At 45.8% G+C, this 142,137-nt stretch overlaps 5 protein-coding genes and 4 long non-coding RNA genes across 39 annotated transcripts in view; 4 read left to right on the top strand and 5 right to left on the bottom strand.

Moving 5' to 3' along the window:
• LOC102553877 (uncharacterized) overlaps positions 1–449 on the bottom strand; it is a 6,670-nt gene extending 6,221 nt beyond the window's left edge. Inside the window, exon 1 of the long non-coding RNA XR_015643627.1 lies at positions 334–449. This is a non-coding gene — a long non-coding RNA (uncharacterized LOC102553877). The remainder of the gene's footprint in view (positions 1–333) is intronic.
• Positions 450–5,401: 4,952 nt separating this feature from the next.
• Tle7 (TLE family member 7) lies at positions 5,402–17,441 on the bottom strand. 4 transcript variants are annotated; one of them, XM_087593750.1, is made up of 11 exons: positions 17,328–17,423; positions 17,023–17,221; positions 8,329–8,456; positions 8,195–8,217; positions 7,979–8,037; positions 7,431–7,643; positions 7,099–7,340; positions 6,766–6,907; positions 6,468–6,621; positions 6,047–6,120; positions 5,402–5,759 (listed from the first exon to the last, which is right to left on the bottom strand). In XM_087593750.1, exons 2-11 carry the CDS (start codon positions 17,188–17,190, stop codon positions 5,655–5,657), a joined length of 1,308 nt encoding a protein of 435 aa, XP_087449876.1. In that variant the 5' UTR covers positions 17,191–17,221; positions 17,328–17,423; the 3' UTR covers positions 5,402–5,654. The 4 variants fall into 4 exon arrangements, with proteins under 4 accessions (XP_087449876.1, XP_087449877.1, NP_001419140.1 ...); XM_087593751.1 differs by having other exon boundaries at positions 8,329–8,438; positions 17,328–17,374; NM_001432211.1 differs by having other exon boundaries at positions 8,329–8,719; positions 17,023–17,441.
• Positions 17,442–22,597: 5,156 nt separating this feature from the next.
• Zfp612 (zinc finger protein 612) lies at positions 22,598–36,114 on the bottom strand. 24 transcript variants are annotated; one of them, XM_087594644.1, is made up of 6 exons: positions 36,082–36,114; positions 33,791–33,982; positions 32,716–32,780; positions 31,700–31,876; positions 31,048–31,155; positions 22,598–26,944 (listed from the first exon to the last, which is right to left on the bottom strand). In XM_087594644.1, the coding sequence occupies exons 4-6, from the start codon at positions 31,731–31,733 to the stop codon at positions 25,185–25,187; spliced, it is 1,902 nt and encodes a 633-aa protein (XP_087450770.1). In that variant the 5' UTR covers positions 31,734–31,876; positions 32,716–32,780; positions 33,791–33,982; positions 36,082–36,114; the 3' UTR covers positions 22,598–25,184.
• A 15,468-nt stretch (positions 36,115–51,582) lies between these two features.
• Positions 51,583–58,052, top strand: LOC147999456 (uncharacterized). 3 transcript variants are annotated; one of them, XR_015644147.1, is made up of 4 exons: positions 51,768–51,793; positions 52,044–52,284; positions 53,209–53,374; positions 57,213–58,052. It is a non-coding gene; the product is annotated as an uncharacterized LOC147999456 (long non-coding RNA). The 3 variants fall into 3 exon arrangements; XR_015644146.1 differs by lacking the exon at positions 57,213–58,052 and having other exon boundaries at positions 51,583–51,793; positions 53,209–54,452; XR_015644145.1 differs by lacking the exon at positions 51,768–51,793 and having other exon boundaries at positions 51,859–52,284.
• A 22,489-nt stretch (positions 58,053–80,541) lies between these two features.
• LOC134483643 (uncharacterized) lies at positions 80,542–110,640 on the top strand. 2 transcript variants are annotated; one of them, XM_087596665.1, is made up of 5 exons: positions 80,542–80,664; positions 98,792–99,045; positions 104,504–104,660; positions 105,553–105,605; positions 109,300–110,640. In XM_087596665.1, exons 2-5 carry the CDS (start codon positions 98,941–98,943, stop codon positions 109,417–109,419), a joined length of 435 nt encoding a protein of 144 aa, XP_087452791.1. In that variant the 5' UTR covers positions 80,542–80,664; positions 98,792–98,940; the 3' UTR covers positions 109,420–110,640. The 2 variants fall into 2 exon arrangements, with proteins under 2 accessions (XP_087452791.1, XP_087452792.1); XM_087596666.1 differs by lacking the exons at positions 80,542–80,664; positions 109,300–110,640 and adding an exon at positions 106,549–107,417 and having other exon boundaries at positions 97,887–99,045.
• Chst4 (carbohydrate sulfotransferase 4) lies at positions 81,876–92,519 on the top strand. 2 transcript variants are annotated; one of them, NM_001434437.1, is given in 2 exon segments: positions 81,876–81,946; positions 88,357–92,519. In NM_001434437.1, a coding segment is annotated over 1 exon segment (1,167 nt). In that variant the 5' UTR covers positions 81,876–81,946; positions 88,357–88,371; the 3' UTR covers positions 89,539–92,519.
• Positions 110,641–110,956: 316 nt separating the features above from the next.
• Positions 110,957–131,525, top strand: LOC147999454 (uncharacterized). The gene is made up of 2 exons (XR_015644144.1): positions 110,957–111,172; positions 130,917–131,525. It is a non-coding gene; the product is annotated as an uncharacterized LOC147999454 (long non-coding RNA).
• Positions 115,451–122,842, bottom strand: LOC147999455 (uncharacterized). Its single transcript, XR_015643626.1, has 2 exons — positions 122,598–122,842; positions 115,451–117,209 (listed from the first exon to the last, which is right to left on the bottom strand). It is a non-coding gene; the product is annotated as an uncharacterized LOC147999455 (long non-coding RNA).
• On the bottom strand, positions 126,416–136,993 carry Tat (tyrosine aminotransferase). Its single transcript, NM_012668.2, has 12 exons — positions 136,962–136,993; positions 135,745–135,991; positions 135,494–135,598; positions 133,247–133,314; positions 131,826–131,984; positions 131,089–131,227; positions 130,391–130,443; positions 129,451–129,603; positions 128,820–128,948; positions 128,334–128,417; positions 127,532–127,630; positions 126,416–127,141 (listed from the first exon to the last, which is right to left on the bottom strand). The coding sequence occupies exons 2-12, from the start codon at positions 135,977–135,979 to the stop codon at positions 127,001–127,003; spliced, it is 1,365 nt and encodes a 454-aa protein (NP_036800.1). The 5' UTR covers positions 135,980–135,991; positions 136,962–136,993; the 3' UTR covers positions 126,416–127,000.
• Positions 136,994–142,137: the final 5,144 nt, after the last annotated feature.

The raw sequence follows: 142,137 nt of genomic DNA, 5'->3' as shown, positions 1-142,137 counted from the left end.
CATAATTCATCCTCACACAGCTGTGAGGAAAATCTTATTGTGAGTCTTCTTCTTTGACCAGCAGGCCCACATCTCCAAAGCTCAGTGGGCTATGGACACACACATGCCTTTCTCCCAGAACCTCGAGCAGCCCCAACTCCCAGCCCCTAACCCTCATGAGCCTTGGACGGCTACTCTCTGCTTTCTTCATTGAGGAGCTAAGTTCGTGCCATCCAGAAGTCCGAGTTCCTCATGGCTCTGCTGCTCTAGTTCATAGGAGCCTTAAGGGGTCTCCTGCCCTGGTTTGTGTTAGTTTGGATCCTGTGGGATGGGAAGAACATCATTGTCTCTCACCAAGCCAGGCAGATCCAGGCCTTATCTCTTTCCAAAACCAGCATCTTTGACCAGTTGCCCTGTTGTGGTCATGAGACCGGTGTGTGTGCCTTGACTTCTCTCTCTCCAACTGTCTCGGTACCAACCGTGACCCTCTATCTCATAGCCACCTTCTAACTGCCTCTGGATTGTTCACTCCCAGCACATTCCAACAAACCAACTGCTCACCCTGCCCCACAGAGGCCTGCGCCAGGTCCCTCCCCATCGGGGCTGGACCATCGTTTGCCCTTTCTGGAGTTATTTTCCAGGAGGCATCTTTTCCGGTTACAGATTCCTTAGGTACAGGAACTGTCCTAACATTTCATCCCCACAACACTGATTACAATAACTGTGACCCAGGCTTACTAAATTCATTCCAAGTAAATTGATACAAAGAAATCATTAGACCCAAATGGCCTTGGAGCATTTAGGTTTCAAAAATTTAAATTTAATATGCCTCTTGACACAGAGTCTTAGAAACTCACTCACCCTTGCTGGGTGCTCTAGAGGAATCGAACATGTACGGGGATTTATCAGATTGACTTCCATGGCAGGAAAGAGCCAACAGTGCTCCCTCTACTGAAGAAGCAAAGGAGATGAGATGAACAGTCCAAGTCCAGGCAGGGTGCTAGAAGAGTCCTGAAGACACACTGACATGCTGAGTCCACACTGAAAGACCCCAGAAGCCAGAGTTTGAAACCAGCAGAGGATAAAAGAAGGCACCCAGAGAGAAGGGCGCCTCGATCCAGATGTGGTGACAAATATCTTTAATCCCAGCACTCAGGAGGCAGGAGTAGGTGGATCTCTGTTCAAAGCCAGCTTGTCTACATAGGGGATTCCAGGATGGTGTGGGGCTAAATAGAAAGACCCTGTATCAAAAATATTTTTCAAGATTAAAAAGGAAGGGAGAAAGAGAAGGGGGGAGGGAAGAAGGGAGAGAGGGAAGGAAGAAGGGAGGGAGGAAAGGAGCAAGGATAACAGGATCAGGCATATGCACCCACCATGCTTTTTTCCAGGGTCTTCTTTTGGCTGTTGCCCAGTGCAACCCACAGTGGGAACAATTTCTTCCCATCTCAGCTCCAACCCCGAGTCCCACATCGCAATTCTTTCAAGACACAGCCCCACAGAAACACCAGTGCGTTTCATTCATCTGATTATCTCTTCATGTAGTCAGGGTGACCACCAAGACTGAATCCTGGAAACTCCAATCGAGGCTGTTAAAGGATGGTCACGGCTTTGTTAGATTGATTCAGACTCTCTGGGGCAAGGCCTAAGCCGGAGGTTCTCAGCCTTCCTAATGTGACCCTTCAATCCTGTCCTTCCTGTGGTGACCTCCTACTACAAAGCTGTTGCCATTACTACTTTATAACTGTAATTTTGCTACAGTTATGAACCGTAATATACATACCTGGTCTGCGGGAGCTATGATATGGGACCCCCACGGGGGTTGTGACCCATAGGTTGAGAACCACTGGCCAAAAGAAAATCCACTCTTTGGTGTTAGCATTTCCTTTAGTGTTCAGACTTACAAAACAGTGAAAAGTAGCGAAGGCTCTATGTCCCCTTCACCCAATCCCCCCCCTCCAACCATAACACAAAGTCAAAAAAATTCACGTCACAGTCCGGCCACAGGTTCCTCCATTGTCACCACTTGCTTTCTGCTGCTGTGCTAAAACGCTCACCAAGACCAACCTGGAGGGCCCTGAATTCAGTCTGGATGGCCCAAACAGGCCTTAAATGTACAATCCTCCTGCCTCTGCCTGCTAAATTGCTGAAATTACAGGCTTGGCGATGTCGGCCTTCCCTAACTGCTTCACTTTCTCGGTGACTTTTCTACCCAAGGCTTCCTCGATTGCATATTTTTAGCTTACAGTTCATAACCAAAAGGAGCTGAGGCGAACACTGGAAGCAGAGACCACAGAGGAGTGCTGCTCATCGGCTTACCTTCCACGGCTTGCTTAGCTCTGTCTAAAGCCTGGGACCTTGCCCAGTGACTGCACCTCCCACTCCCCACTGGCTGATTCCCATGGCTGATTCCCATTCGGTCCTTTTTGGTTTGGGAATGGTTGTGGTTGTGGTTTGGTTGTTCCTTTGCTGTTGTTTGGAGAGAAGTTCTAAGTTGTTCAAACAGGCCTTGAATTTACAATCCCCCTGCCTTATGAGCCTATGGGGGATAAATTTTCATTCAAGGTCCACACATGTTTACCAATATAATAGTACCATTGCTAACCAATGTAATCAGACCAGAAAAGCCAGAGCCTTAAGAAGTTTAAGAAGTTTTCCTTCCTTGCCTGGAGCAATTGGTAATCACTAGAATTACCTGGCTTGAAAGGGTGCAGTGTGTGTGTGTGTGTGTGTGTGTGTGTGTGTGTGTGTGTGTGTGTGGTGTGTGTCTGTGTCTCTGTATCTGTGTCTCTGTGTGTGTCTGTGTCTATGTGTATGTGTGTGTGTCTGTGTGGTGTGTGTGCGTGTGTGCGTGTGTGTGTGTGTGTGTGTGTGTGTGTGTGTGTGTGTGTGTGTGTGGTGTGTCTGTGTCAGGACAGGGGAAGGATGGACAAAGGTAACCTGGAAGATGCATTCTGTTCCCAGCCCTACCATGCTATTGCTAGATTTTGCTGCCAGAAGCCATGAGGTGAAGGGCTCTGCTCCATTACTTGCTCCCCACATGATGTTCTGCCTCCCTCTGCCTCACTTCAGGCCCAAAGTGATGGAGCTGGCTACTGAGTAGGGCCTGAAACTGTAAGCCAAAACCTTTCTTCCCTCAAGTTGTTTTTACTCGGTTACTTTGTCACAACACTGAAAGCTGACACCATAAACATGCTAGGAACTGAACTGTTCACGACCCTGGATGAGTCAGTCCTATGTGTGAATTTCCAAATGAGAAGGGTTTTTTTCTTTCAAGATCTCATCATCTTTGTGTTGTGTGTTGTGTTTTTGCCTGCATGTAACAGCACCACGTGTATGCAGTGCCCACGGCAGCCAGAGGAGAGCGTCAGATCCCCTGAACCTGTAGCTACAGGTGGCTGCGAGTCACCATGTGAGTGCTGGAAACCTCGTCACTGTTGCCCCGTGTCTGAGATCCCTTCTCTCATATATATTAGTTACTCTTCTCACTGCTGGGACAAAATCCCCAACAAAGGCAACTAAACTAAGGAAGAGTTTGTCCCATTCAGCTACCGGGGACATGCGTGTGATGGCGTCTAACTACCATCACTGCGCGATTCCAGGTTTTCCTGTTACAGAACTGAACATCTGAGGCCAAGCGTGATGGTGCTGTCTATAACTCAGCACACAGGTGGCTGTGGCTGGAGGATCAGGAGTTCAAGCCAGCCTCCGCCACAGGGCATGCTAACAAAGGTTTAGTGAGGACATGGAGAAAATGGAATCTGCATTCATTGCTGGTGGGATGGTAAGATGGTGCAGCCACTTTGAAAGGCAGTTAATCTCCAAGATGTTAGTCACCATCTTGGTGAGATCAAGACCAGCCTGGGCTGCATAAGACCCTGTCTCAAAACAAACAAAAACTCCGAACATCTATCCTCATTCAACAAGAAGCCCCCTCATGTCCCTCCCCTCAGCCCCAGGCAATGACAATTCTAGTTTCTGTCTCTGAATCACCGACTCTAAAGGCTTCAGGGAAGGAACAGTGCAGTGCTTGTCCTTTTATGGCTGTCCTGAAATTCATCCAGACTATGGTGTGTGTAAGAATTCTCTTCCATTTTAATGCAGCACAGTGTGTCCCCGTGACTGTGCCACAGTTGGCTTATTTGATGAACACGTTAATTTTAAAGCCTATGTGATCCTACAGCCTCGCTGAATGGCTTCACTGGCAACCTCTCTCCTGCCCCTGCCCCTGCTCCTGCCCCTGCCGTGTGTGTGTGTGTGTGTGTGTGTGTGTGTGTGTGTGTGTGTGTGTACACGTGGGTGTAGGTTTTTTTCCCAGACAGGGTTTCTGTGTTATACCAGTTGCCTTTGAACTTGCTCTGTAGACCAGGCTGGTCTTGAACTTAAAGATTTGCCTGCCTCTGCCTCCCATGTACTGGGATTAAAAGCAGGCACCATCACACCAAGCTAATTCTATACCTTTTGAATAGAGTTTTTAAAATTGCCTATATTATTGATAGGAGTTGATGACGTATGCTCAGAAGGACAATCGGTTCCCTGCTTGTTATCTATAAAGTTTCACTGATCAAATCCATACTCCCTTGTTTATCTACTATCTGTGGCTGTTTGCTTGGCACAGGAGCAAAACTGTAGAGCTGCAACATCAATTATAACAAGGCCTAAAATATTCACCACTTGGCCCTTTTAAGTAAATGCTTGCTCTTCCTAGGACTATAGTGACACACAGACCTCAACATAATAGTGAAAGCACACGTTTATTGTGCTCCACGGCATCTTTGTTGGGAGGTAATACCACTGTGAAGGGACACCGTGACTACAGCAACTCTCGGAAAAGAAAAACCTTTAATAGGGGCCGGTCGACAGGTTCAGAGGTTCAATCCATTATCGTCATAGCAGGAGGCATGGCGGCATGCAGGCAGACGTGTTAGAAAAGGCCCAAGGTTTATGTAGACTCAGAGCTTCACTGTGTCAATGGACAAAGATCAAAGTGAAGGTCATGGGTTCATAGGATCGGTCCTCACTCAGTCCCTCCCACTATAGAAGAAGGAGGAAGGATGCCACTGTGTTATCTATCATCTATCTATCGATCTATCATCTATCTATCTATCTATCTATCTATCCATCTATCTATCTATAATTGATCTATTTATCTACCATCTGTCTATCAATCTATCATCTATCATCTATCTCCATCATTATCACCACCACCACCACCACCACCATCATCATCATCATTATCATCATCATCATCAGCATCATCATGAAATGGATGAGATGTGACCACTCAGCTTCCCAGTTTCCCATCTCCCCGCCACGCTTCTGCTACTATGACTTCCTTATCCCACCAGAACTGTAATCCAAAAATAAACCCTTTCTTCTCTAAGTTGCTTTTTGTCATTACTATAACAACTTCATACAGACGGTATTCTGAGTTTTCCTCTATTTTATTAATTCCAAAGCCGTATCTCATAAAGTTACCTGCCAGACACAGAAATCAGTGATAGGGGGTGAAACGAAAAGAAAAGCCCCCCAAGCCGTATGACCAAAGCCTGAGAGTGCAGCCAGCCAGCCATCAAGGCTCAAGTAGAGGGAGGCAGGTGTGGAAGATGTCCGGTAGTGTGAGCTCACACGGTCTGATCTTCCTGGTTCTTCACTGACAAGACCGCAGCCCACAGCCTTCAATATAAGAGCTGATATACTGTGGCACTCTCCTTGGAACCCGTGACCAGATACCGGTTATCAGAGGACACGTCACAGCACAGAATGTCATAGCATTCCTCTGCCTAGAAAGAGAGGAAGACATCACGGAGGGGTGGGCCACCAAGCCAGACATGAGGACCTCATGGTCCAAGGTTTACGTAGACCCAGGGTTTCACTGTGTCAGGAGCGAAGCTCAAAGTGAAGACCATGGGTTCACAGGACCAGCCCTCAACCCCTCCTACTACAGAAAGCCATCTCACTGGTATTTTCCAGTTCTTTCTGAGACCCATCAAGTAGAGATCTGGGGCCACAAACTCTGAGTGTTTCAGTGCATACACCCTCAGTGCCCCCTGACTCCCCACCTCTGTACCTGGAAAAGCCTTCTTAGAGAGGGTGCAGCTAAGCAGTGAATCATCTCATCCAGGGTGGCCATGAAATATGTCCCTGGCAAGAGAAAGAATGGGGGTGGGGCTCATAGACTGAGCCTCTGTTCTAGTTCCAGCTGTCCTCAAGTAGACTGGAGCGGTAGGGGGGAGAGCAACTATCTTCTCTTTCCCTGCCTTATAAGAACCAGACACATGGCCCAAGCCACCCCTTCCTCTGCTGCCACCCTCCTTCCATACCCAGGACATGGTGAGTTATTATTGAACAAGAGGCCCATGAGATGGAACTCCTGAAGCATCTGTCTCCCTGTACCCTCCTGCTTCTTTCTATATGGGAAGCCCCTGTGAGGGAGGCATGAGCGAGAAGGGAGATAGGGACCCACGGCCGTCACCTGGCGTCTAACTCACCGCAGGAGGCGAACTTGAGGTTGTGATGTTGTGTGTATCTCTGGACAACAGCTTTATACTTCTCCTCCCGGTGAGCATGCAGGATGACGATGTCGCTCATCTTCAAGCCAGCTAGCACCCATTCCTCACTGGGGTCGTGGGTAATGCTAAGGATCTGTGGGAAGATTTGGGTCAGCATTCAAGAATGCCAGTGCCACAACTCAAGGCCCTGCCTGAAATTCACACTCACCAGCCCTCACCCGTATCCAAACCCCCGCCCTTGGGTCAAGCTTTGTCCTGAAGGCACCCGAGCAGGCACCTCATGGCATAAGTTGTGTTGCTGCAGCTTCTGGTAGCTCCTCAGGTCCCAGGAATATAGGGTGGTGTCTTCACCACCTGTCCAGAACTTAAAGCCTGTGATGTCCACACAGCGGGAACCGTAGGGAGGGACTTCATGTTTCCTGGTGGGAAAATGACTCAGAGGTCTTCAGAAACTTTTTGCCCTTAACCTCAAAATTACAGGGTTAGGGAAGCCCCTGGATGCACCTTTCAGGCTGCTTGGCATAGTCCTACTGCCAAGAAGGGAAAGTGGGGTCACTTGTTCAAGCCTTTTCCCAAGAGAGACCTGATTGACTCTGGGGAGAAATCCTACCTGATCAAGATTTGGTTCTGCACATCCCAAATCTCCACGAATCCTTTGAAGGAAGCCAAGCAGATGTGAGCATCAGAGGAAAGAGCCAAGGAGTAACATATGGGGCCCGTGGAGGCCATCTGAGCCCTGATCTGGGGGGTGGGCGCCAGGTCCCAAAGAGTCAGAGCCCTGGCCATTCCCCCTGTGATGAGACTCTGCTCATCGGGGAACAGCTTGCAGGCGAGGACACGATTCCGAGGGTCCTGGGGGAAGAACACATTCGGTCAATACACTCGGCAGTGCTGGGGGTCGAGGCCCTGGCTGACCTCTCTAACCCTGATAGAGCCCCTCACCTGAAAGTCCAGCTGGGCCTGAGGTGCCCTGTCGGAGGCATGCAGCGCATCTTCATCCCACACCCTGATGTAGCCAGTGCCACACGTGTATACATGGCGGGGAGCGCTGCTGATAGCAATGGCGTTGACTCGCTTCCCATGGCGGAGCGTGCCAACCCTCCAGGAACCACGTGGGCACTTCCGCTTGACCACTGCCTCATCTGGAATGGGAGGCTGGAGAAAGGACAGGACAGGTCCACCAAGGGGGAAGCCTGCTGTGTCCCTTATCCCCAAGTTTCTAAGCTTTCTCATGAGAGTTTGGCTCAGGGACTCCCCTTCCCCCCAAGTCACACTTCCTGTAGAAATAACACTGTGGGCTAAAGGGCCTACTTATCAGAACACCTCATTAAGAAGGTGGCATACCAGATTGCTACTACCTAAGGGAAAGGGAAGAGGTGTGCAAACACACCACTTCTCCATTCAAGGATGGGTTGGAAAGAGGGATGATGCCTGGGTATTGAAAACACTGTATTAAGGTACTTACAATGACTTTGTATTAAGGTACTTACAATGGCTTTGAGGAATGACCAGACTTCTCTGTTGGGCAAGGATGAAGAAGAGAACTGGCCTGCAGAGAAACAGTCACATCCACCTCTCATGGACAGGGTATCACAGTAACAGAGATACAAACTCCCGTAACGCCAAACCGGGTACCTCATCCTCCATCTTGGATCCATCCTGGGCCACTCCCCCTCCCCACCCACACTGTCATAGCCAGAACTTACCAGTCGCATCTCCCAGTTGAAAGCTATGACAGAAGGGAAGAGAGGGAAGAGGGTGTGAGGTGCAGAGCTTGTCGCCTGGCCCTCTTTGCCCAGGACGGTCCATCACTGCCCAGCCTTGCTCGCTGCAGCCTTACCTTGAGCTGGCTCCTCCTTCTGGTTCGGCCTCTGAAAACCACATGGGCTGGAGCCCAGATGCGTCCTGGGCCTGAGGGTCCCACTGCTGCTGGGTCATACTGTGCATCTCCTGACAAACAGGGCCACGCTGTATTGAGGGACATGGGGGCAGCTGGAGCATTCCCTGTGCACTGTCCATTTGGTGTTGCTCTTGTTGCCCATGATGAGGAAAAATACCAGAGCTTTCTGGCATCTTCTGTATCTCCTCTGTTTCATCATAAATTCTGAGTGTCCTGAATGAGTCCTCTTTCTCTTCACTCATGTTCTTGGGTCAATCAAGTTAATGAACCATCTGGCTCTAGGGACCCAGCAAACAGATCCTGGGTTCCCAAGTCATCCTGATCTCCTGTACTACGGAAGAGAACAGAAAAGGGCTGGGACAGGAGCTCTGTTGGTAAACGCTTGTTGCACAAGCAGAAGAATCTGAGTGCAGATTCCCAGGCGGCCATGTGAGAAGCCAATCATGTATCTGTCATCCTAGTGCCGGGAAGTTGGAGACAGGGTCCCTGGGGCTTGTTGGCCAGCCACTCTGAACTACTAAGCTCTGGGTTTAATGAGAGACCCTGCCTCAAAAGAAGCAAGGATAAGGCAAGGGCCCAGGGAGATGCCTCCACTAGTCAGATGGCCTGACTTCAATCCTCAAGCCTGTGTAAAAATCCAGATGTGGTGGCACATGTCTATAATCTCAGCACTTCTCCAACAAGATGGAAAGAGGGAGCAGAACTGTTCAGAAGCCTGAAGACAGCTGCCCTGGAGTACGCAGCTTAGCAATAGACACAGAGAAACCCTGTCTCAAAATAAGACAGGAGAAGAGGACCAGCCGAGAAGCTGCCCTCTGGCCTCCTCTTGTGCTGTGTAGCATGTGCACACTCACGTTCACATGCACATTCATGCACATGCACTCACCCCACAAGCAATTTCAAAAGAGGCTGAGTACAGTTGAGGAAGACAGTGGATATCAACCTCTGGCCCACACACACATGCACACACAGGTACCCACACATATCTACACAGAAGAGCGCACACACACACACAGGTGCTCACCCATATCCACATAGAGGAACAAGACACACAGACACGCATGCACACACACACACACACATGCACACACACACACGCACACATACACATGCATACACAAGTGCCCATGCATATCCACACAGAGGAACACACACACACACACACACACACACACACATATTCACACACAGAACAGAGGCAAAAAATCAGATATATTGCACAAAGTCTATTCCGAATATTCTGAGAACACCTCTTTTAATGTAGAGCCTCAAAACATTGCCAACCAACTTTTGCAGAAACTGACTGTGCTTCTGCATAGACAAAATCAAACTCACCCTTTAATTTGGACACACCCATTTCAAATGTGGTTCATCCCCAACATTACCCAAACCCTGAGGCAACAGACAATCCACATGCAGGCCATGGGGTGTCTCACCCACGACAGGAGACAGTGTGGAGGAGCTTGGTACCATGGACTCAAACATAAGACACTGTCTGGTGAGACAGGATGTAGATGTTGAAAACCTGGCCTGCCCGTAATTGACATTTGCTGTACCCTGAGATAATTCTAAGATGGGAATGGAGTCACCCTGAAGGCTGTGGAACATTGTAGAAGGCTAGCAGCAAATGATACATGGAAGAAAGTACACTGAACTGCAGCCTGTTCCGGAGAATCAGTGAATTTAAGACAAGCCAGTGCCCTATTTAGAAAGATTCCACTCCAACCTACCCAACAGCTAATCCTAGAAATGTCCCTGGGAAACTCCACGTTTTCTTTCTTTCTTTTTTGTTTTTAAAGATTTATTTATTTGTTTGTTTGTTTGTTTGTTTGTTTACATGAGCACACTGTAGCTGTCTTCAGACACACCAGAAGAGGGCATCAGATCTCATTACAGATGGCTATAACCCATCAGGTGGTTGCTGGGAATTGAACTCAGGACCTCTGGAAGAGCAGTCAGTGCTCTTAACCACAGAGCCATCTCAGTGCCATGTTTTCTGTTAAGAGAACTTAAGAGAAACCTCAGGGACATGGGTAGCCATGGAGAGGGAATCTTCCATTCAGAACAATGGTTTTGTCAGCCAGGTTCAATCTATGTCTCTCATAGACGCCTCCTAGCAGGGCTTTAACAGAAACCCAGCAGTCTGCCAATGGTTAGTTGTATATTTGGCCCTAAACTAAATGTTTCACATAGATCCTTGCCACCATATGGTCTATGTTTATGGTTGGTTGATTGCTGTTTTAGGGGCGTGCAGATCAAACCCAAGGCCTTCCCTACGCATGCTAGGAATTCACTTTATTACTGAACTCTGAGCCTTTCTGAACCATTTTATAGGTATTGTTCTGAGACAAAATCTCATCCTGTGGCCCAGGCTGGACTCAAACTTCTGACTATCCTCCTGCCTCAGCCTCTCGAGTGTTAGGGCACACACCACAGATTTAGAAAGTGAAGTGTAGAACAAGTGAGTTCCGGGTCCCAGGCCAAGTGGTTAGAAAACACAGAACAGCCTCATACTGTGTTCCCTCTGGCTCCCTTTCCTACCTCTCAACAGAAGCCGTACCCATAAGACCAAGGCTAACATCCCCTCCTTCACAAGGCTATCCTGTAGGCACAATTCGATATGTACAAAATGGTATATGTATACATTGGATCAAACCCCTAACAGCACAGATAAAGATTGGTGATGTAAGCTATAGCCCATCCCCACAGTGGAATAGTACACAGTAGTTTAAAAAAAAAAACACAAGGACACATTCATTGACATGAAACATTTCATAGTATTGGGGTGGGGGGTTACAAAGCTCAGAACAATGTTCAACATATATTAACTTTGCATAAAAAGGGTGGACATTTATTTTCATATATGTTCACACATGTACAACAGATTAAGAAGAATAGCTGTGTTTCCAATATAGAAATTGAAAAATAGGAACAAGGAATGGGAGGGGGGGTTAGTCACAACAAGACCTGATATTGCTTTTTCTTCCGGGGGAATGCTTCAGGCCACGTTAGAAACTGTTGAGCCAGGGCCAAATGGCTTTTCGTCTTCCCCAAATCATCCTCCTTGTGCTTTCTGGTTAGGTCATTTGTTCAGTTAACATATTTTCTCTGAGAGGCAACAGGCTTCCTTTAACTAGGGACATGGGGTGGGGTGAGGATGACTAGTTTCAGCCCTGGTGAGGGCAGGCAGAGGGGAACAGACCGTCTGCACCTTAAGGATCCCTAATAAGTGAAGCCACACTTGCAAGTCCTCTTATGGAAGTTAACTAAAGCATAAAGACAATGAGACTCCTTAGTCAGGGCTTCTGAATTCAAGGTAACTAGGCTTTCACCATAAACATAAGACAAGGCTTTGAAGGAGACAAGTCACGGTTTCTCCTCTCTTCTCTCCCAGAGCAAGCAACCCTGCACTCAAAATACTCTTGGGAACTCACCTCAGAAGGTAAGTCAAAGCCTAGAGATTGAAAGTGAGAGAGTAAAGACCCAGATAGGCCTGGATCCATCCTTCCATGCCTGGGGAGTCAGGGTGGTGGGCTGCCCAACACCTTTGGTAAACACCGGCCTAACAAATACTGAAGCCCTGGGTGAGAACCCAGTGAGATGCTGCATTCTGAATGGCTGGTAAAAATCAGGGCGTGGCCACACTCGCACAGAGCTCTTGTGTTTTTGGGTGGAGAATGAGGCAGGGATCTCTCCACATATGTTCGGCAGAGAGAGTGAGAAACTTCAGGGGTGTATTCTGGGTTTCTGCTCACCCATAAGAGCCAGGATTTGGTCAAAAGGTACTTGCTTCCCCACCTCTAGGTGAATTTCTTTTGCTCCTAGTGTCAATCTTCAGCAAGCCAGCATTAAGGAGTTAGCAAAAGGGGGGTCCATCCCTCTCCTGCACCCTGGTTTGTATTTATGCCTGTCATCTTTTACCAGAGTTTCTGAAGTTAACCACCTTGAATTTCTGTGGCTGTCTTTCTAGAGGTTCTTAAATTTGAGCATCCTTCAGAGTCCTCTAGAGGTCTTGATCTCTCACATCCCAGAAATTCTCATACAAGAGGTCCAAAGCTAAGAATCTGTACTTCTCACTGGGTGTTTGGGGATGAAGATCGGGGCTTAGGAGAAATGGTTGTGGTGGCTGGAACGGTAGTGATACTGGAGATGCTGGAGGTTGTCAAGATGGGGATGATGGAGAAGATTGGTGATGTCAGGATGGGAGTAGTGGTAGAAATGGGGTTGGTAATGGGGATGGGATGGGGATGGTGATGGGAATGTGGCAGAAGTGGCAGTTGTAGATGGTGATGCAGTGGTGCTTGTAGATGGTGATGACGTTACTATGGTAACAGTAATGGTGATGGTAGTGGGAGTAATGGTTGCAAGACTAGTAGTAATGATAGTGATTAATGTTACTGTGCTAGTTTTTAGTGATGTGGTGGTGGTAATGGTGATATCAGTGGTGTTGTGGTGAGCATATTAATGTGAGGTGCTGCTGCTGTTGCTGGTGGCAGTGGTGGCGGTGGTGGCAGTGGCTGCGGTGGTGGCAGTGGCGGTGATGTTGGTGGTAGTGGTTAGAGAACCATGTTTGAGAAGCTCTGCACAACCCTTCTGCTCCCTGGTTCCTTCCCACAAAAGGACAGTTGCTGGTGGGTCTGGACACTCCTATCCTCCTGCCTCATTTGCCCCATGCCTGACCTCTCCCCTTACCAAACTTTCTACTCTGGCTTCTTTTCCATCCCTTGACTTTCTTCTATCGAAGCAAAAATCTTGCAATGGCTGCTGCTTAGAAGTATTTTACCTCCCATCTCCAAAATCCCATCCCTTCCTCTCCCTCCTCTTCTTGTCCCCAAGACTTTGGAAGTCTGGTGCTTAAGATACGAGTACATTCGCTCTCTTCTATTTGCTCAATGTTTCTGCCATCCCCGACCCACAGTTTTCTAAGCAGCATGTTCCCACCCTCGGGCTTTGGCTCCTGCTTGTCCCTTATCTTGGAATGAAGTTCCCTGGTCACTTGTATATCAAACAGATACATAGATGCTCCCATGCACTATGAGCCAAGTCTGTGCCAAGGACCTAAGACCGGACCAAAGGACCTGAGACCAGGAGTCCTTGAGGAACTCCTGCATAAAAGGGGAGACAGTGCCTGAGGTCACTACAGCCCTTGGAGGAAAAAACTTCTCAAAGGGGTCACTGGATTTTCCATGAAGTGGTTAACTGTTTATTGAAGCCTACTGTGTAACTACCCAGGAGGGAACTTCACATAAATCCCTGTCCTGACACAATCCATCTTTTCGTGAATATCTCTTTATTGGTTCTCACAGGGAATACATAGTGAGGGACACAGGGCCTGGGTTTTGTCCCTAATTTGGAACCACAAGAATTAAAGTGGGATCGGGGGATACAATCCCCGTTTCTTGTCTAAGACCAGAATACAAATCCAAGCCCAGATGACTATTTTTACTGTTGTAAGAAGTAATAAATAGGAGGGGTTTTTTTCCTATCAAATACTACAAAACTTGTGTTTAGGACAAGAAAATAAAATCTTTTTTCAGCTTGTTTTGTTTCTTTGAGACAGGGTCTCACTGTACAGCCCTGGTTGACGTGGCCATTCTTGAACTCAAGAGATCCACTTGCCTCTGTTTACTGAGTGTTTTGATTAAATATGGGTGCCCACCGTGCCTGGCTATAGTTGCATTTCTTATTAAAGGACATTGGAGTGATTCTCAACTTGTGAGACAAGGTCTTCCCGTGTAGCCTTGGTTGGTCCAGAACTCCCTAGTAGACCAAGCTGGCTTTGAACTCATAAAAATCCACTTGTCTTTGCCTTCCGAGTGCTGGAATTCAAGGTTCATCTCTACTACCCTCTAAGACTTTTATGCCAATGTTTTGATCACCCCCCCCAAAAAAAAAACTTGGTTAAAAACCTTTGTTTACACAAAGACCCTGCTGCATTCTCAAATTAAATAAACTGATTCTCTTCCCCTTTGTTTCCTTTGTACTGTTTAAAACTAGCCAGTCTCAGAGTACTGTGAGATCAAACCCTAGCCAACAGGGGAAAGATGCAATCACTTCCGCATTAGAATAAAAACTAATCGTGCTTCCTCTTTAAGGCTCTTGCTCTTCCAAGCATACCATCTTGATCAAGAGCAAAGATTTGCCTCGTTGAGGCACTTCCGTTGGACTGGCAATCTAGTTCTTGCCCCGTGAGCTATTTTTAACAATGTGTTTGGGTATTTTGGCTGCATATGTGCCTGTGTATCACATGTATACAGTGCCCAAAGGCCAGAAGAGGGCATCAGATCCTCTGAGACTGAAGTTATTAGATGGTTGCGAGCCCCCATATGGTTGATGGGAATCAAGCCTAAGTCCTGTGGAAGAAATCAGCCAGCGTCCTTAACTACTGAGCCATCTCTTCAGTCCTCCCCTCTCCTTACATACGACTTTCTATAATATTTGAAAGAGCTTTACTGAGTACTTCCGGGTTTGTGATAGTGAGCAGGTTCAGCTCCTTCTGGAGCCTCAGTTTCCTGACACATAAGCTTCCCCACAAGGTGGCTATAAGAGTGGGCTGGGACAGCGGATAGAGCATCATGCCCTCTCTGGAAATCCTCACCTCAAGGCTGCACTCGATGACCACAGGGGACCTCCCCAACACTGGCCTCTGTGTCTCAGAGTCCCCTAAGGATCACTGAGCCCCAAATGAACATTTATTTACTTGCCATCTGGCACCACTGTTGCTCTCACTGATCTCGGGGCTTTGTCCACGTCCCTCAATATCCACTAAAAGGCAAGCCAATTCCTACTACGGAAACAGAAGTTTGATGACATCTCCTCCAGTCTTAGGAAAGCTGTTTATTATTAGCTTTATTTTCAGATGGGGAAGCTGAGGTCCAACCTGGAAACACATGACGACAAAGATGTTCTAAAACTGGAAAATGATCGTAGTTGCTCAACGCTGTGACGTCACTGAATTGTACATTTTATAGAGTTAAAATGGTGGATTTTGGGTCATTATTTATGTGTAAGTTTCAAGGGATTAAAAAAAGCAATAAAGAGTTAAAGGCCTGAAAGTCCCAGTATCATGAGCCTTCTTTCTCTCCATCTGGTGAACTCTGGGTAGTTTACCCTGTGCTTTCTTACCTTTGCAAACCTAGGAGGGCTAGTCAGCTGTAGATGTCCCCTTCCAAGGGAATACAGTTAAATGAGGTACGTGGAGGCAAAGATGTGCCCCAGCTGGTGGGTCAACACCTAGGTGATACTAGAATCAAGAGCATTGACCTGCAGACCTTTATTTGAGACTGTGCTCTCTGGTGGGTAAGTGTGGAGCAGCTTAGATCTAATTTCCACCTATGAGGCCCTTGTCGTTCCTAGGTAGTTCACTAGAGAGCTACCCCCACCTCTTCTATCGCCCACTCCAGAAGCTTCTCTTTTAACAAAGTGCTCCAGAGAGAGTCAGCTAGACATCTGTTGATGAAAATGTATAAACGATAATATCCGCAGGTGCCAAACACTTCCTGTCTTCCTTATGCGGTGCAAACGCCTGCAGTTTCAAGTCCAAAGGGCAGAGGGCGGTAAAGAGTAGGCTGAGGTCACAGAATGGGGGGTGGGGAGGGTTAGGGAGACGCAAAAGAGAGGTGACTTTTGCTCTGAACAGTATACAGGAGGGTCGTTCCAGGAAGAAGGGACGACAATGGGCCAGGCCACTTTTCACTATTCGTCTCCTCAGTATTCATCTGGTCCTTTGATGTCACGGGGAATGTCCAACTCTCCAAGCCTTATCGGGTCTCCTTTTAGACAAGCGTGATGATGGCGGTCGCCTCACACAAGGCGCTGTCCTTACCCACCCCGAGACTGAACACTTGCATTCCGAATCCTACAATCCAGTTTCTGTCCAGAATTCTCCGTTTTCTTCCTAGGGAGCTTTGACCTAAGCCTTTGTCATTATCAGGGTCTTGGGGCGACATGCTTCACCACAGCTGCTCTCGTGAGCTCCTTTGACTGGGAGCTGGTTCGTCACTGGACTGCTTAGCCCTCTTTAAAGAGGATGTGGTGGGCTAACGGGAGCGCTCCCCTCTGCCACTCTTGCAGCCCTCTGGTCTCCACCATCTCTTCAGGCTCCCCTAGGAGACTCCGGGGGCATTTTCCCACCAACACCTCAGCCCCAGCTGCTGAGGTGGGGTCCTGGATCTGAGGCAGTTGGCGAAGGGCTTCTCCTCAGGTTCAGAACAGAGAAAGAGCCTTCGTGTGGCCGAGGAGACCAGGTGGCCTCACGCTGGTGACTTGGCGAGGACTTGTTTCCCGCCTTGCTGGAAGCGGCCAGGAGAGTTGCTCCACAAGATGCAGCAGGAGCCGGAGGACTCCTAATGGCTGCTTTGCCCTCCCTCCTCCCCATGCAAGGCACCCCCAGACCCGTATATAGCGCTCATGTCCCTGTCCCCTTGCACCAGATGCCAGCAGCAGGCCCAGACAGCCCTGCACGAGGCCCCCGAGAATGGCGGGATCTTGTGCAGCTGGGTGCATGAGGCTCGGGCCTGCGCTGGGAGGAGCCCTCGGAGGCCCACGCCCTGGTGACAAATGGGCGGCTCCAGCCCGCGTGAGGAAAAGACTGGAGGACACACAGGGGTCGACGGCGACAGATTAGTCTCTTACCGTGACTGGCTGCGAGTCTCTGGTGGGACCCGGAGGCCGCCACAGGAGACACTTGGCGCAGTGTGCAGTTGAGGGAGGCTTCCTGGAGGCTGGGCTTGGACGGTGGGTGGGTGGGATTTCCGCGGCCGATAGGGGGTGGGAGCCACACCTCAAGAACATGGCAGCCATTTGAAGACCCGCCCTGCTATGGTAGATGAAACTGGAGCAGGAAGGAGGCAGACGAAAGAGTAGGCCGATGACTCCCGCCTACCCAACTGGTTCAGGCCTTAGCAGGGAGCCCCCAGGAGGCCTGGAAGGTGCTTCACCTGAGCTGTAGTGTGTGGAACTAAAGGAAACTGGGACCTTGCCCAACCCTATGGCTGCGTGCTTATCCCTGAAAAGGCCAAGATCAGCTCATCTCCGGTTGTCCGATTCTTGACTAAGCGGAAGGGGCTGGCAGGCATTCTGGAATAGAACGGAATGCTCCTCAGTTCCTGGTCAGGCAGGACAACAACAGACAAAAGTGGGAAAGTGGTCTGGAGGGTGCCGGGATTTCCGAGGCAGAGAGGCCGAAGAGAGTCTTCTCAGAAACCCCTCTCAGACTCAGGTATGCCCAGGTGTTTTCTGAGGGTACGCGACGGGTTTTGGAGGGTACCCTCCACTCCTGAGACAGATGTACCGATCCAGACTGAAGGAAAAAGATTGTAACCGGTGCCCATCTGGGCCTAGAGCTCCAGGTGAGAAATGTTACAGTGTAGAAAAAAATAGTCTTTGGGGCTGAGGCTCCTCCTCTGTCACTCTAAGGCACAAGGCTTGGGCAGCGGTGCCTGGGTTACTCTGTCTGGGGATGAGGCTTAAAGGCTTGAGGTTTGGCAGGTGTCAAATAGCTTTCTTCGCCTGCGGGTCTTTGGGGTCTGAGCAGAGAGACAAGTCCTGGACGGTAACAGTCCTACAGAGACGGAGAAAACACCACTGACTGCCAAAACACAGCCTTCCAGAGGCCCTGGATCAGCCACTTCCTCATCTTCGCCAAGACTCTGAGCCAGCGTTTACACAAGTTCCCACTGGTGACAGATCTGGAACATTAGACCTTCTGATTTCAATGCCCTTGGACTTGTGCCTCAATACTACATCTTCATTGAGGGAACAGGAAGTAGAGCATCCCAGACAGCAACAGCTTACTGTGGGCTAAGACGGGTGGAACAGACCCTGACCATCTGTTGTGAGGCAGAATGTTTCCTGTGGACTCAGCTCTGCTTCTGCCTTTGGGGTGTTCAGACACTGTCTAACACCAGGCCCAAGAGAAAGGAACAAAGTTTGCTCGGGTGAGTGGGTTTGCAGGAGGTTGGGGGAGATGGGAGGAGAAAGAAGCCGTCTCCAAGAGGTTTTCAGTGTTACCGTACTCTTTATTCAGGGCTGATAGTAGCTATATAAACCTTGTGGAGTGGGTAGGAGTTTTTGAGGTGAGTGTACATTATTGACTTGTGCTGGGTGCTGAGAATTCTTCCTTTGCATGAATAGGATTCCAGGTGATGCTGGAAAAGTTGTTGTAGGGAGAGAGGAAGTCAAACCTGTAATTTGGCCATCAGGGCTACGTGACTACCTCAACAGTTGTGAAGGGGGGGGGGTCATAGGGCTACATGCCCCAGGGTGTGTAGGCCCAGAACAAGGACAGCGTGATCCTTATTCCTCAAGATGAGATTCTCAGGCTTTGGACATGCCTTGACCTTACTCTTGCTCCTGACCTGCTTCTCTCCAATCCCCAGTCACAATTGTCCCACAGTTACCTGAGGAGATGAAGCACACACCAGATAGGGGGCCCAAGGTAACCCAAAGTATGAATACCACCAAAGTTCAACCTGGTGAGCCAGTGAGTTTTATTGGGGTTAGTTACAGAAATATGGGTGAAGAGTTACTTACAGGAGCAGAAATAACTCAGAGACAGCTGCATCACCAAAGCACACACCAGTATCCATCACAGCTCATAAAGCTGGGAACCTTGGGGCACAGTGTACAACTGCAGGCAGGTTAAAGTGTCCTTTCCAGGTACCTCTGTTGTTCTTAGCCTCTTCCAGACAACTTAGTTCTGCTTCTTCCAGACAACTAGTCTGGTCTCAGAACCTTCTTTGCAGCTCAGTTTCCTTCTATCTAAAGGGGACTCTCGGCTATTATTGCTTTCTCTGGCAGAAGAGGCCTAGTGAATCTGCTCAGTTTTAGGGACTTCCTAAATGTACTTTGACTTGTTGACCTTCCTGTTTAAGGAGCTTCTTGCAAAATCTGACTTCTTCCCTGCCTGGCATTACAGACAAGTGAGCCATTGATTTGCTGTGTGACAAGAGCATGTCCCATACATCCCTGCACCTCAGTTTCTCTATAAGTAAACTAGGGACTTGGACCCAATGGCTAGGGACTTCTCTGGGTCCCGTACATTATGGTTTGAAACTACTTAGACAGCACCACATGTAGCCAAGAGAAGGAATGGGTTTTTCTCCTTTCTCTCTCCAAGAGGGGGTAAGACTTACCTCTATCTATGCTTAGCTCCCAGAAGCCCCAGGAAAGGGTCAATTTATGCAATAGGATCTCTGGGGTCCACTGAGGTCCTACACATGTCACCAGCTTACAAGGATGGCTTCTTTGAAGTGCTCAGTGCTGTACTCCTGGCCAATACTGATGACTGAAGTTCTAAGAGCAGAATAGGCTTGCTTTGGGGCTATGATGTGTTTTATGGGTGCATTAATGTATGCCTCTGAGAGTCTGTGGGAGAGGGATCTGAGGAGGACATTGTCGATGGCAGAGTTTGTATGCACACCTCTATATCATTAGGAGAGACTTGGATGCTTGACTTTGCACGAGTGCACACGTATGTGTGTGTACATACACATCTGTGTGCATGCACAACTGGCATAACAGATAATCGGTCTTCACTCCACACTTGGGAAGTAGATCCTACCACCACCCCATTTTGCACATGTTAAAATGAGAGCCTGAAGACAGGGAGACACTTCTCTAACCTCAGCTGTGTACAAAGAAATTAGATGTCCAAAAGTTAAGATATAGGTCAAACAATGCTTTTGTGGGTTTTTTTTTAAGTTTTTCCCTAATTGTCCTCTGACTCTCTTGGGGGATAAATTCTACAACTGTCTAGAACCAGTTGGAACTCAATCTTTTCACAGTCCTACACACTTGAAGCTAACATGGAGAGTGGTTCCACATAGTCTGCCCAGTTTAGACAATGCCTACATGATGGCAGCCCCTGGTGACAACCACCAACCTGCTATCTAGAACAGCCTTTGATCTTCCCTTACAGCTGAGTAATGGTGTTTACTGGTGTTTATGCTCCTACAACCATGTCTTTCTGCTGAATCGCCCCTACTCCTTGCTTCTGTCAGAATATTTGTCTACGTGCCTACTCCAGAATTAAAAAGATGCTAACAGTGGTTCTGAGAAATTATCTTACAAATAAGAAACCAATGCAGTTCCTATCTTTGCCACCATCAGACAGGGCTCAAATCACACTATGGGATGTAAAAGGTATTGTTTCCTGTGTGCTAGGAGGTATCTTTATTACCTTTCCTTGGATTGACTCCCTTACAACTTTTCTGCTACAGCCCCATACCGTCCTTAGTGGGGACATATAAAGACTGGTAAATTGCCTGAGTTGTGCTGGGATCCCAGTGGCTGGGGACTCATTTAGAACATATCCTCTAGCTCTCACCTATTTGGACATGGTGCAGAAGAGGCCCTGGGACGCAAGAGAGCAAAGCAACATCCAAATAAGTCACAGGGCCAGGAATCCAGGGAAGGCCCTCAGTGCTGGGGACAGATGATCCTCCCACAGCCCCTATTTGTCCAGTCCACATTGGAGAATCCAGGTGATTCTGTTAGAGGCCAGTCATGAACTATTAGTGGCCTCCCAAAGAACGGACAACTCATCCGGGGTCAGTGTAACAATGATGAACTATGGCTCCTCCAGAGGGGAGATTCTTTGGTTGCTGTATGAGTGGGGGGAAGCTACCATCTGGCTTGAGCCTGGGGTCAAGATATGTGGTAGATAATCAAACAGGGCTGGGGCAGAAGAGAGAGTCTTGACTAGGGACCATGGACAAGGCTTAGAGCTGGGATATTCAATATTGTAGAGAAATTGTTGGGGGTGACATAAAGAATTGTCTGGGGGTAGGGGATGGGGTCTGAAGTTCTCTGTCTGAAAGCAATGTGGCTAAGAAACAGATTGGGTTTCCTCTCCTAAGCTGGGCTCTGGGCCATAAGAGGCCAAGGGAACTTAGACTCTATCCTGTCCAGATGCCTGTCCAGCAAGGCACAAGGGACATTTCTCAAGACCCTCAGGTTTCTCCAGTAGCTGGCAGGAAGAGAAATCCTCGAGACACTCCTAGAGTCTCTGGAACTCTTCACAGTAGTATTTGGTACACCCCGACCCCAAGCAGGGGTCACATGTGGATTCACACACCTGCTCCACTCCAGTGACTGCACATTCTGCTCATTGTCCAAATTTGTAGCACCAGGCTGTTTTGCTCCTGACCTCCCTACTCTGTTTAAGTAAGCTACCAATGACACAGGCCACACAATTTCTTAACATCGGGTTTAGTCATTTGAATGAAAAGACCCCCATATATGCATGCTTAGTCTCCAGTTGGGTGAACCATGTGAGAAAGATTAGATGTGACCTTGTTGGAGGAAGTGTGACACTGCAAGGAGTGGGAGCTTTGAGGTTTCAGAAGCCCATTCCAGGCCCAGTGTCTCAATCAGGACACAAAGCTCTCAGTTACTTGTCTAGCACCATGCCTGCCTATATGCTGCCACATTCCCCACCATAACTAACCATCTAAAACTGTAATTAAGCCCTCAATTAAATGCTAAAGAGAGTAAATAATATGAGTTGCCTTGCTTATGGTGTCACTTCACAGCAATAGAACAGTAACTAAGAATGTAATATGAATTCCTTTGGAAAGATCCACACCCAAACAAGGGAATGTGTTAGGAATGCTGTCTGCCCTCACTTCGTGCTATACAAACATGGCAGGTGTCCTAGTATACTTATTAACGTGGCTTTTCTTTCTACATCACTGCCAACATAGACTTTGTCTGAGACATATGCAACCTGCACAGTAGATGTTGCATAGACTGTCAGTTCTTCCCCAGGGTAATTTTATAAAGTTCATGCTTCTTGTGCTGTGTGAACAAGAAATGCTAGGGCTAAGCTTCCTCATTAAAAATCCAAGATCATAGACATCTGGGTATTGCTTTTCCCACTGCTCTCTTCCCTATAAAGAACTGTTCCTGAGTACCCAAAACCTGCTAGGCTATATTCTATCTCAGCTCAGTGAAGTCAGATCTGCATTTGTACCTAAAAACATAAAAAATAAGCCAAACCATTTCACCTCAGTCTATTTTGAATGTCACCTTTATTTTCTTATAACCCTATGTCTAGATTAAGGAGCAACTATCACACTAGAACTTGATTCCCCAACCCCAACCCTCCGATATTTAAACCCAGCTACTTCCTCAGGCTAACTGTAGTCTCAAAATAAAAATGATCATGATAGCATATAGTCTCATTATAGAAAGCAAGTCTCAGCAATTCAGCAGATTATTAGATTTATTTGAATAGATGAATTGCACACTTCAAGATGATCAATATGCTTAATTTCAGTATAGGTATTTTAGGTTTTTTTTAAATGACATTATTATTTTCATGCATGCACAGAGGCCAGAGGACAACTGTGTGTCAATCTGTCCTTCCCATCATGTGGGCTCTAGAGATTGAAACTTGGGTCGAGTTTAGCCTTTACCTGTGAGCCATGTCACTAGCCATTACACAACTCTTAAATGAAGACATTTTGGAAAGAACTGCTATATGGAAAAGCACTAATAGTCTACACTGCCCAGGGTTCATCTTTGCTCCTAGAGCTAATGGCTTCCCCAGAGCTGGGTTTTCATTTTATCCTATTTACTACTGAACTAAAGACAAACAAACCCAAAATTCCCCAGACTTAAGGGGATTTGAACCAAGTAAATGGGTTTTTGCCTGTGACTTAAGCATGTTTGGTCTCTCTCCAGTTTCCAGCACCACACACACAAAGAAAACCTAAAACCTTTTGTTACTCCTAAGGTCTCTTGCCGTCATCTGTTTATGCTAAAGCGACTTGTCGCTAGACTCCTTGCTAGCTCCAGGATTGGGGCTAGTTGTCAAAGGAGCCAACTATGTGCTAAGAGAGTTGGAACTTTTAACAACCCCTGCTGACTTCTGGAAGGGGAAACCTATCTAACAGCCAAGGCCTTCATCAGTCATGGGCACGCACTGTAATCTTCATACAAACACTAAACAGCAAGGCTCAACAGGTGAAGCACTCGACTCTGGGGACAAACACACCTTCACATGGGGAACCCTTTGGATCTTGTTCATCTCTTCATCTGGCTGCTCCTGTGACATTCACGATATAATTTAGAGTAAATGGTAACTTTAAATTGTCTCTTTAAGTTTGGTGAGTTACCATAGAAAATTACTGAACCCAGAGGGTTCAATTTGTAACCAAATCAGTAATGTAGGACTCATCATTAGTGTCTGAATATAGGGGGAGGAGACTGGCAGTCTTCTCAGACTGAGCCCACTTCACCAGTAGGATGTTTATTATGGCAAAATTGATAGAAATTGGAGGACATCCAGTTGGTGTCTGCAAACAACTAAATTGGTGTGGAAACCTGAATGTTTGGTACTAGAGGTGTTGTTAAGTAGGAAACCTTTTCCTTTCTTACCCATTACCAGTTGACAACAGAGAAATAACTGCTGGTTGTCAGCTTTTTGGCAGCTCAAGTGATCTTATTAATGGCTTACAGTGTTTTGTTTTGGTTTTTGTTTTAAAAGGGGGAAAGAGATTTCAAAAAGTATCTTAAGAATTCCAACATTTTCATGGAGCCCAATTATCACAAAGCATCGAAGTCAATGCAGATACCTTTCTTCAGGGCATAGTCATGTTTGCTGAGTTCAGTCACTACAAAATAGGAACTCTAACATGCTATTTTGTTAATATAATTTGTGCTTGTATGGCAGGCATCTGTAGCAAATACAGCACCTACAATCACTGAGGGCTGCAGAGTATTGGGGGAGGGGTAATGCATATCATATACTCAATGTGACATGCAAGTCTTCACTAATTTCTACCCCTTGGGGTACTGAGAAGGGACACTTCTTTAGAACACTGGTGATCCGAAAGCACTGACTGTTAATGTCACTGTTGATTTTTATCTTTTGTTAAAATCTGAGTACTAGATATTACACTATATCACAAATTTTACAAAGGTCATTCCATTTGAGTGTGTGTGTGTGTGTGTGTGTGTGTCTGTGCTTTACAACTCAAACTTATTTGGAAGTATTTACAACAAAACACACGGGTTTAGAGTGGTCATTTGCCAACACTCTCTTTAGTGTTCATCTCTATTTTGGATCTGATGTTTTTAAAGGCTTCTTCTAACAATTTTTTAATGTTTACTTTCCCCCATTTTAAAGGATGTGTAATGCATTCTTGTTGTCAAAACGAAGCAGAAATACATTAATTTCTCTCCTCCTTCTTGTATTTGTTTTCTTTAGTCTCCCTCAGTTGAGAATCCTTAATTTTCTTCAGCCCCAGAAAATTTTCCTAGAAAATCTACTTTTCATGGTGCTGCTGGGAATAGGATGTTTCCCTTCATTATATTTCCTGACTGGTTACTGGATAAATCAAGTGGATAAATAGATTCAGGCTGCTGGGAATAGGATGTTTCCCTTCATTATATTCCCTGACTAATACTGGATAAATCAAGTTATTATTTGGGCAGTGCTGAGGCGCACCTTTAACACCAGTACTCGGGAGGCAGAGGCTGGTGAATCTCAGTTGGAGGCCTGACCAGTCTACACAGCGAGTTCCAGGATAGCCAGAGCTGCACAGAGAAACGCTATCTTGAAACACAAAACAAAAATTCATTTAAAAAAAAGTATTTTAGATATCTTTCCAGCTGCTCATCTTGATTAAAAATAAGAGAAAAATTGTTTTCGAGTGAAGACTGCCATATTCATTTCCTTCTAATGGTTTTCCTCCAAGTAATAATTGATGAGCCATGATCCCCTTCTTATTAAACATAGGTCTGGTTTTAGGGTTTTGCTTGCTTGTTTAGTTTTGTTTTTGTCTTCATTAGGATTTGTCTTCATTGTGAACATCTTGGTGCTGACTAAGTTGGAAGCTAAACCTGAAAGTTTTCCCACATATGTTACATGCATAGGGTTTCTTCCAAGTATGGACAGTCTGATGTATAATACAATCAGAACTAAGGCTGAAGCCCTTGCCACACTCCATGCATCGGAAAGGCTTTTCCCCAGTATGGCTTCTCTGGTGTCTAATTAAATGAGCATTGACATGGAAGGCTTTACCACACTCGCTGCACTGAAAGGGTTTCTCTCCAGTATGGATTCTCTGATGCACAATATAGTCAGAACTACAGCTGAATGCTTTCTCACATTCCATACACTTGAAAGGTTTCTCCCTGGTGTGTATTTGCTGATGTCTAGTTAACTTCGCATTGATACTGAAAGCTTTCCCACACTCCTTACACTGATATGGCTTCTCTCCAGTATGGGTTCGCTGGTGATCAAGCAGGTTCCTTTTAGATGTAAAGCACTTCCCACATTCATTGCATTCAAACGGCTTCTCCCCAGTGTGAGTTCTCCGGTGCTGCATTAGCTTTGCATTAACGTTGAAGGCCTTTCCACACTCATTGCATTTATATGGCTTCTCCCCAGTATGGATTCTCAGATGCTGCCGAAGCTGGGAGTTACACCTAAAGGATTTCCCACACTCACTACATTCATAAGGTCTCTCACCTGTGTGGATTCTCTGGTGCTGGATTAACTTCCCTTTGGCACTAAAAGTCTTTCCACAGTCACTGCACGCATAGGGTTTCTCACCCGTGTGCACTCTTTGGTGTTGAATGAGCTTTGCATTTTTAGTGAAGCCTTTCCCACACTCACTACAGCGATGCGGCTTCTCTCCAGTGTGTATACTCTGATGCTGCCTAAGCTGGGTGCTGCACCTGAAGCCCTTTCCGCACACATCACATTCATAAGGCTTCTCTCCAGTATGGATTCTTTGATGCTGAATCAATTTGGCGTTAACATTGAAAGCTTTCCCACAGTCACTGCACTCGTAAGGTTTCTCCCCAGTGTGGGTTCTCTGGTGAGTAATGTATGCAGAACTACAACCGAAGCCAGTCCCACACTCCTTGCACTGATAGGGCTTCTCTCCTGTGTGTATCCTCTGATGTCTAACGAGACTTCCGTTAACACTGAAGGCTTTGCCACACACCTTACACTGGTACGGCTTTTCTCCACTGTGGATTGTCTGATGTGTGATATAGTGTGAACTGTAGCTAAAGCATTTCCCACACTCCACACATTTGAAAGGTTTCTCTCCATTATGAAGTCTTTGATGCCAAACAAACTTGGCTTTAACACTGAAGGCTTTGCCACATTCTGTACACTGATAGGGCTTCTCCACATCACAGCTTTCTGGAAGCTGATTAACTTGAGAGCTACCCTGAGAAGCCTCTGCTAATTCTTTGTGTTTCAAAGGTGTTTCCTGTGCAGTAATTTTCTCATTCTTAGTAAGTTTGGTGTCAGAGTACTGCTCTCCAGCAGAGCTGGCATGGTCCTGAGACAAGTGTGGCATGGGACTAGGTAAATGCCCTTCCACGGGGCTTGTCTTAGCTCTTCCATTGGAGGCGCTGACACTCTCCCTCTCACTTCCTGCTGACTGCGTTTCCTGCTGTTGGCCAACAATATAAGTTTTTGAAAAGTGTGTTTCCTGAGAAAAGTCCTTCTGAAGTTCAAATAATGTATTCTTTTTCTCTTCATACACGTCTTTTGTCAAATTAATGCCAGTCTGGATAGCAGTACATTCTACCAAAAGAAGTAAAAAATAATAAAATATGTCATATAATCATGTTGGAAGAGAATATAATAATTAGAAAGCTATTTTTTACATATAGTCTCAATATGTTGCCTAGGCTGGCTTTGAACTACTGATTCTCCTGTACCTACTTCATAAGGGGTAGAATTACATGTGTATGTCAACATGCCATGCTCTAAAAGGCTCTATAAATCACTAGGCTAGGTCAAATAACCAAAGGTTCATCCATAAGGTGTAATTGTCATTGGTAAAGAAAGGAAATAGATCCAGGTATGTAGACCATGAGAAGATGACCAAGATATACTTTAAAGTAAAAAAAAAAAATAAATAAGAAATAGAAACCAAAGGAGATTCCAACTGTGAAGAATGAGAAGAGTGGACAAGAACATGTATATCTGTGTCAGAAAACTTCTGAGTAAGAACAGCTATGAGACCACCTCACCCCACCGACCCCCATTCATACTCTCGCAGGGCAAGGGCCCTGCAAGGTAACAGCAGTAACAAAGGTTAAACAAATGTGGCAGTGGGGAAGAAAACTCATGGTCTTGTCCATCAGATCAGTCTTTCCCATTATCTCACACTTTCCTACACTCTACAGTTCCCTCTTGGTTGTCCTGAGGGATCCAGCTCCTTATAAAAGCAGGAAATGATTAACAAAGGAAAGGTAGAGGGTCTAAGGACATGCTGCAGGCCTGGGTCTGACAGACATCAGCAGAGGAAACAGAAGAACTGGGCTTGTTTCCCTAGAGCTTAACTTCAGCCTTCTTTTTTTTTTTTTTTTTTTTTTTTTTTCTTTGGTTCTTTTTTTCGGAGCTGGGGACCGAACCCAGGGCCTTGCGTTTCCAAGGTAAGCGCTCTACCACTGAGCTAAATCCCCAGCCCCAACTTCAGCCTTCTTGAAAAGCTCTGTTAAAGCCCACCCGACCACACCTCTTCCTATCTCCTCTAAAATAACTGTTGTACAAAATTTATTTCCATCGATCCTAAAAACTGATCATCTCTAAACATTCTTTTATAATCATAATTTTACAGACCTGACCTCTCCACTTCTCAAATCCCTCCCCCAAAAGCATCCTTTATTTTTCCATCTCTCATTTCCTCCTGACCACATAAAACATGCCCTTCCACCATCTGTAACCAGAAAAGGTTTCCAACGGAGGGACGGGGACACCAATCCAGCCACAAAACCTTCAACCCACACCTATCCTGCCTGTAAGATGTACTGGGGCAGTGGTGGCTCAGAGTTGTGGGAGTGGCCAACCAATGACTGGTCTAAGTTGAGGCCCAAGCCTCAAAACGGAGCCCATACCCAACACTACAGTTCCAGGATGGCCAGGAACTGGAAGTTGGATGGCTCAGAGACTTAGGGTAGAACCAAACATGACTGAGGAAAAAAAAAAGTCAACGAAGTAATTTCTAATAATATTCTGCTATACTCATAGGTGTTGCCTAGCCCCATTGGCATCACAGAGGCTTACTCTGGCAGATGCAGAGACCCATAGCCAAATATTAGGCAGAGCTGGGGGTTGGGGGACCCAGCAAAAGAGGGAGGATTATAGGAACCAGAATGGTGGGGACACCAGAAGAACACAGCCCACAGAATCAACTAAGCATGGCTCCTAGGGGCTCAGAGACTAAAGTGGCAATCACAGAGCCTGCATGGGTCTGCACTGGGTCCTCTGCATACATGCTATGGTCTTTTAGCTTGGGGATTTTGTGGGACTCCTAACAGTGGGAATAGGGGTCTCTAATTCTATTGCTTGCTCTTAGGACCCTTTTCCTCCTACTGGGTTGCCTCATCCAGCCTTGATGTGAGGGTTTGTGTTTACTGTTAGTGCATCTTGCTACACCATGTTCACTCACTATCACTGGGAGGCCTGCTCTCTTCTGAAGAGGAACAAGGGAACAGTGGATCTGGGGGAGGAGCTGGGAGGAGTGGAGGAAGGGGAAGCTACAATTGGGATGTATTGTATAAGAACAAATAAAAAGAAAAAAAAAAGGAACGTGCCTTACTACTTCACTAAAATTATTCTCAACAACACAAGTAACCTGGGCTCCTCTAGAAAGGATTTAAAACAACATGAGCCTTTTCAAAGTTAAAAATAATGTTGCTCTAGATCCAACGTTTGTTGCTGTCCATCCCCACCACTCACTATTAGGAGGGAGAACTCTGGCAGAATGCTTATGACGAACTTAATGTGTTAAGAGATCTGGTAAAGTTCTTTCCCCTTCTCCTTATGAGGGCTTAGCAAGAGGACAAATAGCTGTCTATTCATCTGCAAACAGGTCCTGGTCGAGCACTCAGTCCATCTGCACCTTCACCTTGGACTTCCAACCTCCAAAACTGGAAGAATAAATTTATGTTCTTAAAAGCCATCCAAGGTACTGTTATAGCAGCCCAAACTAAGGCATATGAAAGATGCAGACTATGTTGTTTATAAACCACTCAAGCTATGCTCTGTTCCAACAGTTCAGAAGACATCCACAGTTACCAGAAACTTAGCAATTCAGTTCTCCTTTCCAAAACGTGAGCTACCGGGTGCCTGAAATGAACATATGCTAATCTTTTAAACACCTTTTTCTTTTTACTTTTTCAAAACTAGATTTTTTCCTTCCTTTAGTGATAAACATTTTCTAATATTTTTTAAAGACTGCAAAAATAGCTTAATCTCTAAATACTCTTCCAGCCCGCAGGGGTACCTGAACTTAGCCATTCTCATTATACAGAAAACAGATTGTTTCCACTGACTTGGTGCTCAAGTGCATCAAGGCATCTCTGAGAAGAGCCTCATTACTTACGCATCCTCAGCTATAGAAGCTGGTATGCAGGTTACCAGGCAGCAACTTTTCTTGTAGAAAGGCTACCAATTTACCTCCCTCCACCAGTCCTGTCTGTCTTGCTACCTCGATAACATTTGACTGTACTGGGTCTCTGACAGGTGAGTATTCTCTCACCAGCACAGCCTTTCACAGTAAAGATCAACCCAGGCCCTCATGCATTCTAAGAAAACACTCTTCCACTATGCTGCACCCCGCACCTTCTTGCATTAGTAGGAATCGTTTCTCTTTGGTTTCTAGGGATAGATATTTTTCAGATTGATTTACATTTGTATGTGTCACGGAGATCAACGACGACTCTTTTACCAATTTTTATTAGCAACCTTCCAAACCCTATGGTATAGCACACGTTAGTATCAGTGTCCACTTCGTCTTTACTAACATGCCTTCCATTTAACTTCTTGAAGTACTGAGCTGCCCACCCAAATCTTATTTTCCAGCTTCTCTTTCATAAAGGATCTAAGGTCCTACAAGTAAGACTTCATAGAAACCACGGGTTGAGCTATGAAAAAGGCCTTTTGTTTTGTTCTGTAGAGTTCTCCTGCTACCACAGTCCTTATGCGCCCACCTCCTTCTGCTACCCACAGCCTGTCTCATTTTTTGCCAACAAATGAGATTAGCTGTGGCGTACAGAATGAGAACTGAACACCTTCGATTAAGGGCCTCACAGTATGAATGCAAACGCAGACACTTGGCTGGCCCAAGACCTACTGACAGTCTGCACCTCTAAGTATTGCAAGTAATCACGTACACATTATTGAACGTATATAACACTCAAGATGTGTGGAACAGGGGCACGTTTATGTATGCACAATGTTAATCTAACTAAGCTAGACCCCTGATGTAGGTTATCACGCTGGCCTTGCGCCCAGAGTGGCACCACTGTTTCCCTTCATTGTTACCACGGTTTCAGAGATGAATTCACTGGACACTGGAGACCTCAAATAACTGACCTGCTCAGTCATGTGACTAGAAAGAAACAGTTCCTCACAAAAACACATGGCATCATAGCACAGCCAAGCCTGTAGCTTTAGGTATTTCTGCCCCTGTGTAAAAAGGTTGTTAAAGCTATATCCTCCACTTTTAGTGGCAATGCTCAAAAACGTTAAGGACTTCCACCCCCCAAATCACGAAATCCGTACTCTTGTTTGAGAATGATGGGGTTGGAGACAGAATTCGGCATCTGGGAACACGCATCGCTGTAATGTGGAAATGCGGCACACACGTATGTTGTTGGGCAGTGGGCCTCCCTTACCAGTCCAGAGGCCCTGGGAGTCTGTTCCAGTGGCCAGCTGAGACAGGCTTTCCAGATCCTCTCCTTCCTCTAGCTGTGAGATCACAGCAGGTTTGAGAAGTGGAAATCCTGATTTGGGAAAAGGAAACAGAAGAGAATGAAAACTCTCCCACATGTACATTCCTAACTTCTCCTGAGATTGCCTCAGCCATGAGGGAAGAAGGTAAGATCCCCAGAAAGGAAGTGGACAGGAATAAGAAGGGTCCGAATGTGGGCCAGGGAACACATGCGGAGAAAGCCAGAGTCTGCCCAAAAGGGATACCACATTTTGATCTTAGCCTGAAATACCCAGAGCTCACTGAAATTCTTAAAAAGCCTTGATAGTGAGGTGGGGCAGTCTGAAGGCACCTCTGGAGGACAGCAGGTTCCTAATTTTCAAGCCATATCCGATACACAGCAGCTTCTCAGGGTTGATCAGAAGCATGCCTGGGTCTTAGCAAAGTTCTATGTTGGCCCCAAACAGCTTGAGATTTGCTCTTCCGGCAATCTCCGTAAGGAGATTAGAAAAAGCCCATGCATAAAGGATTACCACATCCCCACCATCACTTCTTAGGAAGACAGGAGCTAAGAAACACAAAATGGCAGAGTCTGAGTCCAGGGGGAGAAGCCTTACCCACAGAGGCCAAGTTCCTATAATTCTCCAGCATGACATCCCTGTACAATGCTCTCTGTTCAGGGGACAGACCATCCCACTCCGTCTGGGTGAAGTACACAGCCACATCCTCAAAGGTCACCGACTTCTGAAACAACAGGTTCTTGCTGCCCTAGGGCCAATTCCATGGCTCAGGCCCTAAGTGAGGGGTAGAGGGCAAAGTAAGGGCTTGGGGAGGGGGCGTGTGAAGATCACAAAGTTAATAACAAGAGAAAGTGGAGAAAAAAGACACCGGGAAAGTAAACTATGGAATATCCTCCTTCTCTTACAGCAGAGAAACCGCATGTCACTTTCACACTGGGCTGAAAGAAAAAGAATTCCCATGAGCAAATTCTACTGCACAACCCTGCCTTAGACGGGCTGCTCCCTCACTGACACACGGTTGGAAGCATCTGCAGTTCCCACTGCATCCCTGCCAGGTCTTAGCCCCTCTATGGTTTACCTCAGCCCCCAGCTCCACTCCCCCATCCTCATATGGTAAAACACGTGTCCCTCATCCTCCCGAGGGACATCTAACTCATCTGCCACCCGATTCCCCAGAGACCCCCAACCAAGGACTCGCAGGTCTGCTGCCTTTCCCTTGCTTGCTCCCACTTCCTACCACAGCCCCTCATCCCTCCTAGCCAGAGGCAGAGCTTCCTTCCTACTAGTCCGCAGTCTCTTCTTTTCCCACCCCAGCTATCAATTATCCCAAACTCTGCAGCTCCTCAAAGTACCACATGGGTGGTTTCCATGGCAACATCTTTCCAGAAGCCCTCTGCTAGGGTGCTCAAGTGCAGAGCCATACAGACCCTCGTGTGACTCCGTCTGCTGAGTTCACTGTCCTGCCACCTTCACTTGTCACTGCCCGAGTCTCTGCCACCTGTGTGCCCACCTTTCTCACGAGATCCATCCGGCAGGTAGAAGCGCTTTTCCTTCCAAGTCTCACCAGCTCTCAATCTGAACTGCACAGAAGGGATGAGGGACCAACAGCTCACCTGGGGCCAAACCGATGGGATCATGGCTGTCATCACCTGGTCTCCCTCTCAAGGAAAGACTGGAGCTGAGGAGAAACAGAGGGTGGGGGTGGGGTATGAGGCAAAGCACCCCAATCAGGAGCACAGTTTCGATCTGAGGCACAGGCAGCTGGTTTCCAGACAGAACAGGAGCTGCCACAGAAGACGAGTGACCCCCTCACTGGTTCAAGTGCCTGGTATTCTTCCCAGGAGGCTGATGTTCTGTTCTGACGTTGGCTGCCAAGAAGCCTGTGTGTGGTGTGGCAATTCAATTCTTACAAGCATCACATAAAAATATTTCTAAAACTTACGCCGAGCTTCAAGAATAACAGGCCAGGAATGGAGGATTCAGTTCGAGAGATAACATTATCAAACCTAGCTCATTCCTCTTTCTGCAACTGCGTGTTATCTGCAATTACACTGTAAGAAAAGGCCTGCGAGGCGGCAGCCTCGTCACAGATCTGAGAGTCAGGCTGCAGGAAGACACCACATGGACAGTGGCAGCTGCTCCCCTACCTCCTGTCAGTTCCCTCATTCTTGGTGACAAGAATTCTCAGGCTTGCCAGGAGTGATGGTGCTTACCCATAATCCCAGTACCTGGGAGCTGGGGCAGGAGGATCAGAATTTGAGGCCTGGGCTGCAAAAGACCACAGCTCAATAGAAGGATCTTCATGAGTCCCAGTCATAGTAATGCATACTTACAACCCCAGCATTCAGGAGGCCAAGTCCTGAATTCAAAGTTCAAGGCTACCTTGAGCCATTCAGGAATCCTGTCTCAACCATGGGGGATGGGGTGGGAGTGGGGGAATGCACACAAACAAATGAACCCTCTGGTTTTTGTGGAGGTCTCAGCAGGCTCACTGGCTTCCATGGCCTAAGCTAACCTTGAGAAAGCTGGGCCAAAAGTGAGGTATCAGTCTGCCATTCAGTTCTCAACCTGAACTAGCCACTTTTGGATCACAGACAGGCCAAGTGGAGGCTTTCTGCAGTTCTCCTAGGCAGAGACCAGATTTACAAAGCTGTAACCAACCTTCCCAAGGACTTATACCATATATACCTCATTCCTGCAGTCCGGCTTCTCCCATATTCTGAGTGAGATGCCCGCTGCGGCAGACTGCAGGCACAAAAGCATCTGTGAGGCCACCCTTGACCATCGGGGGCAGAATTTGATAGGTAAGTGCTTTTCCCATTAACCCTAGAAGGACATCTTTGAGATTCCAAGGCTCCTCAGAGACCCTGCAAGACAGAACTTGTTGAGGGCCAAACCTGGTAAGGCAACCTTGTAAGTACTTTATTAAAGCAAACTAAATTAGCCTAAAAAAGCTTTCCTACTCACACACCTGAGCCCTCACCTGTAGAGAATTGCAACCTGTCTCAGTAAACAAACAAAATTCAAGACCTAACTTCAGAACCAAGTCTTAGCCAATCAGAGTGGCCAACTTGATCAAACTAGGTTCAAATAAGGCACTTACCAGGCACAAACCAACTGGGATTACTCTTCAGTAAGGCACATGCCTTCTCCTGTCTATAAATATCCAGCCCCATGGCATCCCCACTCTCACAAATTGTTGTGGTGTCAAATCATTCTTTGCTCAGCTGTCAAATCATTCTTTGCTCAACTGAACAGTTATATTTAATTTGTCTATGTATTTTTTTCTATTTTGCTATCTTTGTCCTTCATTCTGTCCAAGTGACTATATTCACAGTTAAATTCCCCCCCCCCAAAAAAACCAAACAAACAAACAAAACAAAACTTTGTCCTATGTTCTATGGCTGGAAAAACCTAGACTACAAAAGGATTTTACATTTTTCTACCTCTTCAAATTACAGGAGTTTTTCAGCTATTTTCATTGTCCTATCTGGTAATCAAAAACTATCTGGCCACAAATTTCCCTCTGGCTCAGAATGCTCGACCAAGAATGCTCAGAGGTTCTCATGTTCTTGTCTCTGATGTAATAACTTTAAAATATATTGGTGCTGCTCACACTCTGCTACTAATAAGCTCTGGGTTCGTTACTGTATGTTTAAATGCCCTGATCTATTATTCTTTACAGAGTTTGTTTTTTTTTTTTTAAGAGTTTTGCTTTGCTTTGTTTTGTGTATGGGATTAATACCTATCTTTTCTTTAAAATATCCTTTGGTATTTAAAAAAACATATTCAACAATGAAGAATATGTAATTCAATTTGAAGACAGCAAGTCAACTTATAGTCCACCTCGATGCCAAAGGTGTTTGAAAAATGCAATACTCACATCTAATTTTAAAAATGTCTGCCAAGGGGGTGCCCAGGAGAAGGGTGAAATGAATCAAATGCATTCTATATTTGTATGAAACTCTCAATGAATTTTTAAAAACTTAAAAAATGTATTCCTTTGAATATTCTCATGTATAGGAGACAAAACATTAATCATCAGTACTATTTTTGGTACATAATCAGCCTGAAAACAACCTAACCGTCCACTGAAAATACAAGTTCCCATATTGTTTTTAGAGCTGTATATGACCCAGCTGGCTTATACACTCCTTAGAAATTAACCTAGTACATGAAGATGCTCAAAAACAACACAGAAAGGTTAAACTGTTTATGTATCAGTGCATATGGATACACTTAAAAATAGGCTGTGATTAACACAACGTTCAAAACATCCCTCTGAGGATGGGAGTCTTGACATCAGATGAAGAAGGGATATACTAATGGATGCGGCAGTAAGGACCAGATTCTTTCTTAACTGGCTGCTCATAGGTAAGCATTTGTTACTTTTGTTTCTCTTAAAACTTTTTCTCTGTGTCTGTCTGTCCCTCCCAGCTCCCTTCTTGTCAAAATAGTGTTTTGACTTCGGTAAGGCTATAACCAAAGAGACCTACATGCATTCCAAATGTCGTACTGTCTTCTACGGGGTATGAAATATCAATCCTAAAACATTCTGTCTGTACTCATGCTGTGTCGTAATCATGTGTGAATGTGTGGGGCCTGACATCAATGCAGCAGACCAGGCCTCAAGCCGTCTGTCCCCAGTAGCTGAGAGGTGGCCCTGCGGTGCCCCGCGCCCCTCACCCGGTCTGGAGCTCAGGACAAGCTGTACACACCTGAAGCACCTGCAGGACCACAGCGGGTCAATGGACTTGCGATGTCACCTCGAGCCGCTTCGCCCCCTCACGCAGTCACCCTCTGTGAAGTGACACAGCTTCCCCGATCCGCCACCTGCTAAGCTCTGTGGGCCTGACGGTAGTTGCCACTCAAGCGTCACCGCTGTGGGCACCGAGACGTGGTGGGCCGCGAGGCTGGCTGCGAGGGACCCTGCGTGCTGACCGCCAGGACACCGCGAACCGCAACGAGTCCGCACTCACCTGCGCAGCACGGTCCGCGGCGCGACCGGAAGTGCGTCACCGGCCCGGCCCGCCCCCTCTAGGAGTATTGCCCTCCCTCTCGGGGTGCCCCGCCCGGCCTCTGCGGTTCCCCTCTGCCCCCTAGGGCTCAAGCCCTTTGTCACAGGCGGTGGGATTTGACGCCTGAGGACCATTATTTCTGGGGTCCTGGATAGGCCCACTTGAGAAGAACGTCCGAGCTTGTGTCTTGGTAAAGCTACAGGTGCCAGCAGGTGGACTGTGCCAGTGCGTCACAGGCTGGAGGACCCAGGGTCCACTTTAAAAATAAATGTGACGTAATGTCATGCAGGCCTGCTGGGCCGTGATTGCAGCTGTTCTGGAAGCTGAGGCTGGAGGTGGAGCTTAGTAATACACTGCTTGCCTGGCACTCTGGATTTAAAAAACCAAGGCAAATGATGATGATGATGATGATGATGATGATGATGATGATGATGATGATGACGACGACGATGACGATGACGACGATGATGATGATGACGACAACGACGACGACGACGACAACAGCAACCACCACCACCACCACTACCACCTTATTCTTACCATGAAATGCCTAACTACCTGCTGTTGACACCAGAAAACAACTCTGACCTTAAGGGGAATAGGAGATACTTTCTTCTCAAACCAAACTTAAGTGATTATAGCCCAGGAGCTCAGATCAAGGTAACCCCAAATTCCACATTCCAACGAGGAATCAGTTTTATAGTTTTACAGATTAAAAAAAGTCCTAAATCAAAGTTTAAAATACATTGGTTGGGTGCATCCGGGAGGTGGTCACAGCAAGATAGGGGACACTTTTCTATAGGTCAGATGGATGCTATATGATAACCTTCTTGGCTTTTGTGTTGATGGAAGTTAGTGGCCTGTTGCAAAATCTCCACAGGTGTTCATTCTACTACTACAGGATGTTAGTTCTTATAGAAAACATGAGCAAGGAGTGCTTATTTAAAGTAGTAATGCTAGCCAAAAATAAGGTAATTTGCCCCGGTACCCGTAGTGTTCCAGTGTCTCAGTACCGCTATCTTTCTAATAAGTCAGTCTTTGTAGACAAGGCTTCTGTTCAGGAATTGAAAGTTGGCACTTGCTAGAGACCCACAAATAATACTATACATCGTAGAGGATACATGAATGCAATTTATAGTAACAATACTACTTTGATTTAATGGCATACATATTTGCCATTGTCACACATGGAATTCCGATGTCACAGCCACAGAGCTGCTGTCTTTTGCTGGTGTTTCCAAAAACCACAAGAGCGTGATCTAAAATGTTGCATGCTTTTTTGACAAAGTGCTGAGTGAAACACGGGATGGTTCTTCTCTTCATGATGCTAGAATTCCTAGTAATTCCTAATAATTCCTAGGATTACTACATGTTAAAACGTGTGAGCATGCATTGTGTAAGTCCTGGATTCTGGTCAGGGTTTTCGTTTACATGAATGGTCAGTCACACACTAGGAAGTCTTCCTCTGTAGCCAGGAGTGCCCCACATTGCAGGCTTCCTGGCACTTCTGGCTTTCATCCAAAATGCTACCCATCAATCACCATCACCATCAAATGTGAAAATTACCTCACATAAAGTCCCAGAATGAACTCTGGGGGTGAGTAGACAGTAGGACCCTCACTCCAGGGACCTGGATAGGCACACCTAAGAAAGGCTGCCTGAGCTTGTGTCTTGGTAAAGGAGAAGGGGACTGTGCCAGTGTGTCACAGGCTGGAGGACCCTCTTTAAAAATTCTCCTTCCCACCCCTCACTGAGGAGCTATTGGGAATTGATGGCTCCTGGTGGAATGGGAGTCTATTTTCCTCAGGGAATAGGATGTGGTCCCTGAGAGGCTACCCATGCTCCAGGACTAGCAGCACTAAGAGAATTCAGTGAGTTCTAAAAAGAACACATGAAGTTGGAGGGAAAGGGTAGGAGGGGGAGGGGAGAACTGAAGGGAAGGGGAGCAGGTGTCAAAACCATTACATATGTGTGTGAAATTCTCAAGTGTTGAAAATAAATCCCCTTCCTGACTCTGGTAACATAGTTCTTCCTTCCTTCCAGCCTGGCTAATCCCCGCCCTGCTGTACTTGAGGGCACTGGTTGGCCTGGCTCTCAACACACCCATTTGCTTTGTTCTTTCTGCACTTGGACACCTGCTCTTCTCTAAATAAACACCATTCTCAGAATGCTTTCCCCTTACCAGCCCTAACATCCATCTTGGCTGTTATGTGAACTGTCAATTGGAATCCCATTTCTCACAGAAGGTGAGACTTCTCTAACTACCCAGAATAAGGACGGAGCCCCCACTTAGGTGCCATTACGGCACAACTCTCAGCATTTGGCACATTTTTGCTGAGTTGGCAGAGCATAAATACACATATATATACTACAGAGGAAGACTGGCTAGTGCGTGGCTGGTCATTCATGTAAGTGAAAACCTTGACCCGAATCTAGGGCTTACACAATGCATGCTCACACGTTTTAACATGTGGTAATTCTAGAAATCTAACTACAGCATCAGGAAGAGAAGAACCACTCTGTGTTTCACTCAGAACTTTGTCAAGAGAGAATTCAACATTTTAGATCATGCTCTTGTCGTTTTTGGAAACACCAGCAAAAGACAGTGTGTGCCCATGCACATGCACATCCTTAATTTAGTATCACTATCCTCAACTAAAGACAGAGCCAAGCGGAAAAAGAGAAATAAGAATCATTAATTAACATGACCCCCAAATCTCCAGCCCCAATACCTAGATACACTCTTCTTTTATTTCTATGCTACCAAATGTTGCAGTGACCTCAATTCTCACTGTTTTCAGAATGGGCACTACATGTGGCTTCTCTCATTCAGATAGGACACTGGACTCCTTGATGGGCCAAAATTATTCATGCTGATCAGACACCACGACCAAGACAACTTTTATAAGAACAACATTTAACTGGGGGCTGGCTTACAGGTTCAGAGGTGCAGTCCATTATCATCAAGCCAGGAGCGTGGCAGCATCCAGGCAGGCGTGGTGCAGGGGGAGCTGAGAGTTCTACGTCTTCATCTGAAGGCTGCTAGTGGAAGGCAGACTTCCAGGCAGCTAGGGTGAGGGCTTTGCGTCTTTTTTCTGCCTTTCCTATCTTTAATCCTCACTGCCCCCTCAGAGGCTGTCCTACTCATGCTAGTAGGCCTGGAACAATCGACCAATCAGGGAATAATTGGGGCACCATGTTTATACAACACGGAGAGAGGAGATTCTTAGAATAAGGATTGCAACCAGATATGGGGGCGCAGAAATCAACATTTGATAACATTTGATAATGCAAGGATAATCTTTACACAAGAAACAATAGCATTGTGCCTACGACCCCCTCTCAAGAAAACCAAAGAACCCCAACCCACATTGTCATAAAGAGTCTTGGAAAAAGAGTCTTGGCTTTAAGGGATTGCAGTCACCAGGCACACCAAAAATCCAAAGTCCCAAGAAAACATCAGTGACTTCTACACTGTGTGTCTTGTATTCCACACAGGCTAGCCTTGTGTTCCCAATCCTCCTGCCTCAGCTTCCTAAGTGTTGAGCAGGTATGTTCCACTCTGCACGCCTAGCTATAAATTTGTCTTTGGCGATATCTTTAGAGGGAACCAGAGACTATCTGTTACGCTGATAAGGTTCTGCATATGTCAAAATACTGTCTCAAGGTGAAAAACTTGAATAATTTAAATTATTGGTTACTGGGATTGAAGCACTCACATGCACACATACTTCTAGCTTCATGTATGACTTAATGTTGGTGTTCAACGCTCTCTCTAAGATCTGACTGCTCTTTATTTTCATCCTCCAAGGCATCCAGAAGGGGCCTCTTAGCTTGACCCGTAGGTGTGGCTGGTGGGCAGGAATGTGCAGCAGAAGCAGACTTCTGAGTGGAAAGTTGGCTTCAAAACTGAGCACACTGTTACTGGGAGGGGAGTGAGACAACTTCGAGGGGCCAAATGGCAAATGTTCAGCCACATGTCTCCACGGAACAGGTATGCTTGTAAAGACCTAGGGGCAAGGGGGCCTGGAGCGAGGATTCCCAAGTCTGATGAGAGATGGTAGAGCACTACCTATGCCCTGGACAGTTCTCAGGGAGCACGGCAGGAGTGGGGCTGTTCCCCCACGCAAATCAGGTTTGTGACTACTGAACTCCATAGCAACAAAGGGCAATGCCATGATAAAGCCAGTTAGGCTTCCGCTTCCCTTCTCAGAAATCATGTGATCTGCAGTCTGCTAATCTAGCTGCTACAGCACTTGCCCCCTTGTCCTTTATCCCCCCACCCCCGCCGCCATTCACGCTATATAATCTAGTCCCACTATTTCAATAGACGGGTGGTTCTCTGACACAATCTCCCAGGTCATTCACCCCTGCTGTGTTCACTGCAGCTCACCAGCTCCTCCCCATCCTGAGCCTACCAGTGCACCAATGGAGGTGGGGAACTCACACTGGAGGTGTTTTACATTTGCTGTCATCATTGTGTTTCCTCCCAGAATGGAGATTCTGGTGCTGAAAACTTTCCCACACTCTTCACATACGCAGGGTGAGTTCTTAGATGTCTTTTTAATGTTCTTTAGCAGTAGAGGCCTTCCCGTAAGACACATACTGAGAGGAGGGTCCTCCTTTCTGTGACTTCTCTGGTGCTGAGTTAACTCTATGGGAGAGTTGAAGGGCTCTTCCTCTGTGCGAGTGCAGTGACGTTGGCTAAAAGGAAAAAGCCCTTCCAAAGGTTGAGTCACAGTCAGTCTGCTCACAAGGTTTCTCTCCAGTGTGAATTTTCTCATGTCAGTGGACAATTACTAAGGAGAGCCTTACTACACTGATTACACATATAGAGTTTCTCCTCGGTGTGGATTCTCTGATCTATAACAAACTCAGAACTATTGATAAAGCCAGTTCCACACTCCATACAGGAGTAGGTCAGTCTCCATTGTGTATCCCCTGTGCCTTATCCCTAGGGGCACGGCATCCTGGTTACCTAAGATTCCTCTGATGTTAATCTGTTTCTTACTTTGAGGGTAAGTGGATGAGTTCAGGACCGCAGAAGGCAGGTCAGGGTAGAGAAGAAGATGTGGGCATGCAGTCAGGCTAGTAAACAACAGTTTGTAAAGGAATGGCCAAGGCACTCGAGACTCTGTGGTCTGTGCTTACTGAGTTGTTTGGTGTCATCATCAAAACTGGACATTAGTCATTAACTGACTGTCCATCAACCAAGCATCTAGAACTTTGCACACCCACAAGAGAACATCCACCAGGGAACACAATGTATTGCCACTTCAGACGAAGCCTTCTCGTTAGGTAGCCTTCTAGAACGAAACCTCTTTGACTCTCTCATCTTCCACTGCTGTCCTTACAAGGGGGCACTAGGCCTCAATCCCTTTAGACACTCCCCGGCTCCCGCTTTGCTGCTGCAGGTATCCAGCAAACCACGACACTTACATGTTCACTCTGCCCCATACCCCAGCCTACATAGCATAGGCACTGTTGTCCAGGTTGATCTGATCAACTTAAACCAACCCTCCACCGGACACCAAAGTTAAGGGCCATGCTGCTTGTGTTTAAGGATGCCCAGCAGAGGGCACTCACTACCTATGAGGCTGGTGCGGTACAGCCTGGTACATTCTGCTTCCTGATATTCTTCCTTATCAAGCCTAGACTCTGATGGCTGTGGCTGGACAGCTCATGGGTAGCCTATCTTCTATACCTCCCCGACAGTCTACAGTAACGTCTGCCCATCAAACCCCATGCTTTTGTAATAGTGACCCCTTCCTCCATTTTGAGGCACCCCAACTCCACCTTTTCACAAGCTCTAGTGTCTGGATTAGAGTCTAGTCATTTCTCAGGCTCTGGGTCCTGGTCAGTGATCTGAGTGTGAGAATGGCATCCTCCAACCCTCCTACCTGTGGGCTCTGCCTTCCTCACTCCTTTGGACTTGGTTGGTACTTCCGTCCCATTCTGCGTCCCTATAAACTGGTTCTTTTTCACTCATCTGACCCAACTGGCAGAGGCAGGTGTATCCTGCTCTCTGCTAACAGACTCAATTTCAGTCCAATCCCCGGTGCAAGAAACTTAAAGTTCACTCTGGAACAGCTTGTCCTGGTCACCGTCCACTTATGGCAAACATCACTTCTCAGATTCTTGATGACATCATCCAAATATCCCCAGAATCCAACTTCCCTTTACCTTAGCAAAAATCGCTCTAGTTCGACATCTGCGGACACTTACCAGCTCTAATGTAATATTACTCTGAATGGATCTTCTGCCCAACTGATGACAGGCCCCTGTCAAGTCTTTCTTTAAAAAATCCTTGAGTGAATCAACATTCAAGTCAGTGATTGTTTTTTTTTTTTCAAGTCAGTGATTCTTGTTAGAAACTTGTGAGAAAGGAATTTGCAAGGCTGTCCAGAGGTGACCCTTGGTGCATAGTGACATCTAAGAAACTGCATTACAGGCTAAAACCCAAGGCCAAGAAACTGTTGTATCAGATGGCAAGCACATGGCAATGAAAGCCACAAGCTTATATGAAGAGAAGCCACCTGGGGAAAGCTGTATACAAAGTCCTACAGAGGGAATAACCCTAAATGGGGGATGGGAGGAGTGGGAAAGATGGAGGTGGCCTCTCTCCAGCAAGAAGAGAGGCATCGGTTAGTGGCCTCGAAACTGTCTGATGAAGAGACAATGTTGTCAGTGATTCCTACAAGAGTAGATGAGTGCTCTAGCAATGTAGACAAGCAGACGAGTGTTAGCAACCCTCGGGAGTGGGTTTGCCCCATCCACTGTGGAGACTCGGGATCAGACTCATGCCGTCAGGTATGTATATGGTGTGGGAAGTCCTAATGTGCATGTGAATGTGGGTACCTGTTGTGGGCAGAGGCACTGGGTCCCCTGGAGCTGGAATTATGGGAAGTTGTGAACCACCTAACAGGGGTGCTAGGAAATGAACTCAGGTCTTCTGTGAGAAGCCTTTGCTCCAGCCCATAGTAGACAACAGGAGCATATTCATAAGGAAGAGAAAATAATTCCTCTAGTACTATCTTACTTCATTTTTAAGCCTTTGAGTAACTTGAGATTTTAGATGTTGAACACATAGTTTTTAGTAAGTCTATATAAAATTGAGTCACCTTCTAAAGTTACTTTGGAAGTAGATTTTTTTTTTTGTTTTACAACTCAAAAAGCTAATTTTTTTTCATTGAAAACCCATCTGAAATGGTTGTTAAGTAGCCCAGACTGGCCTTGAACTTCCTAAGTTGGGATGTGGGGAGTATGAAAGTCCTTGTGCTCACAGATAGGGAAACCAGGAATGTTAAACACTCAATGTTGTTCCTTCAAAGGACAAGATGTATGACCTGTTATCCACCCAGAAAGCTGGGAGCAGATATGTTAATAGCCTAGCAGTCTTTTCACTGTGTGACGGAGATGAATCTGGATCCTTTACCAGACCCTTGTTGTGAGCTTTTCAATCTGTAGAACCCATCTTTATGGGGAATGGCACACGAACTCTACAAAGAGTTTTGATGTCTCTTTGACTAACGTAAGAGTTAGTCATGTCTTAAGCTTTGCTGTACACATGGGATTGAGTCATCACCAAATCGTGCTGTGCTTAAATAGCCCTAAAGTAAACCACTCACAGTCAGACTCCCGAAGTTTGAACCAACTTCAGCCATTTGGACATGCTAAGCCAAGCTAACTTCTTGCCTCCCTCAGATTATTTCTCTACTGGCTGCGATGGTACAGGGACTCTCAGAGCTATGTAACCAAAGATAACATGGAACTAAGAGTCCTACAACCACCTCTGGGATTCTGAGACTACAGGCATGTTCCCAGTTTATACACTGCTCAGGGTGGATGACACAGCTCACACATACTTGGCGACTGCTCTGCAAACTGATCTAAACCCTTAGCCTTGGGGCTTCTGGTTTTGTTGTGTCCTGTTGCTGTGAAGAGACACCATGACTGAGGAAACTCTTAAAAAGAAAGCACTTGATTACAGTTTCAGAGCGTTAGTTTGGTATCAACGTAGCAAGGAACATGGAGGCATGCAGTCAGACACAATTCTGGAAAGGTAGCTGAGAAGTCTACATCCAGATCCATAGGCAGCAAGAGAGAGGGACACTGGGCTTGGCTTGGCCTTTTGAAACCTCCAAGCCCACCCCCAGTGACACACCTCCTCCAACAAGGTCACACCTCCTAATGCTTCTCAAGTAGTTCCACTCCCTAATAATTAAGTACTTGAACATATGTGCCTTTGGGGGGCCCACTCTTACTCAAACCACTACATTTTGAAATCCTAGTCTTCTAAGCTTCATTTTTACCTTTTATCTGTGGCCAATTGGTCAGCTAGACCTTCTGCTCTGTTCAAATAGAAATCTCAAATGCTAGTTTTTGGCAGCTTGCTGTATTTCGTAGACTTTGATAGCAGCGAGTGACAGTCACAGGCAAAAGGTAGCAGCATCAAGCAGCACCCTCTAGTGTTACAGTTATCACAAAACACTGTTAGCTGGACTCCTTAGTTCTACCAGTGTTTGGAGTTCTTGTACAGACCTAGAAAGTCAATATTCCTTAACTCTTAGCAGCAGCTGCCACAGCAGCTATCTGGTAGGCTTAAGTATCTGGACTCCCCAGCTTTTGACAGCAGCCAGATCACAAACCTGGCACGTGAGACCCTTGGCCCTCCGGGCTTGGCGGTTCTCCAAAAACTCCTCCAGTGACCAGAGCCACAGTTTCTCTCCTCTAATACTTCAGTTAATTCTTTAAATAATTTGTGTATGTGTGCATGTACACAACCAACCTTAGGTGTCATTCCACAGCAGTCATATACCTCACGTTTTGAGATAGGGTGTCTTTGCTGGGACCTGGGGCTCACTGATGAAGTTAGGCTGTCTGACCATGGAACTCCTGGGATCAAGCAGTCTCTGCCTCCCTGCACTCGCACATTGAGCACACACCATCATACCTCATGCCCTCATGCTCATGTAGCAAGATCTACGACTGACTGAGGTACCTTCTCAGCCCCTCTTCACAATCTTTCATCCTTTCTCAGCCTTCATCTCTCTCCCCTCTCTCTACTTCCACTATCCCTCTCGTTCCCACTCTGGATGCCCTCTTGAACTGTTTTGGCTGTCCTTATTGCTATCACTATTGTTCCATCATGCCCACAGAACATCTGGGGAACAGCTGTGGCCACTTTCTCAGTGCTGCAGCAGCACTGCCATCTTGTGGCACCACATCTTCCACAGAAGCTGCCATCTTCTCAACTCTGCCCCATCTTCTGTGAGACCAAAGCAGGAACAATATACCTTGCAGATTAAGGTCTTTGTCTGCAGATGAGGAATAAGTTGCTTTTTGTCCTGTGTTAAATCCTTGCAAGCTAAGGTTTCTGTGTATTCTAGGAGGGCCTGAGGTCACTCACAAAATGCTGGGCAGGATGGTGTGTGCTCGTTGTGTGAGGATGGGGAGGCAAAGACTGGGTAATCCCAGGAATTCCATGATCGGATAGTCGAACTTTCTTAGTGAGTCCCAGTTTCCGGCAAAGAGACCGTCTCCAAAAGCTAAGAATAAATTCCTGTTTGCTAGCTTTGAAGTAAACGGCTTCCGCCCCCATTCACATGATCTATACCTCATCTTTGTTCCTTCCCTTTCATTGTATCTTTATACCAATGTGTAACGGCCAACTCAGATTCGAAGGCTTACCACTTCCGCTGCTCTCCCATTTCTGCAGTTCATTGTGCACCCTGCTCCTTGCCAATCCTGCTCTGTTGTTGCTTCTTCTTGTTTGACCTGCTTGAAAGAAACCTTGCACTAGGTCTGACACTGTGAGGGGTAACATCCTGCTTCTATTGCTAGAGGAGAAGAAGTTTTTGCAACCAATCACAGCTAACTTCACAGGCAAATAAATGAAGGTTTATGTTTGCATAAACCTCTGTTGGACGAGAGTCACAAGGGGAGGTGATCCCTATTTGAGCTTAAGCAGAAATGGCTAGTGTCATCTAGAGGTCGCTGGGACTTGTGGTGGCAGAAAAGCCAGTTCAAACTGTAAGAGGCCTGGTTGGTGTTGCACTTTCCAGAACCAGAGTGAGAGTTTCCTTCAATTATTAGTCAAATACTCCAAACAGCTTTCATGGCATCCTGGTAGACCAGATGGCTATTTGAGAGTTTTTCTGTTCAATGTAGTCAGGCCAATACCATTCATCTGGGACAAGTGGGTTCTCCCTTAACTGTCTCAGAAAGAAACAAAACTTCAGCTCCTCTTAGGTTCTGGCAGGACGCACAGTACAGTTGGATTTCAATTTGGGTGATATGGTTTTTTTTTTTTTTAAGATTTATTCTGTGTCTTTGTAGGTGGCTGTGTGTGTAATGTGTCCATGTATGAAGGTGCCGGTGGAGGCCAGAAGAAGGCATTGGATCCCCTGGAGCGTTTATAGGTGGTTGTGGGTTGCTCACCATGAGTGCTGGAAACTGAACTCTTGCCCCCTGAAGGAGCAACAAGCTCCCTTAACTCTCTCACCTTCTGTGGTGTGTTTTCGAAATGGCTTCAATCATGTGAGCTCCTTATGCCTTTGTTCAAACTCTAAGCAACTGGATTCAGATTATCAGCATGATATTTCAGCTTCTGTTTTCTTCTCCAAGCTTGCTGGCAGCACTTGGGTGCTCCTCAGTGGGGTTCTAAGCTACGCTTTTTCTCTGGGTTCATTCCTGAGGCCTTTCCTCTCCACTTCCCCCATGAGCACATCTAGACTGTGATCTGTGAGTTCGTGTTCTGCTTATCTTAAATATTTGATGTTGAATCTTTTGCAATGCAGCACACATCTGTGTGTGTGGTAGGGGTCTTTTATAATATGAACTGATGTGGTCTCCCTTACTGGGCATAGTTATTTTACTTGTTCCCTTAAGGAATTTTCTTGTATTATAACAAGTCTTGTTACAGTATTTGACTGTATTATGTCATGGGGGTTAGGAGGGAGTGGGAGAGAATTAATGGCCTTCCAGCCCTGATTGGCACCACTGGAAAGCACAGTTACTTTTGCAGTATACAGTGGTGTCATCCAGATTGAGAAACTTCAACTAGCTTCCTACTGGCCTGAAGGTTTAGATCTCAGGAACCTTGCCTTGACTTTGTCCAGAGACGAGACAACGTTGTTCTTTCCATAGCTAATTTTTCATATTGTCAATCTAAAACTGATATCTAATAAGCTGGGCACTTCTTAGCATGCAGAAATCAGTGAGTTTGAACTAGTAGAGAACAAAATCAACAAACTTCTGTCTGTATAAAACCTCCACTCTTTCTTACTTTTTGACACAGGGTCTTATGTAGTCCGGGCAAGCCCCTAACTCACTATATAGCTGAGGCTGGCCTTAAATTCTTGAACCTCTTGCCTCACTTCCAGAGTACTAGGGTTATAGGCAATTGCCACCAATGCCCACCATAAGCTCTATTCTTTTTTAAAAAATTTTATTGATTCTTTGTGAGTTTCACGTCATCTACCACAATCTCACTCATCTTCCTGTCCCTTCATATCTGCCCTCTGCCCTTCAAACTCCCTCCCAAAAGAAAATAAAAAGCAAAAATTTAAAAATAAACAAAACAAAGCATAGAAAACATCTGGTCATGAAAGTGTTAGTGTGTCACACAGTCTACACTCTTGTCCACGCATCTTTACTTGCAAATGTTCATTACGATGAGTCATTGGTCTGACCCACAGAGGTCATCTGGACCCTACATTCCCTACCAACACCACCATCTGGGAGCACAGGTAGGTGTTCAGGTACATGAGCCTTGGAGTCCATTTCCTATAAGTCATAACAAATTGTCTATTAGATGATTTATTATTATTATTATTATTATTATTATTATTATTATTATTACTGACTTCAATGTCTTCTAAAGACATATGTATAAAGAGATCCTCCAGCACAGGGGCTTGACTCACATGACACCACCAAGCTAGGTCATATTATATCAACTTCATATATCTTGAAGTCATCCACCTTGCTTAGATCTTTCATTAGCTTAAGTGCCTTGCTCACCACAATGATACTAGACACTTGACTCAGTGTGTTTGCTGGGCCCCTGAAGTTCTTCACAGTCTGATTTCCAGTTTCCTGGATCTAAAGGAACAAAGGGTGACTGAGGTAGGATGGGAAGTGTTCGTCTGGCCCAGCACCTTTCTGTGCTTCCTAATCTGTTAAATGACACTTGGTAAAAACAACTCTAAAATGCCCGAGACTTTCGACAAGATCCACTTCTCAAAGCTGAGAAGCTTTTCAAAACCATGATGATTGCAATCTACCCAGAGAGCACTAAACTCTCAACCGGGTGATTCATATGCGCGCGCGCGCGCGCACGCACGCATGCATGCACGCACGAACGCACACCTTCTTGGAAAGCCTTTAGCTATGGCTGAGAGCAAGAGTCAATGGCATTGAAGGGTTAAAATTTCTAAAAGTTAGTCATGAACAAAGTCCAGACATGCCTGAGAGAATTTGAGATAGGGCTCACTGGCCCGACTATCAACTCCCAAGGACACTGGCCATCTGGAGCCACCCCCTCCCCTTCCTTCACTCCCTGAGGATGGGTCATCCCCCCGCTGCAGTGAGATGAGTTGCCCTGCCCACATTGCTGAGATGCTAGATTACACGTATGCTTTGTTGATGTAACTCCGTGCCAAAAGTAACTGTGCACCCTTTGTATTAGCCAATTATGTGTATTCACACGAAACCCCTGGTTTTCCCTATATAAGCTCCTGCCTAGAGAGGCTCGGGGCTTGACTCAATCTCCTGTGTGAGATACGTGTCAGCCCGAGATCTCGTAAATAAAACTGCCTCTTGTTGATTACATCAAGACCGGCTTCTCGTGTTTCCTGGGGGTACTTCAACCCGTGACTGGAGCGAGAGTCTCCCCAAATCTGGGGGTCTTTCAGCATCTGGTGGTATCTAGACTCCAAGACGTTGGTAAGTATCCCTCTGAACCCAGGGAAGCTGATTTACACAGACCCAAATGCCAATAGTTCCCTGGTTAAGAAAAGCCGTCCCAAGCTCCATTAGATATGACTCCAGCCTAGGCGCTGCATTTTAAACGATCTGCCCCGGGTGATTTTAACACGCTGCCAAGCTTGAGAATCCGTGGCTTACACCCGTTTGCTAGAAAATTCTAGTATGTAGCTAATTTCCACCTGCTGCCACTGAGTTTTGAACTGGGGAGCTTTCCATTATGGGTTGGGTCAGGAGTTGAGGGTGTTTGAAAAGAGACTGGTTTGTTGCTCTTTGTGATCGAGCCAAGGTGTCCCACAAGCCTGATATCTGCTCCAATAAAAGCTCTGTGGCTTATCACTCACCTTGGGAGTTGGCCTTCCTTGCACAATTTAGGAGGGTCATTAACCACAATCAAACAAAGCCATCCCTGGGAACCTTGAAACCATGGGAAGTGAGAGCAGCCAGGTACAGATGGCTCCCTTTTTCGTGTTATCTTCCATTTCAGAAAGGGTCTAAAATAAGTGAACCCACAGAAATTAAGGAGGGAGGGTGCAGAGAGGTGGTTCAGTGCTTAAGAGCATGAACTGCTCTCGTTAAGTACTTAAGGTTAGTTCCCAATCCCTCAAGGGTGCTCAAAACTGCCTGTAACTCCAGCTCCGGGAGATCTAACCCCTCTTCTGGTCTCTGGGCAGCACCTGAGCTCATGCGTGTGGACACCCATACAGATACACAAACGTATAATAATTTAAAATAGGTCTTTAGAGGTAGGAATCAGTCTAGTGTTTCCCAGAGAGGTCACATGGAAAAGAGAAAACGAAGGGAGAATATTTAATGGGTAGAGTGTCGTGTTGGGGTGATAACAAAAAGCATCTTGGAAATAAAAAGATGGTTGAACAGCATGATGACTATATGAAATACTACTGGGCGCTATTCTTTGAAATAGTGGATCATTTAATAGTATATAAAAAGATCCATGAAAGAAAGGTTTTATTATTTTAGTTAGTATTTAACATTACTAACATAAAAATAGTTATAAAGATGTACATTGAAATAAAACTGTTATATCTGTCTCCTAAATATACTCAATCTTAACTCAGTTCCTTATAAGTGATCAAATAGTCTTAAAACATATGGCCAGAGAGATAACTCACTGGATAAAGGTATGCATCACCAAGCCTGACGACTTGACTCTCCATCAATTTTGGTAGAAATCGATAATTAGCAACCCGTAAAATGTTCCGTTACCTATTTTACTAGAGTTATTTGCTCCCTTAATTCCTAGAAATTAGTATACTCCCAGCCAGGTGTGCTGAAACATGTGATCCCTCAGTGCAGTGATCCCTCAGCACTTGGTGGGTAGAGGCAAGAAGACTGAGAGAACAGAGCTAGCCTGGGTTACATAACAGAGCTAGCCTGGGTTACATGGCAAGACCCTGTTGGTTGGGATTTTACAGATAAAGTTCACACTTCAGCAAAAGCTTTAGAGACATAAGAGGGAGTCGTATTTAGAGAGAGGCACATCTATGATTACATAAACGTCATTTTTCTTTGTTCCTTTTCCACCCCAAGACAGGGATTCTCTGTGAAGCCCTGGCTGTCCTGGAACTCATTCTGTACACCAGGCTGGTCAAAGAGATCTACCTGCTTCTGCCTCCTGAGTGCTGGGATTAAAGGTGTGCACCACGACCAGACTGGTCACTTTGTCATTCCTGCAGAGAGTAAACAAACTCAATATTGAAATAACAATAGTAGTGTCTTTTCCTGGCTGTTCTGTTTTTCTCTCCAATATCCTGTCACAGACTCAGGTGGCTGGCCTGACTCAGGACACAGATTTTGGAGGAAACTTTTAAACAAACAAGATTTGGCCTGGGGCAGCCAAATTCCGAGTCCAGATCCAGCCTTCTCAGTAGAGTAGAACAGTGTGAAACAATTTTTCAAAATTAGCCATACCCAAAAGGCACTTGAAACTCTGTAAGACTGAGCCCAGGGATCTACATATCTGATAAGTTATTCTCTGATGGTGAGATGAGCCAATTCAAGACAAATTAAAATATATAAAGGCAAGTTTATTGGGAACCCTCTCTTGGGAGGGGTCTGCCGGTTCCAAGGAAGGAGGCCAGGGAAGTTGCTATGGGAAGGGAGACTGAGGGGAGGAGGAAGGGAAGGAGAGAATGATCACATGCATGCAGGAAGAGAGAACAGAAAGTCTGCATCAGATAGGGAAGAGATTCTGGGGGAGGGGAAGTCCAGTCCCTGGGCTGGAAAGTTTAGCATAGAGGATGGGGTCTTCCAGCCATGCCCTGTAAGAGGTATGGACCAAAGAAGGAGGCTGGAGAATCTGGAGGCAAGGTCCACTTTGGTAACTTAGCCACTTATCCCAGGTCTGAAACCCAACATCCCAGCCTTTTGTTGATAATGATGAATAAGGGGAAGGGGTGTGTGACACAATCATCTATGACTACTTCCTGCTGACATTGGGGCATCATTTTCGAGGGTCCCAAAGCTGGAATACTGGCCAGGTCCGGGAAGAGCAGGCTGCTGTCCAAGCCCTGCGCAACCACCGCGGGGCTAGGGACATGAAGGCTCAGTTAAAGCAGTTTATGAAGCTTGACCGGAGCACCTGTGGGGAGCCACCTCAGAGCTGTCCTGGATGCAGGAAAGACCTAGACTTGGCAGATATTTATCTTAGGGGCAAAAGATAAAGGTAAGTGAAGCGGAGATTTCCGGTTTCATTTGGAGACTCAGTAGTGTCCTGTGACACTTTTTCAGAAAACTGTCTTTTCTAAGAGGATGTTTTGCTGACAACAGACACATGGCCTTTCCTGGAAGCTGCCTGGTGAAAGGGCATGTGATGTTTGGCTGGAGCGGACCCTTGAGAGGACAAGCGATGTTTGGAAAGGGTATAAGTATAACCCAACACTCTAGTCTTGGTTCGCTTTGCTTTGCTCTGGTAGCCCTTGCAGATGGTTCTGTGGCACTGGTTCGCCTCGCCCCGATCCATCGCTTGTCGTGACTTCATAGAGAGAAACGCACCAAAGCACCTCTCGTGATACTCCTGCTGCTTGTGGATCGAACTGCTGCTCCTGATGCGTGAACGGAGTTTTGCGAGTGGATCAAGATGCCGCTGCTGATTCATGGGAACTGAACTGCTGATATCCTGACAACAAAGATTGGAATCTCCCCAAAGAACTGTTTGTAAGCAGGTCCACACCCCCTTTGCCATATTAACCTTTCCTTTCCACTGCCTCTGGTAGGTGATGGGGTAGAAGGGAGGTTAAAGTGTTTAAGAACCCTTATTAAAGTATGATTTGAAAAATACAAGCCTACAGTTAAGGAGTTTAAGGAGAAAAATATTTCTTGGGTGTACATTTGAAGCTTTTAGGCCCCTGGTCTAAAAGGGGTGGGGGTGAGGGGCAGGACCAGAGAAAGGGGAATAAATCTCACCCTCAGGAATAGACAGGTGGGAAAACAGGCTATTAACTGACAGGGCTTACCTGGGTCTGTTTAACCTGTGAGAGGTAGGTTCAGGCGGATTCTCTGAAGCTTACACCAAAAGAGATAAATTTTAGCTATGTCAGTATAACCACTGTTTAATGTTAAAGCTCTATACTTTGAAACCATAATCAATCCAACAATAGTACAGCGAGGGGAAGAAATCTGAGGCATTTTTCATTCCTTTTATATAACGTCAATCATTTTCCTATAACCATTGAAGTGTTTACATCCTCCAACCTCCATAACTTACGTCTACCAACCTTAAAACCCTTTCTGAGCCCCTCACTCATCACTTTCCTAGATCTGCAAACATTTTCTTAGACACTTCCGTATCCTCATACCTTACATAAAGCTTAAACTTTACACCTTTTCCTATCCAGTATTCACCATGAGACACAGGTGGTTGATTACTGGGAGCAGTCATTGTAAACTGAGTTCCTTAGGTAAAGGAATAGTAAAAAAGTTACTTCTTTGTCTTGTCTAGTCTTCAAATCCTGAGAAGGATAAATTTTACATGAGTAAGCAGGAAGTATAACAAAATACCCTATGTATCATTAAAATGACAGAGACTAGCCCAAAATACACTACCTAGATCCTTATCCCAGGTTCCTCTGCTCTCCATAGGACCACGGGCAGGGTCAGTCTGGCCATCAGGCCCAGAAGAGGAGAGGCTTTTCCTGTGAAGGAGGAACATGGGAGAGATCAACGTCACCTTGTCTTAAGCAACGTGGGACAACTAATTCTCTTGGTGTCCTGTTTGTGCATAGTTCAGGCCGGTCCCTAGCAGCAGGTGAGTCAGCGGGGCAGTCCTGCCCAGTGGTTAGCATGCCACAGTCCAGGTAGAGTCCTTTGTTGTATTGGAGACCTTATCTTTTTGGAGTCCTTACGGGGGGCTCACACCATGAAGACCTGAGTGTATTTCCCCAGATTCCACATAAGAGCCAGGCATGGCAGCTCAGACCTGTAACCCAGAGTTTGAAGGAATGTGTAGATTTACACAGGCAGGCTGGCCAGACAGTCTAGCCAAAAGAGCAGGCTCCAAGTTCAGTGAGAGACCTTGTCACAAAGTAGAAATGGAGAGAAGCGGAGGAACATGCCTAATGTAAGCTCAGGTCTCCACACATGTGCACAGACACACACTCACATACACACACTCACAAGTCCACATGCACGCACACATACATGCATATGCCCACATGTATGCACACATGAAGACACACACAGAGATGCATGTGCATGTGCACTCATACACACACATATGTGAGTGCACATGCACACTCATATACACATATATGCACACACATACACATATACACACATGCACATATGTGCATGTGCATGCACAGACACACTCACCCACACACAGGGAAACACATGTGCATATGCCCACACACATGCACACAGACACACACACTCATGTGTGCACACACACACAAATCTTAAGAGATTTATCTCATTCCATTCATGGAAAATATCAAAATACCTAATTGGTGATTCTGATTCTCATTGTCAATTAAGGAAAGTTAATTTTATATGCACAGAAGAAATAGATATTTTAATAGGCATTTCTGAAGACTTCACTAAAAATTAAGAAAATGTACTAACAGATCTTATAAGTTGCATTGTTGAAACAGGCAGTATTCAAACAGTGCAGCTCATAAATAGCTTATTTTATTTGGAATAATTTATAAAATAATTATTTACCATCATTCAATCATGCTACTCTCAAGAACTGTATAGCTAAGACTGTAAGTTATTTACAAAGCAAGAAATGGAACAGAAGCTGTTATCCATTTGCTCCACATGTGTCTGAATAGAGATCTTTTTTCTTTCTTTTTTTCCCATCTTTATTAAATTGGGTATTTCTTATTTACATTTCAAATGTTATTCCCTTTCCTGGTTTCCATGCCAATATCCCCCTAACCCCTTCCCTTCCCATTCAATAAGGGTGTTCCCCTCCCAATCCTACCCCCATTTCCACCCTCCCCACAAGAATCTCGTTCACTGGGGATCCAACCTTGGCAGGACCAAGGGCTTCCCCTTCCGCTGGTGCTCTTACTAGGCCATTCATTGCTACCTATGCAGTTGGAGCCCAGGGTCAGTCTATGTATAGTCTTTGGGTAGTGGCTTAGTCCCTGGAAGCTATGGTTGGTTGGCATTGTTGTTCGTATGGGGTCTCGAGCCCCTTCAAGCTCTTCCAGTCCTTTCTCTGATTCCTTCAACAGGGGTCCTGTTCTCAGTTCAGTGGTTTGCTGCTGGCATTCACCTATGTATTTGCCATATTCTGGCTGTGTCTCTCAGGAGAGATCTACATTCGGTTCCTGTCAGCCTGCACTTCTTTGTTTCATCCATCTTATCTAGTTTGGTGGCTGTTTATATATATATATATATATATATATATATATATATATATATATATATATATATATATATATATATATATATATGGGTCACATGTGGGGCAGGCTCTGAATGGGCGTTCCTTCAGCCTCTGTTCTAGACTTTGCCTCCCTATCCCCTCCCAAGGGTTTTATAGTTCCCTTTTTAAAGAAGGAGTGAAGCTTTCGCATTTTGGTCATCCTTCTTGAGTTTCATGTGTTCTGTGCATCTAGGGTAAATCGAGCATTTGGGCTAATATCCATTTATCAATGAGTGCATATCATGTGTGTTTTTCTGTGATTGGGTTGCCTCACTCAGGATGATATTTTCCAGTTCCATCCATTTGCCTATGAATTTCATTAAGTCATTGTTTCTGATAGCTGAGTAGTATTCCATTGTGTAGATGTACCACATTTTCTGTATAAAATCACACCCTTGCTAGACAAGGTTGAGCCTGAACTTTTCCTGTGCAGGAAAACATAGATGCTATGCTTATTGGTTTAGCCTGTGCATCATTGAACATTTTACAAGAGAAGATAAGGTGATGATTGACTGCTATTGGAGGAAACACTGCAAGATAAGACTTGGAAAACAATAATAAAAACAAAAACAAACAAACAGCACCGCCCACCATGTTAATGATTATATTGTTTCAAGAGGCTGAGGCAGGAGTTGAGGGTCAGCCTGTGCTACATAGGGAGTTCCAGGATAGCCTGGGCTACATAAGATCCTATCTTTATAATTTTTTGTTTGTTTGTCTGTTTTCTGAGACAGGGTTTCCCCATGTAACAGCCCTGAGTGTCCCGAGTGCTGGGATTAAAAGTGTGCACCACCACCCCTGACTTAAAATAAAATTAAAAAGAAAAAAGGCTTTTCCTCATCTTCCTGCTTCTTTTTCAGGTTACTTTTATCTCCCAAAGATTTGGTATGTGAGGAGAATGTTCTGAATAGAATGGTTTGTCCCAAACATGTAGAGAAAAAGACTTGTTATGTGTGGGTTTGGTCTTTTTTTTTTTTTAGATTTGATGCCAGCTTTGCTTTTGGGGTGGGCTGTTGTGGAGGGGGGGACCTCTTGCTAGCAGCAAAGATTTCTGACACAGAACACTATACCTGGGAGAGAATGACATCTGTGAAAGTATGCTACCTCACAGTATCCAATTCCAAATACCCTCGTGCTGGCCACCTCTCCCCAAAAGAGTTGTGCACGTGCGTGCAATGGAAGATGTGTCATACAGTTTTATCCCTCCCTCTTTGACAAATTATTAAAGGAGCCATTTTTGAATTGCCTGGTGTAAAGTGCCCCTTTGTTTTGGCATTTAAGTTCTTGGCCATTCAAGAGGACGGAGTGTACATTCTTCCTGTACAGCGAGAGAAAGGCAGGTGACTGGGCCTTGGGAAAGCAAGGGCACACACTCAGAAGATGGCATCAGCGAGTGAGGATCTAAACATCCATTCCCTCAGTGAGAACTGTCTGAACTAGGCCAGTGAGGTGGCTCAGTGGATAAAGGTCATGCCAAGTTCTCTCCTTAGGACCCCCCTAATGGAAGGTGAGAACCAGCTCCTGCAAGTCGTCCTCTGACCTCCACACCCGTGCCACGCATACTTACACATGTACACACATAACAAGAAGAAAGAAAATTGATAACGGTAATATTGGTAAACAAACAAACAAGACAATCTTTAAACTGCCCTGCTGTCCTGGCTTAGTACTGACCTGTAATCTTGAAGGTTTTATCTCAGAGTGGGGAAATGAGGGGGCAGCTGGCTCAACTACTGAATTACTTCCCAACACCAAGAACATTCTTTAGTGTTCCGTTGATCTAGAATATAGAGCCAATCCCTGATGTCTTTACTTGGTATCCAGAGCAATCAACCTGAGGAAAACAGTTAATCACTTACATCCTGAATACATTTTTTTTTCAAAATGTGCCGGTGTGTAGATCTTGTATATCCCTACCAAATGTATCTGTGTGATAGATTTGGGGCATGAAAACCAAAGGCAAGACTTTGTCACTTAACAAAGTCACCCGGCAAACAAGGGGCCTGGTTGGGAATAGCAACTTCATTTACACCCAAGCCCCCACTCCCCCACCCACACACCCCGACGCCCACCAAATAACAAGAAGTATGAAAACACCAGCACGGATAACATACCTAGTGTGTCTGAGTTTACAGTAACACCTATTTTTATATTATTTCCATCTTTAGATTCCTTTTCTTTTTACATTTTTTCTACATTCTCTTCTTAGTTGTCATCGGAAGAATCTTTCTTTAGAGAAAAACATGTCACTCTAAGTGAGCACAAAATCTCTCCAGCCAGCCCTTCTTCAACAAACAGAGCTGGTCCAACTGGAGAGCTATGTACAGAAAAGGGAAACTAGACCGCCATAGCTCACCCCAAACAAAACTCAGTTCCCAGTGGATCAAGGACCTCACTGTGAGAACCGACTGATCGACCACTCTGAATCTGCTAGAGAACTTAAAAGAATTTGGTCCAGTTTACAGGCACAAGAACAGATTTTCAAAGGTAGATTCCAGGCATAAAGACCAACAACTGGCAAGAGAGGACCCCGTGAAATTAAAGAGGGAAAACTTCTGTATGGCCAAACACCATCATTCTAGTGAAGGGGCAACCTGGAAAAAAAATAGAAAAACAAGACGTGATCAGATAAACATCTCACAGAGGGGAGGCATCCAGAACAAAGCCCTGGAAACACCAAGCAAGAAAGCAAACAGCCAGACTGAAAACTGAGATGTGGAACTAAACAGCGTCGTCCTGGAAAGAAATGCAGGTGTCTGGTGAACACTTTCATTGTTTTAACTCGCCAGACCATGACTCAAGTTTCTGAACTCTGCCTTCTGCACTATGCTCATTTCTCAATGCCTAGTGGGCTGAGGAATGCTTTCTTCTTCTCTACCCATTCCACAGGGTGGACTTAGCCTGAGGGAAGAGTAGCCAACCAGCCAGGAAGTACTCAGAAACCATCATATCAAGAAAGACTAGTGAGGTGGCGGGAGGTTTTTTTTCTTTTTTTTTTTCTTTCTTTCTTTTTTTTTTTTTTTGTCTTATTTGAAACAAAGTTTAATTTTACCTAATTGTCTTTCTTTCTCTATTTTTTGTTGTTTTTGTTTATTTTTTGAGGCAGTTTCTCTCTGTAGCACTGACTGGATTTTGCTTTGTAGATTTAAGAGATCCACCTGCCTCTGCCTCTCAAGTGTTGGAAACAATGGATGAGCCAACTCAGCGGGCTTTTATCTAATTTCCCATTAGTAAGTCTGAAGCTGTTACCTAGTGGGAAGCGTGGGCTTTCCCTTTCTCTCCACCCTCCCCAGTTCCTTTCCCTGGCGATGCTCAAACGTCAATGAACCCAATGCACGAAACCCCTTACAATCCCGAGTATGCTGGGGGTGATATATAATGTGAACCAACTCAATGCCATCGCCATAGCTGCCATCACCATAGCAATCCCTTCTCCAGAAAGCATTCAACATCTGTCCAACACTTTTGTTAAATTTAGAATTAAAAATAGAGAGAAGCTCTCCCAAAGTCTGAGGGAAAACAAAGCAACCAAAAACCAATCAAACAAACAAACAAAAAATCCAGTCACATCAGAAAAGCATGAGAGAGAACAAGGGGCAGCTGAATGAAATGAGTCCTAGGAACTGAATCACGACTGAGAGTTATGTATGTGCCTGAAACAGGAATAGAACTTTCCAGAAGTTCATGGAGCAGTTAAGCCGAGGACAACTCCAGGCAACCAAGATCAGGCATGGAGGCAAGTTCTATGGACGCCTTTCGTGTCTGAGCTGATTTTTAGTGGATATATGATCTTCAGCCCCTCTCTCAGACTTCAAAAAGTTAGCATCTGACCAGGACTGCCTGAAGAGTTACATTATAGAGTGGACCTAAATGTCACTAAGACCCAGGGCTGGAAAGATGGGGCAGGCTTTAGAGTACCTACTGGTCTTACAGAGGACCAGGGCTGGGTTTCCAGCACCCACTGGGTGGCTTGCAATTATCTTTAGCTTCCATTCCAGAGGATCCATCACCCACTTCTGGACTCTGTGGGCACCGGGTGTGCATACAGTGCATATACCTCCATGAAGACAAATAAATCATCGACATAAAATAAAAACAAGTCAGCCTCTTAAAATATCACCTAAGACATCTGTTTTCTGGCGCTGGGAGATACTGAGACCCTAAAGAGCCTGCGTGCAATGTGCCTGCTTCCACCTGACAGCATTTCCCATAATCAGGATTAAAACTGACCACTAAAATCACGTATCTGTCGATTTAATCAAAAGCAACAGTAATAAGCCCATTCCGCGTCAGCAAGAGCGACACTTATAAAAATACTTGCAAGACGGAAAAAAGAAAGGTGAAACTGCTGGCATTGTTTTACCTTCTTGAAAATTTGCTTCATGACTGGCTCCATAGAAGAGAGCTACAATCCTTTTCCTATCTTCAAGCTACTCCAAGATCATACTACACACCTGGACACACACACACACACACACACACACACACACACACACACACACTCACTCACTCACCACACTCAAGAGAGGGGAAAAAGCAAACAGCACTGATGAAAATCGCTCCCCACTCACAGATCCCCCCTCCCCGAGAGGCTTGGCTGGCACTGGGCTGATGTCTGAGGCCTATGAATCACACAGATTTTAGTGTACTTCCCTGTCATGCCGTTTATTGTCGGTGCGACCAAGGCACCTTAACTTCCTCTGGAATCTTAATTTCCTCGGCACTAAAATAGAACAATAGAAAGCCCCTGTTAAGATGAAGTAGATTCCTGTAAGGGTAGGCTATGTAAATATGGAGGTGAAAGGTGAGTGATTTGATTAGTGAAAATGGTGCAATGGAATTGTGTTGAGAATTGGAACAGAACGGGACTGAATCCGATTATAAAAAATAAAGAAATATGCAGGATCTATATAGGGCTGGAAAACCTTGTATGAAGTAAGACAACCCCGGCTCGGAGAGACAGGTACCATATACTCTCTATTATATTTGACCCCAGCCCCTAATGGTTAAATATGTATATCCAGGTGGGAATAAATATGAGAAGGCCGGGAAACTAGGAAGGGGCCGAGGAGACTGGGGGTTAAAAAAAATGGCTTTAAAGATCTAAAATACCGGGGCTGGGGATTTAGCTCAGTGGTAGAGCGCTTACCTAGGAAGCACAAGGCCCTGGGTTCGGTCCCCAGCTCCGAAAAAAAGAACCAAAAAAAAAAAAAAAAAGATCTAAAATACCAATCATTAAGAGTGCTCCTGTGAGCAAGGGTTAGGAGTGTCTATTGCTCTTCCAGAGGACTTGAATTTGATTCTCAGAATATAAGTGGGGCAGTTGTCAAACACCCTAACTCCAGCTCCAGGGAGTTGGACACCTCTGTCTTCCACAGGCACCTGGGGCTTTCACGTACACATATCCACACATGTGCACATAATTTAAGAAAATAGTGCCGTGCTGCAGGATATTTGATCACACTGTGGACTCTGAAACTTTGTTGTTTACTTAAAAAATGTTTCTATTTGTGTGGTTCAGCCTTGGCACATACCTTTAATCCCTCTGTCTGGAATACACACATGCCCTTAGTACGCAGCTTTAATCCAAACAATGGAGGTAAAGTTAGTTCGTAGAAGAAAGCACCCATGTTTGAAAGTGATGTCTAGTTGAGTAGCAGACAAATCAGAGAAAGATTTGACAGAATAGCATATGCCCAATTTTCACAAGAAGAGAGGGGAAAGGGAAGCTACTTAAGAGGCAGTGCAGAGGGGCTGGGGATTTAGCTCAGTGGTAGAGCGCTTACCTAGGAAGCGCAAGGCCCTGGGTTTGGTCCCCAGCTCTGAAAAAAAAGAACCAAAAAAAAAAAAAAAAAAAAGAGGCAGTGCAGAGGAGAAAAGGAGTCAGTTTTACTGGGGAAGTAAAGATTGCAGGTTGCAGAGAGAGAACAAGCTAGTCACAACTGAAGACAGAACAAGCCAGAGAGTGAGAAGAAGCCAGAAGATTAGAACAGATTGACAGAGATAGTTTGAGATCAAGCAGAGCAATTCAGGAGAAGCTGGAGAAGCTAGAAGGAATCAGTCAGCTTGGAGAGGAGTTGGAGGCAGAACAGCTGAGTTGAACCAGCCAGGGGTCAGAAAGAACTAGAAAGGGTGAGCTTATTCAGCAGCAAGTCTCAGAGGCTGAAAACACTCTAGGCCTAGATAAGATTGTCCAGAGACTGGAAGTTTCCAGGTCTGGGCCTAGGTTAGCAGACAGAGGCAGTGAGCCTTCAGACGACAATTACATTAGGTGAATAAAAAGTTTCTTTTACAGCAAAGCTTTGATTATTTATTTGTTTGTATTTTGAGGCAGGGTCTCTCTGTGTAATCCTGACTGTCCCAGAACTTGCTATGTAGACCAGTGTGGTTTCCAACTCACAGAGATCCTCCTGCCTCTGCACACTGAGATTAAAGGTGTGCATCACCACATCTGTCCAGTACACTTTTTCCTTTTTTAGAAGTATACTTGTAATTTTTGGGTGAAAAATTATTAATATAGGCTCTGAGGGTGGGATCTTCTGCCAGAATTCCAGGATTCAGACTCCAGTTCATCTACTTGCTAGCTGATTACTTATAGATAAGAGAAATCTTTCTTGATCCCCATAGCAAGCTAGCAAGGCTAGGTGTATCAGGGAGCTCTGGGTTGGATGGTGAGCCCCAGCCTTGCTGAATCAGGAGGAAGAACAATTGAATGTGATTCTATACATCAACCTTGGGCCTCCACATGCACACACACACACACACACACACACACACACACACACACATGCCAACCATTTATATACACACACGTATACCACACATACATGAAAAATGGAAAAAGAAAAACAATATAAAAAAGAGAATTCATCCTTACACCTCACTGTGCACATCTATAACAAGAGAACAATAGGAAAAATGGAAGAAGGAATACAGTCAGGGGAAAAGGGAGGAAAAGAGGAAGCAGGAGAGGAAAGAAACAAATATATAATATATATTCCATATATATGTGTATATATATGGAATCTTCTTACTATTTAAGGTAATTTTTAAAATAAAATATTAAAATAAATAAATAGTATATGGGTTGAACATTTCTAATCCCAAACTCTGAAATATGAAACACTCCAATGTCTAACTTTCTCTGAGTCTTCAATCAGATACCACAAGTGGAAATTTCCACACCACAAAACTTGGTTACATGTACAAGATTTTTGAAAACCTTTAGTGAGATTACTTTCAGGCTTTTTATGAAGGATCCCAACTCTGAGATGGCGTCTCCGAGGCGTCTCGTTGGGTATATGCTAAGCTGAGATGGTCTTGATCTCAGCCATCCTGGATGAAGGATGGTTAAGTCTTTATAGACATGGTTCCCATCAACATTTAATACAGCTTGAGGCTCACAGTAACAACTCAAATGAGAGCTCTTCCTTCTGTTATAGGTACAATGTTATTGTGTTCTGAGTAAAGGTTATCCTTGAGTTATTCAAATGCTGACTACTGTGCCCCCATATCTGGTTGCAATCCTTAGTCTACGAATCTCCTGTCTGGTCAATAAAGCTAGCTAACTAGCCTATGAGCAGGGGTGAAAATAGGCTGGACTTCCTTGCAGTCAGGGGGCAGAGAGAGGGGGGGGGAGAAGAAGGAAGAGGAGGAGGAGGAAGAGGAAGAGGAGGAGGAGGAGGAGGAGGGGGAGAAGGGAGGGGAAGGAAGGGGGAGGGAGAGGAGTGGGGATTAGCCATGGGGAGAGAGTGTCAGGAAACATCAGGAGAAAACCACCTGGAGCAAAGAAAGCCATAAAATGCAAGTATCCTGGGGATTTTGGTTGAGAGAGAGAGTCATATTAGCTTAGAAAATTAAAATAGAGTTATGCCTCTCAGTTGTTGTGCCCTTAAAGCTTGATAAATAAATATAATAGCCAGCTTGGTAAGAGGAAGATTGTAGCTCACTTATTAAAATGCCATTTAACATGCTAGTGCTAATGCTGATATTATTTCATGCCAAGCATGTGTCAAACACCACAAGGCATATCATAATGGCCCAAGTTGCTTTAAAGCAGGAGAAATAAGACAAATTCATACCTACAGAGCAAATTAGATTTTCATCAAGAACGACCAAATGAGAAGAGATCACACTCACTTCTTTATTCAACATATTTTAAGTGACACCCTACCACATGTAGGTAGTAACAGAGGAAAACAAAGACCCTGAAGAGGGAGAGGGATGACAGCAGGAGGTAAAATGAGGCAGGGGATGAAAATCATGCTAATGTGATTAGTGTGCACAGACTCATCTTACGAGAAGATTTGGGGAAGGAACTAGTGCACACATTCGTTTACGAATTCATTCAACTAAACGTTTGATTTTTCTGTAGAATTTGCTTCAGAAAGATTCCCTACTTTCAAAGAAAGGTGCTTTTGCATTTAACTACTTACACTGTGTAAGAAATGAGCCATCATTTTACAAAAGTAGAAAACGCAGACAAGCACGACTCAAAATTAAAATCGCCTGTGATTCTCCTGTTCAAAGAGAACACTTCCCTGCCACCACAAGATGAGGCCATGGGGTCAGCCCCCAGATCAGGAGGAGTTTGGCTATTGTGAGAACCTGAAAGGCTGGGTATAGAAAGTTGAGAGAGGTCTGCTTGAGGGTAGAGGTAAAAATTAGCTGCGAGCATAAAATTAAAGAGGGGTAAGAGAAACAGTGTTGCTTTCATTTCGGGTTGTAAAGCACGAGGAGCGGTCAAAAAGAAAAGAAAATAATAAATAATCTTTCAATATAATATTTTATAAAAATACAAACTATTACCAAAGAAAAGCCCCACAATGGCAGAACACTTGAAATGTAACTAAAGGCTTAAGGAAAGATCCAACCAATGCTGTCCAGCTCAGCCTTGTTTACCTGGCCCTCTTCCTAATCTGCATACACTGATCACTCCCTGTAACTCTGATCTCACACATTCTTTTCTGCCCTACTCTGGGTCCTGCCCCATGGGCTTCTGGTTTGTCTCATTCAACCAGAAGCACCTGTAAGAAACCAGGAGGCTAAGGACGGCCTCAGCTAAGGTCTCCTATGCCAATAGCTTGTGCCAGGCCTCTCTCTGGCTCCTCTGGAGTTCATCAAGCTCTGTCTCTCCAATTCCTTCCTATTCTGGACTCTGGGACTGCGTCCTCTTCTCTTCACACCATTCATACCGCCCACATTACTGTTGACTGTCCCTCCTAAGTTCCACGAGAGGCCACTTCAGCGGGCCTGTCAGAGAATTCATCCTACCTGCCTGATTCCACTGAGGGAAATGACACATGACTCACACCTGCCTCCCCAGGAACTTGCTGATTCTAGCAGACTGGCTGGCCAGTAAGGTCGTGTAGCCATCCCTGCCCACCAGCACCACCACCACCACCACCACCATCTTTGCCGGCACTAGGGTTATAGGAACAGGGTGAAAATGTGTGCTATGAAGGTGTGGCAGCCTTAAAGAGGTACTTGGTGGGCAGGGACCCAAAAAGGAGGTAGAGGCAGAAAAGAGGGGGACAGAGAAGGACAGAAAGAGAGGGCAGCCAGAAACAAGTGGGAGCAGAGAAAGAGAGTGAGAAGAGGAGAGAAAGGGAAGAGAAGGAGGAGGAGAAGGGGAGGAGGAAGAGGAAGAGGAGGAGGAGGGGAAGAGGAGGAGGGGAAGAGGAGGAGGGGGAGGCGGAGGGGAAGAGGAGGAGGAGGAGGAAGAAGAAGAGGGAAAGAGGAAGAGGAGGGGAAGAGGAGGAGGGGAGGAGGGGAGGAGGAGGAGGGGAGGAGGAGGGGAAGAGGAGGAGGAGGAGGAAGAAAAAGAGGGAAAGAGGAAGAGGAGGGGAAGAGGAGGAAGGGAGGAGGGGGAGGAGGAGGGGAGGAGGAGGAGGGGAAGAGGAGGAAGAGGAAGAAGAAGAGGGGAAGAGGAAGAGGAGGGGAAGAGGAGGAGGGGGAGGAGAGGGAAGGGTGGGTAGTGAGCAGCCCTCTTAGATACTGGTGGCAGCACAGGTAGCAATTGCAGCAGGCGATGACATAAGTTATTGCTAGGTCACTGTAGAGAGGAGCCTAGCAGAATTGTTCTGTTGTCTATACGTCAACAGCGTGGGGTTTTATTTGGGTGCTGGTGGTCCAAATGCCTGTCCGTGCTTGACTGGCGAGCACCTTGCTGACTAAGCTGACCTCACAGCCGGAAAACCAGGCTGCTTGACCTTACTTTGCTGAAGAGTTTTAAATAGCCTGGTCACTCATCTCCCTGTCTCCTTCCTGTCCCTGAATGTCACCGCATCCAGTGTCTGGGAGCTCGATATTTCCCCAGGTTCACCTGGCACCTAATCCTTTGGCATCTGAGGCCTGGCTTGTGGAAGAATGGCAGGGTTCTGCCAGGTCAACTTTCCCCCTCCCCATACCCCGCCCCCTAACTTAGCCATGCTCCAGTTCGTTCTGTCTTCATCTCCAGTGGACTTTGCACACCTGACTACAAACTTTGAAAGGAGTCTTCTCATCTGTGTTGAGGAAAAAAAAAAAAATCTGGTGTTCAGGGGTGGAGACCCAGTGCCTGGAGGTCATGGGTGGAGGAGGATGTGGGGAGGAAGGTAGGTCTTCCAGAAAATGGTGTTCTGTAAGAAAACAAAGACAAGAGGTATAGGGGCCTGAGCATCCAATGTGCAAAGACAGGAATCAGGAAGGAAAAATGTCATGGTCGAGTGGATGCCAATAGGACTGGGTTAGCACTGTCAATACTCGGGGCAGAGATGCAGGATGCTGCAGGAGCCTTTGGGAGGACTGGTAAGCTCAGGTCTCCTGAAAGGACTGCTGTGAGCCCTCCCGTCCCTGACACTGCTGAGGTAGAAGGGGGCACTTACAAGGTGCTGGTGGGCATGCAAACTGGCGCAGCCACTGAGGAAATCAGTGTGGAGAGTCCTCAGAGGAAAATCTATGAAAGATCTACCCAGATAAAGCGCTCTTAGGTATTTATTTACCTGAAAGACTCCATGCCAATGGACCACAGAGATGCCAACCCATGGGTGTTTGCTGCAGCGCTGTTTCCCATAAGGAAGTTATGGCTCCAGCCAGGGTGGCCAGAGAAATAGATGAGGACACTGAAGTCATAAATAGTTTGCAGGCAAGAACGCAGTCATGGAAAACATGTCACTGGCTGTGTCCTCCTGCATCTATCACTAAGAAAATGCCCTGAAAGAAAGGAGAGAAAGGGCAGAGTCAAGTTGGCCCAGCGCTGGACTGGGGTCCTAGAAGCTGCAGTGGAGTGGAGTCTCTCCACACCCCGAAGCCCCAGGTATCCAGCACCAGACCAAGGCTGACAACCCACGTCGGCCATGCAGGGCTTAGTACAGGTGAGAACGCCACCGCCACCATGTTACCCACGTGCCCCCTCTCATCTTCACTGTATTTCCTGCAGTGTCATGGTGGATCTGCCACTTCCAGATGGCGCACTGCCCTGTGGTCAAAAAAAAAAAAAAAAAAAAAAAAGGAGAGAAGAGCATCAGAGAAAATGGTTGTATCGCCTGAAAATGTGCCCTGGGACATCTGTAATTTCCATTATCAGAACCTTTTAAAAAATATCTGAAGATCGATTCAAGATGGCAGAAGCCACTGACCCGCACTTGCAAGACCTCTGAGCAGCTAGCTCCTTGGATGGGCCCTCAGTCCCTCCTGAGGCTTGGACAACAGAACCAGGACACAGCATGGGGCTGCCACTGCTCTCTGGCTATTGCTGCTCGCCCTACTGGGGGAGGAGAGCTCGGGCTGGCATGGCGGCCTCAGAATGTCTTACTCAGTGAGCTGGGGAGTCAGCTTCTACTGGGGAGGAGGGCAGAAAGGTGGACAGCATCCTGGAGCTCTTTCGAATCCTGTCCCTGGATACCCTGCACAGCCAAAAGATCAACCCAATTCTAGGCAACAACAGGATATCTGAGATGAGTCTCAGCTATGGCCCAATATTTATAGTGCTTAGGAAACCAGAGACCTTGAACCAGACCAATGGCTTGTTGCAATAAGAAACTGCATGTAAAGCTCTCTCTCTCTCTCTCTCTCTCTCTCTCTCTCTCTCTCTCTCTCTCTCTCTCTCTGTGTGTGTGTGTGTGTGTGTGTGTGTGTGTGTGTGTGTGTGTGTGTACACATACATATACATATACATATACACATGCATACTGTATGACACATTGCTCTTTGCAGTGCCAGTTCCATGAATAAAGGTGTGATGGAGAGGTGAGAAGGATTGCAGAACAAATGCCCTGCACATGGCAGGGAGACAAAGCGAGAGGCATGGGGTGGTGACAGATGTAGAAGTTCAGTGGCTGTGGACTGGATAGCATGTCATTGCCAAGTAGGGCTGGCAGGATGGTGAACCGCAGCCTGGATGTGATACAGCAGGCGATGACAGCTTGTTCACAATGGAGAACGGTTCGTTTTCTGGATTGGGCCTCCTCGAAAAGCCTCCATGGTCCATGCTGTTGCCAGAGGCCATGTTGCTGCATGTGGTCTGTGCTACAGCGGGGAGCCATGCTGGTGTCTGTGGTTCGTGCTGCCCCCTAAGGCCATGTTAGTGTCCGTGGTCTGAGATGCCATTGAGGGTGTGGGAGGTTTATATTCATGGCTAGTATTTCTGCCAGAGGCCATGTTGATGTACTCGATCCTTGCAGCCACCAGAGACCATGTAGATGCCTGTGGTCTGTTTGGGTGCTGGAAACCACATGGAGGTCCATGATCCATGCTGCTACAGGCTGTTATGGGCAAGGAAGCTTCTGTTATAATGGTGTCCATTGCTCCAGACTCATGATTGAGAATGAGAGACATCGAAGGCTTCTACAACAACCTCCTCTCCCCCAAAGAAACCAATTAGACAGAAAGCTATTAAAGAAAGTCCTTAAGAACTCTAAAGTGGGGGCTGGGGATTTAGCTCAGTGGTAGAGTGCTTGCCTAGCAAGCGCAAGGCCCTGGGTTTGGTCCCCAGCTCCGAAAAAAAAGAAAAGAAAAGAAAAAAAAAAGAACTCTAAAGTGTATCACTTCACAGTTGATGGCAGTGGAGGTGGGGTTGATAAAGGACTCAATTATCCCTGAAGGGCTGCTCACTGGAAGGTTGGCCAAGCTTTAGTGAGTATGTGGGCAACACAAATTATTCTTGGTGTTTCTCTCTCTCTCTCTCTCTCTCTCTCTCTCTCTCTCTCTCTCTCTCTGTGTGTGTGTGTGTGTGTGTGTGTGTGTGTGGTGATTGGGTTTTATTCTGCAAAATTCCCAAATAACCAATAAAAATATTATGGGGCAGGGAGAAAATGCCCTGTAGGCTTGCCTACAGCCTGACCTTTTGGAAGCATTTTTTTCAATGGAATTCCCTTCTCTCAGGTGACTCTATCTTGTGTCAAGTTGACATAAAGCTAGCCAGCATAGGTGGGAAGGAGACAACAGAGTGTGTGGGTAAGGGTCTTATAGAGAAGGTGTGTTTATACAGAGCTCAGGTATCAAAATAGGAGTTTATCACAGGGAATGGGAGTAGGGTGAGGAGAAGATTCTAGAAGAAGCAGCAAGAACAGAAGCATGCTTAGGGCCGAGTCGATGGTGAATTGGTTAAGAGCACTTGCTGCTTTTGCAGAGGGTCTGGGTTCAGTGCTGCTAAACGCCCATATGGTGGCTCACAACTGTCTAGAACTCTAGTTCCAGGGGACCCAAAGCCCACTCTGACCTCTCTGGGTGCAGGCACATGCCTGGCCCACATGCGTACATGCACCATTCGTGCACATAAAAATATAATTAATATTAAAAGGGTAAAAAGAGAACAATTAAAAAATTCCAAATGTTTGTGGTTAATAAGACGTAAGAACTTGGTTACCTTTCTTGATGCCAATCAACTTGCAAATAAAAGAAACGGTGACCCCGGGGTGGCAGTTCATGGCCAGCTAGTGGATTATTTAAAGTGATACACTCACACCCAGAAGGTAAATGTTGCCACAACTCAGGTGAAACGTGTTCTAGGAAACGGAGATTAGTATGGCTTATCCCGGTGTTGGTTCCGATTTTGGCTACACTGAGTCTCATCCATGCTTATATCCGATTGGTACTCCTGACTTGCTTTTTTGAACAGAACTGGACGGGGAAGTTTCAGAAGCAAAACAAAAGAGAACAAGATCAAATATCCACAGGAAAATAATCTGTGGGTGCTCTATAGAGCAAAGGCAAACTGACTCTCAGAAAGATAGCGCCCAGCACTATTCTCTCAGGATAATGCCTTGCTCATCCGGACCGTCCCTACGGATTTAAAAAGAAATGAACACAGTATTTACACAGTAGTATTTAGAATTTGATTGTTTGCTAGATTTGTTAAACATATTTGACGTACCCTATTCTAATGGTACGTACCTTGGATCTGGCATCTAAGCTGACGCAACGGTTCATTCATTCCTCTTATTTCATGGCGAGTACAGGACTTAGAAATCCCCTGGCCACACCCTGGAAGACATCCACATTGGCACACTCAACCCACCTCCACCCCTTTACTGCCTAGTGCTTTTGCTCTTTCTCAATTTTTTTTCTCTATCAATGCAAATGTTTTCCTTTTCAGAAACGCAAGCCTCTTGATATAATTTAGGAAACGTCAGTAGTCACAATGGTTTGGTAGTATGTACTGAAGATAATGGTGAGGATATTTAGACTGACTCATACCCACTTATTTACACTCTATCCTGTAAAGGCTGTTATGGGATTTAAGTTATCTTTAAGCCGATCCACACCGTGTAATAAAATGTAAGACAAAGTGACCAGTGTGGGAAACATAACCACTGTGCTTGAGGTGAAAGGTAATGGGTGCTTCACAGATCTTATAGGACTGGGTCTGTTTCAGGGACATTCATTTGATTACACTGTTTGGTCATTGGAAATGGCACCCATTGCACTCACGGAATGGTGAGTTCCTTTGTCAGGGTTGAACAAAGGTTCACTCAGTATTCTTCTCAGAGGCTTGTGATGAACACCTTCTACAGGACAAGCACTATACTGAGTGCTGGACATTTGCAGAGGAGAGGAGTCTCTCTCTCTAGATGAGCTGGAGACACAGGGGTAAGACTTGTGTCAGAGTTCTCTGCCTGGGAGACCGTGTCAGTGATCCCATGCTACAATAATGCTGGGTAAGGACCAACCAATGGCCTCCGTGGTATATAATAACTGGTAATTGCCCATGTGTCGGGAGTGAGGTGGTTGAGGACCTCCTGGCTGCTATTGGCTAATCCACAGTGGCCTCAGCAGGACAACCATGGTGATTTGGATCTGCCTTTCATGCCTGGTATTCTACCTGTTATTCCAGATTCTCATGGGAGCAGCCTAGACACAAGCCTGAATGTGTGCATGATTTTTCTTTGTTCTGATTTGAGGCAGGCTCTTACTCTGTAGCCCAGGCTGGCCTTGAACTCTGCAGTTATCCTCCTGCCTCTGTCTGCCAAGTGTTAGGAGCACAGACAGGTGTCCCAACACCCAGCTACTGCACAAGCAATCTTTTTAATTTCTTTGACAATTTCATCAGTGTATGTATTTTTTATACATTCACTCCCTTTTCCCTGTCCCCCCCTGCCCCACTTCCTCTGAATCCCCTCTTCCCCCAAGTCTCCTTTCTGACTTTCCTGCCCTTCTATGTGACCAGTGATTTTAATCAGGGCTGCTTGCCTGAGCGTGGGTGGGGCCCACTCACTGAGGCATGGAGCAGCCCTCTTAGAAACATAAAACTATAAGCACACTATTTATTGACAGTCTTTGGAGAGATGCTCGCAAATGCTGCCCTTGAGACACTTCACCAGCCCTAAATGACACAAGGGTTTATTTATTTACTGTCCCAAGATCATGGTTTTCTGTTTGCCTTGCTGTCTTCTCCCTAGTCTATCCGGGTCATGCAAGAAGGTTGAGTTCATGTCTAGATGGTTCTCTACCCTTTGCCTGCCATCTCACTAGTAAGAATAGCACGCCACATCCTTCACCTTCCTGCCCTAAAGGAAACCTGGGTCATAGCTACGGACATGCCTTCTCCTGCCTCATCTTCAGTGACAGCCCCACAGTGGAACGGTTGTCCCTCCCTGCTCCTCATGGCTACCTGCAATCCATTCTGACGCTCCCTTTCTAAAGATGGCTGGCTTTGAAGCTGATGTCAACCAGGCTTCTTACCCTGGTTGTGGCCAAATGGCTGTTGTCACACTTCAGTCATGCTCACGGGGCAACTCTGCACGGACTTGCTATCCTATAGGTGGTCTTTCTAGATCAATGGTTCTCAACCTTCCTAATGCTGTAACAGTTTAAGAGTTCTTCATGTTGTGGTGGCCCCCAACGATAAAAGTACTTCCCTGCTACTTCAGAACTGTAATCTTGCTACTGTTATGAATCATAATGTAAGTATTTGACAGGCAGGGTATCTGATGTGACCCCTGAAAAAGGGTAATTTGACCCTCAAGGGGGTCGAGACCCACAGGTTGAGAACTACTGTTCTTGATGTATCATGTCTAAAATCTTTGACATCCTTGCTCCTAAGAGCTCCATGGTAGCTCTACAACACTTCTTGTGCATTTGTTTCTCCTCTAATCCAGCTTCAACTCCTCAGTCATCCTTACAAGTCACCCCAGTGAAGGCTCGCTTGGTTCTCTGCTCCTCAGTGTCATGACTGCACTCTTGAAAAACAACCAGTTGTACCTAAGTCTGACTCTGCATGGACACCTGCCAAAAGGCAGCGACTGCACAAGACTCCCTCCTGTGACTACTCCTGTCATCCTAAGCTTAGGACCCCTCACCTCCAAAAGGCTTTTAGCGTTACTTGTCTGACTTATCTGCATCACTAATCCATTCTCATGGATGTTCGTTCCTGTCTTCTTTTTGTTTACTCTTTTGAGACAAGGTCTCATGTAACCAGACTCACCTCAAACTCACTATATAGTGTAGCTTGACCTTGAACTCTTGACCTTCCTGACTGCCTCCACCTGCCTAGTGTGCCACCATGCCTGACCTTTCCTAAAGACAGGGAGATAATACCTCATCTGTTGTTTGTTGACACGTCCAGGTTAAAGAAAAAAATGCAGGTAGATAAATGAATATACATTGACACATATATGTAGGTGTATTATGTATGTATGCACACATATGTAGATTATAAGAGCAGGCTACCTTTCTTATCTCCCATTCCACTAGTCATACCTTCGTACTCAGGACCCGGCAGCATTAACTTCTTGTCAAGGCCATTGATGGCACAATGTTTTAATACTTTTGTCTATTTTTGGAGGGAGTGGTAAGAAAGGGTCGCCCTATGTAGCCCGTACCTGAAGCTCGGTCCTTCTGCCACATAACCACGCTTGGTGGCATACATCTTCTATCCCCGCACTTGGGAGATAGGAATCACAGGAATATACTACTACACCGGGTCCTTTTAGAGGTTTTGAACACAGTTGACTATTTCTTTCTCCATGACATGACTTCTTTTCTTGGCTTGAAGGACTCCATACTGGCCCTACATATACCATCTCTGTGTTAACTCTCAAATGTGTACCATCAACCAGAGGTCTCCTCCGATCTCTGAATTGATGTATATATCCGTCCACTTGATAGTTCTTCTTGGATGCCCACTAGGCCTCTTGAACTTGACTCTTCCAGAATTCAACTCCTGAGTTCCAATCCTCAAACCTAACTCTTTCCTTTTTCAAAAGCCGACTGTGTATCTCTGAGTCAGTCTTGACACCCGGTGAATTCGTACATCGTGATTTGACTCTACTTTTTCGCTGAATATTTTAAACGCTCATCATAGTGTCTGGTACCTTATCAATATACCATCCTGAGACCTTCACTTCTGCCCTAATTGATCTGTGGGACTCTACCCCTGGCCCTCTTACAGTGTGTGCCCCTCAGTTATCCACAATGGTTCCTGCAATGTCTTTTCTAAATCCCTCCCCCCAAACCTCCAGAGGCTTCTGAGTTTAAAACTAGGGCAAAGTTTCACGAAGAGTGAAAAAGGCATCATATCTGACCCAGTAACCTCAGCAAGTATAGCCCATGTAGCCATTCCATTAGGCCTCCTGTGATCCCTGACTAAGAGACTGCCTTTTCTCTTCCCTTTATCTATTGTCTTTCTTCAGGTATTTCCTTAGCCCTCATGTTCTTTGTCTCTCCACTCAATTCTTATTTTCCTCTACCTTCCAGTCACAAAAGCAGAAGCCCCCAAACACAGCCACAGTCTCTTTTACAGCACACATGTTGGGCAGGTGAGAAACATAACAACAACATATCTGACGACACTCTACCAACAGGGTGTCTTAGTTAGGGTTTTACTGCTGTGAACAGACACCATGACCAAGGCACGTCTTATAAGGACAACATTTAATTGGGGCTGGTTTACAGGTACAGGAGTTCAGTCCATTATCATTGAGGTGGGAGCGTGGCAGCATCCAGGCAGGCATGGCGTACAGGAGCTGAGAATTCTGCATCTTGTTCTGAAGGCAAACAGGAGAAGACTGGCTTCCCGGAAGCTAGGATGAGGGTCTCTAAGCCCATACCCACAGTGACACACTTCCTCCCACACCTACTCCAACAAGGTTACACCCCCTAATATTGCCACTCCTTGGGCCAAGCATATTCAAACCACCACAGAGGGCTTCACCTGTGTTTGCCTCACGTGTGTTTTCCATACCCAAAGCAGAGCCTGGACTATAACAAACACTCCACAGATATTTTGGACCTTATAACATGAAAGAAGTTAGGATAGACTGTAGAGATGTCAGCCCTGAAAAGATACTTACTGGCAACCTGGGGAGTTCGAGTCTTGTCTGTAATGTGTTCCAATGCAGCGTTTATATCTAGGAAGCACTAGAGATTAGAGTGGTACAGGAAGTGATCACACCAACGGCTGAGTGACGACTAGAAAGGATGGTATGGGAGGTGAAAGAAGAGTTGAGGCATCACTGACATACATCCAATCAAGAAAAATTGAAAACCTGAGCAAAGACGGTGGCTCCCAACATAAGGGGGACACGTTGAACAGCCCTTCAGGAGTACAATATACAGACCTTAGATATTAACATAAAGCGTGGACTGTAGCCCACCACAAGACCCACTAATGTCCTTACCAGACTTCATCTCCATTAGGCAATCATAGTTGGTTCTGAAGCTGAGGTAGAATTCTAGAAGTCTGATGCTGTCTGGCAATTCAGGCTGCTGCTTCTGTCAAGGCAAATGACAATGCCTGAGCCTCACTGGGAACTCCTGGCTCTTTGTTCCCCACTTTATTGTCCTCCCTTCCCTGTTAAAGAGCCTCAAGAAAGCAACAACCAAAGAGAAATCTAAGACTGCAATTCTCTTTCCCCCTAACTCTGATTTACCCTAATCCAACCTGTTCTTCCACTGTTGAAACAAACACTTCAAACACAGAGATTAAGGCTATCTCTCTGCCACCAAATTCCTACACAGTTGTCCACTGCCAGATCCCACCTTAAAGAGGCAGGCTCGGGGGCTGGGGATTTAGCTCAGTGGTAGAGCGCTTGCCTAGGAAGCGCAAGGCCCTGGGTTCGGTCCCCAGCTCCGAAAAAAAAAAAAAAAGAAAAAAAAAAAAAAAGAAGCAAAAAGAGGCAGGCTCTACTTCGGGCAACTGCCCATTTGAAAATAATGTTTCTAACAACTACCCCCACACACACACACATGCCCTAAGCTGCAGGTACATCCCGAAATGCTAAAATCAAACTTAGAGAAGGATAGCCAAACTCAAAAGATGACATCCTTCAGGGTCCTTTCTCTAAACACAGCTACTAATCCAATGCCTTGGGCTTGGTAAACAATGCAGGGTTGGTGGCCAGTGTAAGAGAGTATTGGGCCCCTTAGCTCTGTCAGACTCACCATCCACATTGTGGACTGATGAATACTGAGTAGAATAAGGAGTGCTAGAGCCCTTGAATAAAAGGAACTCACGGAGAGACTCATCCTTTTAGTGGCATTGTGGTCAGAAAAGTCCATGCAGTCAAGAAGTGCCATGAAGATACTCCAAGCTCAAATTCCAGGGAGTAATAGTCTGGGGAAAAGTGGGAGTGGGATGCTGTAAGTAGCTTATATATTAATATTAGTAATTGTCATGTCTCTTTAAACTTGTTGAGAAGCTGATTTTGAAACCAAGATTCATACATACACCCTTTCAGGTCCAATCATGAAATTGGCATGCTACCACCACCACTGCCCCACACACACACCTCAAGAATATAAACAGTGTGGCCTTAGGGCTGTAGAGATGGCTCAGTGGTTAAGAACACTGGCTGCTCTTTTCCAGAGGACCTGAGTTCAGTTCCCAGCACCCACATGGTGGTTCAAAAACATCTGTAACTCCAGTTCCAGGGACCCAGTGCTCACCTCTGGCCTCTGAGGACATTGGACATGTATGTGGTTCATTGTGCCCTTTAAAAATAGCTTAAAGGTAAACTATATCCAACAGGGGTTACTATTGTTTATTCCATGATATAAGAGTGCCTACAATAGGAAAAAGAAGCCCAAAGTCCAGCCACGGGAAGCTCATCAATGGAGAGAAAACTCAGTCTGGAACTCAGGTTGATTGCCTCAACTTCCCCCACTGGTTTCTGCCAGAGGTTGTGAGTGTCTGACTTCATGGTGCTACCATTCTGATGTTTGCTCTTTTACTTAGAAGGTTTCCCCAAAGGGATGCTGTGCTCTGCCCAGGACACTCTCTACTGTGAGCTCCCGTCTTCACTTAACTTGACTTCGGCTGGATGCCATGAGGACCCCATCTAATGTCACATATGTCTGCAATTATTTGTACTATTGATAACTCTAGCTGGCTGCTATCTATCTACCTATATCTGTCTCTGTCTCTGTCTCTGTCTCTGTCTCTGTCTCTCTCTCTCTCTCTCTCTCTATATATATATATATATATATCACCTACTACCTATCCCTCCATGTTTAATGTATATAATATATTAATACATTATATATCAACATATTATATCTCTAAAGTAAAGGGATATTAACATATTCATATATTGATTATATATATATGTATATGCTCACTCATCACAACCGAACGTTTATCCACTGAAGATTGTCCTCTTTTTTTTTTTTTCTTTTCTATTTTTCGGAGCTGGGGACTGAACCCAGGGCCTTGCGCTTGGTAGGCAAGCGCTCTACCACTGAGCTAAATCCCCAGCCCCTAAGATTGTCCTCTTGATCACACAGAATGGAGCTGCTGTTCTAAGATGAATGCACCGGATGCCATTTCCTCTTTGAAGGAGTGACTCTTTCCAAACGTAAGAGAGGGGTGATAGAGGATAGTGGTAAGAATGGTGACAGACCCCACAGAAACTGGCCCTCCCATACGTCCCTAGTGGAACGAGGGCATACATGGCCTCTATATTTAAAGTTACAAAACTTACAGGCCTAACATGTAAAGATTTTTGGTTTTCTGCATATCATTTCTCCCTTGTCCTTTTTGTGATCAACAAAACTATTCACTACATAAGATCATTGATAACTCTACAGGTGATGTGGAAATGTAAATCAATGTAAAGCTTCCTCTAAATCTTAAATCCTGTTGGAAGGAAGGAAGGAAGGAAGCAAGCAAGCAAAAGGTATAAAAATCCAAGCAAATGGATAAAAGATTTGTCTAAGACTTGCAGCAAGAACAACAACAAAAAGCTTGGTGGTTATCAGCACGTACACAGCTAATCTCAATTTACCATGGTGTGCATTGTATGTAATTTGTATTCAACTCTTTTTACAAAAATAAAATGAAAACAACTAAGTAGGTAAGACATCTTTAAAGGGGTATAAGGTTTATTTTTGTTAAATTTTTTTTTTGGTTCTTTTTTTTTTTCTTTTTTTTTTTTTTTCCGGAGCTGGGGACCGAACCCAGGGCCTTGCGCTTCCTAGGTAAGCGCTCTACCACTGAGCTAAATCCCCAGCCCCGTTAAATGTTTTTAAAGACCAGTTATGTCTTAGTTACTAGTCTATTGCTGTGAGGAAATACCATGACCAAGGCAGATCTTACCATGAAAGCGTTTAATTATGGACTTGCTTACAGTTTCAGAGGGCTAGGCCATGATCATCAGGCATCTGGCAGAGAGAGAGAGAGAGAGAGAGAGAGAGAGACAGAAACAGAGAGAGAGAGAGACAGAAACAGAGAGAGAGACAGAGAGAGAGACAGACAGAAACAGAGAGAGGGGGGGGAGAGAGAGGGAGAGAAACAGAGAGAGAGACAGAAACAGAGAGAGAGAGACAGAGAGAGAGAGAGAGACAGACAGAAACAGAGAGAGACAGAAACAGAGAGAGACAGACAGAAACAGAGAGAGAAAGAGAGACAGAGAGACAGAGACAGAGACAGAAACAGAGAGGGACAGAGAGAGAGATTGGGTCTAAAGTCAGAGCTTTTGAAATAAGCTACCCCTCAGTGGCACATCTCCAACAAAGCCACCTCTGCTGTAGCCTTGTAAGGTCAAACCTCCTAGTCCTTCTCAAGCAATTCCACTTGCCAATGAGGAAGCATTCAAATATACAAGACTCTAGGGACCATTCTTATTCAAACCACAACAGATTATCTGTAATGGTTGTTAAAATTTTTGTCCCAGGGAGCAGTAAAACAATATACCCACCTCCCCCCAACACACACACACACACACAAACACACACACACACACACGACTTCAGTGACAAACTGAAGTTTAATTCCATTAAAGTTCACTTTGGGGTAGCCAATACATGTTTTTAAACCTCCTTACAGAGCCTAGGCAAGGTGTTCCTCACAGGTGTACGGACATTCTGCTCCCAACTGACCACACCTGAAAGCCTTATCCAGCCCTGAGGAAAGCTTCTTCATCTCCACGGGCTCTGTACATATCCTAGCTCCTCCCTGGGTTACTTTCAGAGTTGTCAGATAGTAGGGAGCCAATGGATACTCGGGTGAGAATCTCGTGCCTCTATTGGGGCAGTGGGTGGGGGTGAGGAGTCACCCACCATTGCTGCTGGATGATCTTTTCCAAGGAGATACAACTAAGTTCCCCAAGATGGCAGTTGCTTGGCTCAGAGGGCAGTCACTCATGACACAGCAATAAAATAAGATTTCGTTCCTGAGAGTAAAAGAGCATGTACCATAACAAACCATAGAAAGTTTTAATCTAAGTCACAGAACGTTGGTGGGAGATAAGACTTAAGGATGCCATATGCTTCGTGGTAAAAGATTATAAAAAAGTTCAGAGTTCAGGACGATAATACCGGATATCTGGAAAACCAATGGGAGGTGCTCTTGAGACAAAGATTTACCTGTTTACAAAAAGTGACTTTAAAAACAAATGTGGATATGACCAATATAATTGTATAATTGCTTGTTTTGCCTACTTTTTAAGGCTTCAATCGCTTGGGAAAACTGAGTCCAAATAGGATTTCTTTCTTTCTTTTTTTTTTTTTAAGTGTTTGGTTTTCTTGTCAAAAACGAATCTAAATGTTACACAGAAGTTAAAATTACAAGATCGGGGGGTTGGGGATTTAGATCAGTGGTAGAGCACTTGCCTAGCAAGCACAAGGCCCTGGGTTCGGTCCCCAGCTCTGAAAAAAAGAAAAGAAAAAAAAAATAATTACAAGATCGGTAAGGCCATCCTTCTGGGTGTTCAACAAACCAAAGTCTGATGACCTCACTACCAAAGATAAGAGGATTATGAAGCACTGCCAATGTTATCATCCGTGATCACCTGAGGCCCAGGACATGAAGGGATGCCTCCGTTAAGTCACCTGTTCTCTAGATTAGAAGGCCATTTGGTCTCCAAAGAGACTGAACTGTTACCAGTATACATCGTACAGGAAAAAGCATCAAGCGAAGACATATCCCCTGTGCTTCCTAAGGAGGCTACATGTTCAACAGTGCTCTGACTCATCCCTTCAAATGACACTGCTGGTGGAGAAAAATCAACCAAGTTCAGACGTCTCCTCAAATGTTCCTATGAGGAGACTCTAACGAGTCTCAGCTAGCATCAAAAATTTAATAATCATAACCTAACTTTAAGAGTTAAAAAGAGACATTATCCAAAAAGCATTAATGTAGCCGGGTATAGCAGCTCATCCCTGGGATCCTAGCACTTGGAAGGCTGAGGCAAGAGGGATCATCACAACTTCAGGCTAGCCTTGGCTATGTAGTGACTTCCAGGCCAGCCTGGGCTAAAGAATGAGGCCCCCCCATCTTGAAGAAATAAGGATTAGCTGACAGGGATAAATGTTTGTGATATAAGGTGAAAGAGACTCTGAAGTCACCCTCTGCCAGGGTGTACGCCAATCCTCTCCAGTTATAGCTGGAAAGATCTCTAGTGTCCACGAGACAGCATTGGCATAGTCACACAGTGAACATCACATTGCAAGAAAACAAGGCCTCAAACAGCACCATAAGTCTTACAAGGATGCTTCGGAATGAAAGGAGGAAAATCTCCGGGTAAGTATCACAGATTCACCAACAGACAGGCCACATCCTGAGTCAGGGACATTTGAGGAGAAGGACATGGGAGTGGCCTTTTGTAAGGCTCTGGGTTAGAGTTTCTTTTTTTTTTTTTTAATGGAGAATGCCTTTATTTAATAAATTGAACCTTTGTGTCGTAATTGTACTTTGGAACTTAAATTATCTTAAAGCAAAAACAGAGGGCTGGGATGATTTAGGGAAGTGCTTGCTTCGCAAGGCTGAGGGGCAGAGTTTGGTTCCCAGCTTCCACACAAAGAAACTGAATGTGGTGGCAAATGCCCATCATGCTGGTGCTAGAGAGGCAGAAACAGAGGGATTCCTGGGACTTTGTGGTCAAAGGCAAGAGTTCTGAGCTCAGTGAGAGGTCTTGTTTCAAAAAATAATTAAGTGACAGAGAATAGAAGAAGGCACCAGACATCCACTTTTGGCTCACACACAGGTGTGCACGCACACACACACACACACACACACACACACACATGCACACACATGTCTGTGCATGCTCGGAGACACAGAGAAAGACAGAGAGAGACACACACACACACAAGAAAGAGACAGAAACACACACACACTCACACACACATGCACACACATGTCTGTGCATGCACGGAGACACAAAGACTGAGAGAGACACACACACACACACACAAAGAGACAGAGACAGAGAAACACAGAGAAAGAGACAGACAAAGAGAGATAGACAGAGAGACAGAAAGAACAAATATACAAGCCTCTGTGTGCTAGAGTGAGGCATAAACTTTGGCTGGCAAATTTTCCAGACTTCTACTGTCATGGGAGGAAAGGTATGGCTTCCTCTGGGCAGCATCATGGCCGGGGGTTCGTATTCCCTTCCTTACACACACTGCATCCTTCGGTGCCTCCTCAGCTCCTAAGCTGAGAACAAGAACGACTGCCCATTTCCAGTTCTTTAGCACTGATCTCTCAGCAGCCACTTGGAAGAAGAGAGCTTTGTCTCCTCCGTGCCAGGAGGAAACAGGAAGGGAGGAAGGGACCCAACTGAAAGCAGTACCAGGGGGCCTCCTCAGACTCCTGTCACTTGTACAACGATAAGGCCTTCGGAGATGCAGCTGATGGGAACCTGCCAGACCTGGGTGTGACTCACCCCAGCCCCCACCCCTGACGTGGCCTGGCTGTTCTCTTGTGAAGCCTGGAAAATGCCTCAGCAGCTGATTAAGAAGAGGTATGGCATATTAAATAACAGCTAACACTTTTTCTCCAGATTTATTTTATTCGTGTGTGTGTGTGTGTGTGTGTGTGTGTGTGAGAGAGAGAGAGAGAGAGAGAGAGAGAGAGAGAGTGTGCGTGCTAGATGACCTAGGATCCTCTGCAAAAGCAATATTGCTCCTAACCACAGAGCCCTCTCTGTAACCCCAGTAACTAACACTTTTAAACCCTTATCATCATAAAATTGGACAAGTGTTCTTACGCACTAATCCCTATATTCACAATAAGTAGGTGGGGACTGTCATCCCTGTTGTATATTGATTTTCCAGTCACACTCAGCCTTTGTCCCCCATGGCAATTCATGTTTTTCCATTATTTCAGGCTGTTGACAACCAGATAAAGTAGCCCAGAGTGGGCGTATGACTTGCCCTCAGAAACACAGTTATTAAGAAGCTAGACTTTTCGGGGCTGGGGATTTAGCTCAGTGGTAGAGCGCTTACCTAGGAAGCGCAAGGCCCTGGGTTCGGTCCCCAGCTCTGAAAAAAAAAAAAAAAAAGAACCAAAAAAAAAAAAGAAGCTAGACTTTTCGATAACTTGCATTTTGTCATAAAAGGCAAGTTCTTCAAGCTGTAGTCAAACCAAACACCGGTAAACCAGTGTTCTCCTAGCCGAGAACGTGTTTGTTACCTCTTGCAAGGAGAGTGAAGACATTGGACATGATATAGGAGCTAAGAAATGTTACCTCCCTAGGGTGGGGTGAAGAAACAGATGTGATGCCTGGAAAATAATCTTTATACAGTCGCTGTAGAGATAAGAGCAAAACACAGGAGGGAGCGATGCTTACAAAACCTTCTGGGCTACATAACTATCTGGCAACACCCCTATCCAACCTCACCTTCTGCAGCTCCAGGGGTCTCTTCTCCTTCCATGGGGCCTTAAAGGGACCTAACCTCTGGCTGCCGAAGAAGAGTGGACATTCCAATGTCATCTGTCATCCTTCTCGGCTTAGCTCACCTAAAGGGAGGCTCCTCACCCTGACCCCTCACCCCTCACCCCACCCCAAAATCTTTAGCCTCAAGGCATTCTATCTGCTCGTACCACAGCTTTTCTGGAGCCAGAGCTTTCTGGAGCCTGTCCTGCAATGTGGGTGTTTTTTCACTCTAAGGGAGAGGGCAAGCCAAAGAGTTAGGTATGCAAAATGCAAGGAGGAGGAGGAGTTCATGAGTCAGAGAAAGAAAGGTGCTCAGCCTGGCAGGCAGTGAGCCACTCAGTCATCTTGGGCACTGGGGAAGCCTAAGGTAAGAAAAGAATCCCTTGGGGAGCCGCTACCATGAAGGGCATTATCCCAACTACAGGATCAGAGTATCGGGTGGCCCTGACATCTAAGCTGGAGATTTTGATGGCTGGGGGAGGAGGGCTAGGACAAATGAATGGTGTTGGGGGACACTCTGGATCACCAAGGTAATCTTCTAGAAAAGAAAAAACTCAAGCTGCTTACCAGAAGCTGAACCCCACCAGCTCCACCCACAAAGGATGAGAAAGAGCCTCAAATGTGGGTAGGAGTGTTGTAATGGAGCCCTAGTTTTTCTGACTGTCCAGATTCTCTCCTGTTCTCTGCTGAATGGGGGATGGGATCAGGGAGCCACAGGCTTGGTCCAGCATAGGCAGAGTGGAGCATGGCCATTAATCAGATCAAATGGGCAGAGAGCTATTGCAGCTAAACACCCGAATCAATCGAATGTCAGTTGTTCCTTTTGAAAAATAAGGAAGCAGGGGGCCAGTGAGATGGCTCAGTGGGTAAGGGTGCTTGCCACCAAGCCTGGTGATCCAAGTTCCAGTCCCGAGACCCACTTGGTGGGAGCGAATCCGTTTCCATAGTTTTCCTCTGACCTCCACACACAGGACAGGACAAATACACTACATCCATAAAACGTGAAAGTTAAGAATAGGGAAGTGGCCAGTGCTGTTTTGAGAGTCTCATTGTGTCTGATTGGATTGTAATTTATAACCGCCCCCACAGAGGGCTTCGGAAGTCCAGAAGTGTATTGTAGATGTGAAATATAATGGTGTTTATACAGCAAGCGCAGCAGCTGAGGAGGACATGACTTCTGCCTCAAACGGCCCTGGATGATTCTGTTTCATTAGGACTGGAGCAGTTTTTTTTTTTAACTTTATTTTTCTTGGATATTTTATGTATTTACATTTCAAATGTTACTCCCTTCTTCCCTCTCCCATAGCCCCTCCCCCTCCCCTGCTTCTATGAGATGCGCCCACTCCCACCCGCCCACTCCCATGGAATAGTTTTATATGTATAAAATAAGTGCGACATCTTACCCACTCCCCTCAAGTCATCAAGGGCACCCTGAGAGGCAAGACTGTCCCCATGGATATTGGTTCACTCAGACACTCATGGACAGGTGTTTCCCTGAGCTGTGTGCCCAGCACTGCCTATGGGCATGCAGGAGTTAAATTTATTCGTCAGAGTGTGGTGGCTAAGTGTGTAATCCTGGCACTTGGGAGGCAGAAACAGGGAGATCGCTGTTTGGTTGAGTTCAGGGCCAGCTTTGGATGCAGTGTGAGCCGCTGTCTCAAACAAAGTTTGTTTTGTGGTTGCTTTTATCTGGAAACTTATCCCCAAGAGTCTCCCAGGTCTGTAGGCTATCTATGGTGACAGCAGTGTCCCCAGCCTACCTCCATTCTCTGTGCACAGTGACTTCCTGCTGTCTCTACCTTCTGCTAGCTGGGACATCAGTTCCCTAAAGAATCTAAATTGAGTGGCGGAAGTCTTTAGAATGCTGGCCTCTTAAATTGATATCCAGGGTTTTGTCTGTCTGTCTGTTGTCTGTCTGTCTGTTTAGTCGATTTTGGTCAGGATTTCCCATTTGCTTCTAAAAGCTTACGTGCTCCTGATTGCCGGGGCAGGCTCTGTGATCCAAGCCCTTGTAGTCAGACCATGAACGGAAGCTTCCAACCCTGGTGCCGCCATGGTCCCTGCACCTGACATAGGTCCCCCTCACCAACACCCCTCTGATGATGGTTCTCAAGTCCTGAGTGTTTTCATGCCTTTCTGGTCCCAAGCCGAACGAAGCTAGACACCTGTCACTGTGACCTTTAGTGCACACCTATAAATTCTCAACGCTCGAGGGTTGGACGGAGGAGGATCAGAAGTTCCGGGTCATCCCCTGATACCTGGCCAGTTTGGAGGCCAGTCTGAGCCACATGAAACCGGGTAGCAAACAAAGCTCAAAGGCTTTTCTGCTTTCTAACAATTTGCTTCTTCTTCTTCCATCCAATTAGCCATGGACTTCACTGGTCCAGGAGGCTTAAGGCGTCCTAATCGGCTGCACAAGTATCTCACACAGAGAGCCAGCTAAGACATGGCTGCCTCTTCAGTAACTGTAGCTCGGTGGGAAGTCTGCGGCTGTGCCACGTGCAGTTGGCGGAATCCTCGTGCACATTTGGGAGACAGAGGGATAGCATTCTTTTGGAGAGAAAGAGGGCCTGTAGAGTACTCTCTTGAAGGAAGAATGGCAGCCCCCCTAGTGTCTCCCTGCTCCTCTGCAAGAAGGCAGGTTGGGGAGACCCGGAAGTTGGCTATCGGCATAGAAACAGGGAATTAAAGGACAGGCAGGGCAGGCCCTGGGCACAAAGCCTGGGGACTTGGGTTTCAGCTTGTACGTGTTAGTACATTAATCCAAGAGATTTTAGACCAAGAGTGTAACAGGAGGTGCTTTAGAAAGAGCTGCGATCATGGGGGAGGGAGCTGAGGGAGAGGAGGGAAATGCCAAGGCCTCAAGCAGAGAGGAATTCTACCAATAGGAGGGTATGACTCAGGCTGGAACTGGAGGGTTTTCTTCTCCCCAGTGAGCCTCCTTGAGCATCAGGTAACCAGTGCCCTCATGGTCACCAGCCCAGGAGTGTCCCCTGCCTCTACTGTTGATTATTAAGATACGTTTTGCCTGAGATGTGCACTAGGGTGCTTTCTAGTGGCCTGGGCAAAGCCAACATGTGCTGCTCAGAGCCTGGTGACCAGGGACCGTACAAGCTTCACAAAAGCTTGCTCTTTCTGGCAAGTGTTCATGAGGAATTAAAACAGGTCTGGAGCCACGGCTTCATGATAGAACGGCAGGAGAAAGGTGCCAGGTCAATCCCCAACACCAACCCTACCACCATAAGAAAAAAAAAAAGGAAAGAAAACACAGAAAGGGCCTGGTTTAAGGCCAGCGGCAGCTGGCACATAAGGAAGGCCCAGAGCCATCGATCCCTGCAGGACAGAGTTGGCACAGGGCGGGATGGAGGAAAATCTTGCTTTCCTAGTGCCAAGAGATGTAAGCTTTAGGCTGAAGCAGTTACAGGACCTGCCTGTAAAATTCTAGTCTAGTCTCTGGCTGTCCACAGGCTGAGTTCTCTTCCAGTTTTCCTCTCCCTGATACTCTATTGCTTCCTATCTTTGTTCTACAGCAATTCTCCAATTGTTCTGCGGAGAAGCTCTCTGTCTTGGGATGGTGGCACAGGACCAACCACACTTAAACCACAGTCAGTAAATGACATAGTTTCTAAGTATTCCCTCCTGGACCTCAGTTTTAGAAACTGGTCATCTCCTAAGCCACGGGGCAACAAGGCAGGAAGTACCATTCACTGGCACAGTCCACCGTGCTAGCATCAGGGCACAGAGAGGGACTGTATGTGCACATGTGAGTCTATGGGGCCTCTATGTGCACATGTGAGTCTATGGGGACTATAGTGAATCTATTACCCTCTGAAGATAGGATCTCTCACTGGACACTGGGGCCAGCAAGCCCAAAGCATTCTCCCACAACACAGGATACACGCACCTAGTTGCTCATGCCTTGCTTTTCTGTGGGCGCTGGAGATATGAACTCATGTTCCTATGCTTGGGCAGCAAGTGCTCTTAACTGCTGAGCCAAGTGCTGGAATATTTTGGCCACAAAGAAGAGATGAGGGTTAGAGAGACAGACCCACAAGTCCACTTGCCTTGAGAACACCAAGACCTGAGTTTCATTGTCAGAACTCACATTTTAAAGAGCCGGGCCCGGCAGCAGGAACTTGGAATCCCAGAACTAGAGATCCCGGAGGCTCATTGACAAGCCTAGCCTATTAGGCTATCTCTAGGTCAGTGAGAGACCCTAAGGGGAGGAGAGAGAGAGGGGGGGGGAGGTAGAGGGAGAGAGAGAGGGAGAGGGAGAGAGAGAGAGAGAGAGAGAGAGAGAGAGAGAATGCACGGAGAAAAAAATGGCACTAAAGTTTACTGTGACCATCACACGCATACACAAAAAGTAAGAAGGAAGAGAGATGGGGAGGGATGGAGGAGAAGGAAGGTGCCACTGCCACACAGTCTGGTGAGGATCGTGACACACTTCCAGAATGTTCAAGGGGATTTCCAAGGGAAGCCCAAGAGCTGGCAAAGCATGCCCTACCTCTTGAGGAAATAAGTTACAAACTCCAAGAATCCCCTCTGTGGCTGCCTCCTCCTTGACCCATTTTCTAATACCTCCCTCCATGTTCACAGGAAGCAGAAAGCTGCCTGGCAATGACTGTCTAAGTCACAATCACACACACACACACACACACACACACACACGCACACACACACACACACGCACACGCACACATGCACACATACATACACATGCACATACACACATACATACACACGCACATACACACATGCACACACACATACACATATATACATACATACATACATACATACACACACACACTTTTTGACTCAACAATTTGCTTCTGTGCATTTAATCTTACAAGTGTGTAGACAAGAAGCTTGTGACTGAAACCTTTGAAATAAGGAAGCTTGGAAACAACCCAGGAGCCCTGTGGTTAGATAAATTGTTGTATGTGTCCATACAATAGAATTCTGTGTGGTAAAAAGAAACAAGGAAATGCTTTGTGTGTTCTGCATCTCCCAAAACATGCTTACAAGAGGAAAAAAGGGGGGAAAAAAGAAAAGGCAGGGCGCCCTGGTTAGAGAGAGAGAGGTCTTACTATGTGTCGCTGTTTAAGAGGGGAAATATCAAGGGTGTATAAACATTCGAATCTCCTGTGTGTACAGAAAGCGACTGAAATGACAAATAGAATGAATCACCATTGTAGAGAGGAGAGTTGATAACTGCACAGTCTCGGAGGTGGAGTTTTCACTTGGTACCAATGACAAGATTGACACTGGCTCTCACAAAGAGGGACAAGTTCACCAAGTCACCAACTAGAAGGATTCTTAACGTTTTCTTTCCCCTAGGAAAACACTGTGACCTATTTGAAGATGTGTCACATAGCCCACATACAGTTCACTCTAAGAATGCTGTAACTTCCCCTGAGACCCAACTGAGGCAGCAAGATCTCTCCTTGCTCCCAGAGACCTAGGTCTGGCAAGCCCTCCCTCCCACATACAGTGTCTTAAGAGAGCCACACTTTTCGTTCTTCCTCTGTGGGCTTCGTGTCCATGAGAACAAATCTTTTCAAGGCAATTTGAAAACTGTGTAATCATTTCCTATTAAAAAGACCCCATTTGAGTAGACTGTCAGAACATTTATTATTTTTATCCTTTGACAATTTCATATTATATATAATATATATATATAACCTTTTATTCTTATCGGAGCCATTCTAATTCAACTCAGTAGGTCTAAAATAATTTTTAAGACATGAAAGTAGAAAGATGACTAGACTGAGAGGGTCAGGGGTGTTAGAGTTAAAGAGAGGGCAGGGTGACAGCTAAAGAGAGGGTCAGGAGTGGGTGATGGGGGATAAGAGAATGCTGGGGTGAATATTATCCAAGTATATCACATATGAGTATGGAAATAACATTATGAGACACATTTTATATAATTAAAATATCCTAATAAAAATCAACCTATAAAAAGTTGGGCTTAGTGTCTCATCCCTGTAACCTCAGCACTTAGGACACTGAGGCAGAAGAATCTACAGGAGTTTAGGGCTATCTAGATCTCCATCGTAAGATCCAGGCCAGCCTATCTCGAAATTCCAACAAAAATGTAAGACCTGTGCAAAGGGACTCTGGTACAAGGGAGCAAGAGGAAGCTCCTTAGAGTTAAGAACACAGACACATTATCGATTCTTGCTTTAGCTTCATTTCTGTTGCTGTGAAAAGATATCCTGTGTGAAATAATTTAAGGGAGGAAAGGGTTTGTTTGGTTTTCAGGGCCGTTCCCAGTCAGTTACTGCTGGGAAATCACAGGCATGGTGAATCCTCCAGCTTAGCAATGAAGGCAATCCCCCCACGGCCAAGCCCACAGACCAACCTGATCTAGACAACTCCTCAGTTAAGGCTGTCTCCTTGGGTGGTTTTGGGGTCTGGGAAGCTGGAAATGAAAAGCTAATCACTCACTTGCAAAATCTATTTTAGAGATTAAAAGTCACTTCAGCTTGAGCTCTTTTAGCACAATTAAGAACCAGAATTATGGGGGCTCAGTGGTAGAGTGCTTGCCTAGCAAGTGCACGGCCCTGGGTTCTGTCCCCAGCTCCAAAAAGAAGAAGAAAAAAAAAGAAAAAGAAAAAGAACCAGAATTACTCTGCAGAGGGATCTGGACCTGTGCTTGCAGAAAGCTTCTGAATTTTTTACATTGATCCTTGGAGGGGGTCTAGGAGAAGCCAAAGGGTAGATACTGTAACAGCCTAACTCAGCCCCGTCCCCTCTGCTTGCCCCTTAAAGGTCTACTTCCGCAGGATGATGCTGTTTAAGAAAGGGAGGCTGCTGGCGTTCCTGTGTTCCCAGGTGATAGTTGTAGCTCTCTTCGTCCACATGTCCGGTCATAGACACTTGTTCCAGAGGGAGGAGTCCAGGAGGCCTGTGCACGTGCTGGTCCTGTCTTCCTGGCGCTCGGGGTCCTCTTTTGTGGGACAGCTTTTTGGGCAGCACCCGGATGTGTTCTACCTGATGGAGCCTGCCTGGCACGTGTGGATGACTTTCACCAGCAGCACAGCCTGGAAGCTGCACATGGCCGTGCGGGATCTTCTGCGTTCCGTCTTCCTGTGTGACATGAGCGTCTTTGATGCCTACATGAACCCGGGCCCCCGAAAACAATCCAGCCTCTTCCAGTGGGAGCAAAGCCGGGCCCTGTGCTCTTCGCCTATTTGCGACTTCTTCCCTGCTGACCAGATCAGCTCGCCCAAGCATTGCAAGCCGCTCTGCAGTCAGCTGCCCTTTGATATGGTGGAGAAGGCCTGCCGCTCTCACAGCCACGTGGTACTCAAGGAGGTGCGTTTCCTCAGCCTGCAGGCCCTGTATCCACTGCTCACAGACCCTTCCCTCAACCTGCACATCGTGCACCTGGTCCGAGACCCGCGGGCTGTGTTCCGATCCCGAGAACACACCACAGCAGAACTCATGATTGACAGTCATATTGTGCTAGGGCAGAATTTGAAAATGATCAAGGAGGAAGACAAGCCCTATTATGCCATGAAGATCATCTGCAAAAGCCACGTGGACATAGTCAAGGCCATCCAAACCCTACCTGAAGTTCTGCAGCGGCGTTACCTGCTCCTGAGGTATGAGGACCTGGTCCGGGCACCTCTAGCTCAGACTTCCAGACTGTATAAATTTGTGGGGTTGGACTTTTTGCCTCATCTCCAAACCTGGGTTCACAATGTCACCCGTGGCAAGGGCATGGGTCAGCATGCCTTCCACACTAATGCCAGGGACGCCCTCAACGTCTCCCAGGCATGGCGTTGGTCCTTACCTTATACAAAGGTTTCTCAGCTTCAAGATGACTGTGGTGAAGCTATGGATTTTCTGGGATACCTCCAGGTCAGATCCCAACAAGAGCAAGGCAACCTGTCCCTGAATCTTCTGTCCTCTTCCCGTATCTTGGGGCAGGTCTTCCAAGAAGGTTAACGAGGTCTGTCTGCACCCCTTGGTTCCAGCCTCAGTCGCCATTAAACACACGGAAACCTTAAGTAAGGTATGAACAAACTGAGCACCCATTTATCCTCAGTCCCAAGCAGAGGAGTCTCTTTTATACTCAGGTCTATACGGCCAAGCCTAAAAGGCCAAGAAACAATATCTTTCTGTCTTGAACATCCTTAGGAGCCTTGAGCAGCCCCTTCGGCCCTTCAAGCAAGACTATCGTCTTTCTTGTTTCCTCAGCCTTCCTACCTGGGCATACCTCACAGACTACGGTCTGAAGGCCTATTGGACACAGCAAGCAGCATCCATGGAGTGAGTCTGTAAACCTCCATGATCACAGCTTCCCAATAAGAAGGGGTAGAATAAGAGTCAGGGAGGGGGTGGGGATTTAGCTCAGTGGTAGAGCGCTTGCCTAGCAAGTGCAAGGCCCTGAGTTTGGTCCTCAGCTCCAGGAGGAAAAAAAAAAAAAAGAACCATGGAAACGGGACTTTCACTGAAGAGTTCCCAGTAACTTCCACAGAGACATGAACCTCAAGGTTTCCAGAGAATTTGAGGAAGCAGGGGTGGATGCTTACCTGAGAGTCTGTCCATTGCAGGAATCAGAAACAGGAAGCAGAGTCCCCAAACATCAGGGCCAGAGCTCAAGTTCAAGGTGTGTCAGGTACGGACAGCATCTCGTCTCAGTGTTTTCCTGCCATGTGGGACTCTGACCTGTGTAACTGCCTCCCAGTGATATGAAAATTATACCCTCAGCTTCTGTTCTGAAATCCCCGTGTATGTTGTCTAAGGACCAGTCACCAATGCTCATTCTCATGGGGTTCTAACCACAGACATAATCACCTTGGTAGAGAGCTGTATTGTCATTTACTATTACCTAACACATAGAACGCTGCCCCTTTTGGAGTCAGATGATAAACTGAGCCTCAGCTCTCTTCAGAGCTGATGGAAGGCAGATACATTAGCGACTTGCCTGCAGTGGAACTCTGTGGCTGAATGCAACTTCGGGGAGAACAGGTTTATTTTTGGCTGATAAACCTTAGTCGGGCTCCAGTTCATCGTGGTGGGAAAGGCATGGTGGCAGCTGTGTGTAGCTGGAAGACCACATTTCTCCCACGTGCAGGAGGCAGAGAGAGAGAACGGGACATCAGACCAAGCTATAGAACCTGAAAACCCCCCCGCAGGGACATACGTACGTCTCCAGAGAGGCCCCACCTTCTGAGAGTGACATTAACTTTCCCAAACAACGGCACTGACTGGGACAACATATTGAAAGGCAGAAGCCTGTGTGTGACGTTGTACATTCAAGCTACAACAGCTGACACCCAGCAAACCAGCCCTTTCATGGACAATGCACACATCGTAATAAGGCGTGCACTATTCTGGGGTCTCTGTACGTAATTCTTTTATTCTAATTCCTCAGCCAGAAGACCTCGGTTCTAGTATCCATCTCCTCCTGTTTCTAGTGGTCACCTCCCCTAATAAGGAAAGTTCCTTCTCCCAGTCTCTGTAGATATCACCGGATTCAGCTGGGCTTCAAGACCATCTGGTACAAGTGTGCACTGCCAGGTGCTTCCTCAAGTCTAGTGGGATCAGAGCCTCTCGGTGTGGGACTCTAGATGCTCACCACACTGCTCAGCGGGCTCTCCAGGGTCTAGAGACTTCTCCTGGCCCAAGGTGTGTCCCTATGTTAGGCAGCAATGAAATTCACCTCCTGTCTCCAAGACATGCTGAGCACCTTTCTTGCTGCCACTACCACTGGGGTGTAAAGAACAAAGATAGGTGTCTACTTAAGGGTCTGGAGAGGTGGCCAAGGTCAAGAGAACGCTCTTGGAGAGGAAACCAAGTTCAGTTCCCAGCACCTGTGTCTTATGGTTCACAATTACCTGTAACCCCAACTTGAGGATCTGGCCCTCTCTTCTGGCATCCATAGGCACATGCACATACACTGCACACTTACGCAGACAGACAAGACAGACTGACAGACACACCTAGAGACACACCCAGACACAGACACACAGAGAGACAGACAGACAGTATCCACAGAGGTCTGGAATTTTATGAACCTCTGAGCTGTGACTTTATTTTTAAAGGACTTATTTGGTCCAAATCCAACAGGTTCCACCATTTTTGAAATTACTTTCAACTTGTCATTCTTTCTTGCTTCATAAAGCTTCCTCAGTGTCGGGTCAGGACCCTCCCCCTCCATTATTCTGAGCAGCAACCAAGTGCTCTGTCCTCTGAGACACTTGGTCAGCTCACCGCCTTTACTAGCAGGATTGGCTAACACTGACGAGTACACTGCTGCAAAAATTGTATTTGGGTGCCAAACCCAAGCAACTCTCAGAACTGCTCAAGAGCTGACAACCTGGAGCTGGAGAGACGGCTTAGCTGGTCCAATGGTCGCCACACGTGCAGGAATTCAGAGGCCCAGAACCCATGTTAAAAAGCCGAGCATGGTGGTGTGCATCTAAGATCTCAGTGTTACTGTGCAGGAGGGGAATGGTAGGCCTGGCCAAATGCATACACTTCAGCTTCAAAGAGAGACCTCACCTCAAAAAACTAATGCATAGGGGCTGGAAAGATGGCTGATCTTCCAAAAGACCTGGGTTTACTTCCTAACACTCACATGTGGTATACAGACATATATGCAGGCAAACACCTATTTGCATAATAAATAAGTAAATTTTAAACATTTATTTTTTTTAGAGAAAAATGGGAACCTCAACTACAATTTGACTATTTCTATTTGCACCTCCGGTGTGGTCTCGCTTTCTGTGTCATGACGGCGGTTGCTAATATTTTAACGAAGTTTAATTACAACTATGTTTTTTACACCTGTGAATGGTGGCTCTAGAAAGGTAAAATCAATTTCTGGTGATTGTACAAAATCTGACATGGTGTTAATCTGTAGTCTTTTTTTTTTCTCAAGTTAAAACTAATAATTTATTATATGGTTTGTTGTGGCTAAATATACAGTCCATGTGTGTATTATTATAATTCTATTGAATTCGTCTCACAGGCTAAGAAACCAAAGTTTGTCAAATGAGTATGTGGGAGTGATGTGGGCCACTTAGTGATGAATCGCTGACGGGTGACGGTCAGGAAGGCCCGGTGTGCAAACAGCAAACAGGCTCAGGATTGTACCGTTCTCCTCACAGACATCTCTGGCCCACTGGAGGAAGAGGGTTTTCTAAACACTATTGCAGAAAAGCAGTTGCCAATAGCCCGGGTCTGGGTATGACTTTCTGTCAAGTATGTCTTCACTCATTCCCTGTTTAACAGGCTTTACAATAGGCCGTGGAACGTGCTGGAGGTTGGTGTTGGAGGACATGTTAGCCTATGTGTGAGTCTGTACTAGAGCAGGATACGGGGTCAGGGAACGAGAAGGGTCCTATGCTACAGAAGTCAGAGAGTCGTTATCTTTGAGGGAGCGTCTCTCTAGAAACAAGGGAACATGCCATTGAGAAGCCTGGAAACAGATGCCCAGACAAATGTTGGGGTCTGCAAAGACAAAGCCAGAAAGACTCAGTGAGGGTGACGATGTTCTCACGACGGTCAGACTTGAGACAGAAAGTACAGACATGGCTGGAGAGACAAGAAACCGAGAAGTCATGAACCCATGGAATGGTGACTCTGCTCTTGCCAGCTGGGTTTTCTCGTGTCTCCATATTCTTGTTCATAATCCCACGGTGAGTAGTATGACTGCATCAAGCTTCCCAGGAGTCACTGGGAAGATGGGTGGGCAAACGCAGAGGGCATCCTTAGTGAGCTTTGAGATATATATATATATATATATATGTATATATATGTATATATATGTATATATATATGTATATATATGTATATATATATATATATATATATGTTTTTGTCTTCAGACACACCAAAAGAGGGCCTCAGATCCCATTACAGATGGTTGTGAGCCACCATGTGGTTGTTGGGATTTGAACTCAGGACCTCTGAAAGACCAATCAGTGCTCTTAACCGCTGAGCTATCTCTCCAGCCCCAATGATGGACACTTTTAATGCTAGCACGTGGAAAGCTGAGGCAGGCAGATCTTTGAGCTCAAGGCCAGTCTGATCTACACAGAGAGTTCCAGACAGACAGGGCTACACAGAGAAATCCTATCTCAAAAACCCTGTGATATCAGTAGGTCAGGGAGACTATGGGGAGTGGGGGAGTGAAATTGGGATGGGTACACAGGGAGATCCATGAGGAATAAGGAGGTAGGGAATGGAGAATGGATATGATCAAAATACATTGTGTGTGTGTGTGTGTGCGTGCGTGCGTGCGTGCGTGCGTGCGTGTGTGTGTGTGTGTGTGTGTGTGTGTGTGTGTTTGGAATTCTCAAAGGATGCTTTTTCTCCATTTGAAGTACAGAACTGTGCCATGGGAAGTAAAGAGAAAGGAGTTTAAGAAAGGTGTGCAGGACACTGCCTGGGACCATCACTCACAGGTGGCTCTGTCCCTGACCTGAGGCTCGTGTCCATATTAATTCAGGCAGCAGTGACCCGAATAGGAAAAGTGGTGGAAGGTGAAACACAGCCATTCGGAGCATGGAGTAAAATGGACAGAAGCAGGTGGGTCAGGGAGACCAGCAGACATGTTGAAGACAAGGGACTCAGTCCTGGATGCCAGCAGATGCTCTGGGCACCACGGGACCTGGGCTCACCTCCTGGGCTTCATTCAGCTTCTTTGTCTCCTGTCAGCTCCCTTCACTCTTCAACCTTCAGAGTTTGACTTTTAAATGTGATTTTTGCATGCACTTAATTATCTCTGTGCGTGTGGATACAATGGCAGGTAGATAAGGGAGCGTGGGTGCACCCGTGCTACGGCACCTGGAGGTCAGAGGGCAACTTGTGGAAGTCAGTCGGTTCTCTCCTCCCATCAGGTGGACTCTAGGGTGTGAATGCAGATCACCAGGCTTGGCGGCAAGCACCCTTGCTCACTGAGTCCTTTTGCTGGCCCATCAGCAACTTTTCAGACATGTTTTTCCTAATGGTCAGCCCTCCTCCCCCATAAAATGCAAAGATCTCAGATTCATCTATCTACCATGTTCTGTGGCAGCCCCGTGGAGCACACAGGCTACTGTTATTTCTAAATTTCTGGTTCCCTTCCCAGACTCCATCTCCATCCCCATGGCTGTGACATTCCTCCACTAACAATGCATGCTTCCGCCACTACCCTTAATCCTTTCTCCATCCTTCCCAGCCCCTCTCTTTTTCCTTCATTTATCAGCTGCCATTGAATCCCCTGATCAACATGAATTAAATGGGATGAGATAAACCCAGAAATGAGAGCAATTTTAATCTGGAAAAAAACTATGAAAATGTTGATTATTAGTAATGGTTTAGAATGATGACAACCCCTGGCTTCCACCCATGCACATGCACACACATATATGTATACACATACAAGTACACACATGTACATGCATACAAATGACCACATATTTGCCAAGTACATGTGCGCACACACATGTACACACAAGTACACACATGTACGCATGTACATGCATGCATGTGACCACATACTTGCAAATACACACATACACACCAGTACACATACACACACATATGCACACATGGCCACATACTTGCCAAGTATGCACACACATATATGCATACAAGTACACACATGCACATATATATACTCATACATGCATGCGTACACACATGTACACACATATGCACATACATGTACACACACAAGCACACACAAGCGTGCATGTGGCCACATGCTTGCAAACACACACATGTACACATACACATGCAATAAATAAACAATGAATTCTAAGTGTGCCTTCCCTCTACCTAGACTTTACAGAGCTGAGTGGTAACCCTCTGGACTGATCATCCTGACCTTGCTGCCAGTTTCTAAGCGGCTTCTTACTAATCCTGAGAAAATAAGGAAACTGGGTTACTGTTTGTGTTTGAAGTTTATGGCAGGAAACAGTAACTGCCATGGGCTCTTGGAGCTACAATTCATAAAATTCAATGTCATCCCTGAGTTAGCCCTGCTCCACCCCAATCGATGACCGAGAAGGGTAACGTAACAGCAGGGAAGATAACTGTATGAACACAGTAGAGACGTCTGTTCTTTTACCTGGTTGCAGGGAGGGAACCAAACCATGAGAACTTTATGGATAAGATGGGGTGGGAGGGAGAAGGAACAAGAACATTCTGGAAACTATTAGCCTGAAATTTCAACTATGCTGAATGTATCCGGAGTCTCTCTGTGAGAATCTCGACTATGTCCTCGTGCAGGGAAAGAAAAGAACACACATGTGAAGGGCCATCCAAATTCATCGGACCGGGGAAGATTTCATTTTCTCAGAACATTGTGCCCAGCAGGAGAGTGTTTGGAGAAAGGCCAGTCTGGAAAGTGCTGAATATCTTCAGCCATGACAAGTCAGGATAGGATCACACCCTGCTTTCTCCCTGCCTGCTCCCATGCCCCAGCCAGCAAGTAACAACGAAGAAAAATCACAGAGCAGGACAACTGCCTTCGTGTGCAGTTTTAACACTCTGCTTCGGATCCCCTCCCCTGCTCTATGAAACCACCACACCCCTCCTCTGAAAAACCATGGGCTAATGAACTCCTCAAGTCACCCACACTAAGCTTCTGAGCATCCCCTTCCCCTTCCAAGGCCAGTCCCACCATTGGAGATGTCAATCCTAGCCTCTCCCACCTTCCAAAGAACTGTCTGTCTTTCAAGTCTACGCCCTCTCTTCCGAACCTCAAATTCTCTTTAACTAAATCCTCCTCTTTTGTTCAGTGTCCACAATGCTCTCCCTTCTTGGGGGGAAACAAAACAAACCTGCCCCTTGTTTCTGTGTCTAAAGACGAGCCGGGCTCCTCACTGGTCTGGCTACGCTGACCTGCGGTAGTAGCCATGTTCTGCTTGCTTCTTAGCCCGCTACAGAGATTCGCCACCTACACTTCCACTGATCCGGTTTTCACTGACCACAAAACATCAAATCCCGTACTGTTCGATCACCCCAGGAGATGCAGTCTGGTGCTTGGCCACTCTGCCTCCCTTTAAACGCCGGCTCTAGATGGCTCTCAGCCTCTCTGCTTCCTCTCAGCTTTCTGTGTAATGTTCTCATTTCCTAGCTGCTAAATATTGGAGTCCCTGGACCCACTCTCACCAGAGACTTGCAATCTACCTCATGTGTGGCAAAAAATTGTAGGTGACTTACACATAACCAGCCCTGACCCAGACACCCATAGCCTTAGATCTGTACAATCCAATAGCTGCTGTAGGGAAAAAGAAAATCAGATTGTCCAAATCGCACGGGGTAGTTAGAAAGCCTCACAAACTGATCCTTGGGGATGTCTCCCCTTACACATTCTCAGCGTTTACTCTTCACTCTTAAATCTATGTCTCATCCAGTGGGCCACGTAAGTATCTTCCTTCCGGTTTTGGACCAGGATATTTGTGCCACATAAAATATCATCTGATGGCTGTCATTTCACTTTCTTTCTCCCACCTGGAGTAAGCCACTGTTTTCTACCACCAGATTCTGTGGCTTTTAAGTTTGTTTTTGTTTTCTTCAGGTTCCGAGGGAAGCCCTCTGGAAGGTTTCGCCATCTTGGACCTCTTTATTAGTTACTGCCCTTGTTGATTCAGTGCGGAGACCCCACAGCCCACAGCATGGTGTTGCCCACAGTTAAAATGGCTCTTCCTACCCCAACTAGGCTAAAGTTAGCAAGTCTTTACAAGAGTATCTAGGGCGGAGCTAATACCTCACAACACACCCAGAAGCTTGTCTTCTAGGTGACTCTAGATCCTGTCAAATTGACGGTATTAACCACCACACCCCCACATCCTTGCTGTGCGTCAGTGCAGTGAGTGAACTTTCTGCTGTCACAGCGAGCTTCTCTGTGGTAAAACCATCCAGGTCAGGTGACCTTTGAATCCTTGGAGGAAAGGAATTGTCTTATCTACTGTGATATATCAGTACAGTGACTGATACATACCAAGCCCTCACAAGATATGTATTTAATACACTCAGGAAACAGAAACTAAGCAGGAGTATCTAAGGCTAGCTCAAGGCTAACTGCAGCTACGTATTAAGACCTTATCTCGAAGATTAAAACAAAACAGCCAAATAGAACCAGGAGGTAAGCCAGGGTCTCTAGAATGGCCACACTTCCGAATCTGACTTCTGTCGTATTATGCTCAAAAGGCTCGTTCTTCGTGGACCATTTAGGGAAGGGAAAGCACAGGTAAAGGATTATAGAAGCTTCCATCCTGAAAAATGTGGTGACGCATTTGAAGTCCAGAAAATAAAGAGCCAACACTTGACATGCTTCCTGTTTGATATTAATAGAGGCCGTTGGATCCGAAAGCTAAGGGCTTAGAAAGTCATGGGTCAAGTGGAATGGGGGTGGGTTCCTAACATAACAGATTCAAACTCTGGGTTGACCTCTATTTTTAATGGTGATAGGATTTCAGCCCCAAAGGCTGAGAATTCCCACATTTTCCGAAAATGTGAATTACTCAAGTGGTCCTCACATGCGTTCGATAAATCCTTGGAGACTGATTGCAATTTGGTTCTTGCCAAATCTAGCAGAAAATTTCCGGCCTGGTGGTTGTTTTGTTTTCTTGCTTCTCCATTGACATCAAGCTGAGCGCTACTCTAAGTTACTCAGTGTTGTGTAAGACAGTGGTTTCTCAGGTGTGCCTTGCCCAGAGAGACGCCATTTACAAGTGTCCTTTGATTCCATCCAAGTGCAATGATTCTAGAAGAGTCGAGCATGGTGGGCACTCCACTAACCCACAGTCGGGCAAGAGGGCCATGGGTTCAAGGCTAACCTCGACTACATATTAGACTGTCTCAAAAATTAAAATAAAATAAACAAGATAAAACAATGTGGGGGGAGGGATAAAGAATCTCTAGGATGTCCACACTTCTGAAACCCACTGTGAGGAACTTACCTGAATGAAACAAGTATTTAGCTAGTAATAATTATGACAAGTTCTCAAATGTTACATGGCTACCATAAAGTCTAAGGCCTCTGGATAATGTCCTAATACAACAATTAGAGAAATATTTGTTTGAGAAGAATTACTCAATCCTGTAAGAACAGGAAAAAAAAATCGGGCATTTGAACCATGTTCCCTCTCACCGACCCAGTTCAGTGAGAGGGAAATTTTAATCTAGGCAGGGTAACCAGGAAGATGGGGCTCCCTCTCCTGCCAGCTCCTAATCTAAAATTAAGGTTTTACTCTAGGAGGAGGCAAGTGGCAGGCATCTCCTGGGGCTATTCCCCACTCTTCCAGAGGCAAGAGATAGGACTGGAGCTCCCTTCCAAAGCACGGGTCTCACTTCTGGATTAGAAGCCCAGCTCACGCAGAGAAGGCCAAGAGTGTTGGGTTCCAAATGCTTCTACTGGACACGTTCCGAGGATCGACACCAGGAGAAGCACAGTGGAAAGACCAGAGGCTACTGTGTACATTTCAGCGTCCCACTTACGTGCCAAGGCAGGTACGTCACTTCAGATGAGCACCCTGTGGTGGCATAGCGGCAGATTCTGTTCAGTGAGAAGGGGAGGCCTTAAGAAGATGGGGTTCCAGAACTCTTCCTAAGATAACTTACTTAAAAGAAAAACACACGACGTTTGTGCCTCACTGTGTTGCCAGAAGTAGTAGCAGGGAGAGGGCTCAGCTGGTAAAGTACCAGCCCGAGACCTGTGCTGAGAGCCCCAGCATCTATGTAAAAGGCTCAGCGCAGCATATGCCTGTAACCCAAAGCTACCTCTGTGGAGACAGGAGGAGTCCGTGGGACCTGCTGGGCTGTTAGTCTTGCCAAACTGGGGAGCTCCAGGTTTAAACACGAGAGACTGTGTCTCAAACTTAAGACGGAGGGTTTGGAGAGACGGCTTCATGCCTAAGAGCTCTGGTGTTCTTCCAGAGGACTTCAGATCAGCTCTCAGTCCTCACCGGGCAGCTCACAACCACCTGTAAGTCAGGTTCCAGGGCTTCTGACGCCCCCTTGTGGCCTCATCAGACACCCACCCACGTACCTCACAGTGATCCACCTGCCTCTGCTTCTGGACTGCTGGGATTGAAGGCGTGAACCACCATGCCAAGCTTATATCTGGATAAATAAGCTGGAAAGCAACAGATGACACTGATATCAACCCCTGGCCTTCTCCTGCAGGTGCACTTCCATGCACACATATATGAACATACACACACACACACACACACACACACACACACACACACACACGCGCGCGCGAACATTTAAAGAGAAATAAATGGAGGTCTTGAAGGGAGGCACTTAGAAGGAGGGTCTTGGTGACATTAAATTAGCAGCAACAATGAAATTTTTCAAAACATTGTCACTTACGGCAGAAAAACAAGCCTTCCTTTTTAATGAGCTTTTCCCATTTCAAGAGTCCTCACCATTAGGTCAGATTGAGTCTGGAAGTACATCAATATAATAATGCAGAAAAGCTTGTCTGTAGTTGGCTTAGCTTAAAGGAACCAGGGGGAGAAAGAGCTAAGAGAATCCTTCCTGGGATCCCAGCCAGTATCTACAACTGCCTGTATCCGGCCATTATCAAAAACAATTAAGCAATCAGGCCTTGGCTACTAGAGCTAACACCTGAATATACTGCTGAATAACGTCAGGAGAGGTCAGGCCAGGAGCTCTGACAGGAGACATAGGAAGGGGAGGCAAAGAGAGTTCTATTACAGCAGCATTCTATTCATCTCAGATCTCCAGGGACAGTGGCTGACAGGGTTTCCCTCCCTGAGGACAACATCCACATCCGAAGTGTCAGCATCGGAGACTGCACTCACCACCAGGGAAATACGCTTCTGTGACCTAGTCCAGCCAAGTCACTGGAAAAAAACAAACAAATAACAACAGGCCCCAGAAAAGAGAGGAGTTAATACCCAGGATTTCCATAAAATCTTATCTGAAATGTATGATAATGTGGGGAGATCGGGGGTGAGGGAGGAGGACAGATTTGTGGGAAAAGATATGAAAGCTTTTCCAAAACAAGAAAGAAAAGAAATCAGTCAGAAGAGTCTAACTCTGAGGGCCCAGATGCTGAACTTAATGTAACAAAAAGAACAAAGTTCTTACGTTTGTTCTGAGACACAAAGGATTCCAAGCTTAAAAAATACAGGAAGGTATATGGAGACCCCTTGTCAGTATTAATAGAAACATTTAAGCAGAAATAGAGTACAGTCACAGCATGCCAAAACTTCCCAGGAGCTTAGAGGTAAGGTCTCAACTTTAAGTGATCAATATTTTAAAAAGAAAATCACGGTCTGGGGAGACAGTCCAGTGGTTAGAGCACTTGACACACGACTGTGAGAACCAGGATTCAGATCAGTCCTCATGCAGAGGCCAGGCAGGAATGGGCAGACTGTAATTCCAGCAACAGAGATGGGGAATGCCCAGAGCAAGCTGACCAGGGAGACGAGCCATGCAGACAAGTTCTGGCTTTGATGGAGAGACCAGTCCTGTGTGCTGGTTTGAATGAGAATAACCTCTAGAAGTTCATATATTTGAACACTCAGTCCCAAGTTGGTGGAACTGTTTTGGGAAGGATTAGGAGGCGTGGCCTTGTTGGGGGAGGTGTGTCACTGGGGGATGGGTCTTCAGGTTTCAAAAGCCCATGCCATTCCCAGTTAGTTCATGTTGATAAAATGAAGGGGAAAACCAACTGAGTGTTTCAGTAGACACAGACTAACACCTAGTCCGACAATCTTTTATAATTTAAAAAAAAATCAACAAATTAAACATAGAAGGGAACTTCCTCAAACTGACTCCATTGAAAACCCACAGCTAACATGATACTTACTGACGAAGGCACTAATCATTCTCCAACATCAGAAAAACCGCGAAGATGTCAACTCACACACATATGCAACACTAGCAGCTCCTCTCGGGGACAACCGGGCAAGGGGTAGAAAACATACTAATTGGGGGACAAGAAGTCAATGATCCCTTTTTTGCATGTGACTCAGTGGTGCCCATCAGAATTCCTGAGGAACCCATCTAAAAGACTTTTTGAAATAATTTAAAAGGTTGGCAAGGTTACAGAATAGCGGATCACTAAACAGAAACCAATTCCATTTTTAATTTTAAAAAAATTGGGTAAGATGCCTCCATAGAAGAAGGTGCCCTCTACCAACCTGAGAACCTGAGTTTGTTTCCTGGGACCCACATGGTGGAAGAAGAACTGTCTTCTGACCTCCACCATGACTTCTGTATACAAACAAATAAATGTATAAAAACACATAAAGGATTGCTCACAATAATCCAAAACACAATTACACAAGCAATGTTTTAGACCAGGAATGGTGGTGCACGTCTGTAATTCCAACACTTGGAAACCTGAGGCAGGAGGATAGCCTTAAGTTAGAGCTATCTGAGCTACATAGCAAGACCATGTCTCAAATAAATGTAGAGTTGCAAAAAATTAAGGGGCATGGGAATAATTGTTTGTTTGTTTGTTTATGTGTAGCCCTGGCTAATCTGAAACTTGCTCTGTAAGCTGTCCTCAAACTGAGGAATATTTTGTAAGCTCGTTTCTCTTACTTGTTATTTTGTGTGTATGGGTGTTTTGCCTGCATGTCTTTGTCTGTGCACCGCCTGCACATAGTGCCTGAGGGGGGCAGAAGAAAGTGTGAGATCTTGGGACTGAAGTTACGGACTGCTGTGTCCCACCATGTGGGTGCTGAGAACCCAGCCTGGGTGCTTGTAACACCTGAGCCATCACACCAGGTCCCGGAACACAGTTTTAAAGAGCAGTACAGACTTCTACGCTGACATGCATAGAAAACTGAAGAAGTAAAGCATCAAAACAAACGAAAAGATGAGCTCAGGTTCCGAGTCCAGAAGGCCTTTGCTGTCAGGATGACAACACACCATGCTGATCCGTAGAATGTGTGCAATCCATCCCCACCTGGCTTCTTCGCAAAAACTGAACAGTGGATCCAAAAGTTCGTGCAAGGGACTAGAATAGCCAAAAAGTGTTATGAAAAATAATAATGGCTTGATTTTTTGTTGCTGTTGTTGCTGTGGTTGTTGTTGCTGCTGCTGCTGCTGCTGTTGCTGTCAATGTTGCTGTGGTTACTGCTGTTGTTGTTTTGATGTTGTTGCTGCTGTTATTGCTGTTCTTGCTATTGTTTCTGTTATGTTGTTAGTGCTGTTGCTGTTGCTCTTGTTGTTTCTGTTATTGTTGTTGCTGTTGTTGTTACTGCTGCTGTTACTGTGCTGTTGTTGTTACTGCTACTGCTGTTGCTGTTGTTTCTGTTGCTGCTGTTGTTGTTGTTACTGCTGTTGTTGTTTGGATGCTGTTTTGATGTTGTTGTTGCTACTGTTTCTGTTATTGTTGTTGTTGCTATTGTTTCTGTTATTGTTGTTGTTGTTGCTGCTGCTGCTGCTGCTGCTGCTGGCGATGGTGGTGGTGGTGGTGTTTTAAACAGCGTCTCATTATGTAGATCAGGCTGGTCTCAAACTCACAAAAGTCCATCTGCCTCCTGAATGCACCACCACACCGTGTAAATCCCTTGATTTTAAACTTGCTACCAAGCTGTGGTAATTAAGAGCCATTATTCTCAATTCTCAGGTCAACTTCCTTCTAAAGCAACGTGACCCTTAAGTGATCATCCCAGATGCTTATTAAAATGACAAATCACTGGACTACTCTTCTGCAGGCTTAGACTCACACTTCTAATCACATGTCTCTCTGCCTAGAGAATCAAATAGCAGGGAGATGGGGTACCACCAAAGCTGGGGTACCATTCCCAGGGTCCCATTTCCATTGTGCTGACTTAGATGCCAAGATTGTTATTATACAGGAAAAAACAGAAATTAGAACCAACATCACATTTTGGAGGATGATTTCCAGCTTAGTTTGAATTTAAGCCTCCTTGAATATGCCACAGCGACTAGCTCTCGGCTCCAGTGTGACCCCATGAACTTGGGCCTGCTTGCTTTACCCACCAATTAGAACTCTCACAGGAAAGCTGCTTTGGTGATGAAGACAAATTCCCTGATAAAAAGGTTTGGCTCATCAGCCCCTTCCTGTGTATTTGTTGCTGTCCTTGTTCCTGATATCGGCAGTGTGAATTAGTTAACCCACTCTGTGCTCCCAAGAGTGTGCTAGATTCATGAATGAAAAACAGACAGACAGATAGACAGGTAGGCAGGCAGGCACGCACGCACGCACACACAAAGATAGGTGGAAGGCAGTGACCCTCTTTGTGGGAATAATCTGAAATCAAGTCATATAAGAACCACCAAAACCAGTATAAGTAAGTTTTCCATAGACCTGGCAATAGGTCAGAGACTTAGGAACAGGCTGTAGGTCACGATAAAGGAGCATCCAATAGTAGGAAAGGAAGGTACCAAAACACATCCAAGACCAAACTTCCAAAGACTTGTGTACAAAGGCTGGAGCTTGGTCTTCAGAGACCCCCCAAGACAAACTCAGAGGAAAATCACAACACACTTGATTGGAAATGGAAGATTTCAGACCTCACTCAAAACCTAGATTCAAATTCACAACCTCACATAATCCTTGGGTTACTGACTTACGTACCTGTTTGAGAAGCACTGTGGACATTTCAGAGTCACGGGGCTGGTGCCTACTCTCACCAGCAGCATGGTTCCACCAGACTGAACCAAGGGAACAAGCGGAAAACATGCAGGAAATGTCTTCTCAAGTGGCCTGAGGGACTCACACATAGGGAAAAAAAAAGACATTGGAAATATTGGGTTCAAAAGTTATGGACAAGATTTTGATATGATAATCTGATGGGATTAAGATGTTTTTATCGGGTGTTTAAATTTCATTAGGGTTGTGTCATAAAAAGAATTTTAAAATCTTTGGTGTGTCACTTACTGTGACTCCTTGCTTGTTGGGGACAGTGACCAGGGCCTGATGTCTGCTCCTGTTGTCTTTGCTTCTAACCAGCTACCACCATCCATGGCGTCTTTGTCTACACTGGCCAGACTGGCGTCAAGATTTCAATGCCTGTTAGAAGCTACAGACTTGGAATATGATGCTCAAGCCCATGTCCACGTGCAAATGATGAGACTTGGAGGGATAACGCCTTCAGGGTCTTCTTCAGGTAACTGTGGAGGTGACCAATCCTCTCCTGGGAAAAGTACATGAGCATAATGCAGACAGCTTTCCTTATGGCCAGGCCTGAGCAGTTAGGTCCCCACGTGGCAAGGGCCTGTGGGGATATTCATGCAGAATCCCCTATCATTTCCTGAAGGAACGCTGTTGTACCAAGAAGCATCTGAACCCCAAAAGACCGCCAAGGAAGGAGCCATTTTCAATGTAATCCCATTAGCGTCTCTTTATTATAAACCCACTGCCGACCCACAGGGCGGTTTGGTGAAGCAGCCTGAACTCTCATCAGGACAAAGTTTTACAGAAAACAGGAGTGACTGGGGGGTTGAGGGAGGGGGTGTCCTCTCAACACTTCTTCCGCCTTTCCCTTGCGTTTGCACTCTTGGCTTTGCTAGTGGAAGTCTTTACTTTCACCTTATCAGTGACAGATGTTTCCCCAGAACCAGAAATAATAAAAAGGCTTGGACTATGATTTATTATTGTTTGTCTCTGAGGATTATGGGAGTGGAATAGATCCCTGCTCCTCTGTTTGTTAATGATGGTGATGTGGTTGAGTCAACACAAGGTCTGGGTACATCAGCTGACATCCAGATGTTCTCTCGATGGGAACTTAGTTCTGACATTCAGAGGTGAGCTAAGCAAGGCAAGGAGCTGCCTTGGGTTACTAATCTGCTGAAAGCACTTGGGCACTAGAAGAATTAGATCTCCTGGTAGGATATGGAGAGGTGCCTGGAGCCAATAATTAATCAGAATTTCCTGGGAATATAATTTATTATCTCTCTATACTGTAACCGCGATTGCTACCAACCATGGTCACTTGGCTATTGTCAATGTGCTGGGTTAGATATTAACTGCTGAAGCATGTTTCTTCTTTCTTGGTACAGTTCATGGATTAGCAGAAAACCCTGGAGACCGAGGAGGAGAAGGAAGGGGCAAGGTACAGTGTGCACATTATTGTTACACATAGGAAGTTCTTCAAAGAGATGGTATGTGAGAAAATGGATGTAAAACCTGAGATGGCTCAGTGGTTAAGAACACTGACTGTTCTTCCAGAGGTCCTGAGTTCAATTCCCAGCAATCACATGGTGGCTCACAACCATAAGATCTGATGCCCTCTTCTGGTGTGTCTGAAGACAGCAACAGTGTACTTATATATAATAAATAAACAAAATCTAAAACAAAAAACAAAAACCTTTCAGCTGTTAAAAAAATAGATATCTAAATCAAGGTGGCCTGAGGTGTCTCAATGCCAGGGTGTGTGAACTGTGTCTCTCGGTCAAAGTCTTCTCTGGCCTATTCTGCGCATCCTCCATCGGGTTTTGAACAGCCCTGGCATAGACGGATGCTGGCAAGCATGTGACCACAGTAGCATCTGTAGACCTGAAACCCATCACCATTAACGAAGTTCCTACTGACACCTACTGCCAGCTCTTCTCTGTAGACTGTCTCACAGGCAGTGGGATGCTGCTGACACACACATGGGCACTCTACCACGGGCAGGAAGACCACAGTCTTCATGTCAGAGCCCCGTGCAGGCCTTCAGGGCATCTTCACTTTCTGCAGCTTTGGTGAGGGAAGAGCTTTGGTGAGGGAGGTTTTACCACCTGGGTGACAGAATGTCTGTTGATCACAGTAGGTCCAAGATGGAGTTCTCCACTTAGCCTGCCCCCCATGCTTTCACAGTTCTGGATGATCCTTAAAACTCCATCCTCACCACCCACACCTCCCTAGAGCACTCTGGTTGTCCCTCCGTGGTAGATGGTAGGCCACCTACGACGTCTCTCATAGAAGTCACAATACTAAGAAATCAGTCTACACTGACTCTCGTTACCCCCTTTTCTGGATCGTAGCTTCTATAGACGCTTCTCTTGGTTTGACAGAACCTGACAGAATTCCAGAGCAACCTGGTGCCCTCCTTTTCACCGTCTTCCCTCTGGCCATGCCTCTGTCATCTCTGCTGAGAACATGAACACGTTCATGTAGCAGAGATCACTAATCCTTGCCTTGAGACAGCCAACCGGATGGTGAAATGCGACCTTTACTGTGACAAACACCTGGCCTACTGCCTGTTGTGTCCTGGTGACACGGCTCTCAAAGATGCCAAAGCTGCCATCGTCATCGGCTCCAAACAAAACATCCAGTGTGAACTGGTATCCCCCTGGCTTCCGGCTTGCTTTATTCTTTTAAAGAATCATTTATTTATTTCACATATATGTATACACTGCAGCTGTCTTCAGACACACCAGAAGAGGGCATCGGATCCCATTACGGATGGCTGTGAGACACCATGTGGTTGCTGGGAACTCAGGACCTCTGCAAGAGCTGTCAGTGCCCTTAACCTCTGAGCCATCTCTCCAGCCCACCTCCCAGGTTGTTATTAATTATAGCTTCTCACTGTGGTCGCATGGGAGGCCTGGATAAGGGGCAGCAACTGGTGAGCAGCCCCAACACCACAACACTGTTGAGAGCTGGGCTCATCTGAAGCACAGCTGGACTCCGTGTGTTCCAAATATGCCTGTGTTCCATGACATGTGTGTGAGGGCGTGGCAGGAGGAGAGGTCTTGAGATACCTTATTTTTTGGATATTTTATGTATTTACATTTTAAATGTTATCCCCTCTCCTGGTTGTGGGTGGACATTCTTGATGGAGAGACTAGAGATGGAATAATGGAGATTTTATACATCGGTATATATTGAATATATACATTATATATAAGGAAATATATAATAACATATGTATTGGAGATGGAGAAAAATCGATTTTATTTATATATACATATATAATACATATATTTTATATATAAGGAATATAATACATTATAATGTATTATAGCATGCCATGCTCCCAGATTCTGGGTTTCAATGTAATTGACAGGCCCCAACTCTTACAGATAGTCAATTGCGATCCACTCTGTCTCTTCTATGTACAGAATTTTCCCAAGAGTATATCAAAGGATGATATTTAAGGGGGAAAACGGTTTTGCGTATAAAAACATGCATGCATTAAATTATGTGAGATCTGAGATCTGCTTTAAAAACGCCCAGGGAAAATAGAAAGCTCCCGGTAACACACTGACTATTGCACATGGATGGCGGACAAGTATACTGAGACTCGCTCATGATGCTACTGTCTCTGGTTTTGTATGTCTTAAAGTCCCCACTCACAGTTTTAAAAGGTAAATGGCAAAGTCAAAAATGCTGTCGGGGCTGATCGATAGCTCTGTGTTAGGACAGCTGCCTGGTGTGGAGGACTGATCTAGAGCTCTGTGGTAGGACAGTTGCCTAGGAGGCATAGGGCACTAGCCAGGTCAGGAAGATGGAGGACTTGTGTGTCTGCCCGGAGACAACGATGAAGGGGAATGGACAAGTACAGTTATGAACCCAGCCCTTTAGGTACTCGACGTCGTTGAATTCTCCCCCTCACAGTTCTACTCAATGACTGCATCTTAACCAAGTGATTGAATTTTGCGACATCAATGTGGGACTGCGGAACATGTTCGCCCCCTGGTGGATACATTAGGAAGTACATGTTGTCACCATTGGCTTCTTGTCTTAAAAAAAAAAACGTTCCAACAGGGACAGCAATCAACTGTGGGACCTGGGACAGGAGAATAGTCTGGACTTTTCAAAATTGTCAACACCATGAGAGACAAAATGGGAGCCGGAATTGCTGGAGCAGGCCTACTGCCTACCTACTTGGGAAACTGGGACTTAAGTACAAAACCTGTTTAGGGTTTAGGCTATGAAGTGAGTTCAAGTTCGGCCAAGGCAGCCAGTGACACCCTGTCTCAATCGCAAGTGAAAAAGAGGACTGGAGAAGTCACTCAGTGGTAGAGCCCCTGCCTAGAGCGACAAGCTGTAAGTTCGATCCCCAGCACAAAGTAAGGTGTGGTTTCAAAAGTCAGGTGAATTTTTAACTTAAACTGGGGATATATGATCTCTATTACAAAGCGTAATATCTGGATCCCAGGTTTAAAAAGAAAGGCTAAAACGGTTGTCATGGAGCTGCGGAGGGCTCAGTGGGTGATGTACTTGCTGCACGGGACCGGAGTGTGACCCCAGCACTGGTGAAATGACGCTATGTTTGGTCGTACACATTTGTAAGCCCAGCACTGGCAGGCAAGGTGGACCCCGGCTAGTCCTTCCTGATCAGCAAACTCTAGCCTGTGAGGGATCCTGTGAGAACCAAACTAGGTGGTCCCTGGGGAGCCCAAAACCGACCTCCAAATTCCACATACAGGCACACACGTGCACCCCACACACACGCACATGTTCTCACTCACAAACACGTGTATACACATGTACCCACCTACACGTGTACATCCACATACACATGTGCGCCCCCTCACACAGATGCCCCAACCCACATCTTCCACATGTATGCACACGCCCATGCACCCACCCACACAGTACATCTCATACACATGGACACACACGGAGAAGTATTGTGGAGATAATCCGAAATTTTGACAAATTATATATTTAATGATGTTCACAAGTAATGTTTTAAAAAACATTTAACTACGACAAAAAAACCTCTGAGACTTTTTTAAGTCATGTGTCAGTGTGTGGTTACATGCACGTGTGTGCAGGTGACCACAGAGGTCAAAGGTATCATATCTTTCCTTCAGGATTTTCCTGGTACTGGCATTCATTCATTTATTCAACACAAAATGCCAGGAGACAGTGCTAAACAGAATGGCCACAGCCCTAGAATCCACCCTCTGATGGAGAAGATAGATGCTCGTTAACTCCTGGAGTCAGTCCAATCTTCGTTATTACCAAACCAGATTAAAAAGCAATGAGGGAAAGGAAACCGACCGAAGCCGAAAGGTAACAGCGAGTTTCCCCGAGCTGCAGTTCAAAGAGTAAATAAGAGATAATAGCACACAGAGGCGAGAGTCTGCGCAGCAGACCTGCATGGGAAGCGTGGCATTACCCATAGGTACGGGACAGGAGGAGCAAGGCCCAAGCCAGGACCCCAGCATCCGTGTCAAACACCAGGCCCAGTGCCGTGACTCTGTGATCCCAGTGCTGGCGAGGAAGGATGCTTGGGGCTCGCTGGCTAGACCTTCCTGCTGAATCCCTGAGCTCCAGGTTCAGTGAGAGACTCAGTGTCCTGGTTTGCTATCTGTTGTGATAAGAACCATAACCAAAAACAACCTGGGAAGAAACGGGTCCATTGGCTTATGTGTTCTGATCTCAATCCGTCGCTGAGTAAAATCTGGGCAGAACTCAAGCAGGAGCAGAGGCAGGCAGTGTGGAGGACTTCTGCTTACTCGATTGCTCTCCACCGTTTGCTCAGTCTGCTTTCTTATACCGCCCAAGACCACCAGCCCAGAGTGACACCACCACAGTGGGCTGGCTTTTCCCACATCAGCCTTAAGTGGTGACTCAGCAATCAAGAGCACTTTGTTCCTGATCGTGGCGGCGCACACCTTTGATGCAGCACTTGTGAGGCAGAGACAGGCGGACCTCTGTGAGTTCAAGGCCAGCCTGGACTCCGTAGAGAGTTCTAGAACCGCCTGGACTATATAGTGGGTTCTAGGACAGCCAGGGCTACACAGAGAGAAACCCTGTATTTAAAAAGGAAAGAAAAAAAGCACATGTTGCTTTTTTCGAGGACCCTGGTACACTTCTCCCACACGGTGGCTCACAGCTATCTGTAAGTCTAGTTCCAGGGGATCCAACACTCTCTTCTGACTTCTGAGGGCACAGCCATTCAAACAGTACACTTGCAGACATGCAGGCAAGCCATCGTATACATAAAATAAAATAAATCAATCTTTAAAAAATAATAAAGAAAGAAAACGCCCACAAACGTGTCCCACAGGACAGCCTTGCCTGAGACCCTCCCTCCCCAGATGAGTCTGGGTTTACGTCAAATGAGTTTTGTGTTTGTTTCACTAAAACTAACCACTACGCCCTGTCTTGAAAAAATAAATAAATAAAGTGAAGTGGACCTGTGAGGCAACCATGTTCGCTGTCATACTTGATGGATGACTTGAGTTTGTGCCCTGGAACCTGCATGGTAGAAAGGAGAGAGCTGGTTCCTCTGAGTAGTCCTCAACACCAACGGGGGATTAGAAACGTAACACAATTGGGTTTGGGGGTTTTTAAACACTGGTGATTGTTCAGATAGTTCTGAGGTTAAAGGTAGATGAAGCCAGTTAAGAGGTTGTGGAGAAGTTAGACATTGGTGAGCAGGGAAGGAGGGGCCGGATCTAAGGGATGTGTGGAAGGCTGGACCTAGAAACAGGTAGGAATCGGAGGATCTGGCCAATCACTGAGAAGGGGGCGGGGTTCCACTGGAAGAAGATGGATGTGGGCAGCGCCATTCTGAGTGGGACCTCAGAAATCCTAGACTGGTGATGCTTTCTAAGATCTCTACGTGGAGCATAGAAGAGGCAGTCAGCTGTGCAGGTCTGAAGTTCAGGCGAGAGGGTCTAGCCTGGAGATACACATTTGAGAATCGTCAACTTGTGGAGAAGGCCGAACCGGAAAGTGAGTATAAACAGAGCCTCTAGGACTCCATACTTCTTAAAGCAAAAGCAGCAGTTGCTGTAGAAACACTGAAATGAGTGGTAGTGGGGTTGGGTGAGGAGTCTGACCGCCTCACCCACCATAGCTTCTCGTGTTCACAATAGGAGACAGGCATGAGGTTAGGATGCTGGAAATGTACGCTGAGAGATATTGAAATCTCCTATATGTTGAGACCCAAAGAAAATGAAAGGCAGAATAGAGAACGGTTTCAAAGATAAAGTGTTTCAAAGGTGGAGACTTAGAGCAGGGAGGGGACGCCCTGAAGAAGGTCAGTCAGAGTCTACGCTATAAACAAGCAGTTTCGAGCTGACTGCCACAGCAGGGATGGAATCATTGTGTTGGAGAGCTTGGTAAGAGCATTAAATGTCATCTGCATGGGCTGGAGATTCTGCGGTAGAGAGGGAGCAGAGGGCTATGGGGTTTCCATGACAACACAGCAAAGCAAATAACACTAAGCTGTCTAAGATTCGAAACACCCAGCTGGGAATGCCAGATCAAAGCCAAGGACTGGACCCGAGGGCAAAGATGCTCGCCTCCACACCTGATCCCCTGAGTTCAATCCCTGAGACCTAGAAGGTGGAAGAAGACAGTCAGTTCGCACCTGTTGTCCCCTGGCCTCCTATATACACCCTTCCCCTCCCACCACACGTAAATAAATGTAAGGAAAAAACATTTAACCAAGAAATATTTTCAGGTTTACAATCAGTCTCAAAAGAGAGAAAAGTAGTCTCCCAAGGAATAGAAACAAGGACACAAATTCGCTTGAAACGGCCCTGTTGCAATAGACAACTGTCGTGCAGGTCAGCCCTAGGAAAGAAGGCTTAGACCCAGGTAAAGTTAGGAGTTTAAAAGCCTGAATGAATCCAATCCCATCCAAAGGTTAATCTTGAACTATGGGCTCAGAAGAGAGCTCTCAGCCATGCATGATGGCATGCATCCATAATCCCAACACTGGAAGGCTGAGGCAGGAGAACCGCTGTGAGTTCAAAGTTAGCCTAAGCTACCAAGTGAGACCCTGTATCAACACAAACACAGGACCGGGGAGATGGCTCAGTGGCTCAGAGCACAGGACCTGAGTTAAATTTCTAGCATCTGTATCAGAGATGCATGCTTCCTGACTCTAGTCCAGGGATCTAATGCCCTCTTCTTGCCTCCAGAGGTATCCACACGTTCCACAGATGTGTGGGATGCACCCCCTCTGTGTGTGTGTGTGTGTGTGTGTGTGTGTGTGTGTGTGTGTGTGTGTGTGTTGTCTACATAAGATTTACTATGTATTCCAGGCTGACCTGAGCTCACTACATAGCTCAGGTTAGCCCTCAATTCACAGCCATCCTCCTGCCTTAGCCTGCTAGGTGCTGTGATTACAGGTAATCACTACTGTGCCTGCCTAGAAATAATAGTTTTAGATATTTACTGAAGTGTTTGGGGGGGAAAGGTGATGTCTAGGAATTTCTTTGAAAGAAAACAGAGAGGAAAGAAGAAAGGACTGATATGGTAAAACACTGGAGCCCTGAAGTGAGCGACACACATTAGAGTGGATTGCATTAGAGTGGATTGATTCTCATTCACAGTTTCATAACAGACAACCCAAGATCCAAAGACAGCGAACTCGTCTAGCATACACGCTAATTCGCTCTTACAGAAATACCAGTTGTTTTTCTAGAACTATCGAATGAGAAAGCTGAAGTGTTGGAGTCCAGCTGACATTTGCCCTGCTTCCATTATGAAATTCCTGAGTCAGGAAAAAAATAAGCCCTTTGTACCCTGAGATGAACCAGTGATAACAAGGTCACTACATCCAGTTCTTCCCAAACTAATTCCTGTAAGTGTGGCCTTCCAAAAAAAAAAAAAAAAAAAAAAATCAGGTCTTCCAGGTGCCTCTTCCAGGTGCCTCTTCCAGGTGCCTCTTCCAGGTGCCTCTTCCAGGTGCCTCTTCCAGGTGCCTCTTCCAGGTGCCTCTTCCAGGTGGCTCTGCAGCTGAAAGCACCTGCCCCCACACCTGGTGTCCTGAATTGTACCCAGCATCTCATAGGATGGAAGGAAAGAACAGACTGCTGAAAGTGTCCTCTGACTTGTGTATGTCACCTCCCATGCACACACAGAAAATACACGTATTTTTTTTCCTTTAAGAGGGGAAAAAATGTTTTCCATTTCAGAATGCTAAAGTCTGAAATGATGTCACACTCTCCGTGAGAAAAACCAATTTTCACTGTGAACAGATAAATATAAACTGATCATCTTGCAGGAGGTTTTTGCTTTGTTTGTGTTTTTGCCTTTGTTTTCTTTTAAATGTTTTAATGTTTTAAATATCTGGGCATGGTGGTGTGTAACTGGAATCTCAGCGTGGTGGGGATCTTAGGTTCGAGGCCAGCCTGAAGAACACAGGAAGACCTTGTCTCAAAACAAAGCTAATTTAAAACAGCGTGAACGTCCTTTTTTTTTTTTTTTTTTTTTTTTTTTTTTTTGGTTCTTTTTTTTGGAGCTGGGGACCGAACCCAGGGCCTTGCGCTTCCTAGGCAAGCGCTCTACCACTGAGCTAAATCCCCAACCCTGTGAACTTCATTTAAATGCCAACACATATTCCAGCTGGGTGTCCAAAGATCTCATTCCCTTCTGCCATTTTTGAAAGTGTCATGGAAATGTAGCCCCTTATCCTATATCTTATCTCACAGTGTGTACTTGTTGCTCTTTAGTATATTAAGGGTTCTGCAAGCAGCACCGTGATCAATTTAGAACATACCCCTCACCCCAGCACGCAGTGACACTGGCAAACACTCATTTCCTGCCCTGCTCCTCACGCCCAGCCTCAGGCAGCCAGCGGATCCTGCTTCAGGCTCCGTGAGTTTGCCTTCGCTACTCATTTGGTATCAACAGAACCACACGCGCAGTATTTCTGACTGGCGTCTTTCACTCAGCCTAATATTTTCCAGGCCCAACGATGTTGAGGCCTGTGTTGCTAATTTATTCTCTTTCACTGTGAATGTTTTTTAAGATTTACTTTAATTTTTAAATACACGTCAAAGTGTCTTTGTCTCCACGTATCTATGTGAAGCACGTATATGTGAGCGATGCCCACAGAAGCCAGTAGAGGGCGTTGGATCCTCTGGAATTACAAGTGGTTGGGCGCTGCTGCCACTGGGTGCTAGGAATTGAACCTCTCGGTTCCCTGGAAGAGCAGCCAGGGCTCTTAATGGCTGAGTCATCTCTCCAGTTGCCCCTTGTATTCATATATACACACATACATATACATATATATTTATTCTACTATATAATTTTATTGTAATGCCATTAATGGAAATCTGAGTTGTCCCCCTTTCGGCTACAGTGCTGTGATGCTCATGTGTAAAAATGCTTTAAGACTAAATTAGGTACTTTTTATACTAAAACAAGTCATGATTTGGATGAGGATTACTATGAATCTATAGCTCCCTTTGGAGTCTATGAACACCTTATTACTAATTCTTCTAATCCCTGCTCATGGCTAGAAGGAGGTATCCCACAAGCCAGGACTCTCTTGATGTTGTCTCTTCCCAGGTGAGGTATCTGGGCATTGGGCTTTGGGGAGGAACTTACAGGTCATGTCTCAGGAGGGTGCCTGTGCGAATCTGTGAAAGGGACCAAGGAGGCTGCAGTAGATGTGTGTCCTGAGCAGAACATACTCTTACGGCAATGTTTGCAGGCATATTTAGACTGTTTTCAGTTAGTAAGAGTACCCCACAAGACCATTCCGCTGTTGGGTACACACAGTCAGTCCTCAGTAGGATCCAGAAGGCATGGAGTTGACAGAGTCTCTCCTTGACCACAAACTCTTGCCAGGATTCCCTGAGCCCTTTCTCAACCATTAATAGCTTCGAGATTTGAACCAAGCAGGAACACAGTTTTCAACAAACCAAACTCACCTCCTTAGGATGATCCAGGTATTAAGACAGCTCCCCAAAGAATTTACTGTTTGCTCCAGACAATCTCTGACTCCAGTATCCCTGTGTCCAGCCTCCACTGGAAACTTAGGGAGTGACCCTCCCCTAACTTCTCCACGCGTGTTTAACAACACACCCGGGTGCATTTCACATGAGCTAACGTCTTTCCTTTTTTTCTCCTAATTTTTCTTCTTTACTCCTTGGAGGCTCCCACTTGTTGCCCCCCCCAACCTGTTTCTTTTACTGAAAGATCCCACGCAGAGAGACCCTTACTCAAGTCTTGGGAAATCGCGGACCCCAGACACAGAGAGACCATTTTGGATGTAATAAGCAAAGGCGAGGTTTATTACGGAGACCTATTACAGAGATCTCCGGGCCGACACGTATCCCGCGCAGGAGACAGAGGTGTCGGCCCCGAGAGGCTGGGAAAAAGAGTATTTAAAGGCAGAGGCTGTGAGCACCAGGGGATGGGGGATGTCAAAGGGGAATGTACCACAAGTTACAAGATTGTTTTATGGCTCCAGGAGATAAGGGGACGCCAGAAGGTTTTATGGCCCCCTGGTTCCTGGAACAGAGCTACTAAATCAGGAGAAGGGTAGGGTCTTCAGGTCCTCATTATTTTTAAACGTTTGTCAAAACTGATGGAGCATTTGTATTTGAAACACCTCTGGTTAGGCTTGGGCTGTCCGGTTTCTTGGAGTGCTCTCTGCAGGACACAATGGCTGAAAAGCACAAGTAGGGGCTTATCAGGGTCTGGAGGACATCTGGTTAAAGTATGACTCTGAGTAAGCTGGGGGGATGTCTTTGGATGGTTTATGGCTCAGTCCTCGATAGCCTGAGCTGGTTCTTGCATTCCTTTTCTTTATCTTTATGGCCTGCTATTCCTGGCGGCAGGGCTTAGCCCTGAGTTTGTGGCTTTTGGGGCTAACTCTTTTAATTTTATATTTTTAAACCTAGTATTCGTATAATTTTCTTTTCATTCCCGTCTTCTCCTACTAAATAATTCTAATCTTAGAATTTTGATATCAAGTCTCGTATTTGGTCTCACCAGTTGTCCTAACTGACTGGTACTGTTGTCTCACAACCATCAACCGCACAGCACCCACTCGATTTTTAACAAAAGCAATTAACCTGTTTGTCACGCAGGAGCCAAAAACTAAAACCAAGAAAATTATTAATAATGGCCCAGCTGTAGCAGAGAGTAGGGTAGTCATCCAGGGAGATCTACTAAACTAGCTCTCGAACTATCTCTGATGTGTTTTTCTGTCTGTCTTTTGTCTAACCTTTTTCTAAGTTTATTTATGGAGTCTTTAATTACTCCTGAATGGTCTGTATAGAAGCAGCATTTTTCTTTCAGTGTAGCACACAGATTCCTTCTTTAAGGAATATCAGGTCTGATCTTTTCTTATTTTGAAGGACTACCTCTGAGAGGGAGGTTAGGTATTCTTGGAGGTCAGCTAAAAAGTCTTTCATTCTTTTTATATCTGAGTCAATGGCAGTTCTGAATTCTCTATAAGCTTTGTATTGTAGGGCAACAGCAGATGTCCTTGTGCTGCCCTTGCAGCACCTAGATAGCCCTAGCCCTAAGTAATTCTCAACTCTTTTTTTTATTAAGTTTTTAGCATCAGGATTCTATCTGGACACTATCTGAACCTATATATCAAGGTCATGACTGTCTTTTAGAACTTTTAAACTTATACAGGTTGTGATCCCTGAGGCACAGTCCCAAGAAGTGTTAGGAGTACTAACATATGTAATGTTACATCATTTGTAATAGAAATCAAGCCTATCCCCCCACCTATCTCGATGGAACCCAGGACAAACATGACTGAATTTCCCTCTAGGTCCCAGCTCTCAGCCCTAACAGCTAGTAAGTACACGGCTGGTGAGGGCTGAGAATTGACGGCTGTCAGGGTGGTCAGCAGCACCAGGTACGGTCCTTTCCAGCGAGGCTCGAGTGTCTGGGCTCAGTGTAGCTGCTTCCGGCCTGGAACTGATGGGATGTCTCAGGGGTCTTCGGAGCATAGGCTGCTGTCAGCTGTGAGCAGATTTCTTTCTGTATCACCTGTAGGTCTTTTAGCCTGGCACACAAATCATTATTACTATGGCACTATGACAAGTTGGTTCAGTAACATCATCTAATACAGTCAGGGGAGCTGAGGCCCCATATAAGATCTCAAAGGGGGTAAGGCTGAATCTGGAAGGGGTATTTCTTGCTCTGAAGAGAGCAAGAGGGAAGGAGTGTCACCCAATCTGTGCCAGTCTCTATGGTCAATTTGTTTAGGGTCTCTTTTAAAATTTTATTTATTTACTCTATCTGTCCTGAACTTTGAGGTCTGTAAATATAATGTAATTTCTAATCGACCTCTAAATACTTGGCCACACCCTGGCTTACCTTGGCAACGAAAGTAGGGCCGTTGTCTGACCAGATTACCTTGGGCATTCTAGACCTGGGGAAGATTTCTTCTAGTATCTTCTTGATGATTGTAGAGGCCGTCTCTCGTTTGGTGAGGAAAGCTTCTATCTATTCCTGAAAAAGTATCTACAAGCACTAGGAGATACTTGTGATTATATTTTTCTGGTTTTATCTCAGTGAAGTTCACTTCGACTTTTCACTAAACTCTCTAGGTCTCTTTGCCCTGTTTGCTTGTTAAGCATTTACTTATTGACATATCTTATACTTTTTACTGTCTCTCTTGGCTAAAATCTTAAAGTCTATTATATATATTTTAACTATTTAGACAAACTTCTTATCTCTTAAATGAGTCTATTTCTTAATTTGGCAAAGTGAGTCTTTTGTTTGTTCTTTGGGGGGTATAGCTTTCTCCCCAAGTGTGTCATTGTCCTTTTATCTTTTAAACAACTTGGGCCTTTTTTTCTGTTGTACATTCTAAGTGAGGCCATCCCTTAGTCCAATCTCAGTTCCCAGTGGCTGTCTCTTGTAGGCCTGTAACCAGGATAGGCTCCTGTATAACCATTTCTCGAGCCACTTTATCTGTTTTGTTACTGTCCCATGTCACTGAATCTCTTTCCTCCTGATATCCTAAGCAATGAATAGTACTCACAGTTGTTGGCTTCATCAGGGCATCTAAGAGATGGCAAAGACATCTGTGGCGCTGATGTGCTGGGGGGGTTGGGGTTCAGCCATTCTAGATGACATTGTGTTGTCCACCATGGCAGCACCCACTTGTCTCTGACCTTCATTCATGAAGAGAACTGTTCCCGTCTGTGGACAAGGTCCTCGGCTTTCAGCAGGGGTCAATCAGCCAGTCGCAGAGGTCTTTCCTCCACCCATGTGCTTCTGTCAGTGTTTGACACTCGTGCTGTGGTGGCTCCAGGTCCGGATTGGGCAGCAAGGTGACCAGATTGTCCCCAACCGGTGGAGAATCTAGTCCATGGCAGCTGACCAGTGGTCCCATCTTTAGGGACACTCTATCCAAAGGCAAAACATCAGCCACTCTATCACAGTTTAAGTCCTGGATTGGGTGATAATTGTTAGTGCCCGGCTGGCAGGAACGGTGTGTTCCAGGCAGAAAAGCACTAAGCCATTCATCTCCCAGCATCAGTTACTGGTGTACTGAGACAGGTCTTAAGCTCCACATACACAGTCTATAGATATGTATACACATGGCCTCATCCAGCCATTTCAGCCCACGCAAGCCAATTTGGAGAGCAATTTTCTCATGAGCAAGGGATAGGGGCAGTCAGGGATGACCATGAATTAGTGGGTGGGTTACCCGGCCCACACCAAGGTCCACTGTTCTTCGGGCAGTCCATAAGTATTGTTCGTTGTCAGTAGCTCCTTGCACTCAAGGTCTTTGGATATTGGCCCACAGGGGGGCATAGGAGCACAGAGCATTGGGTCCCTGTATCCACAAAACAACTGGGCGGGCTTCCCTTCTATCTCTGTGTATAGCCAGCACCAAGAGGCTCTCCAGTGTCCCCTCTTGTTCTTTCTGGGGCAGTCCCTGACCCAATGTCCTTTTTCTTCGTATTAGGCACACTGATCTTTAGCCAGGAATTCTCTTTTGTTGTCAGGTACTATCTTCCTAGGTTCCCTAACTACTGTGGCCAGTATATGTTCCTCTCTCGTCTTTTATCCCTCTTTAGCTCTCTAACTTCCTCTTCTTAACTTTCTTTCTCTTTTCTTCTCTAGCTTTCTGTTCTTTTTACCTCTTTTTTTAACCTTATTTTCTCTGTAACTTATACTAACTCTCAGCAACTTAACTTAACCCTTTAAATTTCTGTAACATTTTCTTTATATCCTTTCCTTATCTTAGCCAGATTGGTGGGGCATTTTTTAGCCCCTCAGAGACCCACCCTTGGAGCCTGGCGGCAGACCTGGCACTCCCTACCTTTAGGCGTCTGAAGAGAGCAGGCAGAAGTGAGGGCCTTCTATCCATCTCTGGAACACTTTTTCTGGCCTCTAGTAGGATTCTGTCTTTCCTCGGTGGTAAAGGAGACCTGTAACAGTTACTAACAAGCATCTTAAATGGGATGGTGAGAAAACAAGGGAATCTTGAGAATAGAGGTCCACTGAAGAGGGCAAATAGCATTTAGTCACACAGCTAAGCCAGGAGGCTTTCTTGGGACAAAAAGACCTTGTGTCTGTGAAACAGAAAAGTGAGCAGAGGGGCAGTCTATCTGTTACTGGTTGTCTCTCTGGACTTAGATTTTCCCTTAAGGAGTACCTTCCTTTAGTGCCAGCTCAGTGGCTTTATCGCTCAAGAGACCCATCCTCTAAATGGCACTAGGCTTCCAGTAAGAACTAATAACAAAAGGATGGAGAGACAGTTAGAACCTGGGTGTTAGATACTAAGCAGCTGACAAAAGAATTGTAACCAGTTCACCTGGGGCTTTCAGGACCTCAGTAGCAGCCCTTTACCAAACTTTCTCAGTGGGCTAAAGGCCCATGGAAAAGAAAACATTAATCCTGACCTTGGCCACAGCCAAAGCCTGAATTTTAAATTCTGACTGGCAAAACAAAACAAAGTTCTTCACTGTTTGTAGTAGATTTTTTGAAACTATTTTAGGGGCTTCTCTGTCCCCCAACCTGGGACATTTCGACCACAGGGGCAGGAACTGGCTGCTGTGGGGATAGGATCAAAGGCATTCTCCATGTTAATGATGACCAGTGAGAAAAGTAATTTAATGCTGGAGACTGGCTCCTCTCTTGGAATAGGGCCAGCAGATAAGGCAGGCTCCTTAAAGAACTTCTCTTAATGAGCACCCTCTTTCTGTGAGCAAGAGTTGAAGGTCTGGTCACTAAAAGCAGAAAATTTTTTTTTCTTGTTCTTTTTTTTCTAGAGTCCTCTCTCACCTCACTTTTAGCCTTTTTAGATCATTTTTCCTGTAGCATTTCTAACACAGCCTGTCCTTTTTTTATAGCCTGTTGACAGCATTTCTGATCTTTTAGGCAGCTACGCACTAAGTGCCATACCGGCTGAAACTCCGCCTTTAAGAATCATTGCTCTCAAGCAAAATTTAAATCTTTTTTTAGCTTATCTCAGCTGTCTATCGTGAGATTCCCAGAGATCGCGAACCAAGGTGTAGTAATTCACTAAGAAATCTCTCTATAGTGTTTCTTTTTACCTTAAGCCTTTTCCTTTTAAACAGCTCCTGAAGAGCCAGAAAAATTGGGTGAGACTTGAGAAGTCCCCATGCTCGCTGCAGCAGCTCCGCAGCTAATTTCGCTCCCCCCTACTGTGTGTTGTGAGCACAAGCACAGATAAAACACTATGTTTTAAAAAATTAACATTGGCTATCAACCAACACACTGCCACTAGAGCGGGGTCCATAAAATTAAGTTTCTTACTCACTATACTTGTTTTATACCGGAGGCCTAATCTGGGGAACTTTTTTATTTACGAGCAGTTTTGTCCTCAAGGTTTTTGTTAATGTCTGTTTACACAACTGTTAACAGCAGCTAGGCTGATCAAGGGGAGTAAAGGGTGGCGCCTCTCTCCTTGGAGAGGAGGCTCAAGAGAGAAAGACAAAACTCCCTGGCAGAAAACAATTTTTCTCAAGCAAATTATTTTTAACTCTTAACTTAAGCACCAAGAGGACCAAGTAAAACTCTTTGACGAACAAAGCAAACAGTTTCATGATTTCAAACACAGTCGTCAGTCCAAAATTTTAAACACAGTCGTCAGTCCAAGATTTTAAACACAGTCGTCAGTCTAAATTTAAAAACGAAACAAAAGCCAAAAAGACACTCGACAATACCACAGAAAACAAACCAGACAAACGAGACCAAGACAAAGCATCCTATAACCAATTTTCACAGATGCCTGGTACCTTCAGTACCTGGCCCAAACTGCAGCTTAACCTTAGCTGCTTCTGGGATACCAAACACAGAAACAGAATACAGACAACAGACACTAACACGTATTCCACTTCCACTCTCTAAGCACTGACCAGAGTGAGACTCTACGTCCACTCTCTAAGCACTGACCAGAGTGAGACTCCACGTCCACTCTCTAAGCACTGACCAGAGTGAGACTCTACGTCCACTCTCTAAGCACTGACCAGAGTGAGACTCCACGTCCACTCTCTAAGCACTGACCAGAGTGAGACTCCACGTCCACTCTCTAAGCACTAACCAGAGTGAGACTCCACGTCCACTCTCTAAGCACTGACCAGAGTGAGACTCCACGTCCACTCTCTAAGCACTGACCAGAGTGAGATTCCACGTCCACTCTCTAAGCACTGACCAGAGTGAGACTCCACGTCCACTCTCTAAGCACTGACCAGAGTGAGACTCCACGTCCACTCTCTAAGCACTGACCAGAGTGAGACTCCACGTCCACTCTCTAAGCACTGACCAGAGTGAGACTCCACGTCCACTCTCTAAGCACTGACCAGAGTGAGATTCCACGTCCACTCTCTAAGCACTGACCAGAGTGAGACTCCACGTCCACTCTCTAAGCACTGACCAGAGTGAGACTCCACGTCCACTCTCTAAGCACTGACCAGAGTGAGATTCCACTTCCACTCTCTAAGTACTGACCAGAGTGAGACTCCACGTCCACTCTCTAAGCACTGACCAGAGTGAGACTCCACGTCTACTCTCTAAGTACTGACCAGAGTGAGATTCCACTTCCACTCTCTAAGTACTGACCAGAGTGAGACTCCACGTCCACTCTCTAAGTACTGACCAGAGTGAGACTCCACGTCCACTCTCTAAGTACTGACCAGAGTGAGATTCCACTTCCACTCTCTAAGTACTGACCAGAGTGAGACTCCACGTCCACTCTCTAAGCACTGACCAGAGTGAGATTCCACTTCCACTCTCTAAGTACTGACCAGAGTGAGACTCCACGTCCACTCTCTAAGTACTGACCAGAGTGAGACTCCACCGGTACCGAGACACACACATATACACACACGGCGGAACCAAAACAGACAGACACAGACTGACAAATGCGGCGCCGCTCACACAGAAACACTCAGACAAACATCCAACTCACCTCCAAGGGGTCTTCGGAGTCTGGGGTGGTCGCGCAGATCCCGGACGAGCCCCCATTATGAAAGATCCCACGCAGAGAGACCCTTACTCAAGTCTTGGGAAATCGCGGACCCCAGACACAGAGAGACCATTTTGGATGTAATAAGCAAAGGCGAGGTTTATTACGGAGACCTATTACAGAGATCTCCGGGCCGACACGTATCCCGCGCAGGAGACAGAGGTGTCGGCCCCGAGAGGCTGGGAAAAAGAGTATTTAAAGGCAGAGGCTGTGAGCACCAGGGGATGGGGGATGTCAAAGGGGAATGTACCACAAGTTACAAGATTGTTTTATGGCTCCAGGAGATAAGGGGACGCCAGAAGGTTTTATGGCCCCCTGGTTCCTGGAACAGAGCTACTAAATCAGGAGAAGGGTAGGGTCTTCAGGTCCTCATTATTTTTAAACGTTTGTCAAAACTGATGGAGCATTTGTATTTGAAACACCTCTGGTTAGGCTTGGGCTGTCCGGTTTCTTGGAGTGCTCTCTGCAGGACACAATGGCTGAAAAGCACAAGTAGGGGCTTATCAGGGTCTGGAGGACATCTGGTTAAAGTATGACTCTGAGTAAGCTGGGGGGATGTCTTTGGATGGTTTATGGCTCAGTCCTCGATAGCCTGAGCTGGTTCTTGCATTCCTTTTCTTTATCTTTATGGCCTGCTATTCCTGGCGGCAGGGCTTAGCCCTGAGTTTGTGGCTTTTGGGGCTAACTCTTTTAATTTTATATTTTTAAACCTAGTATTCGTATAATTTTCTTTTCATTACTACCATGTCTGGAAAAATTAAAGTTCCCTATATTTCATGCTGGTTGCTCCCCCATTACAATCAACACATCGCTGGTTCAAGTCTCCCCTCGTCTCTACGCTCGTGTCCAGTTTCATCTCTGACAAGACCATTGGAGCTGATTCGGTTTTCCTGCTGCAAGGAACGCAGGGCCATGGAGGGCACAATTCTTGGAAGAAACGTTCCAAAGAGCCGTATTTTTGACACCAGCTAACGCCCCACTCTGCTTCCCAATGGGTCAAGTTCAAACTGGAAGTGCAAACAAAATGGAGAAAAGGGCGTGGCTACTGTCAAAATTTGCCCACATGCACCTCTCATGGCCTTTAACCCAGCCCTATGGAGTTGTTCATCTGAGCATGTGCGTGTGTGTGTGTGGTGTGTGTGTGTGTGTGTGTGTGTGTGTGTGTGTGTGTGTGTGTGTAGGTTGTTGGGGAGAAATTTAAGGCATAAAATTTCTGGAGCTCACTGGGTTAGAAGGGGCATTTGGTGCTGTTTTTTTTTTTTTTTTTTGTAAAGATAATTCTTTGGGTGTGACCAGCAGGACTGAGAGCCTAAATTCCTCTTCTAATTAAGAAGACCTGTCTTGGTGAACTGTCTCCAGACTGGGATGGTCTAATACAGTGCCAGGCCAGCCTTGCAAGATTTCTCCTGCCCTTCTCTAAGAGAGGTGTTGAGGAAAAGTTGTAAATAGGCAACTGCACCTCAGAAGGTTTGCAGACAAAGTGCTGACCTCTCACCTTTAGGTCCAGTGAACGTCATTCCACAGAGTAGCTACAGGATAAGGTCAGGGTAGGTGACCGGTATCAAAGGCTTCGGAGTCAAGATATTGAAAGCATGAGGATACACATAGACATCACATACATATGTAGGGTTGAAAAGCTCTCAGGGAGAACTTTCCCTCGGGATGGAGACCCTCCAACTCCAAAGACCAGACCGAGACACCACAGGATGCAATCAGCAAGAGGATTTGGTTTATTGTCGGGATACACAGGCACAGGCACCTGCGGGCGCTTCAGTCACTCGGGGGACTGGCGCACCCCACGGAACCAAGGATGGGCTTTTATAGGATTTTGGGGAGCAGAAGCAAGCATACAGAAGCAGATGCATGGTTACAGGGATATAATTGGTGGATTCTAATATGGCAAGGGTTTAGCCCGGGGGCAAGTTTCCTAGCTACCTTCCTGAAACATAATGGCTGACTCGGCCCCCCAAGAGTTTAGCCCGGGGGCAAGTTTCTTAGCTACCTTCTTGGAACATAACGACTGACTCGGCCCCCCACCAGGGTGTGGGACCTCTCCCGGGGCTTTTTTTCATTGTCAGGTGCTCAACCGAAGTCATCCTGTTGCCAGGCCTTCAACCAAACATATCTTGCTTGGCAGCCGCTGTGTACTCAGTGTTCTAACCTTTCCCTGAACCAGTCATCTTAAGTACAGCCTTGCAAAATGGCGTTACTGCTGCTAAGCTGGGGTCTTTCAGGGTGTATGGGACGATGCAGCTACCAGACAGGCATAAGAATTGGTAAGGGTGAGTCAGCTCAAACCCTGGGGATCTCAGAGATTTGAGACCAGGGGGAGTGGAGCCTTTCCCCACCCATCTCAGGAATGTGTAACCATGACACCCAACTGAGAGACACCCGTGGGCATAACCATGTTAATGAGGTATCTAGAGAGCCTTGAGCCTCTTGCCAATGACCTTCCTTTCCTGGGTCTTCTCACGCCTTTCACCCAAGAGGTATTTAATCCCTGGTTCACCTGAATAAAGGGTCCACCCCCACCCCCAGTAAAGCAATACGAATAAGCAAGTTTCATCTCAGAGAGCTGCTTTGTTAAAAATTGCCACAGGGAAGGCCTTCACCTAAAAGAGCCTCCTGAAGGTTTTTCTCTTCTCCAGCCCCTGTGGTAAGCAGCACTTGTTCCCAGTAAGACCAGGTCCCACTCATTCCAGGCTGTACCCTCACCCTTTCTCCCAGGCATGCAGAAGACCCAAGGGGAAGGGTGAACCAAGGACACCTGACTTCCTCTCCCAGAGGGGAGATTAGGAACCACAGCGTTTGTCCCAGATCCCACTGTTCCCATTCTATTCTGACACACATCTGTGTCTAAAGGGAAACACAGGCTATGGACTCCTCATTTGAGACTTTGCCCTGCCTTCTCTCTGAGACAGTGAGTTGTCAACAACCAGACAATGCCGGGGAAGAAAGGCAGCAGCTTGTAGCACGTACATATACGCACGTATAAACATACACATATGCATACACATATAAACATACACATATTTCATAGGACCTTCTAAAATCAGTACACCTACAAAGAAAGAAATGAGACCAGGATGGTTGGTATTCGTGGTTAACGCGGTCTAGAATAACCCAGGAGAGAAGCGTATGGCTATGAGGGATTTTATAGAGTGTGAACTGAGGTGAAAACATCCACCCTAACTGTAGGCAGCACCATGCCATGGGCTGGGGCCCTGGAATGAATAAAAAGGAGACATTGAGCTGAGCATGGCAAGCATCCCTCTCTGTGCCTCCCTTCCATGATGGACTGCACGCCCTGAAACTGTGAACCAGAATGAACCCTTCCTCATGTCAGGTGCTCTGTTACACCAATGAGAAGAAGTAACTAATGCAGAGACCTCGTGGGTAAAAGACTGGACCTAACCCCGCCCCAGAGAACACATCACAGAGAAGCATATTTGATAAATTTTTATTTCAAAAATAAAGAAAAAATAATTTATGCCCTTGACAAAATAAAAGGCCTTATAATATAAATGTTTCTTAGAAAATATATGAAAAGTTAATATTACAAATATCAATAAATCAATATTCACATGATAGCAAAAGTGGCTATATATGATTCTACGAGAAGACAAGGAGGAAGATGCTGTCCTGTACACAGCAAAGTCTCTAGAGAGGCCTCCGGTCCCTTCTTTCTCCTTCAGTGAGGTGTCCTCCTATTTTAGGAAAACCTGATACAAGTAGATCTATCTAATCAGTTAGGAAGTTGATCAGTTTAGGAAGCTGGTATTTATTTGCACCGCAAAATAATCCTTTACAAAAAATAAAAATAAAAATTCTGTCAGGGATCCTTTAAACATCAAGTTTCCTGATGTGTTTAGAATACAATTAACTGAATTCACAAGTCCTCGACTTCTCTCTGGTGTAGCTGTACCACGAGGAGTGAGGTTTGCCTGAAGTGAGGCAGCAACTGAGGTGACTTCCGACCTGACTGAAGAGGATGTCAGCACGAGGAAATGGGTGGGAGAGGCATCCTCCGTCTTCTGCTTCTCTCATCCTGAGCTCTCTCTTTTCTTGGCCCAGCTTCTTTCTGGTAAATTGGTCTGATACCCTCAGGATAAGGAAGTGGGGGGTGGGGGGCAGTGAGCTCATGGCTCCAGCAGAACTGAGTAGGGAGGGGTCTGGGTTTCCAGGCGTGCGTTGGGTGAAACTGGGGGAAGGAGAAATGATCTTCAAGTCTTCATGCGGTGCTTTAGAGGTTCCTCTCCCATCAGAGACATTTGGCTCCCTGAGGAGGAGCGGTCCAGTCCAACCGTCCTTGCGTGGGACATGTCTTCAGGAGGACGGGTGAGGGCTTATTTGTCACACTCCTCCTGGCTGCCTTCAGCACAGTGGTAGTGCTGTTCACAGAACTCCTGGATCCGGCTACAAGCCTCCAGCATCATCACCTCGGGGACTGTGATGACCACTCGGAAGAAATTTGGGTACTCGAAGCACTGCAAAAACAATGGCCAGTTATCTCCAGGGCAACCAAACCGGATCACCTTAAACTGGCCAGGCCACTAGTGAGCAAGACAGTAATGCTATTCCACTAAGGGACGTCCTTTCACTCCGCTGGAGGGAACTGAGTTGATAACTGAGTTCATTCATCTTGAAATCGACAATCGACAACTTTCCTCCGGCCCACTGTGCTTCCAACTTTTCTTCCTTTTTTTGGAGGGGGGGTGGGGGGATGTGGGGAGGAGGGGGGAGGAGAGGGGGCGAATAGTGATGAAGGAGGATGCTTGGTATGGGAGAAAACGTCGGGCTAAAACACATCTCAGGAAGACCTCTGCGGTTTGCAGGGGCTGCTGGGAATGTCCGCAGATACCCACACCCGCACTCACCGTTGCTGGGAGACAGTGGACAGCCTGCTCCGCAATCAACCGCTCTGTGAACTCCACGTCGTTCTCGAATTCCGGGAAATGCTCCATCTCAATTCCCACCTGAACCCACAATAAAAAGAGAAGGCCAGGGTGTCACTGGAGCAATACCGATCAGTTTCCTGTGCCAGAAATGGGGGCAGGGAGTCCCCGAGACCATCTGAGAACTCTGCCGCCCATAACTGAGAAAACCAAGAAGACATGGTTATATCCATATTTTGGTTTATTGAAGGGCTCCTTCCCGGATGTTAGTTAGGGAAAACAGGGAGAAGAATGCCATCTCTCTATTTTTGCAAAAGAGGCACCAGGACTTCTCACTTCGTGGGGTCTATCCCACTCATTGCAGGACAGTTAGCATCCCAGGGCCACAAGGGGCACTAGTGATACTGCAGACAGACAAAAATCCCTATGTGGTCCCTGACCTCCGAAGGAACCACATGTCTGTTAGTCACAAACCACAAAGCATGCCTCTGTATCTGCCCACGACAGGAATGACTGAGCTGAGGTTATTAAGAGGCTGTGGAGAATACGGGTCAATGGAGGTACTGGGACAATTCATAACAAGACAGTTTCTCCAGTGATGGGGACCAGAGCCTAACTCATTCTTGTGGATGGAGGCAGACCCTGCACGACCACCCATGACGATCCTGACAAGCCATCTCCTGTGCTTTATCACATCTATACATACATACATACATACATACATACATACATACATACATACATACGCACGCACACACGTACGCATGCATGCACGCACGCTTACCATAAGGTACATGGCTCCAGAAGGGCGGACCGGCTGGAGTCCAGGGATGGCAGCCAGTGCCCCATAGCAGAGGTCCGCATTGGACTAAAAGAAGAGGCAGAGGGAAACAAACAAACAAACAAATCAAGGATCAAATTTTAAGTGAAAGAAAAACTTGGCTTTCATAAATAGAGTTTTATGTAATAAAGCAATTTTTTAAAAGAAACAAAAACATGATTGAAGCTAGAACCTTCATTGAAGGCCACAAACCCAGACTTAGTGTTAGAGCACAAAGAGCCAACAAGAACAAAACCCCATCCCTTGGAAGTTCTTAGCAGGACGGAGCGAATTACAAGAAGTGGAGGGAGCTGCCTATGACGTCGCCTTCTGATTTGAAAGCCCCGGTGGCACAGGGCTGAAGAGATAAGGGGCCACCATTCCTAATTCTGCTGATACCTTCTCTGGCTCCCAAAGCCCTCGAGTGGAAGGCTACCAACCGCCCCTTACCTTGAGGAAGCTTAACGTGTCGTGATAGAACTCCTGAGGGGTTCGCTGAAGGATGCTCTTCAGAGCACCCTGGACTATGGTGCATGGTCCCAGGATCCGCTGACTCAGTTTCACCAGCCCGTCTCGAATCTAGAACCCCCCAGGAGACAAATTATTTAGCCTTTCATAAGCATCCTTGTGCTGTGTGGCTCTATTCTAACCTCTCTATCGAGCTTTCAACCTCAGGGAAGATGGTGCCTGGTGACCCTCTTAGGTCCTTCTCTGTCACAAACCTGTGTGTGACTGTAGGCAGATGATGTAACTTCTCTGCACCCTTGACTGTAAAATTTTCTCATAGGGTGTTATAGGTTCACAAAACATGAATAATAGTGCCATCATTACTGTGGTTGTTTGCCTTTGTATAGCCTCAAAATTGGAGGCAGGTGGACCGTCTTCACAGACCCAGAGACCCAAACATGAGAAAAGTAGGTTTGGCTGAGGAATATCTATCTATATCTTCATCCGTCATATTCCCAGACACTGCAAACAACACAGTCGGGGGCAGGGGGAGACCCTCCCTCCGCAACACTGAGTATTCAAAACCGAATACATATACTAAATTATTCATACCATCCTACCATGTTGCTCTCACCTCATTGCCAAAAATGTCTCTTCGATCATGAATGAGGATCCAGCCCAACCTCCAGCCAGGAACCAGCCAGCGCTTGGCCAGCCCACCACAGGACAGGATGGGAACATTGGTGCTGAGGTTGGCCAGTGGTTCGTATTTGCAATCTGAAAACACCTGAGGAAGAGAGGTGTCCTTGAATGCTTTCCTCTGGGTCCCTGCCTTCCTCCTATCCCTTTTTTTAGATGATGACGGGCTGGACCCCACACAGTTCAGGGAAACTTATCCAAAGGATTTACTTTAGTGTGTGGTCTGGAATAATGGAAGCCTGACATGAGGGCAAGGACGCTAGTCCAATGGTGTGTACAACTTCTGGAAGCTTGCACTATGGAACTTCAATAGGTGGAGTTATTGATTTAAGAATAAAAGGAGGGGTCGATAATCCAATGTCTAACATCCCTGGGCCCAGCCATGTTGCAGAATGCAGACTTTTGGAGAGACTAGAAGGTTCACAGTACATTATAGATTCCCAAAGAAGTCTAGAATGATTATCAACTGTTCTTCCTCTGCCTGTGCACTTTTTCTTTTAATTTCTGATGCCAGGAATTAGAATTAGATTTGAGCACCCTAGTTGGCTGTGTACTCAACCACTGAGCTATGTTTTCAAGACCCCTCTCCCCAATGATACTCAAAATACACATCCGTAAGTGTCATAAACAAGAAATCCACCTTTATATCCCATCTCCTTGGCGAGTACATTCAAGGAAATCCCAAGAACTTTTGCTTTTCCCCAGATCTTCGAATTAAATAACTTAATTCATGAAAAGCTAAGCTGTGTATTGTCGAGAACATCTGCACAGAACAGCCAGATACTTCTGGCCATTCCATTAAGGCAACTCTCCTCGACCCAGAGGACAATGTACTATTGAGACTCCTGTAATGATATAACCCAACCCAGACTTACCATGTCACCATAGATCTCGTCAGCTAAGATGGGGACACACTGCCTTTCAGCCACTGGAAAGAACAAAAACAATGCTGGAATCATTTTCAGTTCGGTTTCCGTCATCGCTTCCTTCATGCCGAGCCCTCTGGGTCCCGCGTTCCGTACTCACGGAACTAAGTGCTACTGGGAACTAAGCACGCCCGATGTTCTCCCCGGATGTCTAGCCTAGCTGTGCCATTTAACCACACATTCCAAACTCTCTTCCACAGATGGGAGTGGGGAAAGGCAAACACGGGTGACCTAGTTCTCAACCACTGCATCGGGGTGTTTTGGACTTGAGTATTTTATCAGTACGCTTTGTTGGGGGTGGGGGTGGGGGTGGGGGTGTTTGCTTGCTTGTTTGTGGTCTTAAAAGGAGGGATTTGAGGATATTTACACGGATTTGCCATTTGAAGAGTTCTAAACTGAAACACAAAATCCGCCAAAATGAAAGGCTTGCCAGTTTTGGGTTAAGGATGTATTTCTCATTTCTCCCTTCTTTTAGGCAAACCCTAGGACCCCAGGACACATCATGGGCTAGAGGCAGTGCTGGCCTGGCAGCCTGGCCTTTCTCCACCTCTATTCCAGACCTAGGACATTCTGTCACTGAGCAGCTAAAGGATGCTGTTCTCACCTCCCCCCCCCCCCCAGTGTGGGTGTCCTTGGCACTCACTCACCTGCCAAAATCTTCTGAAGGTGCCGCTTACTGAACACGGAGCCACAGGGATTGGATGGGTTGTTGACAACAAGACACGCTGTTTTTTCATCGATCAGAGATTCCAGTTGTTTTAGGTCAATTTCCCAAGACTTCTCGGGCTGAGAAAGAAAAACAGGAGACTAAGATGTTTCTGAATAATTTGGAGGGAATATTCAGGCCAAGAATTCAGTGTAAAGAACAAAATAAGAGCCCACCAAGCCTGGTGATCTGAGTTCCAGCCCTGACAGCCACATGGTGGGAGGAGAGAACTGATTGCAGAAATTTGTCTTGGACCTCCACACACGGGCCACTGTATACACACACTAAACTCACTGCCCCAACCACATGCACAAATGTACACAGAAAATAGAGGAATATAAAAAGTTTTTAAAAGAATAAATCTGCCTTTGACTCCAACCTCCCATCTGCAGACCAGTCTCTGTATCACAATGACCATTTCCTTTTTTACAGGTTAGTAACTGAGCACTTGAGTCAAAAATTAAGGCCTGGAGTAATGGCTCAGGGGGTAAGAGTACTTGCTGTTCTTGCAAAGGATCTAGGTTCAATTCCCAGCATCCACACGATGGCTCACGACCATCTATAACTCCAGTTCCAGGGACCTTAAAAATCCTCATCTGGCAGGCACATATGTTGTATGCAGACAAAGATACCCGTACATGTTCAATAAAATAAGCATTAAAAGGTGTTTTTAATTACCAGGAGATTGTAGAGCTTGACCTCAATTCCCATAGACTCAGCCAAAGTCCTATAGAGGGAAAACCCGGGCCTTGGAATGAGGATGTTTTGTCCAGGATTGGCCAACACAGCTAGACATAGCTCAATGGCCTGACTGCAGCCGCTTGTCAGAATGACATCCTGTGAAGAGAGGAAAGGGTGGGCTTGGGAGAAAGCTCATCATGTGTGTGAGCTGGAAGTATTAAGGAACTTATTTTAATAAGTCCCAAAGAAATAGGAAGGATTGTGATGAGCCCAACCAAATCTATCTTGTCTGTCTATCTGCCTATCTATCTATCTATCTATCTATCTATCTATCTATCTATCTATCTATCATCTACTTATTTATCTATCATCCATCATCAATCTATTTATCGTGTATCTATCTCTCATCTATCTTATCTATCATGTCCCGATCATCTATTATCTGTTTATTTACCACCCACCATCTATCTAGCATTTATCATTTCTCTTCTGTCTATCTACCATCTATGTGTGTCTATCTCTCTTCTAACCATCTCTCAGCTTCCTCTAAATGTTGGAAATGGTGGCCACTTTAAAAAAATTAAGCCAATCACTTTAAAAAGGACAAGCCGGGGGGCTGGGGATTTAGCTCAGTGGTAGAGCGCTTACCTAGGAAGCGCAAGGCCCTGGGTTCGGTCCCCAGCTCCGAAAAAAAGAACCAAAAAAAAAAAAAAAAAAAAAAAAAAAAAAGGACAAGCCGGCTATGACTCAGCTAACTCTCAAGGGACATCTTCGATTGACCTTGGACTCTTTTCCACCAGGTTATTTATTTACTTTTGACCAGAGGTAGGTAGCCTGACTCTTCTCTGAACACAGATGAGAGGCACCTCTTAGATCATAAGGTAGACAACAAGAAGGAAAGGCAGCATCCAAGGCTGGCCCTGCCACCAATCCACTGCTAATGTTCTGTCCCAGCGCCCTAACATGAGTGAAGGCAGACACATACATAAACACTTCCTAATGAGAAATTCTTTCAAATAAATAATTTACTATTTGTGAAGAGTTTCCCAATGATCTTTTGAAGAAAATCAAGTCTAGGATGGCCTTGGGGATCCTTTGAGACTCTAGGACAATAGTATATCTGTGCCAGGAGACACCTTTTTTTTTTTTTTTTTTGGTTCTTTTTTTTTCGGAGCTGGGGACCGAACCCAGGGCCTTGTGCTTCCTAGGTAAGCGCTCCACAGGAGACACCTTTTATACCATAGTGAAATTAATCATAATTACTGATCAATGACCCCAACTGTGTAAGAAGTGCTCAACTTACTACAACTTGCTACACAGTGATTTTCCTCAGCTCCCCCCAAACCATCACCCCCTGTGGGACAGGAACAAGGAGTGTGCTTGCCCTCAGCGGCCTCTGAGGTGGTACTCTCGCTCACCTTAGCTTCCAGAGGAGCCTCATGACAGTGGTAGTAAGAAGCGACCTCCTCCCGACTGGATAGGTAGCCTGAGACAAGACAGGAGAGAGGAAGCTGGGGGTTTTCATCCCTTGATTGACAGCCGTGCCCCGAGCTTTGACTCAGCTTCCTGCCAGCCACCCTCTGCCCTTGCTTAGGGTTAGTCCATTCTGTACAGTTCAGTCGTGTGTGAGGGGAATTCATTTCCTATTCCTGCTCTATTAAAAGTGCAAATGTATGACAACAACCAGAAGCAGAAATACCCAGCAAATCGTGAATGCTATAATTACATTTTATTCTGCTTTAAATAAGGACTTAAATTACACCTTAAATCCTGTTATCTACTTTTTGAAATGCCATCAACAGTTTACTAACGGGTCTTTAAAGCAAAGTGATCAACATTTCCTACTTTATTAATGAGGAAGAAGGGATTCCGGAGAGATGACATCACCTTCCCTCCTTTATGGGCCATGCTCAGACCCTTTGAACCCTTGTCAGATAAGGGTTTGATTCCAGTTTCCAAGCTCGATTAGTTTCCTAATACTTTGGATAATGAAATTATTTACTTGGGTCTTGTGTGGCCGTGCACATGTGGTGGCTGGAGGACAACTTTGGGGAGTCAGTTCTCTCCCTCCACTATGGGGGTCCCAGGAATTGAACTCAGATCACCAGGCTTGGCAGCAAGTATTTTACCCAGTAAGGCATCTTACTGGTCCTCATGACAATATTTTATTACCTAATTTTGAGTCTTGAATTTGATTGTCATTGTATGCAACTTTCTAATATGTAAGTAATTTTCTGATACGTAATATAATCTACCTGAAAGCCATGCCTCTCTGACCCCTCTTGGAAAAGCTTTTGAATCTGATGTTAGCATGAAACTGGGCTGTTGTTGTTTTATTTTAATTAATTCTGCAATAAGAATGGATCAATGTGTACAATACCCAGGGGGAGATAAACAACATGATAACAAAGCCAGGGAATTATTTTGCCAAAATCTTTAGGAGAGACATTTTGACAGACGGAATTTTGCTAAATAGGGAAGTATCTTGCTCTCAGGAATAACTTCTGCCTTCGATGTATCAGCCACTCCTTGCTACATTCCCTCTGAAGGCGTTATCAATACACTTCAAGGCCAGAATAAAAACAGAGCTTTGAAACATAAGGAAATGAAGGAGCTAATTACAGGAGGCATAATGTATAAATGTCAAGCCTAGAGGACTGAGTGCAGCCAGACTAGCCCTCGAGGTAAAGATGGGCAGAACTGTTTGAGGGATAGCTCTGTGTGAGCACCTAAGGAGGAGGTGTTGGACAGCAGATGAAGTCAGGAAAAAAAAATTTTTTCAGACCACAGTGGCTGAGTTTAAGAATCCAGAGTGAGAGGGGTTGGGGATTTAGCTTAGCGGTAGAGCGCTTGCCTAGGAAGCGCAAGGCCCTGGGTTCGGTCCCCAGCTCCGAAAAAAAGAAAAAAAAAAAAAAGAAAAAAAAAAAAAAGAATCCAGAGTGAGGGCTGAAGAGATGGTTCAGCTGTTAAGAGCACTGATTGCTCTACCGCATGGTGGCTCACAACCGTCTGTAATGGGCATCCAATGCCTTCTTCTGGTGTGTCTGAAGACAGCTACAGTGTACCCACATACATGAAATAAATCTTAAAAAAGAAAAATAGAATCCAGAATAGGACCCTTTCCCTAATCTAAAGGGCTGTTCTATCTTGGGCTCTTCTTCAGAACCACAAATCAGGAAATCAACAATTATTATCGGTTGGAACCTTATTTAAAAAGCTTAAAAGAGAGCAAGTGAAGTGGCCCGGTGGGTAAAGGTGTTTGCTGCCAAGGCTCAGCCCTCACACACGATGGGAAGAGAAAGCCAGTCCCCACAGACAGTTGCCCTTTAACTGCCACACACATATACTGTGGCTACACATCATGCACTCTTTCTTCCCCCACCTATGTCTGTCTGTCTGCTGTCCGTTTGTCTGCCTGATTCTCTCTCTCTCTCTCTCTCTCTCTCTCTCTCTCTCTCTCTCTCTGTTTCTCTCTGTGTTTGTCTCTCACGTACACTCACACACAAATAAATACATTTAACTTTAAAAAAAACACACACATTAAAACTCAGGCACATGCCTATAATCCCAGCTCTTGAAAGGTTGAGGCAGGAGGACCGCTAGTTTGAGATCAGACTGTGTTCTACAGCAGTGCCCAGAAGGCACTCATCTCTGGGCAAGCTTACCGATGGACGGGGCATAGCCATTGTACTTCCCCGAGTCCAGGGCATCTTTCATGGCTTGGGTAACTTCAGGGTCTGTAGGCAGGTTCCCAAACACAGTAGGGTCCCCTGTCCATGGAAGAGAAAAGCAAAAGGTCCACCAAGAGTTTACATCCCCACGTTCGGGTCTCACCTCCTCTCGTCTCTTCCAGTCAGCCCAAGAGGGCAGGAGGTGGCAGGCAATACCAGCCTTCCATCAAGGGGCCCAAACTCACCAATTGACAGAGAAATCACGGTCTTGTTCGGATTGGGCTGCACCTTCATGTTGTCCACGATGGCTCGGATGGGATTGAAGGTCTTATTGGACATGTCAGAGGGTCTCACGTCCCATCTGGCCTTCCTGCCTTTCTTTCTTCCTTGTACCGAGTTTCTCCCACCAATATTGACATGCACATCCAGAACTGAGGACAAGCTGTCGTCGACATCCGTCTGAATCACGTAGGAGTCCATGCCTCTCGAAGCCTACAGGAAAATCAAACCATCCCCGTAAAGACTAAGGTGATGCGCTCTGAGATGGGGGGTCTAGGTTTAGACTTAAGCAGGGGTGACTTCGCGTGTGCATCTTTCTAAGACTTTTATACACTTTCACTCGTAAGGTAGTTTGGCTATGAATGGGGGGAGGAGGCAGGAAGAATGTCTTGCGGAGATGGGAAATAAAGGAGTTGCTCCTTTCCCAAAATTAGCAGGGAGCATGTAATTGGACAGTTATCTACTGCAAGGGGGACTGGTTGTTCCCTCTTGTCTTTGGCATGAGTGTGTACTTGTGCTCCTGTGAGGTTTAGGATGTCCTACTAGAAGTGTGTGGAGGTCAGAGGGCAACCTCAGGTATCAGTCCTCACCATGCACCTTGTCTGAGGCAGGATCTCCCCCTCATCTCACTGGGGGTTCTGGGGTTACAGATGTGCACTGCCACATTTGACTTTACATGGGTCCTGGAGATTCGAATTCTAATCCTCACACTTGGGCGACAAGGGCTTTTCCTGCTGAGTCATCTCCGCAGCCTTGTGTAAGTGCGATTTTCAGTATGCATCTCTAACCCTATGCTCTAAGTTAACCAGAGAGAAAATAAGTGACAGGAAAGTATTCATCAAAGTATGTGGGTTTCCATCTGTCCACACAGAGACCCCCAAAGAAAGTCTTCCCCATACTTCAGCCGGGGCAACTTGGCAAAGCCATGTCTCAAAACTTGTAAAACTAGGACAGTGAAGCACTTGCTTAGCAGAGCCAGGACCTATGTTCAATCTATGAGAGAGAGAGAGAGAGAGAGAGAGAGAGAGAGAGAGAGAGAGAGAGAGATATGAATATTGATACCAGTTAAAGTAAAGCCATGTCAGATAAGCATCTCAGCCCTGGGCAGAAAAAGTCAGACTATCAGAAAGAAAGCCAGGAGCATCCCAGTCACCATCACAGTGTAGAGAACCTCAGGGATTACCTTCCAAGTCCAGGCAAAGCAGCCTCCCAGCAGCCAAACCTATAAGCTCTCCTCCACCAAGTCCTCTGATGATGAGCTCAGGTGCAGTCCTGACCCTTGAAATAGTTTCAGCCAATGGGCGTTGGGCCCGAAGCCTTCGTGCTATTGGTTGAGAGTGAGAACTAAGTCCCTCCCCCGGACCTACCCCCATACCCCACCCCCGACTCTGCTGTTTCTCACCCCAACCCTGGGCCACCTTCCAATCTGGGATTTGTCCTTACATCAAGTATCTGGAATCCTGTTAACTCTTTCTAGTCATTTGGTGAGATGTTTGAGAAAATGGTGGAGGGCAGTTGGGGTGACAGTGATTAACTTTATTGGTCTTTTTTGGTTATGAAAATTGTGTTAACAGTACAGAAATACATTTAAACGAGGGTCCTTCTGGTACCCCTTTCTCTGTGCACTCTAGTCTCACTCCTGGATATAAGCAATGATAAGAGTTTGGTTGAATACCCATCTACCATATGTGGGATTTGCTACGGACAACGGTAATATCCACAAAAATTCAACCGCATTCCAAGGGAAAAACAAATAAAAAATTTCACTGATTCACCAAAATAGATAAGTATGCGGATAGCTAAATAGAAATGCAGAATAAATGCGTACAAAATTTAATAAGTTTTCAAAGCACAGATAGAATCATGCTCTCGTTCGATAATGGCATTTACATCGTCATCATCATCGTCGTCACCGTAGTCGTTATTATTATTTCTTTGCCCTATGCCTTAATTTCCTTTTCTTGGCACACCACAGAGTTTTGGACTCCAGTTAGAACAAACTGGGCAGTTCAAACAAATTAATAATCAATCAAGAAACAAGGCAGCCAAAAAGATCTCTGCAGCTTCATTTTCATCAGAGTACAAAACTGAGTGCAGCGAGTTAAGGGATCTGAAGTCGTTCTTTAAACAGTGGAAAATTCCCAGAGCAGCTTGTAACTGATCACAACGTTAACAAAGGAACCAACAACAGTGGTAGGATCTCTCTCCTACCCTAAAGCAGGTAATCTGATTCCAGGGCCACACAGGCTCCTTGCTCCAACAGGCACAGACCGCAGCTACAACACCGTCCACAAGAGGCGCTAGACTATTATTTGCATAGTAGCGTCTCTGCGCATGTGCAGTGCTCCCACCACCACGCTGCATCTCTACAATGGCTTCTTCCTGCGATGGGCCTGAAAAGGCGGACTGCGATTTAGATGCACAAGGCTCACATCCCCCTGGGTCCGACAGAGTTCTAGTGCCCAAACACACGGATCACTGAAACCCCCCAATAAAAGCTACAGCACGCAGAGATGTTTCATAAACACGGGTGTTGCCAGAGTCCTGCTGTGGATCCTCCTGTTGACATTAGGACACTGGGTGTCTTCCTCAGTCACTTTCTACAACTCCCTCCCACACACTCCTTTTTGATATAGGAAATTGAACCAAAGCAAACGCTGTACCGCCGGCTGTACATACTTTAGAGTTGCACGGCCTCCTATAATGGCTACAGCCATAATTGACTTTTGATCCTTGATATGTGGCTGGTCTAAAGTGAGATGCATTGTTGATATAAAAGAGACGTTGCATTGCGAAGACTTAGTGTTAAAAATGCCAACCACCTCGTTCATTTTTATATGGATTGCAACATTTTGAAAGATTCTCTGACACTTTGAATTAAAACAATAAAAACTATAAAATAAAAATATAAAAACAGTTAAAAAATGTCCGAAGCCTGATGAGATTGCTCAGCCGGCAAAAATCACTTCCTGCACAAGCCTGACCACCAACCTAGGTTCCACTCTTAGATGCCACTGTGGAAGGACAGAACTGACTGCTGAACACACACACTAATAAGGACGAAAACGACAACAACAATAATAATAATTTCTTAACTAATTTTATTGGGGATGGCAAGATGGCTCAGAGGTTAAGAGCACTGGCTGCCCTTCCAGAAGACCCGGTTCAGTTCTTAGAACCCACACGGTGACTCACAAACTACGGTCTATGCCTCCAGTCCCAGAGGACCTAATACCCTCTTCTGATCCCCATAGGAACCAGAAACATACAGGGTGTTATAACATACATGCAAATTACCCATAGGCAAAAATCCAGTAAGTAAGTCTTTAAAAAAGAATTTTAAATTGATTTCCTCATTCTTCTTTAATGCTGCCTGCCTGACTTTAAAATTATCCCTTCTAAAATTTGAAGTTACTTATGTGATGTACATTTACTGAACAAAATTGTTCTATGGCATGACTGTTTTCAATATTAATATATTGTATGGACATTATCATACAAAGAGATCAATTTTACACCACCACCACCACCACCACCCCCCCTCCACTTCTTTTGAGACAAGGTCTTTCTAAGTAGCCCAAGCTGACCTTGAACTCCCGATCCTCCCACCTCAGCTTCCCAAATGCTGGGATTACAGGGCTATACCACCACACCCAGAAACCGACAGGCGACTACGCAGGACTTGTTTGTTCTAGTCTTGTTGGACATGGGGAAACTTTCAGATTTTCTATTGCAAATAAAGTAGCTAGAACATCCTGTACAGCAGAGATTGGTAAACCTTGGGCTTCCTGTTATTTATGGGATAGTTTTCTAGACATAGAACCACATTCCAGGGGCTGACAGCTCTCCCTGTGATAGAGAACACTGAGAAGAGACTTCAGGGGTCCTCCAGAGGCTCTGACCCAACGCCTCCCTCCTGGGCACACAAGCTGACTCTCAGCTTGGTGGCTGTCGCTGCCCTGTCCCATGAGCAGCTCTCCTAGGGCTCTGGAGCTAACTTGCCTTTGCGTAGGAGCCTTGGTGCTCTCTTGAGTGGTCTCTGTGGCGTTCATGCATCTTAGGAACTCACATATGTGTCTTATTCAAAAACTGAAGGTTTTCCCGGTTTTTTGTTTTGCTTTTGTAAGCAGAGCTTCACTATGCTGCCCTGGCTAGCCTGGAACTTGCCATGTAGACCAGGCTGCCCTTGAACTCACAAAGATCTGCCTGCCCCTGCCTCCCATGTGCTGGAATTAAAGGTGTGTACCACCACACCTGGTTCTCCCTACTAATTTTAAAAAGTTGCTTTAGTTTATACTGAATTCCGAGTATTCCTGAATCTGTTTGTGGTACGTTTGATTCTAGAATATTCTATGCCAGAGTCTTAATTTTTAAACCGTTCTGTTTTGGTTTTGAACATCGAGAGTACCAGAAGCTGGCCCCCAACTCTACATCTTCTTTGTCTCGGCCTCCCAGGTGCTGGGAGGACAAGGTGTGGGCCACCACACCCCGACGTTACAGTTCTTCAGACTCCTTGATGGTATTTTCAGAAAGGCTAATTACCTTCCTAACCGGTGGTTTGAAAACCATTGGGAATTGTCTTCTTAAATAAGCTTTTCTCAAAGTGATTGACGGAATGATAATATTAAAGATGTTGCCTTTGCCCCATTTAATCAAAGACGGACATTGTTCATTTTCTCGGCCCACTGTGTTCTTGAAGCATCTGTGAGTGTCCCGCACCTGTCCCTGTAGAAAATAACCCCCTTATTTTTGCCTTAGATGAGACCTTGGCTTAGGATGCGGGTTGCAAAGCTCTAGAACAGCTGCTTACAGGCCGGGCTGGCTTGGCTTCAGGTATACAGATCAAAGAGCAGCAGGCTGCACAGGGGTTGGCAAGTGGTCCAGCAAATACTGGCGCTGACGCAGAAGCTGCAGGGCAGAGGGGCATGCGAAGGGAGCCAGGGCAGCTGCATCATCAGGTCAATGCCACGAACACACCTTCATCTGGGTGTGGGAGCCAACATCAGAACTGAGGTCAGAGGGGAAACAGGCAGAGCAAACAAGTTCTGGTGCTACCTGCCTCTGGAAGCTAATGTTTTCCCTCAGCAGAAAGCAGACCAGGCAGGGTGGGAGAGTGTGTGACAGGACCCAGAGCTGTATAGGAAGTTTCTGCAATACCAGATAAACTAGACCTCGAGTCAAGGCCCAGCAAGCTCTGACACTCACTAAAGGTTACACCAACAGGCACAGTGAAGTCCTTCCCTTGAAAAACAAACAACTATAGTCTGGGGTATCTCAAAACTAAACACACAAACGAATTGATACCTAAGTAAAAGCTAATATCAAAATAAAAACCAAATGACTTCTAGTGAGCTTTTCTAAGTGTACGCTGTCGCTTTTGCCAGAAGTGGGTTAATTGTTTGTTTTGGAGTTGTCGTTGTTCTTTATCTTTGGGATAATTTTTGTTTTGTTTTTTGAGACCCTCATACTCACAATGTAGCCAGCCTGTGATGGCCCAAACTGCTGATCCTTCTGCCTCTACCTCCCAAGTTCTGGCTTTACAGCTGTGAGCCACCATGCCTGGCATACAAAAGCATTTTTAAAATAATTCTACCGCCAGGCGGCTGGAGAGATGGCTCAGCAGTTCAGAGCATTTGTTTGACCTGATGGGGATTTGGTTTCCAGCATCTACACAGTTGGCTCACAACCAACTGTAACTTCAGTTCAGGCCATCTGACACCCTCCAAGAAGAACAGACGTGCGCGTAGCACACTCAAATGCCTGCAGGCAAAACACTCCCACACATAAAATAAAAACAAATAAACCTTTAAAAGTTCTTCAGTAATTCTACCACCTGGACACAAGCAATATCAATTCTTTCTGCCCATGATTAACATGTTGAAATGTGTCTATTGTTCCAGACGTACATTCTATATCCTTACTCTCTCAGCTTGGTACTCTATGGGTCTTATTTTAGGATATTTTAATGAGACTTTTTCCTGAGACGATGAACTTCCTGCTGGCCTACTTTTTGTTCAATTCATAGCACCCCCGTGGCCGTTCGGGACCATCTGCAACGCCAGCTCCAGGAGATACGGCGCCCTCTTCTGGCCTCCTTGAGCATTGCACACATGTGGTACACAGACTAGGTGCGCGCAAAGCACTCATACACAAACAAAAACAAATTAAGAAAAAAAATAGTCAACTAACTCTTCAGCTGATGCAGGAAACATCCGCCTGCCTTTTCCATCTCCTCACCAGCTAAGTCGTTCCTTTCCATCCAGAATAATGGACAGTATCACTTGGGTACTGCACATACAATCAATTCCTTGTTCTCCACTTATGCCCTCTTGTCTTACGTGGTGCTTCCTATAAGCCTC

This window comes from Rattus norvegicus, chromosome 19 (assembly GCF_021556685.1).
Source record: "Rattus norvegicus strain SHRSP/BbbUtx chromosome 19, alternate assembly SHRSP_T2T, whole genome shotgun sequence".
Classification (NCBI taxonomy): domain Eukaryota; kingdom Metazoa; phylum Chordata; class Mammalia; order Rodentia; family Muridae; genus Rattus; species Rattus norvegicus.
Note: the sequence above shows the minus strand (reverse complement) of the source record. Positions and strands in the feature narration are given on the sequence as shown.

Excerpts from the sequence above, each read along its gene's own strand:
- Tle7 (NM_001432211.1), bottom strand. The coding sequence starts at position 8,630 with ATGAGTGAAGAGAAAGAGGACTCATTCAGGACACTCAGAATTTATGAT. Across the intron at positions 7,341-7,430 it reads AGGCCCAGCTGGACTTTCAG|GACCCTCGGAATCGTGTCCT; the intron begins GTGAGGGGCTCT and ends TTCTTCCCCCAG. Across the intron at positions 6,622-6,765 it reads AACACAACTTATGCCATGAG|ATCCTTAGCATTACCCACGA; the intron begins GTGCCTGCTCGG and ends ATCTTCCCACAG.
- Zfp612 (XM_087594633.1), bottom strand. The coding sequence starts at position 32,748 with ATGACAGCCATGATCCCATCGGTTTGGCCCCAG. Across the intron at positions 31,827-32,715 it reads TCCCATCGGTTTGGCCCCAG|AAGTCGGTGACCTTTGAGGA; the intron begins GTGAGCTGTTGG and ends CTGTTGTTTCAG. Across the intron at positions 31,156-31,699 it reads TAGGAACTTGGCCTCTGTGG|GATTTCCACTTCTCAAACCT; the intron begins GTAAGGCTTCTC and ends TTCCCAAATCAG.
- LOC134483643 (XM_087596665.1), top strand. The coding sequence starts at position 98,941 with ATGCTTCTACTGGACACGTTCCGAGGATCGACACCAGGAGAAGCACAG. Across the intron at positions 99,046-104,503 it reads CCACTTACGTGCCAAGGCAG|CTACCACCATCCATGGCGTC; the intron begins GTACGTCACTTC and ends GCTTCTAACCAG. Across the intron at positions 105,606-109,299 it reads GAGGAGAAGGAAGGGGCAAG|GATTTTCCTGGTACTGGCAT; the intron begins GTACAGTGTGCA and ends TCTTTCCTTCAG.
- Tat (NM_012668.2), bottom strand. The coding sequence starts at position 135,979 with ATGGACTCCTACGTGATTCAGACGGATGTCGACGACAGCTTGTCCTCA. Across the intron at positions 131,985-133,246 it reads AGGCTCCTCTGGAAGCTAAG|GATGTCATTCTGACAAGCGG; the intron begins GTGAGCGAGAGT and ends CTCTCTTCACAG. Across the intron at positions 128,418-128,819 it reads ACACGTTAAGCTTCCTCAAG|TCCAATGCGGACCTCTGCTA; the intron begins GTAAGGGGCGGT and ends CTCTTCTTTTAG.